Here is a 144179-nt window from a genome sequence, read left to right as displayed (position 1 = left end):
ATGGAATACCCAGATTAACATTCCTGTATTTCCAGGAACTCATAATTCTGGGAAGGATATGATGAGGTATTATGGAAAAAGGTCACCAGCCATTCAGGCTGTACAAGAACATACAGCAAATACCAAACCTTTAGAGGTACCAACGGCCCTACCTTTAAAATGGCTAACTGAGAAGCCAATATGGACCAAACAATGGCCTCTAGCTGAAGATAAACTACAGGCATTGGAACAGCTGGTGCAAGAGCAACTAGATGCTCACCATATTGAAGAATCAACCAGCCCTTGGAATTCTCCTGTGTTTGTTGTAAAAAAGAAATCTGGTAAATGGAGAATGGTGACAGATCTAAGAGCTGTCAACAAAGTAATTCAACCTATGGGCCCACTACAATCTGGAATTCCTTTGCCTTCTCTGTTACCAAAAGGATGACCTCTTATAGTTATTGATTTGAAAGATTGTTTTTTCACTATACCGTTACAAGAAAAGGATAGAGAAAAATTTGCCTTCACAGTGCCTACTTATAATAATTCTCAGCCTAATAGGAGATATCAGTGGACTGTCCTCCCACAGGGTATGCTCAATAGTCCTACACTGTGCCAATATTTTGTAAGTAAGCCATTGGAAATAATTCGTAAACAATTCCCCAAGTCCATCATTTATCATTACATGGATGACATCTTATTATCTGATTCAAATAAAGATACTTTAGAAAGGATGTTTGAAGAAGTAAAGAAAGTCTTGCCTAGGTGGGGATTACAAATTGCCCCTGAAAAGATTCAAAGAGGAAATTCTATTAATTACCTAGGTTACAGAATAGGATTAGAGAAAATTAAAACGCAAAAGGCACAAATTAGGAGAGACCGGTTAAAGACTCTTAATGACTTCCAAAGATTGTTAGGAGACATTTCCAGTCTACGACCAGCTGTTGGGATAACACCTGATCTAATAGTTCATTTAAACAAAACCTTAGATGGTGATAAAGATTTGAATAGTCCAAGAGAACTGACAGCTGAAGCAGAAAAGGAACTGACAATGATTGAGGAAAAATTACAGGAGGCACATGTGGATAGGGTGAACCCAAATCTTAGCTGCATCCTAGTCATATTGCCTTCCAGAATTTCTCCTACAGGGATTCTAATGCAGAGGGAAGATATTATTTTAGAGTGGATATTTATACCTAATAAACCAAGTAAAAAATTAAAAACTTATGTGGAAAAGGTCTCTGAATTAATTATAAAAGGTAAGCTGAGACTTCGTCAACTAGCAGGTATAGACCCAGCAGAAATTATAGTGCCTTTTACTACTGAAGAAATAAAAAAGTTATGGGAAGACAATGAACCGTGGCAAAGAGCTTGTGCTAACTTTTTGGGAGAAATTAATAGCAACTATCCCAAAAGTGATAGACTTAATCTCATAAAAAGAACTTCTTGGATTCTTCCTAGAATTGTACGTGATGCTCCAATAACTGGAGCCCGTACGTTCTATACTGATGCAAATAAATCAGGGAAAGCAGGTTACAAGTCAGATGAATTGAGTAAGGTGGAACAAAGCCCTTATAATTCTGTCCAGAAGGCAGAATTATATGCCATTCTTATGGTGCTAAGGGATTTTAAAGAACCTCTTAATATAGTTACAGATTCACAATATGCAGAAAGAGTTATCTTGCATATTGAAACCGCTGAATTTATACCAGATGACACAGAGTTGACTTCATTGTTTATCCAGGTACAAGACATAATCAGGAACAGGCTTTGTCCGATGTACATAACACACATCCGGTCCCATACAGGTCTGCCTGGTCCTCTAGCCCAAGGCAATGCTGAGATTGATCAATTATTGATTGGAAGTGTGTTGCAGGCCTCGGAATTTCATAAGAAGCATCATGTCAATAGTAAAGGCCTAAAGAAAGAATTTTCCATTACTTGGCAACAAGCTAAGGACATTATAAAGAGATGCCCTACTTGTTCTTTCTATAATCAAACACCGTTGCCTGCAGGGAGTAACCCAAAGGGTACTAAGAGAAATGAAATCTGGCAGATGGATGTGTTCCACTTTATGGAATTTGGTAAATTAAAATATGTACACCATACCATAGACACGTATTCAGGTTTTCAATGGGCTACTGCCCTGAGCTCAGAAAAGGCTGATTCAGTAATCACACATTTATTGGAAGTTATGGCCATCATGGGTATACCTGCGCAAATAAAGACAGATAATGGTCCAGCATATGTATCTAAGAAAATGAAACGCTTTTTTGATTATTATAATATAAAACACATTACAGGTATACCAAATAATCCTACAGGTCAGGCAGTTATAGAAAGATCAAATCGTACTATAAAGGATATGCTGAACAAACAGAAAGGGACTGAAAATACCCCCAGAAATAGATTACATAATGCTTTATTAACCTTGAATTTTCTTAACGCTAATGAGAAAGGAACGACAGCAGCAGAAAGACATTGGATAATGGAAAAGTCTGCTGAACTAAATCAACCGATTTATTTCAAAGATGTGCTGACCTCTCAGTGGAAGCCAGGAGATGTGCTACGTTGGGGAAGGGGTTTTGCTCTTGTTTCCACAGGAGAAGAAAAATTGTGGATACCATCAAAATTAATAAAGTTTCGATTTGAAGAGGAGAAACCTCTTGGAAAGGAGAAATGACAACTCATCCACAATGATGATATTCATACAGGTGGTAAGAAAAACATAGAATGGGGCAGGGTTCTGTTCTTATCTCCACAGGAAAACACTCATCTTTGAGAAATTCAAGGGACCCTGGATGTTTGGATACTGACAGATGGAAAAATACCTGCCCAATAGGAAATATCAAGACAACTGAATGGATTGTGTAAGTAATATTAAACCATATTTCTAAATTTATAAAGCTGGTTTTGAAGTTGGACTCTGGCTCAGTCCCTCTCCAATTCCAAGCCTGTTAGTAAGAGAAAAACCCAGAGTTTCTGGAGTTTCTGTCTCATGTCAAGAGCCATGATATGGGACAGAAAGAAATATGAGTTTAGAAAACATCTTTGCTTTTCTTCATATCTATCATACTTTTCATTGAATATATCTATCATGTCTTTCATTGAATATATATATATATATGTCTATATATGTCTATATGATTAATGTTTAAGTTTTTCATAATGAACAATGAGTTTTTCCTGAAGTGACATTTGAAGTTTCCAGGAAGAAGATGGGGCCCCATAACAACAACTCCCCCTGGTTGATATGACGTCATGATACTGATAGCGCTACTACAAGACCTGCTTTTGGTACCAGCTGCACAAGACAGTTCCAACTTGGTTAGCTGAAATGGTGCACATCTTATACAACATTTTGGCCAGACCTGCACAAAATACTCAGAGACTATTGGCAATTTTAAAAGACATTGATCTTGAAATTTAACCATCATTTCACTTTCACAGGATCCCCCAGAAAGAACGTCGCCCCTATGACAGCTGGAAGTAATTCTAGAGGACGACGTCCCCTTTCCCAATAAAACTTGCCCTTGGGTTTAGGGACATCATTTAGGGGTTGATTATAATTAGTATACGATTGAGGGTTGGGGGAGGAATTTTATACGCTCAGGGATCATTTTGAAAAAAAAAAAAAAGAGGGATGATGGGATAATAGATTTGTAATTGTGAGTTACTGTTTTTAGACAAATACATTGGTATAGATTCTTGTATATTGATACAAAGTTAAATTATATTGACTATTGTACGCATGCATGTTTCTACCTCTGTTTAAAACATTTTTTTATGTATTGACATATATTGTATTGATATATATATATATTGTATATATTTACCATATTGCAGTGTACATTTCTACCTCTGATTAAGATACTTATATAATGATTGTGTATTGATATATATTTACCTACTGCAATGTTTATTTGTACATTGTTTATATTTGGAGGTCATTGTCCTCATTTGTTTCACAGTCGTTTATTGTCTTAGTCTTTAAGTTAGATAGATATTGAGAATTATATAGACTAATAGTCATCTAAGTTTGTCATTTATAATAGACTAATCAGGTTCTTTAGATATATAGAGATTATACTCAGTATAGATAGATAATCTTCAACTTCTTCAAAGAGCTGTAGAAAATGGCCTTTAATCTAACTCAGAGTTTTGTGGTAGTGAGACACAATTGCTCCTGGCAACACCACTCTATTCCCGAGAGAATGTTGAGCACCAAAGACACTCCACCTGGAGCCTTTCTTTTTGGCAGAACTGGCGTTTGGGCAAAGAAATGCCCATACCTCAACAACTGACAAAGATACAGAGCATGCATCAATGGATAAAACAGGACTGTCATATCCTGCCAAGACAGGGTAAGATAGTTTTGAAAAGTTGCTTGCCTTAGAAAATGGTATGTCAGTTATGTTAGGCCTTAGCCAAAGTTGGTTGCTTCAACGCTGCTAATGTGACTTTGGGTGATTGCCCAGGTAGCTAGTTGTCTCTGTAATTTGTTGCATGTTTTGGAAGTTGTTTTACTGAACTTCCTAATTACCCAGGTAACATTATTTCCCTTCTCAGATCTTCGATGGGGTTGAAGACTATATAAATGTAGTTACTTTCTCTCATGACTTGGCCAAGTTATTTATTATACAAGACCTAAGCTAGTTAGAATAGGATATTTGTACTTATTGTATATAATTTCATAGTAGGTTTAGAACTCTCTTATTTAAACAAAAGGGGGAGGTGTTGCGGGAGGTCCTCCCACTCCTCCAGCCTATCACCGCTGAGGTACCAGCCCACTGGGGCGTGGTTTCTCTCCCTTTAAAAAAGCGGCCACTTCCCTCTTCTCTCTCTCTTCACTTCCTGCTCCGCCTGCGACTAGACTCCTTTCCTGGTTGCGAAGAGGGCTGTTGCCTGGGACAGTGATCTGTAAGTTTTTTCCCCTTTTAATAAATACCACCCTAATAATCATAACCCCGAATTGGTGTGGCATTGTTTGTGACTTACGCCTTCATAAGCCCAAAGTACCAACAGTCATTTATTGACTTATATGAAGTCAGTTTTGACATTAGGACACAGGAACCCAGGCTTTGGGACCTGGGTCCTAGGTTGGTACTTTCTTAAGTATAAGAGGTCATTAACTGAGGATGTGGCTCAGTCATCAAGCAATGAAAAACAGCAAACAAGCAAAAAGCAAACCTAGAACAATTTAAATGTCCTACCTACAGTGTGGCATCAGGAAGTAGGTGAATATGCAATAATACATTTCTACAATAAAATATAATATAGTCACAGAAAAACAAAAAACATAGAAAAATCACCAAAACAATAAATGTGGTGGGAAAGTACAGGACAATAAATATAGTTTAGTCTTACTTATGTATTAAGATGCCAATGTATTTTATTTAAATTTGTATAAAACATAACAAGAAGTATATTAGTTGGTTCTAGGAATGGAGACTGGTGGGTTTTCATACTCTTTTTCTTACTGCATGCTTCCATGATTTCTATACATGTGACAGATACTAGTTTAATAAAACTAGTTTTTAAAAATAGTGTGGGCTTGTTTAATCACCCCGAAATACGGAGCTGAGATGAAGAGAAACATATGTTTAGCAGGGAACACAGTGCACAGAATAGGCACTTAATGAGCATCCTTTGGGAATCCTCATTCTACACTCCTCCCCATGTGCTGGGAATGGAACCCAGGGCCTTGCCCAAAGCTAGGCAAACTCCCAGCTCCTTGCATTCCGATCATTCTCTAAAAGTTTGCTTTTAGTTTTGGCTGAGGTTTTCTCTCATGAATACAAATTCAAAATAAATATTTGGAAGTGATTCTTTCTAAAAACACAAGCAGCTTATTTAGAATTCTTTAAATTCGCCTCTTCTTAGCCTGCTCCCAGCATGAGCAGTCCACAGGGACTGAAACTAAAGACACTCTCTGACCTTGAGATGTGTGTCTGACATTCTGGTCCAATGTGGTGGCTCCCAAGTAAAGCTCAGTCTCTCACATCTTCTGGCTTCCCACCCTCTTGGTTCCAAATGGAACTGAAGGGACTAACCCTAACTGAATAAGTGTCTCTGCTTGAGTGCAGTATAGAGGAAGATTCGTAGAGACTAAGAAACAGTTCTGGCCAAAGTTCAAGAACACTGGGAAGTGGAGGATTGTTTGGAAGCTGAACAGGAAGCCGTTTTAGTTGGAAAAAAGTTGCAGAGCTCAGTGGTGTTTCCATGAGAATTAGAACCCTTCAGCTCTGCTCCCTTCCGCTTTCATGGACAGGCATAAAGTCAACAGCCACACTGATATTTCTGCAGCTGACCTTCCTTATGATAAAGACCATGCTGCTAGAGGCTGAGAATAAATCAGAATGCTAGTCAGTGGTGAATATTTTGAAGTACAGAGGGTAGAGGCTAGGAAAGAGAACCACTACAGTTCAACCAGAGCACTCGTTGCATGCTGGGTCAACAGATCTCCCATGAGATGAACAGGACAATCACTTCTGCCTAGAATCACATCCCAAAATGGGCATGGAGGTGATATATTTTTACTTATAGATTTGAAGCCTTTTCTGTGAAGTATTACCTTACAGCTGGGGTGTCAAGGTGCTAGGACAGCAATCTGATGGAAGCGCTTTTTTAATTGAAGTTCTTTTTTCCCAGACTCTAGCTTGTGTGAAGTTAACAGAAAAAAACTAACCAGAACATTAGGTGATAATGAATGTTTTCCGAAAACAGTAGGTTTTAGATATAGAAAAACTAATCGGAATGTGTTTGGCTAAGAAATCCAAAAGCTTTATTCAGTTTTGACCACTAGTGCCGTTTGTTCACTTAATCATCAATCTAGATGACTATATGCGCAATGGAAATTGTATTACAGGCCAAATTTTATAGATAAAGTTAAATATTACCCATTAAAATTGGTTCTACAAATACTATGAAATGTAGCAGGAATGTCACAGGTACAAGTAATTTCTAATAGAATTTTTTCTACTGTTAAGGCAGTGCTATTTGTGAGGGAAAACTTCAACCCAATGGGAAAACAGAAAAATTTAGCATTTAGATAAATCTAATCAGATTGGATGCCAAAATCTGCCAGTCCCAAAGCATAGCATTTGCCTCAAAGGAAACTTTTGGAGCTAAATATATGTGATCATGGTACCAGAACATAGATTCAGGCTTACCACAAGTACTAGTTATGATAGCAGTTTTATGAAGTTTTTACGGTAACAGAACCACAAGAACAAAATACAAATCAAAGCACTTTCAAGATCCATTGATGGAAATATTGAGTAGGTAAGTTACAGCAAAGGGGAGAAATCTGCTATAGGTCGCAAATGCTCTCTGATAACATTCTTAGCATCTGAGTTGCTGGAAGCTAAAGGTCTCTTTGTCCATCCTAAAACACTGTTACCTAATGATCACACTATGGATTAACATTCAAACACCAGTGAATGGCTATTAAGGAAAGTAAAGATAGCAAGGTAATTTGCTTCTGGCTGTATAAATTTCTGGCTCTCCACAACACAAGTTGTTCTGATCAGTTAAGCAGCCTTACAGAGCATGTAGCACACAAGTGCTGCTTTTTTCCCTGGCAACTTTAGTTCACACTGGTGTGGAAACCAAATGGCTCCCTGAATAGATCTAAACTCTGGTCACTTCCCAGACTTATGCCCTCAGCCTTCTCATCCTTAGTGGTGGCTGGTGAACATCTGAGTACATATTATAAAATATTTGCTCGATTCCTTTACTTCAGGTGAGAGAGCAATTTGTTCGAGAAAAAGCAACCACCATGCCAATGGAAATAATTTCTGAAAACTCTTCAACAACAGGAAAACACTGTCAAACAGGCAAGCTCAGCTGTTTCTCACTTGTATTGTTTTTGATGTTTTTTAGTTTTAGTTATAAAACTGATGCATATTGGTTGAAGATTTGATTTAGTGGCAGAGTATTTGCTTAGCATATGTGAGGCTCTGAGTTCAGAACCCAGCAAACAAAAATACATAAAACCTAAGGATTGGTGGCTGAAGGAAGATGGCTCCTGCAGAGGATCCAGATTCAGTTCCTAACACACACACCAGGCAGCTTGAATCCACTGTAACTCTAGTTCACATGCGTGATACACATAAACTCATGTAGGCTCGTACACATACATTAAAAAATTTTAAACCATAATTATATGTCAGTTTTATTAATACTCATTTGGTGTGCATTCATTTGTTCTCAAGTAAGGTTAAAAATTTGGGGAACTTTTAGTTGTGGGTGTTAGGAATTTTTCCTAACATGAGCTCTCTGCCGATGCAAAATCCCAATCAAGCCAAATCAAAACAAGCCAAATTAAAAAATTTCCAGGTTTAATGGGATTCCTGCGCTCTCGGGTGGCCCCGAAGGGAAACCTGGAGGCCGCAAACTGACCACCAGGAGGAAGGCAAAGGGACCACATGTTCCTCTTTTGGGAGTTCACTTAAGTACCCTGTGGGAGTGGTCTGACCCCCCCACCCCCGGACCTGGCATGCTGGGATTTGAAGTCCAGACCAATACAGCTTCTCAGGCCTGGGGGCTAGGATAGATGCGAGGGACTGGGGTCCATGCTCCCAAGTTAACATTCCAGATTTTTTAGATATAGGGATAACAGGAAATCAAAGAGATAATTATAGGCTCTCTAGGGAAAGGGGGCATTGACTAAAGTCTGGCTACTTCCTGCGGGTATAGGGCAATGTGGGGAAGGGGAGAGGTAGGTGTTGGTGGGTCCACGCTCAGCAAGAGGTGTGGCTGGAAAGGCATCCCATGTACTATCATCCCAGAGGCATGACATCTGTTCCTTGGGGGAGATGAGAAGGCATATGTCTAGGAAAAACATATTGTTATTACCGAAGATGAGCATGCCAGGATGAGGAGCAGGTAGGCCCTTCATTGTGGCGTCCTGGAAAACCGGAGGGTGGAAGGTCCTGTCTGCTGGACAGACCAAGAGTCCTGAGTAGGTGCCCGCTTGAGCCTGGAGAGATGGTATCAACATGGGTGTCCCAAGAGCTTGGCAGCTGAGGGGGTGGTGAGGATTACCATGTGAGGTCCTGTCCATCAAGGTTCAAGAGACTTAGGATTTTACTGTTTGAGGAGTACTCTGTCCTCTGGGGAGAGCGGGGCAGGTTTAGGGGCATTAGGGTCCACTGGTGGGGGTACAGGTAGACAACTGTCAGCATGTGAATGGAGAAGGGACCTTAAAAGGAGAGGTAGGGTAGGCACCCTGCCAGTGGAGGAGTTTGGACTGGAAGGTGATGGTTAAGGAGAAAGGGCCTGCCATAAAGCAGCTCAAAGGGGCTCAGGCCCGTAGGGGAATGGGGTGGCCCTGAGGCGAGTAAGGGCAATGGGGAGAAGGGAGGCCAAATCTTAGTGCATAGGGAAATTAGCCATTTGGGACAGATGGTATCGGACAGTCTCAATTTAAAAAGATTTTGTAAGAGGTGTCCCAGGGGAAACAGTGGATCTGGCTTTGAACTGCAAGTGCCCATTTTAAAGTCTGTGCCCAACCAAGTGGCCTAAGTCTACTACAGCGTGTCCTCTAAAGTAGCTCTTAGGCCTAACGGGGCCATGGAAATTGAATGCTAGGCGTCCCTAAAGCAAACAAAGTCCATCTCAGCCAAGCCTGGTCTTGCTGGTCTGGCCGCTCCTGGAATCAAACTCTTGGCGTGAGCTCACGGCTTTAACAAGAGTCCAACAATTGACAAAAATAAGTACAAATGGCTTCCCCCCAAACCCTATAGGATAGACAAGAAAAAGGGACTCACCAAGACGCAGCAGTTAGCGTGGTGTGGAGAGTGCAGATTTTGGACTAGGGGGCTTTTGACACTTGGCCTAGGGCCACAAGGAAAGGGCCGCCCTACCCAGTGGGGCCTCCAGATGTTAGGACCTAGCATGCTGGGATTTGGAGTCCAGACCAATACAACTCTCAGGTCTGGGGACTAGGATAGATACGAGGGACTGGGGTCTATGCTCCCAACTTAACAGCAGAGATTATAATAAGATTGAAAAATGTTATTATTTCATTCTACTCCATTGGAGGAGATATAATGGGCATTTAATTTTGGCCTTGGTCAATCCCAGGACTTGAGTGATCAAGCAATTGAAGTTTAACTCTTAATTCCTCCCATGATGCCTAGATAGCAGGGAGAGACAGACCAAGATCTTCTCAGCCATTCTCTGGGGCTACCTAGGTCCCTCTTTTCCCCCACCCTCCACATACACTCCCTAGGTAATGGTTTTCTGCTTTGATTTCTGACTCAACCCATTTTTTTGACCTGAAAGTTGTTTCAAATTAAATAAGTCTGAGACCGTGGAGAACTAGTGCAGACATTAACCAGCAGTCTTTTGTCACTGTCACTTTCAGACTGAAAGTCTAGATGTTTGACATTTATGTTGCTTGATGTCCATTTCTGGGATCTCTCTCTCTCTCTCTCTCTCTCTCTCTCTCTCTTTCTCTCTCTCTCTCTCCTTCCCTCCCCCCGTGTGTGTGTGTGTGTGTGTGTGTGTGTGTGTGTGTGTGTGTGTGTTTCTATCAACAAACTAACCATTTCTAATTATACTTTGTTTCAGAGTCAGGCTGAAGATATGCTGACGCCCCCACATTGTTGGCCTTTTGAGAATTATCTTATCCTTGCCTCTAAGCAAGTCCCTTACAACAAAACAATTTAATGGCTCTATTGTCAACATTATCAGTCATTTCCTTTTTCCTTGGCTCAGTATTTCACTGATTTGAAGTGCAAGCAGGAAGATTAAGAAAGCTTAACCTGGGCTATCAGATAAGCCTCAGATGTTAGTGCCATTCACAGTGTGGTTCTCAATGGAGTAGTTAAGGGAAGCCTCCACCAGAACTCCTGTCCATTGAAATGGAGACTACCACACTTGCCAACCCATTTGCTCTGGAAGTGGTCCTGGAGGAAGGCTGTGACAATAAGCTGGGAAGTAGTAACATAGCCCTGAGGATGGAACTTGCTGAATACCCGGAAATCTCTGCTCTCAGTCCAAGTGTTAAGTGCCAGCTCTCACTTTGAGCATCTGTTAAATAGCTTTAGGTGGCCAGTCTCCATGGTTCCTCACCTGGCATGAGTAGGTGAAGAGGAACAGGAAAAGACACATCAGTCTTCAGCACAGAACCCATACTCTGCAGGCAAGACCAGAAAATTTGAAAAGAAGAAAGGCAGGTCAAAACTTAGAAGTGGGACATCTATGGGGGCGGTGAGATCTACTTGGCATGACTGTGGCTCTTTACTTGACCTGAAAGAGACAAGACCACAGAGAAAGATGGAGCACCAAATTCAGTTGGTTAAGCCTTCTGTTCTAAAACTTTAAAAACAGCAGGAAGTTGATTCTTACCCCTCCCCTTCCTAGCTTCAAAGGTTGGACATAATATGGTTAAAACACCAAGCCTGCCTTCCTGAGAACTACAGCAAGAGAACTTCAGCAAGGCCAAAAGCCTGCAATCCAGGCCACACAACTGCAGCATACCCAGAAGGCAGTTGCTTTATCCATTGATCCATTGATGGACACTGGGGTTGATTCCATATGTTGGCTATTGTGAATAGTGCTGCACTAAGTAAATCCCCCAGGCAAACAAAAAGTGTAGTGTTTGGTTGGAAGCATCACCTCAGCTCCCTAATACCCCTTTATACAAAAAATCTGGATTCACCCCAGCTCCTGACAGAAGCCCCCTCCCCTGGGAGTTGCCTCAGTCCAAATTCCACCTCCAAGAAAGCCTGCCATATGGTGACCCCCTCCCCAGGGAGGGTCAAGAAAGCCCGTCAAATGGTATCCTCTCCCCACGGAAGACCAGGACCACTCCCACAGGCTATTTAAACTGCTCCCCCCAGAGAATGAACAGGTAGTCTCCGGGTTTCTCATGGTCTTCCTCTCTCCATGTTTTCCTCGGGCTACCCAGGAGTAAGGTAATCTATTAAACATGGGCATCTTTTAATTTGGTTTAATTTGGTCTGATTGGCATGCTGGAGATGGAACCCAGGGTTTCCTGCGTGGTAGGCAAACACTCGACCAACTGAGTTTAATAAAAGCACCTCCGTTTTACTTTTTATGAGGAACCTCCATACTGACTGTTAGGTCTCAAACTTGACAAATGGCTAACTAAGGTACATTATCAAAGCAGAAGGTGTTCACCAGGTTCTCCCAGCACCTCACAGTCTACCAGCTGGCATACCCCATTCCCTACCCTGAACTCCCCAACCCAGATTGGGCTGGGCTTCCCTCTCCCCAGTACTTCTGTCCCCTATATGACTCAGCCATCTTAGTTACGCCTGTTTCTTGACCAGGCTGCCCTTCTTGGTCAGAGGCTCCTTTCTACTATCTCCCACCCCTCCTCACATGGCCCAGCTCAGTCTGGCCATGCTCACTCTGGATTCTCCCAGATGTGGCTATGCTTTTATCTACAATAAACTTCCTCTACCATTCCTAGGAGCAGTCATGTCCTTTTTTCTTTCTCTTTTTCATTCTCTGATTTCCATAGTGGTGGCACAGCTTTATATTGCCACCAGCAATCTTCAACCTCTTCACACTTACTAGTGTTTGTTACGTGATTCCTTAGTGACTGAGTGGAAATGCAATCTTAGTGCACCTTGAGTTTGGAGCTCTGTGATAGCTAAGCAGATTAAGCACCTTCTTATATACTTATTAGTCATACACACATCTCTTTTGAGTACTGTTTCTTTATTTGGCCTATTTATTCATTAGATTGCTTGGTTTCTTCTTAGTAGTTGTCTGCGTGTTTAATATGTTACAGATATTAATTCTCTGTCCAGGGTATAACTACAGATTTTCCCCATTCTGCGCATGTGTGAGAGGATAGCTATAAATACAGCCCAACACAACATCATAAACTTACTTGAACTATTCTGAGATTTCATTTTGCAGTTTCTATTGTAATTCAATTACGCAGTTCTTGAGCATGATGTTTTAGATGAGAACATAGTGTTGCAATGCAGAAAACTTGGACACACCTACTGGATTCTCTTTTGACTGGATTCTTTGCTTATGTAGAAGTTTCTACTTTCATGCAAGGCCATTTTCCAGTTCTTAATTTTACTTTCTAAACTATTTGAGTCATTTTTCAGAAAATCCTTTGTAAACCTATATCTTGATGTGTTTCCTCTTCTTTTTCCTTCAGCAGTTGCAGAATTTCAGGTTTGTAAGTCAAGCCTTTGATGCACCTTAGTTATTTTTGTGCAGGGCAAGAGGTCTGGATCAAGTTTTATTCTTCTACATGCAGACAAATCAGTTTCCCAGCACCATTTGGCTAAAAGGCTTTCTTTTATCTGATATGTTTTTTACTCCTTTTGTCAAAAATCAGGCAACTACAGCAGTGCAGTCTTATTCTGGATTTAATATTATATTCTATTGTTCTACATGATTTTGTTTGGTGTGTGTGTGCGCGCGTGTGTCAGGACAATGTAGTGTAAGTTGAAATTAAGTCTGGTGATATTTCCAGCATTTTCTTTTTGCTTAAAATTGCTTTGACTATTGAAGAATGTACAAGTTTTTATAGATAAAGGTACTCAATTTTTAGAAGTAAATTCCCAGGAAAGCAATTTTTAGATTATGGGCAAGTGTAGTTTTAATTTTCTGAAAAATACACCAAACTATTTTCCAGGGTGGCTATCACATTTACATTACCTCAGTTACACATGGACTGACACACTTGATATTGTCACCATGCTGCAGCTGTTTAAAGAGTACATAGTGACATCTCATTATAGTTTCCATTTGCATTTTCCTGGTGGCTAGTGATGTGGAACATGTTTTCAAGTGCTCATTTGCTATCTGTACCTCTTCTTTTTGGTCCAGATGTTTTGCCCATTTTCTAATTAGACTTTTTTCTTTCCTTTATTTTAATTTATTTTTTATTGAAAAAAATTCCACCTCCTCCCAGCCTCCCATTTCTCTCCCCCTCCTCCCACTCCTCTCCCCCTCCCCACACTCCTCTCCCTCTCACCACACTCCTCTCCCCCTCCCTCTCCAGTCCAAAGAGCAGTCAGGGTTCCCTGCCCTGTGGAAATTCCAAGGTTTTCCCCCCTCCATCCAGGTCTAGGAAGGTGAACCTCCAAACTGGCTAGGCAACCACAAAGCCAGAACATGAAGTAGGATCAAAACCCAGTGCCCTTGTCCTTGGCTTCTCATCAGCCCTCATTGTCCGCCATGTTCAGAGAGTCCGGTTTTATCCCATGCTTTTTCAGTCACAATCCAGCTGGCCTTGGTGAGCTCCCAATAGATCAGCTCCACTGTCTCAGTGGGTGGGTGTGCCCCTCACGGTCCTGACTTCCTTGCTCATGTTCTCCCTTCTGCTCCTCATTGGGACCTTGGGAGCTCCTTCCGGTGCTCCAATGTGGGACTTTGTCTCTATCTCCATCCATCGCCAAATGAAGGTTCTATGGTGATATGCAAGATATTCAACAGTATGGCTATAGGATAGGGCCATTTCAGGTTCCCTATCCTCAGCTGCCCAAGGAACTAACTGGGGACATCACCCTGGGCACCTGGGAGCCCCTCTAGGTTCAAGCCTCTTGCAAACCCTAAGATAGCTCCCTTAATTAAGATATGTGCTTCCCTGCTCCCCTACCCACCCTTCATTTATCCCAATCATCCCGTTTCCCCAAATTCCCCCCATACTCCCCATCTCACTTTTCTCTCCCCATCTCCCCTTACCCCCATCCCACCCTACCCCCAAGATCCCAATTTTCTCCCCGGCAATTTTGACTACTTCCCATAGCCAAAACATAGCTATATGTTTTTCCTTTGGTTCACCTTCTTACTTAGCTACTTTACGTTCACCAATTGTAGACTCAATGTCCTTTATTTATGGCTAAAAAACAATTATGAGTGAGTTCATCCCATGTTCATCTTTTTGGGTCTGGCTTACCTCACTCAGGATAGTGTTTTCTATTTCCATCCATTTGCATGCAAAATTCGAGAAGTCATTGTTTTTTACCACTGAGTAGTACTCTAATGTGTATATATTCCACACCTTCTTCATCCATTCTTCCATTGAAGGGCATCTAGGTTGTTTCCAGGTTCTGGCTATTACAAATAATGCTGCTATGAACATAGTTGAACAAATGCTTTTGTAATATGATAGGGCATCTCTTGGGTATATTCCCAAGAGTGGTATTGCTGGGTCCTGGGGTAGGTTGATCCTGAATTTCCTGAGAAACCACCACACTGATTTACAAAGATGTTGCACAAGTTTGCATTCCCACCAGCAATGGATGAGGGAACCCCTTCCTCCACAACCTCTCCAGCAAAGGCTATCATTGGTGTTTTTTATTTTAGCCATTCTGACAGGTGTAAGATGATATCTCAAAGTTGTTTTGATTTGCATTTCCCTGATCGCTAAAGAAGTTGAGCATGACCTTAAGTGTCTTTTGGCCATTTGAACATCTTCTGTTGAGAATTCTCTGTTCAGTTCAGTGCCCCATTTTTTAATTGTGTTAATTAGCATTTTAAAGTCTAGTTTCTTGAATTCTTTATATATTTTGGAGATCAGACCTTTGTCTGTTGCGGGGTTGGTGAAGATCTTCTCCCAGTCAGTAGGTTGTCTTTTTGTCTTAGGGACAGTGTCCTTTGCTTTACAGAAGCTTCTCAGTTTCAGTAGGTCCTTAATGTCTGTGCTGCTGGGGTTATACATAGGAAGCTATCTCATGTGCCCATATGTTGTAGGGTACTTCCCACTTTCTCTTCTATCAGGTTCAGTGAGTTCAGATTGATATTGAGGTCTTTAATCCATTTGGACTTGAGTTTTGTGCACGGTGAAAGATGTGGGTCTATTTTCATTCTTCTACAGGTTGACATCCAGTTGTGCCAGCACCATTTGTTGAAGATGCTTTCTTTCTTCCATTGTATACTTTCAGCTCCTTTATCGAAAATGAGGTGTTCATAGGTTTGTGAGCTAAAATCTGGGTCTTCTATTTGATTCCATTGGTCGACTTCTCTGTTTTTATGCCAGTACCACACTGTTTTCATTACTGTAGCTCTGTAATAGAGTTTGAAATCAGGGATGGTAATGTCTCCAGAAGTTCCTTTATTGTATAAGATTGTTTTGACTATCCTGGGATTTTTGTTTTTCCATATAAAGTTGATTATTGTCCTCTCAAGATCTGTGAAGAATTTTGATGGGACCTTGATGGGGATTGCATTGAATCTATAAATTGCCTTTGGTGGAACAGCCATTTTTACTATGTTGATCCTCCCAATCCAAGAGCAAGGGAGATCCTTCCATTTTCTGGTGTCCTCCTCAATTTCTTTCTTCAATGCCTTAAAGTTCTTGTCAAATAGATCTTTTACTTCCTTGGTCAGAGTTACCCCAAGATATTTTATGCTGTTTGTGGCTATCATGAAAAGTGATGCTTCTCTGATTTTCCTCTCTGCTTCCATATCCTTTGTGTATAGGAGGGCGACTGATTTTTTGGAGTTGATCTTGTTTCCCGTCACATTACTAAAGGTGTTTATCAGCTGTAGGAGTTCTTTGGTGGAGTTTTTGGGGTCGCTTATGTACACTATCATATCATCTGCAAATAATGAAAGTTTTACTTCTTCCTTTCCAATTCGAATCCACTTGATCCCCTTATGTTGTCTTATTGCTATTGCTAAAACTTCAAGCACTATATTGAAGAGCTATGGAGAGAGTGGACAGCTTTGTCGTGTTCCTGATTTTAGTGGGATGGCTTTGAGGTTCTCTCCGTTTAACTGGATGTTAGCTGTCGGCTTGCTGTAAATAGCTTTTATTATATTTAGGTATGACCCTTGTATCCCTAATCTCTCCAAGACTTTTATCATAAAGGGGTGTTGAATTTTGTCAAATGCTTTTTCAGCATCTAATGAAATGATCATATGGTGTTTTTTCTTTCCGTTTATTTTTATGATGGATTACATTGATAGATTTGCGTATGTTAAACCAGCCCTGCATCTCTGGGATGTAGCCTACTTGATCATAATGGATAATTTTTCTAATGTGTTCTTGGATTCGGTTTGCTAGTATTTTATTGAGGATTTTTGCATCGATGTTCATGAGTGAGATTGGCCTGTAATTCTCTTTCTTGGTTGGGTCTTTGTGTGGTTTTGGTATCAGAGTAACTGTAGCTTCATAAAAGGAATTTGGCAATGACTCTTCTGTTTCTATATTGTGAAATACATTAAAGAGTATAGGTATTAGCTCTTTTCGGAAATTCTGGTATAATTCTGCATTGAAACTATCCGGTCCTGGGCTTTTTTTGGAAGGGAGATTTTTGATAACAGTTTCTATTTCTTCGCGACTAACAGGTCTATTTAGATAGTTCACCTGGTCTTGGTTTAACTTTGGTATATGGTACTTATCTAAAAAAATGTCCATTTCTTTTGCATTTTTCAGTTTTGTGGCATACAGGCTTTTGTAGTAAGATCTAATGTGTCTCTGAATTTCCTCTGTGTCTGTGGTTATGTCCCGCTTTTCATTTCTGATCTTATTAATTTGCATATTCTCTCTCTGACGTTTTATTAGTTTTGATAGGGGTTTGTTGATCTTGTTGATTTTCTCCAAGAACCAACTTTTTGTTTCATTGATTCTTTGGATTGTTTTCTGTGTTTCTATTTTGTTGATTTCAGCCCTCAGTTTGATTATTTCCAGTCTTCTACTCCTCCTGGGCGCTTCTGCTTCTTTTTTTTTTCTAAAGCTTTCAGGTGTGCTGTTAAGTCCCCAATGTATGCTTTCTCTGTTTTCTTTAAGTGGGCACTTAGTGCTATGAACTTTCCTCTCAGGACTGCTTTCATAGTGTCCCATAGGTTTGAGTATGTTGTCTCTTTATTTTCATTAAATTCAAGGAAGACTTTAATTTCTTTCTTTATTTCTTCCTTGACCCAGGTGTGGTTCAGTAGTTGACTGTTCAGTTTCCATGAGTTTGACAGCTTTCTGGGGGTAGCATTGTTGTTGCCTTCTAACTTTAATCCGTGGTGATCTGATAAGACACAGTTGGACACTGATAATTTTTGTATCTGTGGAGGTTTCCTTTGTTTCCGAGTATGTGGTCAATTTTTGAGAAGGTTCCATGAGATGCAGAGAAGAAGGTATATTCTTTCCTATTTGGGTGGAATGTTCTATAGACGTCTGTTAAGTCCATTTGCTTCATTACCTCCAGTAGTTCTCTTAATTCTCTATTAGGTTTCTGTCTGATTGACTTGTCCATTGCTGAGAGAGGTGTATTGATGTCTCCTACTACTAGTGTGTGTGGTTTGATGTCTGCCTTGAGTTCTAGTAATATTTCTTTTACATAAGTGGGTGCTTTTATATTAGGGGAATAGATATTCAGGATTGAGACGTCATCCTGTTGAATTGTTCCTGTTATGAATATAAAGTGTCCATCTCGATCTCTTCTGATTGATTTTAGTTTGAAGTCAGTTTTGTTAGAAATTAGTATGGACACACCTGATTTTTTCTTAGGTCCATTTGCTTGAAACACCTTTTCCCATCCCTTTACTCTGAGTAGATTCCTGTCTGCTCATTGCAGTGCTGAGGACTAAACTCGGTATCACACACAAAGAAAGTCATCTACCGCTGAATAGCAATGCAGTCCCAGAATGTCTTCTGTATCCCTCAAATGTGTAGATCCTTTCCTCCTACCTCCAGAACTCTTCTAGTACATTCTCACCCTAGCTTGTTCTTGTTCATTCTTTATTTTCCTGTTTGCAAAGACTTTGGGGTTTTTTGTTGTTGTTGTTGTTGTTGTTAGTCAGAGTTTTACTTTGTAACTCTGCTGTGCTAAACCTATACACCTTAGGCTATCCTTGCCTTGACAGCCATATTCCTGCCTAAGTCTTTTGTATGTTGGTATTATAGGTGTGAGCCACCATGCCAGGCTTGCAAAGCCTTTTAAAAGTCATGTAATTTCTCCTGATCCTACAAGAGAGACTGACTACCCAGTAATAATTTTTTTAGATTATCTTCAGAAATTCTTTTGATATCTTCTGATATTCTTCAGAAAAAGTTGAAGTTTCTCCCTTTATACTGAGGCCTGCTAGGTATTGGATTTACAGTGGAGAATGAGAGCTTAAGTAAAGAACATGAAAACTGTGAGATTTAGATAGCTCTGGGAATACTTCTCCAAGGAGCTGAAATATCAAACTGAAGCTATGAAAGAGAAGAAAGGTAGATTATTTCAGACAGACTGCATAGGTTCTCTAATGGTACCAAGGTAGGAAAAACCTTGGCATAGTGAACATGAGCAAAGACCAGTGCAGTTAGTTTTCTGGGTAGATGACTCAGTGGTTAAGAGCACTTGCTGCTATTGCAGAGGACCTGAATTCTGTTTACAGCACCCACACAGCAGCTCACAGTAGGCTGTAATGCTAGTGCTAGTTTCAGGAGATTGAACAAGCTCTGAGGATACAGGCATGAAAGCAGTACACAGACAACGATGCAAGCAAAACACCCATAGACATAAAATAATAAAACAGATAAGTATGACTGAAGTGCTTTTTTAAAAATTGTTTTTATGGAGCTATATATTTTTCTCTGCTCCCCTCACTTCCTCTCCCCTCCCTTTCTGCCCTCTTCCCCGATCCCTATGCTACTATTTTACTCAGATCTTGTCTTTTTCTACTTCCCATGTAGATTATATCCATGCATGTCTCTCTTAGGCTCCTCTTTCTTGTCTAAGTTCTCTGGGATTGTGATTTATAGGCTGGTTTCCCTTTGCTTTACATTTAAAAGCCATTTATGAGTGAGTACATATGATATTTGTCTTTTTGGGTCTGGGTTACCTCACTCAATATGATGTTTTCTAGATCCATTCATTTGCCTGCAAATTTCAAGATGTTATTATTTTTTTCTGCTGTGTAGTACTCCATTGTATAAATGTACCACATTTTCCTTACCCATTCTTAAATGTCTAGGGGCATTTAGGTTGTTTCCAAGTTGTGGTTATGACAAACAATGCTGCTATGAACATAGTTGAGCACATGTCCTTGTGGTATGATTGTCCATCCTTTGGGTATATATCCAAAAGTGGTATTAATGGGTCTTGAGGAAGGTTGTTTCCTAATTTTCTGAGAAATCACCACACTGATACACCAGTTTTCACTCCCACTAACAATGCAGGAGTGTTCCCTTTACCCCACAACCTCTCCAGCATAAGCCGTCATCAGTGGTTTTAGTCTTGGCAATTCTTACAGGTATAAGATGAACTCTCATAGCTGTTTTGATTTGCATTTCTCTGATGACTATGGATGTTGAGTATTTTCTTAAGTGTCTTTCAGCTATTTTATACTTATCTTTTGAGAGTTCTCTGTTTAGGTCAGTACCCCATTTTTGTATTGGATTATTTGTTCATTGGATGACCAATTTCTTGAGTTCTTTGTATATTTTGGAGATCAGACCTCTGTCCGATGTGGGGTTGGTAAAGATCTTTTCCCATTCTGTGGGCTGTTCTTTTGTCTTGTTGACCATATCCTTTGCTTTACAGAACCTTTTTAGTGTCAGGAGGTTCCGTTTATTAATTGTTTCTCTCAGTGTCTGTGCTGCTAGGATTATATTTAGGAAGTGGTCTCCTGTGCCAATGCATTCAAGTGTACTTCCCACTTTCTCTTCTATAAGGTTCAGTGTGGCTGGTTTTATGTTGAGGTCTTTGATCCATTTGGGCTTGAGTTTTGTGCATGGCGATAGATATGGATCTATTTTCATTCTTCTACATGTTGATATCCAGTTATGCCAGCACCGTTTGTGCTTTCTTTTTTCCATTTTATATTTTTTTTACTTCTTTGTCAAAAATCAGGTGTTCATAGATGTGTGGACTGATATCCAGGTCTTCGGTTCCATTGGTCCTCCTGTCTGTTTTTAGGCCAATACCAAATTGTTTTCAGTACTGTAGCTCTATAGTGGAGTTTGAAGTCAGGGATTGTGATGCTTCCAGAAGTTCCTTTATTGTACAGGATTGTTTTGGCTATCCTGGGTGTTTTGATTTTCCATATGGAGGTGAGTAACGTTCTTTCGAGGCCTGTGAAGAATTTTGCTGGGCATTGCATTGAATCTATAAATTGCGTGTGATAAGATTTTTCTTATGTTAATTCTACCTACCCAAGAACATGGAAGATCTTTCCATTTTCTGGCGTCTTCTTCAGTTTTTTTCTTCAAAGATTTAAAGTTCTGGTCATGCAAGTCTTCCACTTGTTTGGTTAGAGTTACTCCAAGACATTTTATGTTATTTGTGGCTATGGTGGAAAGTGATATTTCTCTGATTTCTTTCTTAGCACGTTTATCATCTGTGTAAAGAAGGGATACTGATTTTTCGAGTTAATCTTGTATCCTGTTACATTGCTGAAGGTGCTTATGAGTTGTAGAAGTTCCTTGGTAGAATTTTGGGGGTAACTTATGTAAACTATCATATCATCAGCAAACAGTGAGTTTGACTTCTTTTCTGGATCGAATCCCCTTGATCTTCTTTTGTTGTCTTATTGCTCTAGCTAGAACCTCAAGTACTATATTGAATAGATATGGAGAGAGTGGACAACTTTGTCTTGTTCCTGATTTCAGTGGGATCACTTTGAGTTTCTCTCCGTTTAGTTTGGCTGTTGGCTTGATGTATATTGCCTTTATTATGTTTAGATATGTTCCTTGTATCCCTGCTCTCTCCAAGACTTTTATCATGAAGGGATGTTGTATTTTTCAAAGGCTTTTTCAGAATCTATTGAGATGATCATGTGGTTTTTTCAGTTTGTTTATATGGTGGATTACATTGACAGAAATTTATATGTTGAACCATCCTGCATCTCTGGGATGAAGCCGACTTGATCATGGTGGATTACGGTTCTGATGTATTCTTACATTAGGTTTGCCAGTATTTTATTTAGTATTTTTGCATCAATATTCATTGGTAAAATTGGTCTGTAATTCCCTTTCTTAGTAATATCTTTGTTTGGTTTGAATATCAGGGTAATTCTAGATTCATAAAAAGAGGTTGGCAATATGTCCTTTGTTTCTATTGTGTGGAACAATTGGAGCAGTATTGGTATTAGTTCTTTGACAATCTTGTAGAATTCTGAGTTGAAACCATCTGGCCCAGGGCTTTTTCTGGTTGGGAGACTTTTGATGACTGTTTCTATTTCTTCAGCAGTTATAGGTCTATTTAATTTGATTGCCTAGTCCTAATTTAACTTTGGTAAGTGATATTTATTAAGAAAATTGTCCATTTCCTTTAAGTTTTCCAATTTTGTGGAGTACAGGTTTTCAAAATATGGCTTGATGATTTTCTGGATTTTCTCTGTGTCTGTTATTATGTCATCCTTTTCCTTTCTGATTTTGTTAATTTGGGTATTCTCTTTCTGCTTTTTGTTTAGTTTGGATAAAGGTTTGTCTATCTTATTGATTTTCTTGAGGAACCAACTCTTTCAATGATTCTTTGGATTGTTTTCTTTGTTTCTATTTTGTTTATTTCAGCTCTCAATTTGATTATTTCCTGCCATCATTTGAATATGTTGTGTGCTCATTTTCACTGAATTTTAGGAAGTCTTTAATTTCTTCCTTCACCCATTGATGATTCAGGTGAGCATTGCTTTATTTCCACATGTTTGTGGGCTTTCTGAAATTAGTGTTGCTGTTGAATTATAATTTTAAACCATGGTGATCCAATATGATACATGGGCTATTCCAATTTTTTTGTATCTGTTGAGGATTGCTTTCTTACTTAGTAGGTGTTCAGTTTTTGAGACGGTTCCGTGAGGTGCTGAGAAGAAGGTATATTTTATGTTTGGATTGAAAGTTCTATAGATGTCTGTTAAGTCCATTTGATTCATAACATCTCTTAGTTCCCTTATTTCTCTGTTAATTTTCAGTCTGATAGACCTGTCCAGTGGTGAGAGTGGGGTGTTGAATTCTCCCACTATTAGTGTGTGGGGTTTAATGTATGATTTAAGCTTTAGAAGTGTTTCTTTTACATGTGAGGGTGCCCTTCTATTTCGGGCAAAGATGTTCAGTATTGAGTTTTTTCTCTTTATGGATTATTCTTGTGACTAATATGAAATGTCCTTCTACATCTCTTCTGATTGATTTTAGTTTGAAGTTTATTTTGTTAGATATTAGGATAGCTACACCTGCTTTGTTCTTATGTCCATTTAATAGGAAAAATTTTTCCCAACCCTTTACTCTAAGGCGATATCTGTCTTTGAGGCTGAGGTGTGTTTCTTGTAGAGAGCAAAAGAATGGATTCTGGTTTTGTATCCAATCTGTTAGCCTGTGTCTTTTTATAGGTGAGTTGAGTTCATTTATATTAAGGGATATTATTTTTATTGTTTTTCCTTTTTATTTCTTTTTTATTATTATTTTTACTGAGCTCTACAATTTTCTCTGCTCCCTTTCCTACCTCTCCCCTCCCCTTCAACCCTCTTTCAAGGTCCCCATGCTCCCAATTTACTCAGGAGATCTTGTCTTTCTCTATTTCCCATATAGATTAGATCTATGTATGTCTCTCTTAGGGTCCTCATTGTTGTGTAAGTTCTCTGGAATTGTGATTTGTAGGCTGGTTTTCTTTGATTAATGTTTAAAAACCACTTATGAGTGAGTACATGTGATAATTGTCTTTCTCTGTCTGGGTTACCTCACTCAAAATGATGTTTTCTAGCTCCATCCATTTGCCTGCAATATTCAAGATGTTGTTATTTTTTTTCTGCTATGTAGGACTCCATTGTACAAATGTACCACATTTTCCTTATCCATTCTTCTGTCTAGGGGCATTTAGGTTGTTTCCAGTTTCTTGCTATGACAAACAATGCTGCTATGAACATAGTTGAGCACATGTCCTTGCGGCACGATTGAGCATCCTTTGGATATATATCCAAAAGTGGTATTACTGGGTCTTGAGGAAGGTTGTTTCCTAATTTTCTGATGAATTGCCATGCTGACACACAAAGGGGTTGTACCAGCTTGCATTCCCACCAGCAATGCAGGAGTGATGTTATTTTATTTTTCCCTTCTTTGGGATTTGCTGCTGTGAGATCATCTATTGTCTGTGTTTTTGTGGATGTAGCTAACTTCCTTGGGTAGGAATTTTCCTTCTAAAATTGTGTAGGGCTGGATTTATGGCTAGGTTTTGGTTAAGTCTGGTTCTGTCATGGAATATCTTGTTTTGTCCTTCTATGGTGATTAAAGTTTTGCTGGGTATAGTAGTCTGGGCTGGCATCTGTGGTCTCTTAGTGTCTCCACAATACTTGCTCAGGCTTTCAGTGTATCCATTGAGAAGTCAGATGTAATTCTGATAGGTCTGCCTTTATATGTTACATAGTTTTTTTTCCTTTGTAGCTCTCAATGTTATTTATTGTGTATGTTTAGTGTTTTGATTGTTATGTGGTGAGGGGACTTTTTTTTTTGATCCTTTCCGTTTGGTGTTCTGTAAGCTTCTTGTATCTTCATATGCATATCTGTCTTTAGGTTGGGAAAGTTTTGTTCTGTGATTTTGTTGAATATGTTTTCTGGCTTTTGAATTGAACTTCTCCTCTTTTTATCACTATTATTCTTATGTTTGGTCTTTTCATGGTGTCCCATATTTCCTGAATATTTTGTCTTAAGCTTTTGTTAGGTTTAATGTTTTCCTTGACTGATGAATCTATTTCCTCTATTGTATCTTCAGTGCTTAAGATTCTCTCATCCATCTCTGGTATTCTACTGTTTATGCTTGCGTTTGTGGTTCCTGAATGTTTTTTTCATATTTTCTGTTTTCAAAATTCCCTCGGTTTGTGTTTTCTTTACTCTATTTTGGTTTTCAAGCCTTTAATCATTTCTTTCTTTTGTTTGATTGCCATTTCTTGGTTTCTTTAAGGAATTTATTGATCTCTTTCAATTTTTTGTTTGTCTTTTCTTCCATTTCTTTGAGGGAATTTTTCATTTCCTCTTTAAGGGCCTCAAACATTCTCCTAAATTTATTTTTTGGTTATTTTCTTCTGCTTCATTTATATTTTGGTGTTTAATTCTTATTGTTGTAGAGCCACTAGTTTTTGTTGGTGTTGTGTTGCTCTTTGTGGTGTTGACTGTGTTCTTACCTTGTCTACCCATCTTTTCCTTTGATTGGTGTAGCTGGTGCTGTGTCTCTGGTGATCAGTCTTCCACATGCCAATGGACCCAAGGCTCAGATGGTTGTTCCTCAGGACCATGGTTCCAGTCAGTCAGTGTTCCCAGAGGTTGCTTGGTGCTCCCCAGTATTGTTCTGCAATTCTGGAGGTTGGAGGTCATTTGGGCCTGCTCCTATTGAGGGTGCTTGCTTGGGGATGCTTCCACTGATGTTGCTGCCTTGGACCTGCTCCAGCAGAGGTCACTGTATTGGACCCATTCCTATAGAGATCACTGACTGAGGCCTGCTCCCTGGGAAGTCCCTGACTAGTGACTTGGTATTCTTTAAAACAAACAAAACCTTTCTTTTTGGTTTTTCAAGATGGAATTTCTCTGTAGCTTTGGAGCCTGCCCTGGCACTCATTCTGTAGACTAGGCTGGCCTCACACTCACAGAGATTCACCTGTCTCTACCTCTTGAGTGCTGGGATTAAAAGTGTGTGCCACTAATATGTAAGAGTTAACCAATAAGAAGCTAGAGCTAATGGACCAAGATGTGATTTAATTAATACAGTTTCTGGGTGGTCATTTCGGGAGTCTGGGCTGTCATGAAATGAACAAGTGCCCTCCTTACAGCAAAATGGCTCTCCAATATGGTCCACTATATCCACATTAAACCTGAGAAAGCTTAAAAGGGAACTCTAGACACAACAAACAAAGTTTAGCTGCATTTTTTTAAGCTGGAAGCTTGCTGCAGCTCCCTTAAGAGAAGTCTTCCTGATTCAGCAGTAACAGAAAAAAAATGCAGTTTCAAAACAGCAGTTTCCTGGTTCTCCAGCACAAATGACTCTAGCTCTTTTGGGAGGTTCAGCCAAGGAGCATTTAAATGGGATTTATGAGCAACATGCTACAACTTGCTTAATGGCAACATAGACCAGCTGTGCGCCTAAAAATGGAACAATGTACATGGCTCTCAGCGGTAGCAAACAGCTCCACCATGCTGGACTGGGCAGAGCAAGCAGAAGGGCCATACCACTGCTTAAGCTCATAAGAAGGGCTTAGCATTTTAAGAAGCAGTTCTGATAAGGATTACAGATATGCAATAAAGACAATTCGAGATTTAAAAAAGACCTCTAAATGGGTCACCTTGTTGGATAAATGTACATAGGCTTTGGAGAGAGAAGAAAAAGAATATAGAGATTTGGGAAAGAAGTAAATCATTTTTAAAAAAACAAAGTCTTTAAAGAGACAATTCGAGATTAAAAAAAGACCTCTAAATGGGTCACCTTGTTGGATAAATGTACATAGGCTTTGGAGAGAGAAGAAAAAGAATATAGAGATTTGGGAAAGAAGTAAATCATTTTTAAAAAAACAAAGTCTTTAAAGAGACAGAGTACAAACAGTCATAGATAAAAGGAGTAAATATAATAAAATAAATATTAAAGAGTAAGAATAAAAACAAGCCACATAAAGATGAAATATACAAAAAGGGTCTGGATTATGTATATTATTGTGTTTTCTTTGAATTTTTGACTGTGAAAGTACAGAGAGATATTTCATTATATGGGCTGATAAACAAAACCAGCATATATGTTCTAAAGGTATCATGACTTCCAAATTTGGGTCTAAGGATTTGTTGCTTTGGAAAAGAGTTTCTGCTTTTGTTACCACAGAAGATGAGAACCTGTGGAATCCTTCCAGACTAATGTGATCTGATGGACCAAGACCCCCTGAAAGGTCACTTTGAAAATTTCTCAAAAATTACTTTGCCCAATAAACAGCAGGAAGCAGTTTGAAGAGAACTACACCCATATTCCCAAATATTGTTTATAAATGTTTGTTTAGATTTAAAGGTGTATATGTTATAGAGATTTGCATTGGTATAATTTTGGTTTACTGATTCATATTTAAGGTCAGTTTTGTTATATGTGTATTTCTGCTCTTGATTAAGGTATTATGTATGCAGCTCATTTAAAAATATAATGTATTATTTAAAACATAGTTAAATAGAGAGTCATCTATAATAGTCAAGTTTGTAGTCATGTTAGTTAGATTTTCTAGATGTACAAAGATGTTTTTCAGATGGATAGGCATTCTTCAAATCTTTCAAAGACTACAGAATTTGGCATTTAAAATGTTTAAAAACTTAGAAATTTTCATGACAATAAGACACATCTGCTCCTGGCAGCACCAATTGCTTCAAGAGGAAGATGGGCATCAAAGAGGCTCCTTATGGAGGTTGTTAGCTATTTAGACAAGAAACTGCTCTTGCCTGGACTGCTTGAAATGTCAGGGTCCCTGCTTCATGAAAGAGTTTGCCAGACATTCTTCAGGACACAGAAGGAAGCAACTTTGCAATTGCAAGGCAGAACAGATTGTCAAATTTCCTGCTTTGTGGAAAAGTATGCTGGACACAATGGGCCTGTGGGCTGAAGACTGAATGCCACAACAACACAGAAGAACTTTGGGTGACTGTCCAGGCAGGGACATGTCTCTATCAATTCTAGAATTTTGGAAGTTGCTTATGATGTGCTTCCTGTTCACTTAATATATCCTTCTGGAGTCTTTGATGGAGTTGAAGAATATGTAGTTATAGTTTTTCTTAGTTATCATGAAAGATACAGTAGACATAAATATTGTAATTGTAATTCTTGCTTGATAACTGTTTTGTTATATGTAGTTTTACTATGTTAAAGTTAAAACCTTTCTTTTTATTTAAACAGAGAGGGGGAGGCAATGTGGGATTTTCCTCTGTATGTTGTGATTACCAGTGGTTAATAAAGTACTGCTTTGGACTTATAGTAGGGCAGAACTTTGCTAGGCAGGGGAAACTAAACTGTATGCTGGGAGAAAGGAGGCAGAGAAGCATAAGCCATGGAGCTGCCGCCAGAGCCAGATAAGCTGAAGCTTTGTCAGTAAGCCACTGCCATGTGGCGATATACAGAACATGGTTTAAATTAATATATAAGAGTTAGCCAATAAGAAGCTAGAACTAATGGGCTAAGCCATGATTTAATTAATAAAGTTTCTGTGTGGTTATTTCAGGAGTCTGGGCATCTGGGAAATGAACCAGTGGCCTCCTTACAACATACCACCACTGCCCAAACTGAAGTATTTTTAGAAAGGTGTAGGGATAAGTCCCGCCCCTTAGGGGCCGTGTTCGCCTCGGGCTAATGTTTGCCTATAAATTTGGCGAGCGTGCTCCCAGCTGTCTCTTCTGCTTTCCTGGTCTCCGCAGGAATGGTGGTTCTGTAAGTCTATTTGCCATTAAAGCTATATATATATATATATATATATATATATATATATATATATTTACAATCTGTCTGCATTTGTTTACGCCGTTACATTTTGGCGTCCAACGTTGGGCTATTTTGCCCCCGACTCAAGCGGGTAGCCCGCTAGCTAATACAGCACCCTCCCGGGTACTGTTTTTTAGTTCGTGACTCCGGCCCCAGTGCCGAGTCTGAGACACACTCGGCCACACAGGCCCATTCTGCCTGCCTTGGCTAAATTTGCAGCGGAACCCCACTGCCTGAATTAGCAGAAGCTCAAGTACCTGCGGTTTTGCAACAAAAGCTGCCAAAGCAGCAGATTTGGTCTGATACAAAGCACGAGCAAGGAACTCAGGACCACGAGGGGTGCACCCACACACTAAGACAATGGGGATGTTCTATTGGGATCTCACCAAGGCCAGCTGGCCTAGGTCTGAAAAAGCATGGGATAAATCCGGACTAGCTGAACATGGCGGACAATGAGGAATACTGAGAATTCAAGAACAATTGCAGTGGGTTTTTGATCCTACTGCACTGCACGTACTGGCTTTGTGGGAGCCTAGGCAGTTTGGATGCACACCTTACGAGACCTGGATAGAGGTGGGCGGTCCTTGGGCTTCCCACAGGTCAGGGAACCCTGATTGCTCTTCGAGCAGATGAGGGAGGGGGACTTGATCGGGGGAGGGGGAGGGAAATGGGAAGCGGTTGCGGGGACGAGGCAGAAATCCTTAATAAATAAATAAATTTAAATAAAAAAAAGTGACTTGGCCGGGCGGTGGTGGCGCATGCCTTTGATACCAGCACCTAGGAGGTTGAGACAGAGTTCAAGTTTTTTTTTTTTTTTTTTCGAGACAGGGTTTCTCTGTGATTTTGGAGCCTGTCCTGGAACTAGCTCTTGTAGACCAGGCTGGTCTCGAACTCACAGAGATCCGCCTGCCTCTGCCTCCCAAGTTCCAAATCAGGAGCAGAAGGAGAGAGAGCACGAGCAAGGAACTCAGGACCGCGAGGGGTACACCCACACACTGAGACAATGGGGATGTTCTATCGGGAACTCACCAAGGCCAGCTGGCCTGGGTCTGAAAAATCATGGGATAAAACCGGACTTGCTGAACATAGCGGACAATGAGATCTCAAGAACAATGGCAATGGGTTTTTGATCCTACTGCACGTACTGGCTTTGTGGGAGCTTAGGCAGTTTGGATGCTCACCTTACTAGACCTGGATGGAGGTGGGGGTTCCTTGGACTTCCCACAGGGCAGGGAACCCTGATCGCTCTTTGGGCTGACGAGAGAGGTGGACTTGATTGGGGGGGGGGAATGGGAGGCGGTGGCGGGGAAGAGACAGAAATCTTTAATAAATAAATAAATTTAAAAAAAAACAAATATCTAAGCTGGATGTGATTGTGCACAATTCTATTCTGAGCATGTGCTAATCTCAGCATGTGGAAGACCATGTGCTCCCAGTCAGTCTGGGCTACATAGGAATTTCCAGGACATCCTGGGCTACAGAATGGCTTACATTGTCCAGCCTCAATATGAGGGCTTTTGCCTCGTCTTATTGCATCTTTTTTTTGTTGTGTTTGGTGGTTGTCTCTTGGAGGCGTGCTCTTTTCTGAAGTGAAATGAAGCGGGGAGTGGGTCTGGAAGTGATGGGAAGTTGGGGGAGCTGGGGAGAACTGAGGGAAGGATGTCTGTGGTCTGGATGTATTGTATGAGAGAAGAATCTATTTTCAATAAAAAAGACACCCTGTTTCAAAGAACAACAAAAAATGTAAAAAGAATCACATGTAAATTTATGACTGACATGTAAATTTATGACTGACAGATTTCCCCAGGGTTGTCTGGCTTTAGTATCTGGATAAAACTGACCTAAAATTGTATGAAAAACATTGTGTCATATTGATGTCAATTCTACTTTAATTATTTGGTAGAATTATCCATTGAAACTATATGGGCCAGGAAATTTTCTTTGGAAGAGTCTTTACTATTAACTCCAGTTTTTATTGTTTTTGAATTTTTCAAATTATCCATTTCATATGGGCAGAGTTAGGGTAGTTTTGTGCTTTTGAGGAATTAGTGCAATTTACCCAGGTTATCAAGTATTGAAACCATTTGTAAAATAATTATTGATATTTTTAGGGCTTACATCTGCTGTTTTTCCATTATTTTTCTGATTTCCCCTTTCTGCCTTTTCTGATTTGAATATTTTTTCAAAACTTCACTTCAATTTCCCTGCAGTATTTCTGAGCAGACCTCTATGTATGTTTATTTCAGTGGCTCCTTTGAATTATACATATGCAACTTACTCTAGCCTACTTGAGTTAACTATTTGCTGCATCTAGAGCAGCCATTTGCATTGGGGTCTCTTTAACTTCTTCCCTTTTCATGATTCTCTTAAATAGTTTCTCTGTATGTATTGAAAACAAAATCATACAGTCTAAATTTGCCTTAAAATCCAATGTAATTTGTGATCTGGGGAAAATGGCTCATCAGATAAGAGCATTTGCTGCACTGACTAGATGGGGGAGTTATATGGGAGGTGGGGAAGGAAATGGGAAGAGAAGGAGGGGAAACCATGGGTGGTATTAAAATAAATGAAACATTTAATAATAATGATGAACCTGAGTGCAGCCAGGCAGCGGTGGCTCACTCCTTTAATATCAACACTTGCGAGGCAGAGGCAGGTAGATCTCTGAGTTTGAGGCCAGCCTGGTCTACAGAGTGAGTTTTGGGACAGCCAAGACTAAACAGGAAAACCCTGTCTTGACAAAACCAAACCAACCAAACAAGCAAACAAAAAATAAAAGTGAGTGGAGATACACAGAGCCCATGTAAAAAGTGGGGCATGGATGTCTACAACCCCTAGTGGTGTGGAGACAGGAGGATGGCTGGACTTGGTGCCAGCCTAGCTCCAGGTTCAGGACCCAGACTCAAAGGAATAAAGAGTGATAGAGCAGGACATCCAACATCCTCTTTTGTCTTTTGCATTCATGAGCATGCATAGCCCTCCCACATGTGGGTGTGTGCAGACACACACACAACAGTTTCTATAAGAAAAGAGTCTATTTGTTTCCTTGTATTTCCTTACTCTGTTCTGTCTCCATTTGTTAGGGATGTGTACTCTTCTTTTAGCATTTGCTTTCAGCTGGAAAAACTTCCTTTAGCACTTATTGTACATCAACAAACTGTTTTCCATTGAGGAAGTCATTATTTCAAAATCACTCCTGAAGGATATTATTATGGGATATAGAAATCTGGGTTAACAGTTACTTTCTTTCCATCGCTGAAAATATGTGGCACTTCAAACCACCATGCTTTCAGATATTAAATCCATTACACTTTCCCATAAATGATGTCATTTATCTCTAGATACTTTCAAGAATTTTCTTAATCTTTTCTTAATTTGATGAATCAATTAACCTAATTAAATTACTAAAAGATAGTTTTTCTAATTAGCCCAGGATAACTTCAAATTCATGATTTTCTGTTTACACCACTCAAGTGCTGGTATTATAGGTATGCATCACCATCCCTGGCTAGAAGTTACTTTTCTGAAACTTGATCGTGCTTTGTTTGTGGGTAGGTTTCTTTGAGTCTTTATTGATTAACATTCTCAGACATTACTGAATCTGTGAACTTAAGCCGTTTGTCAAATTTGTGGAAATTTCAAGCATATTTCTTCAAGTATACTTTCAGCCTCTTACTGGAACTCTGCTGGCATGAAGGTAGATCAGTTATTGGAGTACACCAGACTTGTCAGCTCAATTCATCTTTTTTTGTCTTATTTTGTTTTGAGACGGGGTCTCTCTATGTACCCTGCAAGGCCTGGTGCTCACTGCAAACTCAGAGATTTGCCTGCCTCTGCCAACAAGTGTCAGGCTTACCACACCTGGCCCTCTGTTCATCCTTTTTCACTGTTTTCTTTTGTTTGCATTGAGTCTACTCAATTCTTTTTTAAAATTTTTATTATTTATTCTGCAGTGTTCCTCCTGCACATATGCATACACGCCAGAAAGAGGGCACCAGATCTCATTATAAGTGTTGTGACCTGCCATGTGGTTGCTGGGAATTGAACTCGGGACCTCTGGAAGAGCAGCCAGTACTCTTAACCTCTAAGACATCTCTCCAGACCCAGTAATTCTTTTTTTAAAGTACTTATTATTTTTATGTGTATGCATGAGTGCCTGCATGTATGTATGGACACCACCTGTATGGAGGCCGGAAGTGGGCATAAGTTAACTCTGGAACTTGAATTACAGGTATTTTTGAACCACCATGTAGACTGGGAACCAAACTTTGGTCCTCTGCAAGAGTAGCATGTGCTCTTAAACACCAAGCTATACCTCCTGCCCCAGAATTTGGTAATTATTTATTCAGTCAGCATGTTTCGCAGTTCAGCCCACCCAGAGAGTTTTTTTGGGGGATGTATTGTATTTTACACGTCTAAAATTTCCAACTGGTTGTCAGGTATGGTTTCACATATCTGTAATTCCAGAACTCAAAAGTCTAAGGCACGAGGATCACAAAGTCGAGGCTAACCTGAGTCACATAGTAAAACATTGTCTCAAAAATTTTGTTTTCCATTTGATTCCTTAAAAATATGCCCCCTTCCCCCCAAAAAAGTCAGGTAGTGATGGCACATACCTTTAATCCCATCACTTGGGAGTCAAGGCAGGTGGATCTCTGAGTTTGAGACCACCCTGGTCTACAGGGCAAGTTCCAGGACAGGCTCAAGAACTACAAAGAAACCCTGTCTAGAAAATGTATATGTATATATGTATATATGTATTATATTTCTTTGAACATTTATCATTTTTTATTTTAATGGTGTTTATAAGTGTTAGTTGAAGCACTACTTTAATAATAACTGCCTGTATTCATCAGGGTTCTCTAGAGGAACAACCTTTAGAATGAATATATATTAGAAGTTTTATTAGATTGTCTTATTTTATATGGTCTGAGTCATCTAACAATGGCTAGCTTCCTACTGGGAGAAGTTGAGAACACAGTAGCATCTTCACCCATGGGACAGAATGCCTCAGCACTTCCAGTCTGGTGCTAAAGGTAGGAAAAATTTCTAGAGAGTTCCAGGTCGTCACTCCAAGTTGGAAGCCTGAAGAGGCTAGGTTCTGCTATTAGCAACACATGCAAAAGAAGAAGAAGAAGCAGTGTAGTGTAGATGAAGTTGCTGGCAAGAGTGGAAGAAGGCAAAACCTTTTTTTCCTCTCTCAGTCTTTCTTTTTATCTGGGCCAGCACCCCCATTTAGTGCAGGCATTCCACTTCAAGTAATCTAGTTAGAAAACTACTTCACAGGTATGCCCATCAGCTTGCCTTTTACTTGACTCCACATCCAGGTCAAGCTGACAACCACAATTAGCCATATCACTCCTTTAAGCTTGTTTCTGGTTATTTTAATAACAGTGTTGTGTCAGTATTGCAATCTGTCAAGTGTTCTTTCTCATTCAAGGTGAAATTTTCTTGGTTTTTTGTTTGAAAAGTGAGTGCTCTTTTCATTTTCTTTTGCATGTTTAGGGTCTTGTGCTCTTTATCTCTGACTCTTGTCTCAATCATTTTAGCAAACCTCCACTAGCAGGACACTGGCACCCTATTTGGTTACAGCCAGGATAGGGTTGCTGACTGTGCTGCCTAGTTTTATGTCAACTTGACACAAGCTAGAATTATCTGAAAGGAGGTGTCTTAGTCGCTGGGATGAAACATCAGAACTAAAAGAAATTTGGGAGGAGAGGGTTTATTTGGCTTACACTTCCACAACATTGTTCATCATCGAAGGAAGTCAGGACAGGAACTCAAACAGGGCAGGAACCTGCAGGCAGGAACTGATGCAGATGCCATGGAGGGTGCTGCTTACTAGCCTGCTGCCATGACTTGCTCAGCCTGCTCTCTTATAGAAGCCAGGACCACCAGCCCTGGCTAGACCCTACAGGCTTGCCTACAGTCTGCCCTTCTAGAGGCATTTTCTTAATTAAGGTTCCCTCCTCTCATATGACTTTAGCTTATGTCAAGTTGCCATCAAACTAGCCATCACAGGGCATACAACACCTTCAGAGGCCAGAAATGTGCATCACATTTGTGAGCTGCCAGGTGGATGCTGGGAGCTGAACCCAGGTCAAAAAAAAAACAGGTACTCCACCCCATCTCCAAGTTTTAAGATTTTTTTAACACTACATTTTGATTGTATGTTGTGAACATTGGAACATTGTGGATGGGGGCATGTGCATGGCACAGCAACTGTGTACAGGAGGGTCCCAGGAATGACTTCAAATGGTCAGGCTTGGCACTGGGCTATCTGGCCATTTAAAAGAGAAGCTTGTATTGTACATTTCTAATCATTTTGAAAAATCTTTCTCCCCAAACTGTTCATCGATAATTTTCGGGTTTTGTTTTGTTTTGTTTTTGAGACAGCTCTCCCTGTTATGTAGCCCTGGATGCCCTGCAACAAACTGTGAAGAACAGACTGACCTTGAACTCAGAGATTCACCTGCCTCTTCCACCTGAGTGCTGGGATTAAATGCCCAGCACCAGTAGTTCTATTAAACTGATAGATATCTTTGCACAATAGAAAAAATGCTAAACTTCATACACATTTAATATCAGAGTGAAGACCCCCAAATCAAGAAACTAGTAGCAAGATCAGGCATGTTCAGGGTGGTAGAGAGTTGACAAATGTGATCTTATGAGACTCAAAAGCTTTAGTACAGAAAAACATCATTTAAGTGATGAGACAGCGTACAGGATGAAAAAGTCTTTACCAGCTATACATCTGATAGTGGTTTGGTATCTAGAATATATAAGAACAAACAAACGATAACAAATACTAGCATGGATTGGGAAAAGAGAAACACTTATTCACTGTTTGCAGGAGTGTAAACTGGTATGGTTTCATGGAAATCAGTATGTAGGTTCCTCAAAATATTAGAAATAGATCTACAACATGATCCAGCAATACCACTCCTGGACATATTTTCAAAGGACGCTACATCTTATGACAGAGACACTTGGTCATCCATATTCATGGCTGCTCTATTCACAGTAGCCAGGAAATGGAAACAGCCTAGATGTCCATTAACAGATGATTTGAATAGATAATGAAAGAGTGGTTCATAACACAATGAGATACTAGACAGTTCTAAAGATAAATTATAACATTTGCTGGCAAATGAATGGAGCTGAAAATAATCATACTGAGTCAGATAACCCACACTCAGAATGACAAATGTCACATGATCTCTCTCCTGTGTGGATGCTAGATTTGAATCTAGATAAGAGTGTTTAAATTGGAGTGCCTATAGAAGGCAAAAACTGTTAAGGGGGCTATGAGGGCAATTTCAAAGAAAGGGGGAAGAGTACATAGCTGTGAAGGGAAAAGGGGTATAATGATACAGAAAGAGTTAAATGGGGTGGGGGAAGGAAGGAAGAGGAGAGGATTATGGGTAAGGATAACTAACACTAAAGACCTTTGAAAGAACTATATGGAAATTACTACTATGGAAACTTCCTAAAACATATTTGCATACATATATGAAAAGGGTTTAAATAGAGTTACCCTGTTTACCTAAAGATGTGGCTTCAATCCCAGCTCCTCCCCACATCTTCCCAACATGCCTCTGAAAGCTCTTTTCTTTCTCCCCTCCCCTTTTAATGAAAATAAATTCTTTGTTCATACAGTATATCCTGATTATAGTTACTCCTCCCTCTGCTCTTCCCACTTCCTTCCCAACCCCAACCCACTCCTTTTCTGTCTCTCATTAGAAAGTAATAGGCTTCTAGGAGATAACAACCAAACATGATACATAAAATATAATAAAATGTAATTGGAGGTTTCTCTCCCACCCGCCAGTTCCCAAATAACCACTCTTAATATTAATTACAAACTGTTTGGTCTATTACATCAGGTTTATTATTAATTAGCTTTTACAACTTAAAAATCATTTCTATTATTCTATATTTTACCACAAGGCTTGTGGCTTGTTACCTCACATCTTGCTTCCCCAGAGGCTCCTGGTGACTCCCTGACCCTGCCTTCTTTCTCCCTGTATCTGGATTTTCTGCCTAGCTATATTCTGCTCTACCATAGGCTAAAGAAGCTTCTTTATTAACCAATGGTAATAAAATATATTCACAGCAATAAGATAAAACAACAGCCATCACATTGAAGTTTGACAAGGCAACCCTCAAGGAAAAGAGCCCAAGAGAAGGCACAGGAATCAGAGACCCACGCATTCATACTCTTGGGAGTCCCACGAAAATGCTAAACTGAAAGCTGTAATATATATTTTGAGGACCTGGTGCAGACCCCTGCAGGCCCCTGTGGATGCTGCTTTAGTATCTGTGAGCTTTGCTCATGTTTATTTAAAAGGCTTTATTCTCCTAGTCTCCTCCATTCTTTCCACCTCTTCTTCTGCAGTGTTCTCTGAGCTCTGAGGGGAGGGATTTGATGGAAACTTCCCATTTAGAGCTCTGTGATCCAGGCTCTCTCTCTCTCTCTCTCTCTCTCTCTCTCTCTCTCTCTCTCTCTCTGTGTGTGTGTGTGTGTGTGTGTGTGTGTGTGTGTGTGTGTGATGTCTGGCTGTGGCTCTCTGCATTTGTTCCCATCTGTTGCACTAGGAAGCTTCTCTGATGACGGCTGAATAAGGCACTGATCTATGAATACAGCAAGATATCATTAGGAGTTATTTCATCAATTTTAAGACAACTAATATTTGGTTTTACCCTAGGTGTCATTAAACCTCTATCAGATGTGTAGTTGGTAAAAATCTTTTCCCATTCTGAATAAGTATCATTGGCAACACAGTAGTTTTTCAGTTTCATGAGGTCCAATGTATTAATTGTCGATCTTAGTGTGTGCACTCCTGGTGTCCTGTTCAGGTAGTGGTCTTCTGTGCCAATGTGTTCAAGGCTATTCCCAACTTTCTCTTCTATCAGGTTTTATGTTGAGGTCCTTGATTCACTTGGATTGAGTTTTGTGCAAAATGATACATATGGATCTATTTGCATATTTTTACATGCCTACATCCATTGTGGCCAGCACCATTTGTTGAAGGTGGTTTTTCCAGTGTGTGTTTCTGACTTCCTTATATACAAAAAATCGGGTGTTTATAGTTCTGTGGATTTATGTCTGGGTCTTCAGTTCTATTCCATTAATCAACGTTTCTGTTTTTGTGCCAATATCATGCGATTGTATTATTATAGTTCCAAAGTACAGCTTGCAAACAGAGATAGTAATACCTCTCATAGTTCTTTTGCTATTCAGGATTGTTAGCTATCCTAGTTTTCCTGTTTTTCCATATGGAAGCTGAAAATTGTCCTTTCAAGATCTATGAATTCTGTTGGAATTTTGAAAAGTATTGCATTGGATGCATATATTTTTCGGTAGGATGGCAATTAATCCTAGTGATCCATGGGTATGGGAGATCTTTCCAACTTCTGATATCGTATTCAATTTATTTCTTCAATACTGAAGTTTTATCATACAAACCTTTCACTTACTTCATTAGATACTATGCATTATTTGAGCCTGTTGTGAAAGGTGTTGTTTCTTTGATCTCTTTCTCAGTCTGTTTATCATTTGTATATAAGAGGACTATATCATTTATCATTGTATATAGTAGGATTACTGATTTTTTGTGAGTTAATTTTATATTGAGCTACTTTATAACAGTTGCTGTGGCCATGGTGTCTCTTTACAGCAACAGAAACTCTAAATACTACAAATAGGTATATAGAGAGTGATCAACATTGTTTTGTTCCTGATTTTAGTACAACTGCTTTGAGTTTCTCTCCATTTAATTTGACGTTGGCAATGGCCTTGCTGTAAATTGTTTTTATTATGTTTACATAGGCTCATTATATCCCTCATCTCTCCAAGACATTTATCATGGAGGGATAATGGATTTTATCAAAGGCTTTTTCAGCTTCTGAGATCATGTTTTTTTTTCCCTTTAGTTTATATGGTGGATTACACTGATAGATTTCATATATTGAACCATTCCTGCATCTCTAGGAAGGAGCCTACTTGACCATGTGTATGATCTTTTTTGATGTGTTCTTGGATTTGGTTTGCAAGTATTTTCCCAACTATGTTTATAGGGAGAATTAGTCTGTAATTCTTTTTGTTGGGTCTTTATGTAGTTTGGGTATCAGGATAACTATGGCCTCATAAAATGAATTGGACAATGTTCCTTTTGCTTCTATTTTGTGGAATAATTTAAATAGTATTGGCATTAACTCTTCTTTGAAAGTCTGGTAGAATTCTGCACTAAAACTATCTGGTCTTGGGTAAGTGGTACCTATCAAGCAAATTATCCATTTCTTTTATATTTTCCAATTCGGTGGAGTACAGGTTTTTAATGTCCTTATGATTCGCTGGATTTCCTTGGTGTCTGTTGTTCTGTCCCACCCCCATTTATTTTTTGATTTTGATAATTTGGATATTTTCTCTCTACCTTTTAGTTAATTCTGATAAGGGTTTTTTCAGGCATAGTGGTTTTTCTCAAAGAATCAACCAGTTGTTTCTTGATTATTTGTATTGTCTTTTTGCTTGTTTCTGATTTTAGCCTGGAGTTTGATTATTTCTTGCCATCTACTCCTTTGGGGGTGATGTTTTTCTTTTTGCCTTGTTCTAGAGCTTTCAGGTGTGCTGTTACTTTGTTAGCATGAAATCTCTTCGGTATTTTTTTATGTAGGCACTTAGTGCTAAGAACTTACTTTTTAGAACCACTATCATTGTGTCCTTTAAGTTTGGGTATGTTGTGTATTCATTTTCACTCAACTTTAGAAAGTCTTATTTATTTCTCTCTTGACTCATTTTTCATTCAGTATAGTGTTGTTCATTTTCCTTGAGTTTGTAAGCTTTCTGTTGTTTCTGTTGTTGTTGACATCCAGCTGTAATCCATGTGGTCAGACAAGAAGCAGAGGACTTGTCTTTATTTTCTTGTATCTGTTGGTACTTGTTTGTGTCCAAAATCTATGAAGTGCTGAGAAGGTGTATTCTTTTGTATTTGAATAAAATGTTCCGCAAATATCTGTTAGGCTTATTTGGCTTATAATGTCTATTAGCTCTAGCATTTCTCTGTTTAGATTTTTGGGGGATTTTGATGACTTGTCTATGGCAAGAGTGCGGTATTGAAGTCTCCCACTGTCAGTGTGTGAGGGTCTATATGTGATTTAAGCAGTATTTAGTGTGCTTAGATGCTAAGAATTAAAATGTCTTTCTTGGTAGATTTTTCCTCTAATGAGTATGTAGTGTTCTTCCCTATTTCTTCTGATTAGTTCCCATTTATTTTGTTAAATATTAAAATAACTACACGCACTTGCATTTACTTGGAATAACTTTTTTCAACACTTTACTCTGAGGTAATGTCTATCTTTGATATTGTGGTATGTTTCTTGGACGCAGCAAAAGGATGGATACTGTTTTAACATCCTTCTGTTTGTCTGTGTCTTTTTATTAAATAATTGAGACCACTGATGAAAAATATAAATGACGATTGTTGTCTCCTGTGATTTTGATGTTGTTGGTGGTGGTGATTGTGGGGTGTGTCTATGTGTGTGTTGCCCATTTCTTCATTTAGCTGGTCTGGGATTATTTATTCCCAATGTTTTCTTGGGTGTAGTCAATCTCTTTAGGTTGGAGTTTTCCTTTTAGCCCCTTCTGTGGGGCTATATTTTGGATAGATATTGCTTAAATTTACTTTTAGCATGGAATATCTTGTTTTTGTCCATCTATGGTAATTGAAAGTTTTGCTGCATATAGTAATCTGGGCTTACATCTGTTGTCTCTTGGAGTCTGCAGCACATCTCTCAAGGCCCTTCTGGCTTTTAGAGTCTCCATTGAGAAGTCAGGTGTAATTCTAGCAAGTCTGCTTTTATGTGTTACTTGGTCTTTCCCATTGTAGCTTTTAATATTCTTTCTTTGCTCTGTAAATTTACTGTTTTGATTATTATGTGCCGAGGGGACTTTCTTTTCTGGTCCAATCTGCTTTATATGCTTTTTGTACCTTCATAGACACCTACTTTTTTATGTTAGGGAAGTTTACTAAGATCCTGTTAAATACTTCCTGTGCCTTTGGCCCATGTTCCTTTTCCTTCCTTGTTCCTATTATTCTTGGATTTGGTCTTTTCATTGTGTCCCAGATTTCCTGGATCTTTTGAGCCAGGAGTTTTAGATTTAACACTTTCTGACCAATTTATCATTCCTTTTCAATCGTATCTTCAACACCTAAGACTCTTCCATCTCCTGTAAAGCTTGCCTCTGTGGTTCCTATTCAAGCTCCTAAATTTTTCACTTCCAGATTTCCCTCAATTTGGGTTTCTTTTATTGATTTGTTTCCACTTTCATATCATGAACTGTTTTATTAATTTCCTTCACAAGGGAGTCTATAGGTGGTGTGCTACAGAGCCAGGGATGAGACTGGGGTACTGGACTTGAAGGAAGTGAAGATCTGCAGTTAGCCTACCTGCTTCCCTAGCAGGGGTGACCTGTGTGTTTCCAGGGTGCGCCTGCTGGAGTGGTTGGGAAGATCTGTAGGAGCCACTGGAGGTGGAAGCACTTGGGCAAGGGAGGCTTCAGAAGGTGTTCTGCTGCAGAGCTGGGAGTTAAACTGGGGGAGTGGATTTGGAGGAGCAGAAGAGGTGAATTTCTGCAGTTAGTCTACCTGCTTCCCTGGCCAGAGTGCCAGAAGGCTTTTTTCAGCAGGCATCCCACCTTGGTAGCTGTATAAAACACAGTAATATTTGCAGAGGGGCCTGTATTATCTTCTCCCATCCACTGAACACCTCAAGTAACATTTTCTCTGTGTGTCTTTTACAAACAGAAATAACAGGCATTGATTTGCTATGCACTTTCAATACTTGATAACATAACTTGAATAAAGAAAACTGCAGTTAAAAATCACCAGGGTTCAACAGACTGTGAATTTTTCTTTTGTTTTTTCGAGATAGAGTTTCTCTGTAGCTTTGGTCCCTATCCTGGAACTAGCTCTTGTAGCCTAGGCTGGTCTCAAACTCACAGAGATCCTCCTGCCTCTGCCTCCCGAGTGCTGGGATTAAAGACGCGCACCACCTCCACCTGGCCAGACTGAATTTCTATGAAGGTCAAACATCTTTTGTTCTTTCCCTTCCAGGTCAGTGGCCACAAACAGGTGAGCTCAGCAGGCTGCACCAACGGCAGAGAGGCTGTGAGGTGGAGGCAATCTATCATACTGTCAGAGACTGGGACCAATTTGGTACCAACTGCTGTGCAAATCTGCTGGTCAGGAACATCACAAGCTGTTAAGTAATGACGGACACATTGGCAGAGATGAAGTTTCCTGAAAGGAAGTGACAGTGCAATGTGGATATTTATGGTCATAAAATAGGAAAAGTTTTAGTTCCCAGGCTGAACTTGGCTCTGCTTGAGACATTTCAACAAGGCATCCTGACAACAAAGAAGATGTGACACGATTCCATTTCGCATCAGCAGATGTCTGGACAAAAGTCATCAATGTGAATAAGGGCCAAGTGCAGTTGTGCCTTTCTTGAATAAATTACTGTATATTAAATAAAAGGTCTGGGTGGTTTTGTGTCTAGGTTTCTTTCCATTAGCCCTCCTCCTGTAGAACCAGTTTTCTCTGGGGATAGGAGATCTAAAGAAATTGAAACTTTTTTTTTTTGCTTTCAAATTGTTCTATTTAGTAGTTTGTTTTTTTTTTTTAACTATGCAGTTAAATGGCACAAGCATCATGATAATGACAGGGCTTGTTTTGCTAAGCAGATTTTGGGAAATGGCTCAATTGCATGAGTTCAATAGTCTATAGAAAAGGAATATAAGAACCATGAAGGAAACTGTATATGGGGTTCAAGAATTTTCTTTTTAAATTTTATTTTACCTGTATGAGTGTATTATCTGCATGTATGTCTGTGTGCCATGTTCATGCCTAGTTCCCATGGAGGCCAGAAGAGGGAATCAGATCCACTGGAAATAGAGTTACAGATAGTTTTGAGCTTTGTAAACTGGCATGTGAGAATCAAATCCCAGTCCTCTGGAAGAGAAGCCAGTGTTCTTAACGACTGAGCCATCTCTATGCCATTTGGAGTCAAAAATTTTAGCAGTCATTCTACAAGAAACTATTAAATTACAATGTCAAGTTTATACCCTTCAGTCTCACAGATTCATGTTGCCAACTCCTGGTGATGTGTTCTTTAGGGTTCTGCACTCACAGCCTGGGAGACTCTTCGGGGCGGGAGGAATCCCAGGCTGAGACCACATTTAAACCGTTTCTTTTAAGTCTAAAAATCCCAAAAAGATGTTAGCATGGAGGCTCAGACCCCAGTGTTAACCTGTCTGTGCAGCTAAAGCTGGTCTCAAACTTGTACCTGCCTACTAAATGTTGGGTTCCAGATGTGTACTAGTATGTCCAAATGACACCCTATTCTCTCTTCCCCCTAAAGGTTTATGTATATGTGTTTGCCTGTATGAGATTATGTGCACTACCTTTATGAAATACTTGCAGAATCCAGAAGAGGGCGTTGAATCCCCTGGAATTGGAGTTACAGGTAGTTATACACTGGCCTATGTAGGTTCTGGGAACTGATTCTTGATCTTCTGCAAGAGCAGTAAGTGCTCTTAACCACTGAGCCGTTTCTCTAGGCCCCACGATACCCTATTCCAAAGCTGAAAATTTAGAAGTACCTAAATTAGGGATTGGCAAAGATTTTCTTAGTAAAAGGGCAGAGAGTAAATAATTCAGGCTTTATGTGCCACAGAATATCACAACTCCTCAGCTCTGTCACTATAGCATAAACAAACTCCAGATAGCGGGCCAAGCAAGTAGTGTAATGGATGCCAATAAAATTCCATTTACAAACAAGGCTGTGGACTGAATTTGCTCAGGTCCAAGTATATCTTACTAACTATAGTTTGAACAAATTCCCCTGGAGAGAAATATTCTTAAAAAAAAAAAGTAACTTGTGAGCGGGAAAAAGAAACCAGCTAGAAATAAGAGCACACTGCATACACAGCAGAGGAGCTCCGAAAACACAATGGATACATACAGCAGAGGAGCTCCGAAAACACGAGACACCAGTAGCTCGGCCAGCGCATCTTTTTATTTTCAATTTTGTAAAAAAAAAAAAAAGCTTAGAGAAAAACAACATGTTAAATATTAGTGAAGGACAGGAAAGCACAAGGTTTACAATAAACTTACAATAAACAGCGATCTAAACAGCTATCCAAAGGTGAGCAGTAAGTGAAAGGTGAGGAGGAGAGAGCACTTCAGGGTTCCTACTGCAGTTTTCCTGATTGCACAGAAATGTAGCAGGTAATTCCTAGTCTGTAATGTTCACAGTTAAAACACTTTGATGTCATTTTCTATAAAATTCCCCCAAATACACTGTCAGCCCTCTAGAAAAAGTTCACCAGAAAGTCCATCACTGCAAGTTGAATCCCCCTATCCTGCTTTCAAAATTGCTGTCCAGCAACTGAATCTTTGTGGTCTTCTCATTTCATTACCATAGTGGGCATAGGAAAACATGCCAAAAAAGAAGGATCAGGGGATTTAGGTTAGAAAAGAAAAAAGAAAAGAAAGGCTAGAAGGAAATGGCCCTACTGTAAAGTTATATTTTAAATAAAGCGCTTCCAGCACTAACTTATATATCCACAGATTGAATACCCACAAAACGGAAAAGCATCGATCCTCTGTTCTTCCACGGCCTGCAAGTAGAATGACGATAATGAGCCCCCATCTGCCCTTGCATGGACCTGTCCACGAAGGCCAGGATGGCCACTTTCACTAGAAAACCCTCAGTGCCTCATGCTAGTCGCTTCTTTTGCCTGCTCAGTTTCTTCAGCACATACAGCATATATAGTCAGAAACATGTCCCGCTGGCCAAGAGCTGAAGGTAGACCGGGACATTTAGAGATTCGCTTGTGCCCTTTTAATGATGATGTGTGTTCTCATACCTATTTTAGGCCTTCTCAAAAAGCAGCACAACAGATAGACCCTCCTTTTAATGTTCCCCAAGGCTTGCTGTCCACGTTTCAAATGGGCCACAGCTATAGCATGCCCTGCTTAGGAATAGAAAATGAACATTAAAAACTTTAGTTTTGCTCTTTATAATTTGCCAGCAGTTAGTAATAAGAGATATCTGCTAATCTGACAAATGGGTATGAAAACTGAAAGGAGGATAAAGTTGGTTTTTTGGTCCTATTTTGAAAGAATCGTCAGAGAATGCTTTTTTGTTTGATGCAACCACATTCATTCCTATGATACTTTTCTATGGACTGTCAAACTAGGTTTTCAAAAGGGGGTGAAGTCATTTTAGCTGTCAGATGTTGCTTCTAAAGTAAACTCTTGGCCACGAGTTCCATTCAACTTCCTGCCTTAGGACACAGCAGCTGATGCTGGCAAAGCAAAGTCACTTTAAAACAACAACTGAAGAGCTCAAACTCAACACACAGGAGCGGGCCTGCCCTATCTTAAGAGTCAACATCAAAATGCAGGAGTGAGGCTCTCAAGCAGCCAAGTTTCTCCGCTGTAAGGATCGGCTCAGCAAGCTGCCACCCCAGCAGCCCTCTCTGCAGATGATTTTAGATGAATGGTGATGTCATCTCTGGGCTACTTTGAGTTTCCTTCCAACTCATGGAGGGAACAAGGCAGGTTACAAGAGGATGCTCTGCACCTCTGACCTCAGTGCTGTTTCTGTACCAGGGAACCAAGGGCTCACATTAACTATCTGACATGATTACATTCACTTGTTCTGGAGACAAGGCAAGGGAGAGACGGTGGAGGGCAATGGGAAGCAGATCTTTGTTTTGGAAGGGACTGGTCTTTGCTCTAGATGAAACTGCTCCCATACAGATGAGATAACCTTTTTTTTCCCTTTTAAGTCAAAAGAGATCTTATTTTTCTATGGAACCACAAGGTTAGACCACAAGGTTAGACCACAAGGTTAGAGGTCTAGAGGATCCAACCCAGAGTGCACCTTGCTGTTTGCTTGATGAGACGTTTGATATCATAACATGATTTGTTTGGCTCCAGGGCATCATGGTCACTCTAAGAAGTACCCTGGATGACAGAGTTGGTATGCCCTTTCTACAGGGTTGGTAGGAAGAAACACACACGCTTTTAAGTTCCAAAATTCCTTCTCGAGGAAAGCTTAGGCTTTCCAGGTCGTTCCCACGGGAGCATTATGAAAACTCTTCTATCAGAGCCAGTGCTGACAACAGAGTCACCACAACCTTTGCCCATGCTGCTGGCAGTAAATGGCCGACCCGTATGCTGTGGATAAGGCATGTGGACCAACTAGACCAAGTCTGACCACAAAAAGGAACTATTGATTCCATACTGAATTGAAAGGACAGCTTCCCATAATCCTTTTGTGTTGAACTACTCAGCAGATCAAAGACAAAAACTCCCTTGCCCAATCACAAGTGCTAATAAAGATGACAAGTGTGAAATTCTTCTACACACATACTCAAGTCACTCTCAGCTCTCCTTCAAGTCTTTGTTTTCATGTGGAAGACAACACCCTGAATTCTGCCAAATGAGCAGGACCGTTCTCCAGAGGCCTAGTCAGTATTAGCAATCACTTTCGGTTTTGTCACTAACAATTACTAAACAAACATTCCTTTAACTAAGCTTTTAAAGGGTTCCTTGCAAACATGCAAAAGGCTCAAGCTTCTATACAGGAGGTATCCTAGAACCTTCAAAACAAACCACACATGCCAGACCCCACCCTGAAGCTGCAGAATCCAAATCTTGAGGGTATTATGCCTTTAACAGGCCTTTTTATTTTCGTACCTGGGAATAGAACCCAGGGCCTTGGCATACTAGGAAGTGCTCTACAGCTAATCCATACCCGTGGCCCTGCATTTTTTAAATTCAAGATCAGACAAAGGTAACAGCAGTCTGAGTTCAGAATGCCTGATCTAGAATATTCCAGTCCTCAGAGCTGTCATCTCCCTCAACTCAGAATGAACAGGTTTGGAAGATGACTTGGATTACTTTCTGAGATAATTCCAGTCTCATTTCCAGATAGCTGCCTTTGAAGCAGGCAGTTTCAGGGCTTTGTGGCACCCCTACTTTTTTCCATTCAGCCTGGGGACGACACTTCAATGCAAAACTTCTATAGGTAGCTTCATCATTTTTTTTTTAAGATTTTATTTATTATTATGTATACAGTCCTTTGCCTACATGTATGCTTGCAGGCCAGAAGAGGGCACTAAATGTCATTGTAGATGGTTGTGAGCCATCATGTGATTGCTGGGAATTGAACTCAGGACCTTTGAAAGAGCAATCAGTGCTTTTAACCACTGAGCCATCTCTCCAACCCAGGTAGCTTCATCTTTGAGAACTGTTGGGAAGCAGGGTTAGTCTCCACATTTTGCAAGCAAAGATCAGGGCTACTTTTCAAAATAATGAAGATTGTAAGAGCCTTTAAGAGGAACACAGCAGGATTATGCTAAGACTGGGATGTTAATAAGGTTAATAAGGTTGATGGCCTAGTGCTTGTGGGGACTAATTTGTATGGAATGAGGAAAAAAAACACCACATTATAAAAACATCTTTTAAAAATGGAGTTACCAAAATTGCTAGCACTGTAAGACATGGAAAGAAACTCTAAGATCTCTTTCAGTAGTTTCCCTACTCATCCAGAAAAAAAGTGAAACTGAAATGCCATATTTCAAAGCATGTCCATAGTAAGCTGGTGCAGTAGCCTCTCCACCAAAAACAAAATGATATCTCTTTGCATAGTACTCAAGAGACACATGAATTCCTAAACTTATAGAAGACAGCATTTTCTACTGGATTATGTTCCATTGCTGTTCTTCTGATTCCTCATGTAGCCACTAATATTGCAGCATGCATCAGCTCAATGTCGGACGTTCTAAGTCTTAAGACTTCTTTCTATGGAGCACAACTGGCCTCACTGAGTAGAGCAGGAGCAACAGTGCAGTAAGAGCAGGCAGCTCCTTCCTGTTTCCTTTGGTGCCTGTGCTGCCTATAGGACTGCTAAAGAAGACGGTATTGACTCTGCAGCTCTGGGGCCTTGATGGAGATGTCTGTATGACAAGCAGGTGCTCTAAGACTTTCATTGCTGTAATGGGCTCCTTGGGTACCCTGACTCTGAAATCTGGATGAATGGAATAGTTTCAGGTCTGATGGCAGAAGGCAAAAATGTCTCTCAATATACCTCGGAAATAAAGATATCTCAATCAAACATATTCTCAATGGCAAATGCCTTTCTTATCAAGTATGCACAGAAGAGAATATTGACTAAAATATTCTACATGTTGATCAAGAATTGACTACTTTTAGTTTCATTTATTATACAAAAAATCTAAGAATAAAAAGATGGATAATTAAGTATAGGTTGTTTTAAACTCTGGGTAAGCTGCTTGTACTTCACAGGAAGAACCTTGTAGCTTAGAAAAATGTGAAAACACATAATCTGAAACTGGAAAGTGCTATGGGTCTCTGCAGGCCTGCTAAGCAACTCAGGGAGCAACTAGAATCTCCCAGGAGAGAAGTCTAGACTTCAGGAGAGAGGGGCTTATTACGCAAGAATAAGAATCTCCTAAAATATGAGAAAGATGAGGTATAGAATTTTCAAACTAATGTTGCAGGCTAAGCTACTCAGTACAACCACAACACAAAAAAGAACAAGAGCATGAAACCATCAACTTGTTATGAACAGGAAAACCAACTACAGCTATTATAAATTGTGCATACATAGGCTCCCAGTGAGTGGGCAAAACAGAATCCAGGAACAAAAAGGAAACTGCTTGGATGATTATAAATTGATCATCAGGAACAAATTCTAAAGGAAAATGCTGAATTTCTTCCCCCCCACACACACAAAAGAAACACAAAACATGGCAGATGATACAGAAACTGTTACCTCAGACAGAGGAGATCACACTGGAGAGCTGACCAGGGCCAACATGTGGGACCTCCCCTGTAAAACCTCAAGAACAGCTTAAAATAATACAAGAAAGCAGTAGAGAATATTGAAATCACATTGAAAACTTGATAACCGAGTTATACAAGACACACTGAGAAGATCTGAATGATGAAGATGTAACCTCATGACAAGACTGAACTTTCAAAAACTCAAGATGCTGGAGTTACAGATTCAGCAACGTAAAGAACTGATGAAAAGAGCAGCGTTTCCAGCAGTTACTCACTACAGCATGTGATGCTGGTACTACTTCACCACCAGGAAAATAATTTTTAGATGAAGAAGCTTTCCAGAAGGCAGTTTTCATCTGGGATTGGAGGAAAAGGCATCCCATGAAGAAAGAGCCAGTTGATTAAAGCAACATTTTAAAAATAGGACTACCTTTGACCTTTGATTGTCTGATTTGGACAATCCTGGGGCACGGTCATTGGCCACAGCAAAGTAAGCCTTATAGCCTTCCAGAAGTTCTCCAGTTTGCCTGATGGATCTGCCTAATGTCTCGCCCTCTTCACCTTCTACTTCAGACTTGAGCCAGACATAATCCTCTATATCTGAACGTAGCTAAGTATGACAAAGATAATTCCTGAAAACAGTAAACCAAATCAGGCTGTCTGGAAGAAAAGGTTCAAAAATCAGAATGGAGCATGGCAATAAGACCTAGACTATGAGAAGGTTGCTACAGGGATGTTCCTCTCACATACAAAGAGATGAGTCAGCTTTGATTCCTGGAGTTACCAGACTACACAGAGAAAGCATCAGAATGATTTTCATCTTCTAGGTATTGAAAATAGTACCAATGGGAAAGGAATTATTAAAAATATTGAAGTTTTTGTCCTAAAGATAGGTGGCTTTGGAAACTCAGCCTTTACTTGAACATATACATTTATATAATTTATGACAAATCAAGTTCTATATTCCGTTGAGTGTGATTTTGGAATTACCTCTTTTGGATGTTTCAAAATGAAATTGATGTAAAATAATAATGAAGATGTCTATCTTTTCTTTGCAGGTTATTATTCACAATGAAATTTCTTTCCTCTAACCACAGTCTGTGGCCTCTTGCATTTCTTCCTGCCTTCTCTAGATAATAGCAGTATCCATGTTCTCTCAAAGCATGTGGTAGATATACCTCAGTATAGCAGTGACCATCCAGGCAGTGGGCTCACATAGCCGCCTTCAAAGCCAGTGAGTATTGCAGTGCTATCGTCAGCAGGTTCTCAACACCTCCTGTCCTCATATTAATTAAAAAAGAACAGAACATGATTTGCCTTTAGTTTTAAACATTTCAGTAACTCTTTTATAAAGATTTCCAGAGAAGGAACTAGACTTCTTTTCCCCATACTGAAATGCTCTTGGAACCTCCCCACCACACACACACTTTTTGCGTGCTGGGGATGGAACCCAGGGTCTTGTGCATTGTAGGCAAGCACTCTAGCATTCTGTCATTGAGCTAATGCCAGCCTATGGACATGCTTCCTAATCTTCAGACGGAACAGCTAGGACTCTGACAGGCGGATGCAGCTGTGTAAGTCTTCAGAGCCACGGGCTCTACTGTCTGGTGTAACACCAGCATCTAGCACCACTGAGTCTGATTTCAGTTTCCTTTCTTCACCGTCTTTTTGTCTAACTTATCCTCCCAACTTAATGTTCCTTAAGGCCAGCTAGACTGGCACTACAGCCCCGTATCTGTCCCACATCTGCCCCACCATTGTCAGATGCTGCAGGAAGTGAAGTGAGAAACCATTAAAGCATGCTATTACTTTGTTGAACTCTGAAACAGTGTACTACTATGTGAAAAAGTGGGAATAGGTCTGCATTTGTCTTAATTTAGAGAAGTTTTAGCTCCAGCATCCAAGTTTTGGGTTAAGTTTTAAGTGATGATAGTTTCAGGGCCCAATGAAATAGAAGCATTAGTTTAAGCCAGTCAATGTCACACCTCAAACACACTGGGGCATTCGGCCATCCTCATCCTCATCCTCATGAGAGCCTCCCTGATCCTTCAGGACTTAGGGTGAAGTCATGCATTTTCCTGTAGTGGAAACACAAGGGGGGTACCCCGACTGGAAACCTTGTGATCTCCCATTCCCAGGTCTCGTTCAAACACTTCCTCCGAGCTGCTTTTTGTTCTCCGACCACCCTCGAGACTTGTGGAGGCTGTGTAGGAGCTCGAGGAGCCATTTGCTGTCACAGTGCTGTCTCCGTAGGTCAAAGTGAGGTCACCCTCCGTCAGGATGAAATCAGAGTCATCTTCTCTCAGCGGCTCTTGATTCTGAAAGTTGCAACCAATAAAAGAGGAACCTGAGATTTTCTGAAGCTGGGGCAACCTAACCCCAAATCCTCATATCAGAAAACCAAGGCTTTGGGCGGGGGGGGGGGGGGGGCTACAGTATAGCAGTTAAGAACATTTGTTGCTCTTGCAGAGGACCCAGGTCCAATTTCTAGCACCCAAATTAGGCAGTTCACAACTACTTATGATTCCAGTTCTAGAGGATCCAAAACCCTCTGGCTTCAGTGGGTACCTGCACACATTTAGTATGTGTACATACATATACCCAGGCACATAAATACACATATACTAAAAATACCCAAATACACATACATTAAAAAAATTAAGCACGCCTTTAATCCCAGCACTCGGGAGGCAGAGGCAGGCGGATCTCTGTGAGTTCGAGACCAGCCTGGTCTACAAGAACTAGTTCCAGGACTGGCTCCAAAGCAACAGAGAAACCCTGTCTCGAAAAACCAAAAAAAAAAAAATCTTAAAAAATAAAACCTAAGGATTTTATGAAACTTGCTTACATACACCCTTGGTATAGTCACTGGATAGACACTATGGTGTTTTCAATCAAAGCAATGTTGCCTAAAGCAGGCAGATTAGATTTCAGATGCATGATAGTTCAGGGGTTATTATCTAAGAGAAGGAAGCAGGCTGGCTGCATTCTCAACTGCCCCACACATGCAGACATGATGTTACTAGGAAGGTCGTGAATAAACACTTCAAATAGGCTCTGCTTCTCTCCTACTGACTGTTTACATGTAAGCAAGCTTTTCCCCTAGACTGCAAGGGTGGGAGTGAACCATAGTGGGATTTCTTCTTTCTTTTCCCTCTACTATCTCCACTTCTTCAGCTGGATGAAGTGACTGATTGCTAGGGAGAATGCACTTTAATGAGCCTTTATTAAATACCTGCTGGAACCGTCACATAAACTGGCCTGCCAATAAAGGGCATGGGCACCAGCATCGCAGGAGGAAACCCATGCTGTGAGAACTCATGGAATGTGCCAAAAAGTTGTCCAGCTGACAAGAAGTAGAGCTAGAATTTGTGTTGCCTCCAGCCTAGTTTGATCCACATAAAAGATGTGGAAAAAATTAGTGGTTCAGAAAAAGGCTCAGAATGGATAAGAATAAACAAGGCAGGCTTAACAAGGTCATAACTCCTTGAAGTTATCAGATAGTGGGGAGAGAGTCCAGAGACAGTGCGAGTTCACACAGACTTTAGCATTCTCCAGCGGCAAAAGAAACCATGACCTTGCTCCTGTCTGTGCTGTTATCTTTCCAATACTAGAAGAGGCTTTCTCAAATGGCAAGCAGTGTGTCAGGACACCTGAGATGTTCTATCATTTCCCATCAGCCCTTCCGAACTCTTCTGAAGTCTTGTGTCCTGTGGTCTGACATCAGAACCTCTTCTATCCAGCCTCCTTAAGTCACGCTGTGCAAAACTATGGGTGCCCCCCCAGTTGGCATGTGAACTCCCCACTTCAATGATAACACCCATGGTTTTCTTCTTGTCTTCCTAAGTGATGCTTAGTTGAGAAAGGCTTCTTTAGTACAAGACTCCCAAGCCGAAATTGAGCCATAATCCAAGCTTTTTGAGTACTATCTCTACCTTTTTACAGTTTTTACTAATTGTATAAAACAACAGGTTTTATCATAACATCATGACATAATGCCAAAAGTCTCATGGTTCAAATATTGTTTCATGTATGAAATTATTATAAATATAAAATTAAGTTTAAGCTATGTGTACAAGGTATATTTGAGACATAAATGAGTTATGGTTAATGTAAATAATGGATGATGAACACCTCAAAGCTCTCCAAATAAATTTCACCTATTAAAAATAGCTGGCACATGCCTTTAATCCCAGCACTTGGGAGGCAGAGGCAGGCAGATATCTGTGAGTTCGAGACCAGCCTGGTCGACAAGAGCTAGTTCCAGGACAGGAACCAAAGCTACAGAGAAACCCTGTCTCAAAAAAAAACAAAAAACAAAAAACAAAAACAAAAACCAAACCCTATAGATGATGAGTAGGGAGCCACACAACAGGTGTCAAATAGCCATGAGAGCCACCCAGTCGGCAGCTCTCAGCTGGCACTAACTAGAGGAAGCCCCTCTATCTTTCTCAATTTTGGATTCCTCAATTTATAATACGTATCCATCAATTGCTAATACAATTGATAAGACTGTTTTCACTCAACAGGAGGCTTCGCCATATCTGGAGGTAGCTAAGATGCTGGGCCAAAGAACCTCAGCCCAAATGGACAGCATCAGCAACAAGGGTGGTTCTTGTCTTGGTAGTTCAAGATTGGATAGGTGTGTGGAGCCCAGAGCCCAAATATTATTCCTAGAGCAAACCTTGAGTAGTCTCTTGAAGTGCTGAAAGACACGTGGTTTCTGTGACTGCAGGAACCTTACTGAGCTTACACTGTCGTCAGACTATTCCAAATATCCCTAACCTCTGAGAAAGGGAGCAATTAGTAGGTTTCAGAGCAGAGAAGGTTTATTTTAAGTGGCTGAAGCTTTGGGTTTAAATGTCCCATTCACAGTCTTTTTCCCTTTCTTCACCCCCAGTGCTGGGAATGGAACCCAGGGTTTCATAATCACTTAGCAGGCATTCTTCCACTGAGCTCCATGCTCAAAGGCCTTTTTCTTATAACTTAAGTAGTCTATTCCAGGGGTCACAAAAGTCTCACTTGAATATGGGAGGAAGAGCTGGGGATGCTAGGAGGCTCCGATATCTTTAAGACAAGGGGGTATGAATGTTGTTTTCTTCACAGGAGGTGAATATGTGAGAAAAAAGACTGAGGCAGAATTATATTCTTCCATGGCACAACCCACTCTCCCAAAGAGACAACCCAGCTGCTTTACAAGCACAAAGTTCTGTCACCTGTATTCATGATGCATGTGTGCGCGCACCTGCACATGGAGGGCAGCGGTTGATCTTTGTTCCCTACCTTATCTTTTGAGACAAGTTCTCTCACTAAACTTAGAGCTCGCTTATTGATTAGGTCATCATGCCAGTGAGTTCCAGGGTTGAGGTAATAGACTTGCAGCATCATGCCCAGCTTTTTATGTGAGTGCTGGAGATCCAAAGTGAATTCCTCATGCTGAGAGCCTATCTGTCACATTTTCAATGGCAGCCTTCCTCAAAGGGGAATAAGTAAGAACCTTAGCTTCTGTTGGTCTCTCCCATTGCACAGCAGCACGATGACTTTGATAACTGTAATCTTTGTTCTCCAGGAAGAGCATGGCATCTAAGAACCCTGTTTTCATTTTGGCTCTTTTGGTATGGTTGCACTTATCTGATATCCCAACTATGCTAGCTATGGCATACATATCCCTTTCTGTTATTTCTCCTTTCTGAATGTGTACCACGTTTCCTGACCCCATTGTTGAGGGCCCTTCTCCCTCAGATCTTGGTTGGCCTTCTACTTTCTTGTCACTGATGAAATCAACTGCAGATTGTTTGGAGCCCTGTCTCAGGGTCTCAGTTTTGTGTATTACTAATCATGGGCCATGGATAGCCTGCATTATCCCTGAGATGATATGCTCTCCTCAACTATATTGCTGCAGTATTTGTTCTTTCGCCTTTGACAGCTGTGACGCTCTCTTCCTTCCAGGCAAAGACTATCATCTTGGGATGGTGAGAGAGAAATGGAGAGGGGGAAGCTCTATCTTCCTTTCTACTGCTTCGAATATAAACAGCTGCTTGCTCTCTTTACCTATCTGCCCTGCAACCCACATTGGGGACTCAAGTTCAGCCCTAAGTCTGAGACATCCATGGCAGAACCATTCTTTTCCTAAGCGTGATGACTCCATTTCTAGCACCAGAAAAAGGGAAGAGAGGACCTAACCACACCCATAAATAAACTACTTAGAAAGGAATACTTGGTGTGCTGCTTTGTGGTTTGTGGTGCATCTTGATGAACCTTATTTAATGCTCACACCAGGTGGCACTAGTAGGCCCATAGAACAATTAAGAAAAAGGGTATAGAGCACTTTCAGTAACCTGTGAGGGCTTGAATTGCAGTCTGGTCACTTGAATTCCCAACCACAGCTACCTACAAAGGGAAGCCATATAACCCTGTTAAAAGATTTCCCTATTATTGTGCCAAACAAATGAACACACATAATACATGCATACGTACTTACGTATGTACATACATGCACATATGCACACACACACCATTTCTAATCATCTTATTAGATGAGCCAAATCTATGGATCTAGAGTTTGGAGTGTGGTGGTTTTTCCTAAGGAAGAGACTACCAGTTGAGCAGGAACACGGACCTAAATGCAGTACTTACGTCATACACCTGGGGACTGGTCAGACATCGAGCTAGCCAGGCTGGGAGAGTGGTGCTTAGCGGGGGGCCACTGTGGGTGAGGATGGGCTTCAAGTAACTTTAAAGAGGAAATTAAGGAAAAATGGCTGCAATGAAAATATACACAAAACAGAATGCATTTTAAAACCCAAAGAAAAATAGATTATCTGACATTCTACCCACAAAGTCTGCCTGCCTCCCATTTTCTCAGTACAACACAGGTAACCCTTACATCTATAAGAACAAAAAGTGAAGATGTCTCCATGGTGTCTAAGTGCACGTGGGTACTTAGGGTAATGATATCTAATAGTCAGTTAGAAGAATAGTGAATAAATTCAGTCAAGCACAATGGTACACATCTGGAATCCCAGCATCTGGGAGGCTGAGGCAGGAAGATAAAGAGTTTAATGGCGACCTGGGCAACACTATGAGCTTGTCTCAAATAATAAAGCCTCCGAACAATCAATCCAAAGCCAGCCAGCAAACAAACAAGCAAGCAAAAAGAACACTGGACTCATTAGAGTACATATTCCTTACCTAATTTGGTTGCTTTATGGAGAAGAAACCAATGTATGCTTCTAGTTGTGAATTATTTAACTCTTAAATAATAGAAAAACTCTCTGCTAAAAGACAGAAACAAGGGTTCTGCTGGAGTTCTCTGCAGACAAAACATGCTGCTGTGTGATTGCTGGTTTTAAAGAGCAGGCTCCGGGATGGATGTGGGCCACTACAGGGCAGTCGTTTCTCTCCTGTCTTTAGTTAGGAAGGTGGCAAGAGCTTCAATCTCTACCATGTCAAGGGTCAAGCCAGAAGCTTCCTTTCTGTTTCCTGCTTTGGGCACTTCAAAGACTAGCCCTTTTTAATTCATGTTGAGAAGTCCTGGAACAATGCCCTTTAAAAACACATATGCAAATGTGTACATAGTTTCTTAAAATGGGTTTATATTTTAAGTTAGTAAACAAAGTAATGTGTTTCACTGTGGCATTTTCATGCATGTATATCATTTTACTTTGTTCCTATTTGTCCCTTTTCCCCATCCCTCCTATCCTATTTTTTCCTGGTTCCCTACCTCCCCCAAATAGTCCCTGTTTTTGCTATCATGTCATATATATTTTATTATTCTCTATTTTAATTAAAACTTTATTATAAAGAACTTGCAAATAAAAAAATATTACACACCTAAATGAAGTTCATCAGAATGAACTTCTGTATGGTTAGAACAGCCATTCTAAAGCTTTAGAGTTTCACACTGGATTTTACACTTTCACTAGAGAACATACTTTTAGACACATACCTGTCATTAAAACACGGAAAAATTCATGTGAGTTAGAAGTAAATCCCATGGAGGCTGAGTGATGTGAACCATCCGGAGCTGACACTCTTCTCTCAATATGTCTCTAAACTTTTGCTACTTCTTGAAGTTTTTTTCTCCAACTTTATTTTCCAAATCAACAATTTGGTCTTTGCTATGTACAACCATTCATTACATTGGGGGGGGGGAGAGGTTATTTTCTGAAAAACGTGAGACAGGGTCTTATGAAGTCCAGGCTGGCCTTGAAATCCTGACTCTCTTGCCTCTGTTTCTCGCGTGCTGAAATTATAAGCATGCATCACCATACCCAGCCATAAAACTAATTTTTTTGGTGTTTCGAGAAAGGGTTTCTCTATAGCTTTGGAGCCTGTCCTGGAACTAGCTCTTGTAGACCAGGCTGGCCTCAAACTCACAGAGATCAGCTTGCGTCTGCCTCCCGAGTACTAGAAGTAAAGGCATGCGCCACCACTGCTGGCTATAAAACTAATTTTTAATTTCCAAGATTTTTTCTTTTCTTTTTGAACTATTTTCTAACAACTTGCCCTTATTTCATGACTGGAAAAAAAAGCTCCCATTCCTTTCTAAACATTTTATCAGGAAATATTTTGAGTGTTTCTTGTGGTTTCTGTTTGTTTATTTATTTGTTTTTTGACTTCTAAGATAAGGTCTCACACCTTGAAGCTCAGGTTGGCTTATAACTCATTATATAGTCTGTGTTGGCCAGGAACTTTTATATGGGTTTACATCATCATGCCTCGCTGAAGGTTTTTTAACAGTAAACATCTGCAGTTGTTTGATTATTTCAGCATCCCCACTCCTTCATGTATTTATTCAGTATCTTGGTTCATCAGGTAGGATGGGAACCCCTATTACGGTATTAAAAATCAAAACCAGAGAAGATTATTCTGGGCAGAAAAATCTGTTGTCCTCAAGATCTGTTTCCCTACTACTGCCACCCCACCCCACCCCACCCCACCCCCGTCAAGGGTTTCTACTTTCTCTAGATGTCTAAGAAAACTAACAACTATTAGGCAATCTATTGACAAGAAGGAACCGCTACAGCATTCCCAACAACAGTCTTGAATAAATCAGCTAAACAAACTAGCTGAAACTCATGATTGTCTTTGACTCTATTTTGCCTGCCCTAATTCCTTCTACCTTCCTTTGGCTTTTCATGTGACCAAAAATGCCTCTTTTGTGATTTCTGTAAGGCCTGGGAGAGTATGTGGACACATCTTAAACTGGAAGCCTGTCTACCCCATTTTAAGGCTTGTGGGGGAGGGGGTCCTGTAAATCAGTAGGAGTCATTCATGTACAAATCAACTCCCTTCTACACTCTCATGTTACTTAGATGGGATTCTGGAACTCATTTCTGTTTCTCTTCAAACAATCAATTATCACTTTAGCATTTGTCCTTCTGCAGCTGCTCTTCAATGTTCTCTATCTTCTCCAAGCCTAAGGAACAACATGCTTTCTGAATTATCATTTAGACAAAATTCACATGACTTTAAAGAAATCCCTAGGAGTTCTGTTTCAGTTAATAGAAAATATTAACTAGACCAACGAGAAAACCTACACAACAGAAAATGAAACAAGGCAAAGCTCTTCGCCTGATGGCTTCAGAAAGTCTCGGAAGAAAACACCAAATGTGTGAGCCCCACACTTCATGAGCCCCAGTTCCCTCAGACACCCGAGAAGCTGAGGAGAGAATCAGGCAGACTCAGATGTAACAGACTGAGAATGACAGAGACTGGAGGGCGTACTGAGGAAAGAGATGTGAACAGCCCAAGCTTTAGGTTGAAACCCTAGATGAAAATGCAAAAAGAGACACTAACACTCACAGGAATTGAATCCATCTTTAACCTTTCTTGTTGATTGGGTTAAGATGATCTTGAATCCCTATAGCTGATGCTAACTGGGAGCAGTCCTAAACTGAAATACTTAAATCATCTCTGAAGGAGAAACATCATCCAGAGCAACTCAAGTTATCTCTAGATGTCGTCTTTGCTCATGTTTGTCACTGAGAAAAGAAGACATATACACAAAAAAGACAGTTTAGGACACTGGGTGTATGACTTTGAGATGCAATGATTTCTGAAGCAGTACACAAAAGACACTAACAAGAACAGGATCAATCAACCAGATTAAGAGTTTCTGTTCTTCAAAAGACTTAATTTGGAAAGTGAATAGACAAGAGGAAAAGTATTTTTATCAAATATAACCAGCAGAAGGTACAAATTCAGCTAAATAAAAAACTCTTACCAATTAAGAAAATTGCACACAGCCCAATAGACAAATGGGCAAGAAATGTACAAGCATTTCATAAAGGAACATAGTTAATGGCCAGTAAATGTGTGAAGAGAGTTCTCAATCCCATGAGCTGTCACAGAAATACAAATTAAAGCCATAGTAAAATATATAATAAGAAAAATCAAAAGACTGACAATAACAACAACAACAACACATGTGGAGCATGTGGAGCAACTAGAACATTCAAACACGAGGAATGTGTGAAATAGTATTACCTTGGAAAACTTTCTTCTAACACTGAACCTACACATGTCTTAAGGAGTGGCTACAAACAAGATATCCTGACCTAGGGTGTTTCAGGTATTAAGACGGCCTATAGAGCTGAATCCTATCCACCTTGACCAAACATCGGAGAATTCAAGCCTATTCCTGCTCCTTCAAGGATAAGACAGGGAGTGGTTTCCTACAGGGAACTTGGTGTAAGGTGTTGTCACTGCACGTCCTGCCAAAAAAACATCAGAATGCTTAACTCAGGAAATAGTGGCTTGATGTCTCAAGTATTGCAGCAGGTGATTGTTCTGTTTGTCCTTTGTGTCATGTTAAAGCAGTCTTTTGTCTTCTTTCCCCCCCTTTTTGGATTGGGGTACATAAACACAGGGAAAATAAACACAGGCGTATTCAGTATTCACTGGGTAGCCCTCCTGGTTCTAGCCTATGTCTCTGTATTTCTTTCATATCTCTGTTCCTCTTACCTAATTTTTCTAATCTACACACCCCTACCCTGGAATATGTGAACCCTGTCAAGGCTGGACCCCAACAGATGGCGCCCCCATGTGTGGCTCAGACAGTGGATGTTGTCACCAATGTCTCCTGAGCCCAGGAGAAGGCTAAAGGATACTTGTGATCAAAGCTATACCACAGCCTGAATATCCATGCACTCTCCTGCTTTGTCCGGCTTCCTCCAGCAGAATCCAGGCCATCCTAGAACAAACCAGAGAATGCTGATTAGGGAAAGGGATAATGAGAGATGGAGGAAATGCTAGTTTTAAAATTGTAACTGTTGTGTTTTGCAGTGCTTAAGATTGACCTCAGAGCCTTGCACAAGTGAGACAATTGCTCTCAACATGCATGGGCTCACTCTGATGAATATCTTGCATATCACCATAGAACCTTCATCTGGCGATGGATGGAGATAGAGATAGAGACTCACATTGGAGCACTGGACTGAGCTCCTAGGATCCAAATGAGGAGCAGAAGGAGGGAGAATATGAGCAAGGAAGTCACGACTGTGAGGGGTGCACCCACCCACTGAGACGGTGGGGCTGATCTAATGGGAGCTCACCAAGGCCAGCTGGACTGGGACTGAATAAGCATGGGATCAAACCAGACTCTCTGAACGTGGCTGACAAGGAAAGCTGACTGAGAAGCCAAGGAAAGGCACTGGGTTTTGATCCTACTTCATGTACTGGCTTTGTGGGAACCTAGTCTGTTTGGATGCTCACCTTCCTAGACCTGGATGGAGGTGGGTGGTCCTTGGACTTCCCATGGGACAGGGAACCCTGACTCCTCCTTGGACTGGAGAGGAAGAGGGAATGGGGGGAGGGGGAGGGAAATGGGAGGAGGGAAGGAGATGAAAATTTGTAATAATAATAAGAAGAAAAATGAAAAAAATGCATGGGCTCATACAACTACAACTTTCCCAGAGCTAGAACTCACAGTGGAGAACCACACACTACCATAGCTTCAAAGATACAGCTCAATGGTAGAGGATTTGTGTAGCATACACAGGGTACTGAGTTTAATGCCCAGAACCACACATGTAGAGATATATTGAGAAGCAATATTCTAGCAGAAATTAAGCAAACACCAAAGGAAAAAACTGAATTCCTAAAGTAAAAAGTTCTAGTCATGTTTGTGGGTAGATGGAACCAATATTAGCATAAAATCTCTTTGGCATTTTATTTTAATAAATGAAGGTACTTCCAAGTACCTTTCAAGAGTTAATTACCTTACTGTAGTCTAGATCCTTGCAGGACAAAATTGTACATGGCCAATGGTAAGAAATATATATATATATATATATTCCATTGTGGGGATTCTCTTTCCCTCTCAGCCTGTTGGTCACCAGGTCAAGAGGGGAAAGAGGCAGAAAGATTTGTCTACAGCCCAAGAGCACGGCCAAAGACAGCCCTCCAGAAGACAGATTTCAGTAAATCAGCTCAATTTTATTCTAGAGTATATAGGAATATATAGGACTGAGGAGTCTGGGGGAAAACCCTAATTTGCATTAGGTGGTCCGCTCCTATCACAGGGTTCAGTATTTGGCAGAGCTCCTGGAGCAAATCTTCTTAGCAGGCATCTGTGTCAAGGATCAAGCTAAATATAAATCAGGCAGATGCTTTAGGAACAGCTTTTAGATAGGTCAGTCCTCCAAGTCCAGGGACATTCTCCAGATAAGGGCAGGTAGAGGCAGGAAGTGCTGCTGGAGGGAGGGAGCTCCCTGTTGCTGAGCTTATTGAGATAAGCTGCTAGGCCATAGGGAGGCTGTGACCTCTGACCAACCAGCAATGTCTTCCAACATTACACTATCAAAAATCATTTTAAAAAATAGTTGCCATGGTATCTGAGGAATGCTTACGAATGGATATGGAAATGGTCCAGTTAAATATGCCCTTCTGTGGATGAGAAATATACATAAGGAGAAACTGGACAGACAAATATGGGAGAAAGGGGGCATTTGCTGATAGTTGTTTCTCTGAGTAATTGCTAACTAATGGCAATGATAGAAAAATTTCAAAATGCTACATGACTGAGTGGAAAAGTGGCAGATAGCCTTTCTATGAAAAAAAACCTAAGTATGTTTCTAAGTTTTTAAAAAAGATTTACAATCTCTCTCTCTCTCTCTCTCTCTCTCTCTCTCTCTCTCTCTCTCTGAGTGTGTGTGTGTGTGTGTGTGTGTGTGTGTGTGTGTGTGTGCGCGCGCACATGCGCGTGCTGGTACCCATGGATCCTCTGTGGCTGGAGTTACAGACGACTGTGAGCCATGCTATATAGGTGCCCAGAACTGAACTAGGATCTTTAGAGCAGCAAGTGCTCTTGTCTGCTAAGCTACCTCTCCACTCTCATACAATTTTACTATAGGAAAATAATAAACATCATAAGGGACACTATAACCAGGGCATCTTAAACTTTTCCATTTGTGTCTGTAAATTCTGGTCTCTGGCCTCCATCTTTGGAGGCCCCGCCCCTGTGCCCCTTGACCCTTGACCCCTTCCCAAGGAGGGTCAAGGTTGCCTGCCAAACCTTGACCCCTCCCCAGAAAAGATCAAGACCACTCCCCCAAGCTATTTAAACTGCTCCCCAAAAAGTAAACACATGGTTTTTCCCTCTCCTCATCCCCCATGGTCAAATTGGTGGCTTTCTGCTTCCCCTCAGGGCCACCCAAGAGTCCAGTAGTGGATATCTTTTAATTTGGTTTGTTTTGATTTGGCTTGATTGGAAATATTCCTGTTTGAAAATATTCCTAACATCTGGAGGTCCCACCAGGTAGGGCGGCCCTTCCTACGGCCTACGGCCACACATCAAAAGCAACCTTGTCCACAACCCAAGCTCTTCACACCAGGCTAAAACCAGCTCCTGGACTACAGCTAATGCGAATGAGTCTTTTTTCTTGTCCATGATATAGGGTTTTGGGGAAACAGTTCCTGTTTACATTTTGTGGATTACCAGGCCCTTGCTAAAGACACGGGCTGCACCAAGGGCCTAATCCCAGCGGTTGAGCCAGGCTTAGCTGAGGTGAATTTTGTTTGTTTTAGTTAGATAGGCCTAGCATTCAATTTTCACGGCCCATTTTTGTCAAAGAGCTGTTTTGGCAGTAGCGCTGTAATGACTTAGGCCACGCAGTTGGGCATAGACTTTAAAATGGCGCTTGCAGTTCAAAGCCAGATAAACTGTCGCCCCTGGGATGCCTCTTTTTTTTTCATTTTACTTTTTATTGAATTTTACTTTTATTTACAAGAACTATGCATTTTGTACTTTCATAGCTGAATATGGGGATTCAATTTTTGATGACCATCATTTCTTTTGAGTACCATAAATGGAGACAGCTTAAATTCAAATATTGATATGAGATGGTTAACCATATTTAAAGAAAGCATTAATGATATTTCAATAGTCATCACTTAAGCTTATCTTGTGTTTTACTAATGCTTAATTTTATCTTCTAAAGCTGGTGTGTTACAGTGAAGTGAGTGGCCATGCATAATTTGTCTTGGGAAACTGGGAAATATTGAGCTCAGGGTTTAGCAAAGGTTTTAAGTTACTTTACTTAATGACTTGTTCTAAGTCAGTGCTTCTCCGAGTTTAATGTACACAGGAATTACCTAGGGATTGATTTTTTTTTTTTTTTTTTGATTTTTCGAGACAGGGTTTCTCCGTAGCTTTTGGTTCCTGTCCTGGAACTAGCTCTTGTAGACCAGGCTGGCCTCGAACTCACAGAGATCCGCCTGCCTCTGCCTCCCGAGTGCTGGGATTAAAGGCGTGCGCCACCACCGCCCGGCCTAGGGATTGATTTTAACTATAGAATAAGTAGCTGCTGCCCAGGCTTGATGTTCTGCATTTCTAACAAGTTCCCTGGTGAGGCTGCTACTTAGAGTTTGCATTGGTGAGGTTCTCACCCATTTCAGAAAGCTCAGAGTCAACACAACTTTCTGCCAATGAAATCAGAGTGACTTCTAACAACCAAAGCAGAGAGACCTCATAAGGCTGGAAAGAGGGACTGTCCTAATGGCCAGCTTTCTCTTCTGATAGAGAGAGTAGTCATGATTATAGGTGACTAAGAAAAATTATTTAAAGTGAACAAGAACAAAATGAGAATATTTAGTCCTCATTTTCATGAGTGAGGAACACATTCTCACCTCATCACTGAAGAAACAAACAGGGGAAGATGGCAGTCAGCTACAGTCCACTACTTCTGTCTTTCTGTTCCATTTGCTTGATGAGCTCAGGGAACCCCGCATTCTCCCCTGGTGCTATGCAGCCTACCTTCTCCATTTCTACAGGATCAGTGTTCTCTGGTCAAGAAGGCCAACTCTGCCTACTGTTTCAGTTTAAGATGGGCTTGTCTAACCTGAGACAAACTTTTCTAATGCAGGTTATCTTTTACAAGTTTTAGAGTTATTCTTTCTTTTTTTTCTATTTAAGTAAAATTGCTTTATTCTAACCAACTCACAGATAAAAATAGGTAGGTAAAGGAATCTGTTCACTTGCTCACTCTCAAACCCTATACATCTCTGGGATGCCTCTTACAAAATCTTTTAAAATTGGGCTTGTTCGATACAATATGTACTAAACAACTAATTTCCCTATGGACTAAGATTTGACCTCAATACCATCTTGACAATGGGATGCATTGGTCACCAGAGAAAAGCCTTGAGCTTACCGTCCCTCCAAAGCCTAGAAAATAGTTGTCACTGTGGGGATAAGTGGACAGAGCTTCCCTCAGTAGCCAGTGCCTCGCAACATGGGTCTTGGTCGCTAGGATCGTGATGCCTCCAAATTCCCTGTCATCTGGTAATTAGCACCCCAATAATTCTAGCTGGACTATGCAGCCAGAGGCACTGGCCCCTCCCCCACTCTCTCAAATCTTCACTACCTAACCCAGTCCTGTGAAGCAACATTCTTCACATTCCTCTCCTTCCCTGTCCTCACCTACCCCCTCTCCCTAGCCAAACTGGAGTTCTAGGTCAACTTCCCCCTTACCCACCTTTCTCCCTCCCTCCCCACTCCTACCACATCTCCCCACCCTTGGACCCCCTCGGTGCACTGGGCTAGCCCCTCCCAATCCTCCCCAGTCTCCTTCTATACCAGATCCCACCATAGCTCCACCAGTCTCTGCCCTCTCTGGAAAATGGCAGTAGTCAATGGCATTATGAAAGTCCATGTTCCCTTTTCTCTTCCAGATCTCTCTCAGAGAAGTGGCTGGGTTCCTTTTCTACTAATTTTTCTGTTTATATTAAAGAGTTTCATTATTTGTCCCAGGCCTATGATCTAACCAGGCTACTAAGCCATCCAAGTGTCTACTACCATGGCCCAATATACCAGGCTAGATCCAGCCTCCCCAGCAGGAGCCATGGTCCTGGCTACCCATTTTATTTCTCAGTCAGCACCAGATATTAGAAAAAAAATAAGAAAGGCTGAAGAGAGTCCCAAAACACCTATACAGGAATTGGTGAAAATGGCCTTTAAAGTTTTTAACGCCCAAGATGAAACAGCTGAGTCTTTCCGACAGACAAGGCTACAATAAGCAGTTAATTTGCAGGCTCAAGCCTTAGCAGCTGCCCTAAGATCACAAAAAGGGGGACAAGGGAAGCCAACCACAGGGCTCTAGCCTAAGTCAATCTCACAGGCAAGCTGTTCCAAGTGTGGCCTAAATGGCCATATGGCCCAATACTGCACTAAACCTCCTACAAGGCCATGCCCTATCTGCCAGTAACCTGGACACTGGAAATCACAATGCCCTTGTGCGGGCTTGTCCTCGATGTCACGCCACAAAGGTCCAGCCTCACCAACATCGACAACTGAAACTATGCCAGCCTTCGAACTTCTCAGCCTTGCAGAGGATTGACACTGCCCAGACTTGGTATATCCTGTAACCCTGTCCGAGTCTAGGATAAAGCTGCAGGTAGCGGGTAAGTCCATTACTTTTCTTTTAGACACAGAAGCTACATATAACATCTCACTTAAGCCTTACGTTCACCTCATCAATTTCAGTTATGGGGTAGATAGGACCCATTCCTCCCCACTTAAAACTTTGCCACTGCCCTGCATTCTTGCAGGACAATTTTTCTCAAATTCTTTCTTAGTGATACCTGCTTGCCTAGCACCTTTACTTGGTTGCCTAACAACTCACATTGCAACACTCCAATTCTTCCTGTGCATAAGCCCTTGGGCAGTCATTCCAGTTCACCCTCTGGTTAACAACTCATACAATCTCCTGTCTAACATCCCTCCTACCACCTCTGACTTTACAGTTCTAGACCTAAGAAGTGCCTTCTTTACTGTCCCTTTACACCCTGACTCATACTTCCTCTTTGCCTTCACCTGGGAGGACCCTGACTGCCGGTCCTCCAGACAGCTTACATGGACTGTTCTCCCTCAGGGTTTTCAAGACAGTCCCATTTATTTGGCCAAGTCTGGCTCGAGATCTCTCAAACTTTGACACATTTTCTAGCACGCTCCTCCAGTATGTGGATGACCTACTTCTCTGCAGTCCTACATTGTCTCTGTCCCAAAGGTCACCTCTGAACTCTGGAACTTCCTCAGATCCCTAGAATATCGAGTTTCACCAAAAAAGGCTCGGCTGTGCTCTCCTACAGTGGAATATCTGGGTGTTCACCAAATAAGGCTCGGCTGTGCTCTCCTACAGTGGAATATCTGGGTGTTCACCAAATAAGGCTCGGCTGTGCTCTCCTACAGTGGAATATCTGGGTGCTCACCAAATAAGGCTCGACTGTGCTCTCCTACAGTGGAATATCTGGGTGCTCACCAAATAAGGCTCGGCTGTGCTCTCCTACAGTGGAATATCTGGGTGCTCACCAAATAAGGCTCAGCTGTGCTCTCCTACAGTGGAATATCTGGGTGCTCACCAAATAAGGCTCGGCTGTGCTCTCCTACAGTGGAATATCTGGGTGCTCAACTCAGCCCAGGCTCTAAAACTCTCACCTCTGCCAGGGTCCAGGAACTGCAGAATTTACAGCCTCCAACCACAGGGGCTCAGCCCCTGCTCTTGCTCTTCCAAACCCCAGAAAGCTTTGCCATACAGATGAGAGGTCAGGAGTGGCCATGGGAGTTCTAACCCAACAGGCTGGGCCTTTAAATCTGGCTGTTGCCTTTTTATCCAAACAGCTGGACCTCACTGTCTGTGGATGGCAACTATGCCCTGGCAGCAGCAGCTGAACTCACTCGGGAAGCTCTCAAGATGGCCTTGTCTGGGCCAATCACAGTATATTCTACCCACCGCCTCTCAGACCTTCTGAGATCCACTCCTCTCTCTCCTTGGACCTTCATGAGTCCAGGCTTTTCACTTACTTTGGCTTCCAGTCCTGCCATAAACCCCACAACTCTTCTTCCTGTTCCCTCCCCTCTGGTACCTCCTCTCATTCTTGCTCAGAGGCTGTAGAGGCTTTAAACTCACCAGGCCAGGTCTTCTAGACCAGCCACTTACAGATCACCAACTCACCCTGTTTGTTGACGGAAGTTCCCTTATACATAAATCAGGAAACCGACAGGCAGTGTATGCAGTGGTCACTTCCACTGACAAAGCGACCCACCTGCCAATGGGAACTTCCTCACAAAAGGCCAAATTAATTGCCTTGACTAGGGCACTCCAAATAGCCAAGGGCCGACGGGCTAATACCTACATTGACTCTAAATATGCCTTCTCAACAGCCCATACTTATTCTGCAGTCTGGAAGGAAAGGGGCTTCCTTACTACCAAGGGCACTCCCATACTTAACAGATCCCATAGTTAACAAAGCCAAACTTTTGGAGGCCCTCCAGCTCCCTGCAGAAGTAGCCATTATTCACTGTTGGACCCAGTGGCCTTAGGCAATGCCAAGGCTGACTCAGTGGCCCGGGGGCTGGCCTCCAGCTCCTCAGATTCCACATAATATATTTTGTTCTTGACTCCCTCCTATCAGCTCTGTTACCAACCTAAAGAGAGGGACGAGCTTATAAAAAGGGGGGCCACAAAAACAAAGGATGGATGGTTCTATTTAAATAACCGTCTCATCCTTCCTCAAGACCGGGCATTGTCGATCATTTCAGACATCCACCAGATCTTACACATAGCCCCCAAAGCTTTGTTTTGCTTCTTGGAGCCCCTTTCTGACCTCACCCATCTCTGAGAGTCTATTTCACAGGTTCTCTCCTCCTACCAGACGTGCCCAGGCCAACCCACAGGGGGCTCTCCACATATGTCAGTCTCTACACCAGCTTTGCAGATGCCAACTAGGCGAAGATTGGCAGGTTGATTTCACTCATATGTTTACTCATAAAAAACTCTGTTATCTCTTAACACGTGTGGACACTTTTATAGGATGGATAGAAGCATTTTCAGCCTCCAGGGAAACAGCAGATGTGGTGGCTCAGGTACTCCTGGACCACATCATTCCTCGGCTTGGCGTCCCACAGACCATCCAGACTAACAATGGGCCAGCCTTCACTTCCAGGGTCATGAAGCTTGTGTTAGAAGCTCTCAACATCTCCTATATTTCCACACCCCCTATCATCTACAATCCTCGGGAATGGAAGAGAGGACTAATGGACTCATCAAACAACAACTAACCAAGCTCTCCATTGAACTCAGGTTATCTTGGCCCTCCTTCTCCTCATTGCCCTTACTTGCCTCAGGGCCTCCCCACATTCCCCTAGGAGTCTGACTCCTGTTGACTTGCTTTATGACAGGCCCTTTCTCCTTAACCATCACCTCCCAGTTCAAACTCCTCCACTGGCAGTATACCTACCCTACCTCTCCCTTTTAAGGTCCCTTCTCCATTCACACGTGGACAGTTGTCTCCCTGCCCCCACACTAGTGGACCCTAATGCCCCTGAACCTGCCCTGCTCTCCCCAGGGGACAGAGTACTCCTCAAACAACTAACTCCCAGGTCTTTCCAACCTCGATGGACAGGACCTCACATGGTAATCCTCACCACCCCCTCAGCTGCCAAGCTCTTGGGACACCCATGCTGGTACCATCACTCCAGGCTCAAACGGGCACCTACTCAGGACACTTGGTCTGTCCAGCAGACAGGACCTTCCACCCTCCGGTTTTCCAGGACGCCACAATGAAGGGCCTACCTGCTCCTCATTCTGGCACACTCATCTTTGATGATACAAACAAGATGGGTAATAACAATATTTTTTTCTCCAGTCACCTGCCTTCTTACCTCCCCCAGGGAACAGATGCCTGGCATCTCCGGAATGACAGTAAACAGGATGCCTTTTCAGCCACACCTCTCGCTGAGTGTGGACCCCCCAACACCCAGCTCTCCCCTCCTCGACATCACCCCATGCCCGCAGGAAATAGCCAGACTTGAGTGGATGTCCCTTTATCCAAAGAGGGCCTAAATGTTGGTCATAAATATCACCTCAGCTTCCTGTCACCCCTTGTACAAACAGTCTGGAAAGTAAGTCCCAGTCTCCGGCCTCCATCTTTGGAGGCCCCACTCCTGTGCCCCTTGCACCCTGACTCCTCCCCGAGGAGGGTCAGGGTAGCCCACCAAACCTTGACCCTTCACCAAAAAAGGTCAAGACTACATCCCCAAACTATTTAAACTGCTCCCCCAAAAATAAACACGTGTTTTCCCTCTTTCTCTGCCCCTGGTTGGTGGCTTTTCCGTTCCCCTTGGGGTCACCTGAAAGTGCAGGAGTCCAATTAAACCTGGCTATCTTTTCATTTGCTTTGTTTGGATTTGGCTTGATTGGGATTTTTGCATCAGCAGAGAGCCCCTAACAGTGTCCTCTTTTTACCTTAGAATATTTTACATGGCCCTGGATGCATAGAAAAATCAAATATTTACTGATAATAAATCATAAACTTACCTTAAAACAGTTCTTTGATTTACATATAATTAACCATTTCTAATAATAAAGATGAAATTAATTTTCATACTAATGAAATGGATATACTTCTTTTAATATAAATCTTGGGTGAATATTTGACACTTATGGACACAGAATCTTCAACAATTTTCAGGTCAATATTAATTTTTTTGTTAATATAGAGAATGCTGTTTCACATAAATATATAGCACAAAACAGCAGAAGTATATTAAGATCATTTCGGAAATTGGTGGAAATTCTGCCTAATCCTAAATAAAAATTCATGTAACTTTTTTCTATGAAACTGAAGGCAGCAACTCAAATAACAAAAAGTCTTGCAAGTCACAATGGACTATGCTTGCAACCCACAAGAAAGATAAATGACCTCAGGTTCCACAGGAAAACTCAAATGGAAGAAAACTGAGTCAGAAGTACAAACTGGGAAAAAATAGTATTGTTAACTTTTTTAAATAGATGTTTAATACTTTCTAGCTCCAAAGAGATGGTGCCAGAGGCATGATTAGAGACAGGAAGAGCTCCAATCTGCATGTTGTGGCTCTGAGGAAATCAGGGCAATTTTCAACTACTTTAGCGCACAGAAGTCAAGAGACCCTTTCCTGTGGACTTGGAATGACTATGACAGATATTTATTTATAACATGATTGATAGAATACAGACAATTCTCCCGCAATCATTCTTGGAGATCTCTGATGCAATTTGACAGCTAAAAGGTTTTGTCAGTCAAAAAGGACAACTTCACCAAACAAATTTCGGTAAAATACAAATACAAGTTACTAAGGTCTGTACCTGCAAGTTATAAAGGTGTGAGGACAAATACAAGTTATCAAATTTCTCTCTCACGCTGCCTTCCATAGTCTTAAAAATACTTTTCATTATGCAAAAATATCTGTCATAGTCATTCTGACATAAATATTCTACTGTTATACAGTACATCATGGTATAAATATGCTGCTGTCTAAAACTTATGCTTTCACAAACCCAAACAATTCTTGTGAGTTCCAGGGAGCCGGAATGAAGCATCCACCTTAAATAGGTCAGATACACCCTTCTCAATTCTCTGGTCCTGAAATATTTTTCTTCCTAAACTTAACTTTGTCCTCTGTTCTGCCAACACCTTGCCGGATCCAAGAAACACCAAATAGTTCCATACCACAAACCCTGGACAGAAGTAAAGAGACCAGCTACCCAAGATGTGACTGTTTGAGGCCTGGGGGACTTGCTGAGGCCTCAGGTCACCAGCCACTAACCCTCATGGGACCGGCTGCCCCTCATGGGACTGCCACCCCTCAAGGGACCAGCCTTCCCTCCCTTATATCTTTAAAAAGAGTAACAATAACTACCTATCTTGTGGGGTCATTATGGGGTTGTGATACTGCAATATGACAAAGAAATATTTATATAGTCTTCACACTATTCCCTGGCGCAAAACTCCTAAAAAATGGGATTTCCTAATCAAAGCTGATCCTTTTTTGCTATTTATATTAAGTAGAGTTCACCCATGCCTCAGTTTATCTTATTAAGACCATGTTTAAAAGCTGAGAAGTGGTTGCCAGAGGCACCAATTATGTGACTAAGAATCAAAGACCTGGATATTAATCCATACACTTTTGAACACCTGCTTTTTGTCACAGAAGCAAAAAATATCAAATGGAAAAAAGAAAGCATATTTAACAATTGGTGCTGGCATAACTGGATATCAACATGTAGAAGAATGAAAATAGACCCATATCTATCACTATGCACAAAACTCAAGTTCAAATGGATCAAGGACCTCAACATAAAGCCAGCCACACTGAACCTCACAGAAAGAGAAAGTGGGAAGTACACTTAAACACATTGGCACAAGAGACCACTTCCTAAATATAACCCCAGTAGCACAGACACTGAGAGAAACAATTAATAAATGGGACCTCCTGAAACTGAAAAGCTTCTGTAAAGCAAAGGACGTGGTCAACAAGACAAAACAGCAGCCTACAGAATGGGAAAAGATCTTCACCAACCCCACATCAGACAGAGGTCTGATCTCCAAAATATACAAAGAACTCAAGAAACTGGTTATCAAAAGAACAAATAATCCAATAAAAATGGAGTACAGACCTAAACAGAGAACTCTCAACAAAGGAATCTAAAATGGCTGAAACACACTTAAGGAAATGTTCAATATCCTTAGTCATCAGAGAAATGCAAATCAAAACAACTCTGAGATTCCATCTTACACCTGTAAGAATGGCCAAGATCAAAAACACTGATGACAACTTATGCTGGAGAGACTGTGGAGTAAAGGGAACACTTCTGCATTGCTGGTGGGAGTGCAAGCTGGTACAGCCTCTTTGGATGTCAACGTGTTGATTTCTTAGAAAATTAGGAAAAAACTGCTGCGAGAGCTCCTTCTGCTCCTTCAGCCAATAGCCTTTAAGATACCAGCCCACTTGGGCATGGTCTCTTCTGCTTTAAAAGCAGCAGTAGACCTGCTCTGGCTCTCTTGCTTCCGGCACCCCTTCCTGGCTGCCAGACTCTGTTCCTTTTTGTTCGAAGGGCTGTTGTCTAGGACAGTGATCTGTAAGTTTTCCCCTTAAATAAATAACCCTTTTATTAATCATAATTCCACACTGGTGTGGGATTGTTTTGTGACTTACACCTTCATTTGGAGTCCAACGGATGTTTGGTTTTAGCTCTACTACCCACCACCAGCTCAGAGTGCACCTGGCTAGGCCCTCCCTCAGCCAGCTACAGCCTGTGCATGGAGCAAGCAGTTCATTTGGACATAGAATTTTCATGAAGCAGTGGCTTTTCTTACTGCAGATTCGCCACGGTTCTTTAAAATATCTCATTACTCACCTCAGAGCAGCTTTCAATCCTCCCGCCACTGCACAATGCACAGAAATTCAGAAAGGATACAGGCTTTCCTGGGTGCCTGCTGTTATCTTGTTATCCTTGTGCTCCTGTGGCTGCTGACTGATCAGAGCCCACTGCGGTACATAGTTTGTGATTTCTATTAATAACTATTTTTCGATCTAAGCATATCTTTCAGCATTTTATACTAAAATCAGATTCATACCAGTCACATGACTCCAACTGTGTTGCCACACCCAGCAGGGTTAGTTTTGTAGGTGGCCTGAGAAACCTATTGGCATGTCATAGTTATTGCTCCTAATCTAGCTAATTAAACCACAGTAAGATTTAAAATCCTAAATACAGATCATAAGTTCTTAATTTAAAAGGGCAATAAGTTAGACAACCTAACCATCCAAGGTTTCAATAGGCTCTTTACTTACAGCATGAGTGAGGTTTCACAAGATTTATATGATGTCCCTTCTACATCATTAATCTTAATTCTGAGGATTAGATTTGTCCTCAGTATATTTTTCTTAAAAAAAAATGGTTCGACAATAGGCCTAAGAAATAAGCATTTTTAGAAATGGTGCAGTCTTTACAGACTGAAACCACGTTTCTCAAGAAAACGTTTGGGACTCTAAAGAAGGATACAACTTCATTTAATAGAAGATTAAGCACTCGGGAGAAGGAAACAGATGATTTGCCACATAAAATCCAATAAATGACAGTGGGTGCTGAAACATTATTTGACAGAATTCGCACTGTTGAATGCATTAATCGAACTCTGTCAAAGGGGTATGACAGATAGATAGACTGATAGAATGTCTCTACAGAAAGGTAATATGTATGCTATAAAGATTATGTCCAAGGATAAAAGATTATCTCTACTGGACAGACTTCATACCTTGGAATCCTCAATTAGAGCAGGACAGGAAATCCGGACATTACAAAAGGCAATGATAAACAAATTTGAAAAAAATGAGGAAATTATCAAATTTGATGACAAAGGCAAAATTTAACCTAGTCAGTACATAAAAATCTCTGGGATAGCTTCCCCAGAGTTCTGCCTGCCTTTCCAGTAATAACAAAAGAAAAAGTATCTGGCACCAAGTACCCTAAAGTTGTCAAAGAATATACATGGGAACCCATACCTATGACTGATCTAAAGGAAATTAAACAAGCAATTGTAGTTTATGGACTATATTCATCCTTTGTTAGGGAAATGGTCAAAACCTGAGCTTTCAGTAACAAAGTAACGTCACAAGATTGGGCTCAGTTAATCTCAGCAATTGCTTTGGAGATGCTTTTTTAAAGAGGAGCTGAGAATTTTAGAGCAACAAGAAAAAGAAATGGACTTGAGATTTCCCTAGATCAAATTCTAGGTGAAGGACCTTACTCTGACCCTAAGGATCAAGCTTTTTACGATGACCACACCTTGTCCCTATGTAGCACAGCAGCTTTAAAGGCTTGGGACAGGATTCAGGAACTAGGAAACACAGTTCAATCATATCTTAGGGTTAAACAGGGTCAGAGAGAACCTTCTAGTGACCTTTTGCAAAGACTAACTAGGGCTGTACAAATAGGGGGAACTGACCCAGCAGCTAGACATATAATAATTGAATCTTTGGCTTATGAGAATGCCCACATTGAGTGCAAACGGATTCTTGGGCCTTTAAAGATCAGATCAGCACCCAGGGATGAATGGGTCTTGCATTACAATGAATGTTGAGACACTTGATTATGGTGCTGAAGCATGGGTAGGAGAACCAATTTCCAATGTAAGAGAAGACATCAAAGATTATTAGGAGACATTTACAGTCTACGACTGGCTGTTGGGATAACACCTGATCTAATAATTCATTTAAACAAAACCTTAGATGGTGATAAAGACTTGGATAGTCCCAGAGAATTAACAGCTGAAGTGGAGAAGGAATTAACAATTGTTGAGGAGAAATCTCAGGAGGCACATGTAGATAGGGTGAATCCAAATCTTAATTGTATTCTAGTCATATTGCCTTCCAGAATTTCTCCTACAGGAATTTTAATGCAGAGGGACAATATTATCTTATAATGGACCTTTTTACCACATAAACCAAGTAAAAAATTAAAAACTTATGTGGAAAAGTCTCTGAATTAATTATAAAAGGTAAATTGAGACTTTGTCAATTAGCAGGTATACACCCAGCAGAGATTATAGTACCTTTTACTGTTGATGAAATAAAAAATGTTATGGGAAGATAATGAACCTTGCAAAGGGCTTGCGCTAATTTTTTGGAGAAATTAATAGCAATTATCCCAAAAGTGATAGACTTAACCTTATAAAGAGAACTTCTTGGATTCTTCCCTGAATTGTACGTGATGCACCAGTAACTGGAGCCCATACATTTTAAACTGATACAAATAAATCAGGGACGATGGGTTACAAATCAGAAGAATTAAGTAAGTAAGATTAAACAAAGCCCTTATAATTTTGTCCAGAAGGCAGAATTATATGCTATTCTTATGGTATTAAGGGATTTTAAAGAACCTCTCAATATAGTTACTGATTCACAATATGCAGAAAAAGTTATCTTGCATATTGAAACTGCTGAATTTATACCAGATGATACAGAATTGACTTCATTATTCATCCAGGTGCAAGACATAATCAGGAATAGGCTTTGTCCTATATACATAACACACATCTGATCCCATATGGGTCTGCCAGGTCCTCTAGAACAAGGTAATGCAGAAATTGATCAATTATTGTTTGGAAGTGTGTTACAGACCTCTGAATTTCATAAAATACATGATGTCAATAGCAAAGGTTTAAAGAAAGAGTTTTCTATTACATGGCAACAAGCTAAGGAGATTATAAAGAGATGTCCTACTTGTTCTTTCTATAATCAAACACTGTTGCCTGCAGGGAGTAACCCAAAGGGTACTCAAAGGAATGGAATATGGCAGATGGATGTGTTCCACTTTATGGAATTTGGTAAATTGAAATATGTACACCACACCATAGACATGTATTCAGGTTTTCAATGGGCAACTGCCTTGAGCTCAAAAAAGGCTGATTGAGTAATCACACATTATTGGAAGTTATGGCCATCATGGGTATACCTGCACAAATAAAGACAGATAATGGTCCAGCATATGTATCTAAGAAAATAACGTGCTTTTTTGCTTATTATAATATAAAGCACACTATAGGTATACCAAATAATCCTACAGGTTAGGCAATTATAGAAAGGTCAAAGTGTATTATAAAAGATATGCTCAATAAACAGAAAGGGATGTAAAATATTCCCAGAAATAGACTGCACAATGCTTTATTAACCTTGATTTTCTTAATGCTAATGAGAAAGGAACAACAGCAGCAGAGAGGCAATAGATAATGGGAAAAAAACTTCTGAATTGAATCAACCAGTATATTTCAAGAATGTGTTGACCTCACAATGGAAACCAAGAGATGTACTATGTTGGAGAAGGGGTTTTGTTCTTGTTTCCACAGGAGAAGAAAAATTATGGATACCACCAAAATTAATAAAGATTCATTTTGAAAAGGAGAAACCTATTGAAAAATAGAAATGATACCTCATCTACAACGGTGACAATCATACAGGTGGTAAGTAAAGCTCATAAGGGTTAGTGCAGGGTCTCCTCTTATCTTTACAGAAAAATACACATTATCAAAAATTCAAGAGACCCTGGATGTTTGAATGCTTACAAAAGAAAAAATAACTATCCACTAAGGAGCATCTAGGAAACAGAATATGGTTTATGAATCCAGGTATGGGTTACACTTACATTTACAAACACACACACACACACATATTAATATATTCAGTTGATTTTGGTGTTGGACAATGACTCTGTACTTCTCTAAATCCAAGCATGTTGTTAAAAGGAATATTCAGAGTTTCTGTCTCATATCGGGAGCCATCTGATATGGGACAGAAGGAAGACTTTAGGAAAAATTTTACTTTCAACATGCCTTTTTTGCCTTCTACATTCTTCATTGAATGTTTATATGAATGATGTTTAAGTTTTTCATGATGAACAATAGATTTTCCGACAGATCCTTTTCCTGCAGTAATCTTGGAAGAGGATGGGGCCCCACAGCAACAACTCTATCTAGTTGAGATGACATCGTGATGCAGACAGCACTACTATAAGACCGCTTCTTTATTTTTGGGTACCAGCTGCTGAAATGGTACACCTTCTCATGACATTCTGGCCAGAACTCCAAATAAGAACTTTGAAGGAAAAAAAAACCCTCAACTGCTTGGAAATTGTTTGCAACTATACTAGACAGTAATTTTGAAACTTAACCATCACTTTAATTTTGCAGGATCCCATTAAGAGAACATCACCCCCACGACAGGAGGAAGCAATTCTAGAAGACGACACCCCCATCCCAAAAAAGTTTGTCCATTGTGTTGGGAATACTGTTTAGGGGTTGTTGATTATTACATGTATTAGATAGAGGGTTAAAAAGAAAACTATGTTTGTTCAAAAAAAGGGGGGATAGTAATAGTGGGTAATAGAGTGAATACTTGTGAGCTATATTATTCATGGGTAATTTACATTGGTATGTTTTTTGTATATTGATACAACTTCAAATTATATTTCTTATTTTTGTTTACATTATTTGTACACCTATGCAGAGTTATTCCATAAGACTTTATATATGGCCTTTTGTCTGCAGGGTCCTCTGTTCCTATGCTGAAGAGATCAATCCAGACTGGTGAGTGTGTGCCATCCCGGGGTAGACGGTCCAAGAATAGAGCACAGGGCCCCTCCAGCTCCAGCTGCAGGGGCTTCTTTGTTCCACACAACCCTGCCTCCCCCAAGCCTGCCCTATTGTCTGCGAGATCCTTGGCCCAGGAACAGTTCCTGCTCCTGCACTGAGGAGATCCACCCAGAGAGTCAGTCACAGCATAGATTAAACAAAGACAATAAGACTTTCCTGGCTGCATTTGAAGGAAGAGATGGGCAGGTGCCAATGCAAGAATTCCTCCAACAATCTAAAAAACAACACGATAACACCAGAATCCAGCAAACATACAACAGGAAGACTTAAATACCCTAATCCAGAAGAAGTAGAAGAAATAGAGTTTAAATGTAACATTATGAAAGTGATAGAGTCCCTTAAACTGGATGTGAAAAATTCCCTTAAAAATGAGAAGAACAAAAAGTTTGAAAAAATGAATAAATCCCTCAAAGGAAACCAAGAAAAAGCAATCAAACAGGTCATGGAAACAGTTCAAGGTTTGAAAACTGAAATGGAGGTAATGAAGATATCACAAATGGAGGGATGGATGGATATGAAGACTCTGGGTAAACAAACAGGGACTACAGAGATAAGTATAACCAACAGAATACAAGAGATAGAAGAAATAATCTCAGATGCTGAAGATACTATAGAGGAAATAAGCTCATTGATCAAAGAAAACAGTAAATACAACAAATTCTTAACAAAAAACATCCAGGAAATCTGGGACACCATGAAAAGACTAAACCTAACAATAATAGGGATAGAAGGAGGAGAAGAATTCCAGCTTAAAGACCAAGAAAATATATTCAACAAAATTATTGCTGGGCGGTGGTGGCGTATGCCTTTAATCCCAGCACTTGGGAGGCAGAGGCAGGCGGATCTCTGTGAGTTCGAGACCAGCCTGGTCTACAAGTGCTAGTTCCAGGACAGGCTCCAAAACCACATAGAAACCCTGCCTCGAAAAACCAAAAAAAAAAAGGAAAAAAAATATAGAAGAAAACTTTCCCAACCTAAAGAAGGATATTCCTATGAAGGTACAAGAAGCATACAGAATACCGAATAGACTGGATCAAAAAAAATCCCTTCACCATATAATAATCAAAGCACAAAACATACAGAATAAAGAAAGAATATTAAGAGCTGCAAAGGAAAAAGGTCAGGTAACATATAAAGGTTAACCTATCAGAATTACACCTGACTTCTCTATGGAAACCATGAAAGCCAAAGAAGGTCTTAGATAGAAGTGCTGCAAACACTAAGAGACCATGGATGCAAGCTCAGATTATTATACCCAGCCAAGCTTTCTTTCACCATCAATGGAGAAAAAAGGAATTCCAGGATAAAAACAAATTTAAACAAAATGTAGCCACAAACCCAGCCTTACAGAAAGTAATAGAAGGAAAATCACAACCCAAGGAACCCAACAACACTCACAATAACTTAGACATCTAATAACCCTTCACAAGCACAACCCAAAGAAGGGAAACACACAAACTCTACCACCAAAAAATAAATAAATAAATAAATAACCGGAGTTAACAACCACTGGTCATTAATATCACTTAATATCAATGGTCTCAATTTACCTATAAAAAGGCACAGGTTAAGAGAATGGATGTGAAAGCAGGATACAACATTCTGCTGCTTACAAGAAACACACCTCAAACACAAAGACAGGCATTTACTCAGAGGTAAGGGTTCGGAAAAGGTTTATCAATCAAACAGACCTAAGAAACAAGTGGGTGTGGCTATTCTAATATCTAACAAAATTGACTTCAAACTAAAATCAATCAGAAGAGATGGAGATGGATACTTTATACTCACAAAAGGAACAATTCATCAGGATGAAGTCTCAATCCTGATATCTATGCCCCTAATATAAAAGCACCCACATATGTAAAAGAAACATTACTAGAACTCAAACCATACATCAAATTCCACACACTAATAGTAGGAGACTTCAACGTTCCTCTCTCACCAATGGACAGATCAACCAGACAGAAACCTAACAGAGAAATAAGAGAAGTAATGGAGGTAATGAATCAAATGGACTTAACAGACGTCTATAGATCATTCCACCCAAATAGGAAAGAATATACCTTCTTCTCTGCATCTCATGGAACCTTCTCAAAAATTGATCACATACAAAGTAACAAAGCAAACTTCCACAGATACAAAAAAATTTAGTAACCACCTGTGTCTTATTGGATCACCATGGAATAAAGTCAGAATTTAACAACAATGCTACCCCCAGAAAGCCCACAAACTCGTGGAAACTGAACAGTCAACTACTGAACCACCCCTGGGTCATGGAAGAAATAAAGAAAAAAAATAAAGTCTTCCTTGAATTCAACAAAAATAAAGACAAAACATACCCAAACCTATGGGACACTATGAAAGCAGTACTAAGAAGAAAGTTCATAGCACTAAGTGCCCACATTTAAAAAAAATGAAGAAAGTTCACATTAGAGACTTAACAGCACAACTGAAAGCTCTAGAAAAAAAAGAAATAGACTCACCCAGGAAGAGGAGAAGACTGGAAATAATCAAACTGAGGGCTAAAATCTACAAAATAGAAACACAGAAAACAATCCAAAGAATCAATGAAACAAAGAGCTGGTTCTTTGAGAAAAATCAAAAAGATTGACAAGCCCCTATCCAAACTAATCAAAAAGCAGAGAGAGAACATGCAAATTAACAAGATCAGAAATGAAAAGGGGGACATAACAACAGACACTGAGAAGGCCTATATGCCACAAAACTGGAAAATGTAAAAGAAATGGATATTTTTTTAGGTAAGTACCATATACCAAAATTAAATCAAGACCAGGTGAATAATTTAAATAGACCTATAAGTCGTGAGGAAATAGAAGCTATCATAAAAAACCTTCCAACCAAATAAAGCCCAAGACCAGATGGTTATAATGCAGAGTTTCACTGGAAATTCCAAGAAGAGCTGATACCTATACTCCTTAAGGTATTCCACATAATAGAAACAGAAGAGTCATTGCCAAACTCTTTTCATAAAGCTACAGTTACCCTGATACCAAAACCACACAAAGACTCAACCAAGATAGAGAATTACAGACCAATCTTGCTCATGAACATCGATGCAAAAATTCTCAATAAAATACTGGCAAACCGAATCCAAAAACACATCAAAAAAATAATAATCCATTATGATCAAGTAGGCTTCATCCCAGGGATGCAGGGCTGGTTTAACATACGCAAATCTATCAATGTAATCCATCATAAAAATAAACTGAAAGAAAAAAAACCATATGATCATTTCATTAGATGCGGAAAAAGCATTTGACAAAATTCAACACCCCTTTATGATAAAGGTCTTAGAGAGATTAGGGATACAAGGGTCATATCTAAATAAAATAAAAGTAATGTACAGCAAACCAATAGCTAATATCAAATGGAATGGAGAGAAACTCAAAGCCATCCCACTAAAATCAGGAACAAGACAAGGCTGTCAACTCTCACCATATCGTTTCAACATAGTGCTTGAAGTTCTAGAAATAGCGATAAGACAACATAAGGGGATCAAGGGGATTCGAATCAGAAAGGAAGAAGTTAAACTTTCGTTAATTGCAGATGTTATGATTGTGTACATCAGTGACCCTAAAAACTCCTCCAATGAACTCCTACAGCTGATAAATACCTTCAGTGATGTGGCAGGATACAAGATCAACTCAAAAAAAAAAAATCAGTTGCCCTTCTATGCACAAAGGATAGAGAAGCAGAGAGGGAAATCAGAGAAACTTCACCTTTCACAATAGCCACAAACAGCATAAAGTATCTTGGGGTTACACTAACCAAGGAAGTGAAAGATTGACTTGACAAGAACTTTAAGCCTTTGAAGAAAGAAATTGAAGAGGACACCAGAAAACGGAAGGATCTCCCACGCTCTTGGATGGGTAGGATCAACATAGTAAAAATGGCTGTTCTACCAAAGGCAATCTATAAATTCTACGCAATCCCTATCAAAATCCCAACAAAATCCTTCACAGATCTTGGGAGAACAATAATCAACTTTATATGGAAAAACAAAAAACCCAGGATAGCCAAAAAAATCCTATATAATAAAGGAACTTCTGGAGGCATTACCATCCCTGACTTCAAGCTGTATTACAGAGCTACAGTAATGAAAACAGTTTGGTATTGGCATAAAAACAGAGAAGTCTACCAATGGAATCAAAATGAAGACCCAGATATTAACCCACAAACCTATGAACACCTGATTTTTGATAAAGGAGCTAAAATTATACAATGGAAGAAAGAAAGCATCTGCAACAAATGGTGCTGGCATAACTGGATGTCAACCTGTAGAAGAATGAAAATAGATCCCTATCTATTACCATGCACAAAATTCAAGTCCAAATGGATCAAAGACCTCAATATAAATACAACCACACTGAACCTGATAGAAGAGAAAGTGGGAAGTAGACTGCAATACACAAGCACAGGAGACCACTTTCTATGTCTAACCCCAGTAGCATAGACAACAAGAGCAACATTGAATAAATGGGGCCTCCTGAAACTGAGAAGCTTCTGTAAAGCAAAGGACACTGTCATTAAGACAAAAAGGCATCCTACTGAATTAAAGAAGATCTTCACCAACCCCACATCAGACAAAGGTCCAATCTCCAAAATATATAAAGAACTCAAAAAACTTGACATGAAAATTCTAATTAACCCAATTAAAATATGGGGTACTGAACTGAAAAGAGAATTCTTTATCAGACGAAGTTCAAATGGCCAAAAGACACTTAAGGTCTTGTTCAACCTCCTTAGCGATCAGGGAAATGCAAATCAAAACAACTTTGAGATACCATCATATACCTGTCAGAATGCCTAAAATCAAAAACACCAATGATAGCCTATGCTGGAGAGGATGTGGAATAACGGGAACACTCATCCATTGCTGGTGGGAATGCAAACTTATGCAACCACTTTGGAAATCAGTGTGGCAGTTTCTACTACCTCAGGATCCAGCAATACCACTCTTGGGAAAATATCCAATCATACTACAAAAGCATTTGCTCAACTATGTTCATAGCAGTATTATTTGTAATAGCCAGAACCTGGAAACAACCTAGATGCCCCTCAATGAAAGAATGGATGAAGAAAGTGTGGAATATATACACATTAGAGTACTACCCAGCGGTAAAAAAAAAAAAACAATAACATCTTGAATTACGCATGCAAATGGATGGAAATAGAAAAAAACTATCCTGAGTGAGGTAACCCAGACCCAAAAAGATGAATATGGTATGTACTCACTCATTAGTGGACTCTAGCCATAAACAAAAAGATGAATATGGTATGTACTCACTCATTAGTGGACTCTAGCCATAAACAAAGGACACTAAGCCTATAATTCATGATCCTAGAGAAGCCAAATATCAAGGTGAACCCAAAGATAAAACATATGTAGATCCTCCTGGAAATTGGAAGGAAACAAGATTGCTGGGCAAAAGTTGGGAGCATGGGGGTGGGGGTAGGGGTGGGAGTAGGGGAAGGGAAGAGGGGGAGAGAGAAGGGAGAAAAGACTGGAGAGAGCTTGGGGGAGTAGGAGGGCAGATATAGGAGCAGGGAAGAAGATATCTACATTAAGGAAGCCATTTTAGGGTTGACAAGAGACTTGGTTCTTGAGGGGATCCCAGGCATCCATAGGGATGTCCCCAGCTAGGTCCTTGGACAGCAGAGGAGAGGGTGCCTGAACTGGCCTTGCCCCACTATCACACTGATGTTTATCTTGAATATCACCATAGAATCTTCGTCCAGCGACAGACGGAGATAGAGACAGAGACCCTCATCAGAGCAACAGACTGAGCTCCCAAGGTCCAGTTTAAGAGCAGAGGAGGGAGAAAATGAGCAAGAAAGTCTAGACCGCAAGGGGTTGGTCCACCCGCTGAGACAGTGTGCCTGTTCTAATGGGAGCTCACCAAATCCAGCTGGACTGGGACTGAATGAGCATGCGATCAAACCAAACTCTCTGAATGTGGCTGACAATGGGGGCTGACTGAGAAGCCATTGATAAAGGCAATGGGACATGTTTTTACTGCATGTACTGGCTTTTTGGGATCCTAGTCTATTTGGATGCAAAGCTTTCTAGGCCTGGATGTATCGGGGAGGGCCTTGGACTTCCTACAGGGTAGGGTTCCCTGCCCTCTCTTAAGGAGGGAGGTGGAGGGAGGAGGGGAAGTGGGGGAAGTGGGAGGGGAATGGGAGGAGGGGAGGAAGTGTAAATTTTTTAATGGAAAAAATAAATAAAAGATTTTATATATGTATGTTCTTATCTCTGTTTACAACATTTTGTATATTGATATAACTTTTAGAATATATTTTCATATTACATTATATATTACTCCTACCTCTGATCAAGATACATATAGATTGTTTACATTTTGAGGTCATTGTCCTCATTTGTTGCACATTTGTTTACAGATTATTTAATATTCTGACATGAAGTTTTACTCTCTAAGTTATACAGGTATTAATTATTATAGGTCAATAGTTGTTCATGCTTGTTGTACATACAGTTAGATCAATTAGGTTCTTTGGATACACAGAGATTGTATTCTGTCTAGATAGGTAATCTTCAACAACTTCAAGGATCTGTGGAATGTGACATTTAAATAACTTAGGGTTCTGTTGACATGAGACATAACTGCTTCTGACAGCACCAATCTATTCCCGAGAGAATGTTGAACACCAAAGATACTCCACTTGGAGCTCATTTTCTTCTTGGCAAAACTGGCCTTTGGGCAAGGAACTGACAATGCTTCAACCAGTGACAAGTTACATGATATCCGGAAATGGATAAGCAGGACTGTCAAATCTTGCCAATACAGGATAAGATGGTTTTGAAAAATGTTCATCCTCTGAAAATGGTCTGTCAATTATATTAGGCCATAGCCAAAGTTGGTTGCTTCAGTGTTGTAAAATGAGGCTCAGGTAGCTAATTGTTTCTGTCATATGTTGCTAGCTTTAAAGATGGAAAAGGGGCATAAGCCAGGAAATATGAGTGGCTTCTAGGAACCAAACATGAACCCCAGCAAACAAACAGAAAAGACACCACACCTTAGTCCCACTAAGGCAGAATAGGGTGTAGAGTGAGGTTCAGAAGAGCAAGAACTACAGTTGACAAAGTGTGCTGGCACCACTGGCTCAGGCACATATGCAGTCCAAAGGGTCCAAAAGTAACTCATAGTAATTATAATACTAAAGGGCACATTCCTGCTGGAGATTTCCTATGCCAATGAGACATATAATGCATGAAGTTAAATGCTGAACTACATGGGACAGAGCACATGTGGAAAAACTTGTGCTATGCAAATGCAAACACCCCTCCTTAAGGTACCAAACAAGCCCCAACTTTCTGTAAAGCAGGTCCCTTTAAGTGCTAAACTTTCTCCCTTCTCCAGCCCACTCCCTCCCTTGGAAGTGTACTATCTCTTAATAAACCATCGGATTCTGCTGCAACTATGTCTCTGCTCAATACTTTGATTGGGGATGTAAAAGCCTGGAAGCCCTTTAGAAGTGCCCCCTAAACCCTGATATCTACTAATATCAGCTGGCAGACCAGTTAGGAGGTAAGATCCACATTATGAACCTCCTAGACATTCCACTCATTCTGGAGGCACCTGAGAGGTGTCACTCCAGATTATATGCACAGGTTGAGCAGCTAAGAGCCATTGCAGTGCCTGTCACTTGAAAACTCTTCTCACAGGACAATCTGGTCATAAGCCAAGGTTAGAAATTAGACTTCACTAAATGCAAGAAAATAGTCAAATATTAAGGTACTCTGTAAAATCATGTACCATTCCACAGCAGCTGTCTGGTAAGGACTAATAACCTTAAGGGAATCTGGAATGTTTTCCTCTCCACACCACCCTCACCAAGCATGCCTTCCCTCAGCAATCTCTCCCTCCTTTCATTTTCTAACTATAGACTTCAAAGCTACTTTTCATTGTGCAAAATCATTTCTGACATGAGTATACTGCTGTTCCTATAAAACAAATTTCAGTACACATGATAAACAATAAAAATGCTAATGTGTCTAAACATTTTCACAAACTCAAAGAATTCTTGTAAGTTGCAGGGAGCCAACGTGGAGGATTCACCTCAAACAGGTCAGATGCACCCCTCCCTCAATTACCAGGCTCTAAGAGCCCAAGCCTCCCCAACTTTCCCCATTCCTGGCACCCTCCCCCTCAATCACCAGGATATAAAGAAAAAGAAATTTACCCTAAACTTAACCTTGTCCTCTCCTCTGCCAGCACCTTGCCAGGTCCAAGAAACACCAGAGAGCCTGGACAGCAGTGAAACAACCAGATACCCTAAGACATGGCTAGCATCCCAGCTTTCTCAGGTCCTCCAAAATTTCAACACCCACAAATCAGCAGGAAGCAGTCTATCAGATATCAGATAATGATTTTCCCCACCTTTTATAATAAGAAAAAGATGGGAATGTTAGGATTCAGGCATTATGCTGGCTTGCCCTATCATCTGGCAGGATGCACTTTGGCAGTGCCCTAGTCATCCCAGGGTCCTAGTCTGTACACAGGTGCAAAGGTCCCTTTAAGAGACAAGCTCCAGGGGCTGGAGAGATGGCTCAGCGGTTAAGAGCATTGCCTGCTCTACCAAAGGTCCTGAGTTCAATTCCCAGAAACCACATGGTGGCTCACAATCATCTGTAATGGGGTCTGGTGCCCTCTTCTGGCCTGCAGGCATACACACAGAATATTGTATACATAATAAATAAATATTTTAAAAAAGAGACAAGCTCCACCCACTCCCAATCTCTGCTTTGTATACATAATAAATAAATATTTTTAAAAGGAGACAAGCTCCACCCACTCCCAATCTCTGCTTTCGCCACTGCTCTTCTGAAGGGGCAGGCAGGACTTTTCCTGCCTCTTCTTTTCTTTTCTTCTCTTCTCTCTCTCTCTCTCTCTCTCTCTCTCCCTCTTCCTCCCTCCCACTCTCCCCTCTTTTCCTCTCTTGCTTCACTTTCCCTACTCCTTTACCTTCCCCCAATAAAACTTCCCACTTGAATCCTATCTGACAATTATGTTTGTCCCTCATCTATCCTGGGCTTACCTGCCAGGGTGCCACTTTGCACTGTATCATAACAAGGAAGAAAGAAAAGAGGGAGAGAGGGAGGTTGGGAGGGAGTAAGGAAGGAAAACGAAAAATTGACAAATGGGGTAGAGCGAAGGATCAGAGAACAGTAATTTGAAGAAAGTGACTTCACCAACTGTTTGAAGTTAAACATTTGTGTGGCTAAAGTGTCAGATTTTAGCGAGCAGGGAGGTTCCACTCAGGGACAAAGTTCTCTGTCAATGGGGCTCTAAACATCTGACTTTCAATGGTAGACACACACACACACACACACACTTCCTTCCTGTCTCCATTAGCACATCCGTTTGTGTGCTGCCCTTGTTGATATGATGAAGGCAGGAGTCACACTCTTTGTTGCCTAGAGGGGCCTCATTAATAAGTGATCTTCTGGAAAACTTGAGGGAGGAAGTGAATGATGTATCATCATGTCTAGCCAACAGAAATCTCAGCTATGTCTGATCTGGCAGGAAAGTCCCTCTCTAACTGGATGAGAAGCTACTACCCCTGGAGCCAGGCAGCTTGCTTCCAGCTGAGCTTGTTTTGGTTTTGGTTGCAAAGTTGCCAAGACCTCTAGAGAAACAAAACAACTGTGTTTTCAGGCCTTGATTTTGTTCTGATGAGTCCAGCTTGCCAGAAACACAAAGTTGGAGTCTGCCCACAATATTCATATGCTTCCCTCACAGAGCCAAAAGTTTCAGCCAACTGCTCCTTCCCATCTCCTACATGAGCTAATGGTAGCTTGTAGCTGTGATGCTGTTTACTGCTCGGGGCTTCTAGAAACAGTAAGGAAAACTGTCTTTATTGTTTTCTGGTTTTGTTTTTGTTATTTTTTTAACATCCCAACTGCAGTTTCCCTCACTCCTCTCCTCCCAGTCTCTCTCCCCTCTCTGTTCCCAACCCCTAATCCACTCCTCCTTCATTTCTGTTTAGAAAAGTGCAGGTCTGGCAAAAGAGTCAGAGATAGCCTTTGCTCACACTGGTAGGAATCCCACAAGAAGACCAAGCCATACAGCTGTAACACATATGCAGAGGGTCTAAGTCAGTCCCATGCAGGCTGTTCGTTCAGACTCGGACTCTGTGAGCTCCTATGATCCCAGATTAGTTAATTCTGTGCGTTTTCTTGTGAAATCCTTGGTCTCTCTGGCTCCTATTTAGATCTGTACCCCATTTTTAATTGGATTATTTGGTGTTTTGATATCTGTTTCTTGAGTACTTTATATATTTTAGAGATTAGCCCTCTGTTAGATGTGGGGTTGGTGAAATCTCATCCCATTCTTTAAGCTGCAGTTTTGTCCTTTGCCTTACAAAAGCTTCTCAGTTTCAGGAGTTCCTATTTATTAATTGTCAATGTTGGTGTCAGCACTATTAATGTTCTGTTCAGGAAGTTGTCTCCTGTGCCAATGCATTCAAGGCTATTCCCCACTTCCTCTTCTATCAGGTTCAATGTATCTGGATGATGTGGGATTCTCCTCTGTATGCTTTGAATACCATGTTAATAAAGAACTGCTTTGAGCCTATAGCAGAGCAGGGCGGAACAGAGGTATGTGGGGAAGGCTGGACTGAATGCTGGGAGGAAGAATGCAGAGTTTAGGGAGAAGCCCTGTAGCCCCACCAGAGATGGACGCTGGAACTTTAGCCGGTAAGCCACAGCCACGTGGTAATACACAGATTAATAGAAATGGGTTAAATTAATATCTAAGAGTTAGCCAATAAGAAGTTAGAGCTAATGAACCAAGCAGTGATTTAATTAATATGGTTTCTGTGTGATTGTTTTGGGTCTGAGTGGCTGGAAACCAACAAAGTGCCTCACCCACAACATCTAGACTTATGTTGAGGTCTTTGATCCACATAGACTTGAGTTTTGTTCAAGATGATATATATGGATCTATTTGCATTTTTCTACATGCCAACACCCACTTAGACCCCACCATTTGTTGAAAATGCTTCATTTTTTTCATAATTTGGGCCTCTGTTGAAAATCAGGTATCCACGTGGACTTATGTCTGGGTTTTTGATTCAAATCCATTGATCCATCTGTCTATTTTCTGCCAATACCATGTAGTTCTTATTACTATAGTTTTATAGTAGAGCTAGAAATCAGGGATCATAATACCTCTTACATACAGTTCTTTTATTGAACAGAGTCGTTTTTGCTATCCCGTTATTTTTGTTTGCTTTTCCATAGGATGTTACATATTGTTTCAAGATCTATAAAGACTTGTGTTGGGATTTAAACTGATTTTGGTAAGATGTCCATTTTTACTATGATAATCCTACCAATCCATGAGCATGGGAGAATTTTCCATTTTCTAATATCTTTTTTTTCTAATATCCAATTTCTTTCTTTATAGACTTGTAGTTCTAATCATACAGGTCTTTCACTTGCTTGGGTAGAGTTAAACCAAAACATTTTATATGATTTGTGGCTATTGTGAACATTGTTGTTCCCCTGATTTCTTTCTCAGTTATTTAACATTTGTATATTGGAGGGTACCGATTTTTTTTTCAGTTAATCTTGTATCCAGCCACTTGACTGAAGGTGAAAAGTTGTAGGAGTTCCCTGAGAGAACTTTTATGGTTACTTTTGTATACTACCATATCATCTGTGAATAGTAATACTTTTACTTCTTCTTTTCCAATTTGTATCCCCTTGATCTCCTTTATTATCTTATTGCTCTAGCTAGAACTTCAAATACTATACTGAATAGATATGGAGAGCATGGACAGCCTTGTTTTGTCTTTATTTTAGCAGAATCGCTTTGAGTTTCTCTCCATTTAATTTGATGATTCCTTGTATCCCTGATCTCTTCAAGACTTTCATCACGAAGGTGTGTTGGATTTTGTTGAAGGCTTTTCCAGCATCTAATGAGATGATCATGGGGTTGTTGTTGTTATTTTATAAATTTATTTATTTTACATTCCAGTCACCTTCCCCCTCCCTCCTCTCCTCCCAGTCCCTACCTCTCACCCTGCCCCTCTGTTCTCACCCCATAATCCACTCCTCCTCCATTTTTGTTTAGGAAAGGGCAGATGTCCCATGGGTATCAACAAAACAAAGCACATCAAGTTGCAGTAAGACTAAGTACCTCTCCATGTATTAAGGCTGGGCAGAGTGACCCAGTATGAGAAGTAGGGTCCCAAAAGCCAGTAAAAGATTTGGAGACTGCCCATATTCCCACTGTTAGGAGTCTTACAAGAGGACCAAGCTATCACTTTTGTGCATATACTCAAAGGATGCTCAATCATACCACAAGAACATGTGGGGGGGGTTTTCCTTTCAGTTTGTTTATATGGTGGATTATATTGACTAATTTTCCTATGTTGAATCATCCCTGCATCTCTGGAATGAAGCCTACTTGTTAATGGTGGGTGATCTTTTTGATGTGTCCTTGGATTCAGTTTGTATTTTATTGAGCATTTCTGTGTCAATGTTTATGAGGAAAATTGGTCTGTAATTCTCTTTTTGTACCTCTGTGTTATTTGGGTCTCAGGGTAACTGTGGCCCCAGCAAATAAATTTGGTGATGTTCCTTCTCTTCTGTTTCTATTTTGTGAAATAATTTGAGGAGTATTGGTATTAGCTCTTCTTTGACAGTTAGCTAGAATTCTGACCCTGGGCTTGTTTTGTGTGTGTGTGTGTGTGTGTGTGTGTGTGTGTGTGTGTGTTGTTTTGTTTTGTTTTTGTTTTTGTTTTGGCTTGAAGACTTTTAATGACTGCTTCTATTTCTTTAGGCCTTTTAGGTCTATTTAAATTGTGTATCTGATCTTGATTTAACTTTGGCAAGTGGTATCTATCAAGAAATTTGTCAATTTCTTTAAATTTTTCAATTTTGTGAAGTATAGAGCTTTGAAATATGATCTAATGATTCTCTGGATTTCCTCAGTTTCTGTTGTTAATATCCCCCTTCTCATTTCTGGTTTTGTTAAATTGGATATTCTGTTTTAGCCCTTTGATTATTTTGGATAAAGGTTTGTCTGTCTTGTTGATTTTCTCAAAGAGCCAAATCTTTGTTTCATCGATTTTTTTGCATTGTTTTCTTTGTATCTAGAACCTGCAAGAAAATTGTCTTCTAGAACCAGTAAGGAAACTGTCTTTATTGCAAAAAAAAGAGATTTTCCTTCCTATATTACATCAATGTCTTTACTTGTAGCCATCCATTTAGAAGACAAGGTTAAGAGACCCTTGTCTTCCTTGAATTTAATGAAAATAAAGAGACAACATACTCAAACCTATGGGACACGATGAAAGCAGAGCTAAGAGGAAAGTTCATAGCACTAAGTGCCCACTTAAAGAAAACGGAGAAAGCATACATTGGGAACTTAACAGCACACCTGAAAGCTCTAGAAAAAAAGAAGCAAATGCGCCCAGGAGGAGTGAGACTGGAAATAATCAAACTGAGGGCAGAAATCAACAAAATAGAAACACAGAAAACAGTCCAAAGAATCAATGAAACAAAAAGTTGGTTCTTAGAGAAAAATCAACAAGATCAACAAACCCCTATCCAAACTAATTAAACGACAAAGAGAGAACACGCAAATAAATAAGATCAGAAATGAAAAGGGGGACATAACCACAGACACAGAGGAAATTCAGAGAATCATTAGATCTTACTACAAAAGCCTGTATGCCACAAAACTGGAAAATACAAAAGAAATGGACATTTTTTTTAGATACGTACCATATACCAAAGCTAAACCAAGACCAGGTGAACAATCTAAATAGACCTGTTAGTCACGAAGAATTAGAAACTGTTATCAAAAATCTCCCTTCCAAAAAAAGCCCAGGACCAGATAGTTTCAATGCAGAATTCTACCAAAACTTCCAAGAGACCTAATACCTATACTCCTTAATGTATTTCGCAATATAGAAACAGAAGAGTCATTGCCAAATTCCTTTTATGAAGCTACAGTTACCCTAATACCAAAACCACACAAAGACCCAACCAAGAAAGAGAATTACAGGCCTATCTCACTCATGAACATCGACGCAAAAATTCTCAATAAAATACTGGCAAACCGAATCCAAGAACACATTAGAAAAATTATCCATTATGATCAGGTAGGCTTCAACCAAGAGACGCAGGGCTGGTTCAACATACGCAAATCTATCAATGTAATCCACCATATAAATAAACTGAAAGAAAAAAATCATATGATCATTTCATTAGATGCTGAAAAAGCATTCGACAAAATTCAACATCCATTTATGATAAAGGTCTTGGAGAGATTAGGGATACAAGGGTCATACCTAAATATAATAAAAGCTATTTATAGCAAGCCGACAGCTAACATTAAATTAAACAGAGAAAAACTCAAAGCCATCCCACTAAAATCAGGAACACGACAAGGCTGTCCACTCTCTCCATACCTCTTCAATATAGTGCTTGAAGTTCTAGCAATAGCAATAAGACAACATAAGGGGATCAAGGGGATTCATATTGGAAAGAAAGAAGTTAAACTTTCCTTATTTGCAGATGATATGATAGTATACTTAAGCGACCCCAAAACTCTACCAAAGAACTTCTACAGCTGATAAACATCTTTAGTAATGTGGCAGGATACAAGATCAACTCCAAGAAATCAGTTGCCTTCCTATACACTAAGGATAAGGAAGCAGAGAAGCATCACCTTTCACGATAGCCACAAATAGCATAAAATATCTTGGGGTAACTCTGACCAAGGAAGTAAAAGATCTATTTGACAAGAACTTTAAGTCTTTTTTAATATTTATTTATTTATTTATTTATTATGTATACAATATTCTGTCTGTGTGTATGCCTGCAGTCCAGAAGAGGGCACCAGACCTCATTATAGATGGTTGTGAGCCACCATGTGGTTGCTGGGAATTGAACTCAGGACCTTTGGAAGAGCAGGCAATGCTCTTACCCTTTGAGCCATTTCTCCAGCCCAGAACTTTAAGTCTCTGAAGAAAGAAATTGAAGAGGACACCAGAAAATGGAAGGATCTCCCTTGCTCTTGGATTGGGAGGATCAACATAGTAAAAATGGCAATTCTACCAAAAGCAATCTATAGATTCAATGCAATCCTCATCAAAATTCTTCACAGACCTTGAGAAGACAATAATCAACTTTACATTGAAAAACAAAAAAACCCAGGATAACCAAAATGATCTTATACAATAAAGGATCGTCTGGAGGCATTACCATCCCTGACTTCAAACTCTATTACAGAGCTACAGTAATGAAAACAGCTTGGTATTGGCATAAAAACAGAGAAGTCGACCAATGGAATCGAATAGATGACCCTGACATTAACCCACAAACCTATGAACACCTGATTTTCGGTAAAGGAGCTAAAAGTATACAATGGAAAGAAGAGAGCATCTTCAACAAATTGTGCTGGCAAAACTGGATGTCAACCTGTAGAAGAATGAAAATAGATCCATATCTATCACCATGCACAAAACTCAACTCCAGATGGTTTAAAGACTTCAATAACAGTCCGAACACACTGAACCTGATAGAAGAGAAAGTGGGAAGTACTCTACAACACATGGGCACAGGAGACCACTTCCTATGTATAACCCCAGCAGCACAGACATTAAGGGCATCATTGAATTAATGGGACCTCCTGAGATTGAGAAGCTTCTGTAAAGCAAAGGACACTGTCACTAAGACAAAAAGGCAACCCACTGACTGGGAGAAGATCTTCACCAACCCCGCAACTGACAAAGGTCTGTTCTCCAAAATACATAAAGAACTAAAAAAACTAGACCGTAAAAGGCTAATCAACCCAATTATAAAATGGGGCACTGAGCTGAACAGAGAATTCTCAACAGAAGTTCAAATGGCCAAAAGACACTTAAGGTCATGCTCAACTTCCTTAGCGATCAGGGAAATGCAAATCAAGACAACTTTAAGATACCATCTTACACCTGTCAGAATGGCTAAAATCAAAAACACCAATGATAGCCTTTGCTGGAGAGGTTGTGGAGAAAGGGGTACACTCATCCATTGCTGGTGGGAATGCAAACTTGTGCAACCACTCTGGAAAGCAGTGTGGCAGTTTCTCAGGAAATTCGGGATCAACCTACCCCTAAACCCAGCAATACCACTCTTGGGAATATACCCAAGAGATGCCCTATCATACAACAAAAGTATATGCTCCACTATGTTCATAGCAGCATTGTTTGTAATAGCCAGAACCTGGAAACAACCTAGATGCCCTTCAATGGAAGAATGGATGAAGAAAGTATGGAATATATACATATTAGAGTACTACTCAGCAGTAAAAAACAAGGACTCCTTGAATTTTGCTTGCAAATGGATGGAAACAGAAAACACTATCCTGAGTGAGGTAAGCCAGACCCAAAAAGAGGAACATGGGATGTACTCACTCATATTTGGTTTGTAGCCATAAACAAAGGACATTGAGCCTATAATTAGTGATCCTAGAGAAACTAAATAAGGAGAACCCAAAGAAAAACATATAGGCATCCTCCTGAATATTAACCTTCAGCAAGCGATGAAAGGAGACAGAGACCCACATTGCAGCACCGGACTGAAATCCCAAGGTCCAAATCAGGAGCAGAAGGAGAGAGAGCACAAGCCAGGAACTCAGGACCGCGAGGGGTGCACCCACACACTGAGACAATGGGGATGTTCTATCGGGAACTCACCAAGGCCAGCTGGCCTGGGTCTGAAAAAGCCTGGGATAAAACCAGACTCACTGAACATAGAGGACAATGAGGACTACTGAGAAGTCAAGAACAATGGCACTGGGTTTTGATCCTACTGCATGTACTGGCTTTAGAGGAGCCTAGGCAGTTTGGATGCTCACCTTACTAGACCTGGATGGAGGTGGGTGGTCCTTGGACTTCCCACAGGGCAGGGAACCCTGATTGCTCTTCGGGCTAACAAGAGAGGGGTACTTGATTGGGGGAGGGGGAGGGAAACGGGAGGCGGTGGCGAGGAGGAGGCGGAAATCTGAAAGAAAGAAAGAAAGAAAGAAAGAAAAAGAAAAGAAAGAGAACTACCCTTTCTAGAAGAGGACAAATATCTGGATTTCCCCCACCTCTATTTCAAGTTTCATGACATCACCTAGCATGGAAGGTGCATCAGGAAAAACAACAAGAACCTAGGGTTTCACCTACAAATGAGAGGCCCCTGATTGCTCTCGTTATTCAAGGTCATTAAATGTTCCATGGTATGCTTCAAGAAAGCTAAGGAATATGTATTGGAAGCCCTTTCTGTGTGGGGATTGAGTCGTAGCAAGGAAGTTGGGAAACCACATTGGAAGTCTGATCACTTTTCCCATCCTAAGCAGGGAAAACAGAACTGAATGCTGGGAGGAAGAAGGGCAGAATGAGAGATGCCATGGATCTTCTGCCTGAGACGGATGTTGGTTAGAATCTTGCAGGAAAGCCACAATCACACGGCAATACACAGATTAATAGAAATGGGTTAAATTAAGATGTAAGAATTAGCCAATAAGAAACTAGTGCTAATGGGCCAAGTAGTGATTTAATGAATACAGTTTCTCACACATGGAACTGTTAAAATTGTGCCTTATTACTTATTGCATGTACCTAAGTCTAATCCCTTTGTGACCTATCTGTATAAGGATTCCTTGATGATTATTTTCTCTCTACTCTTTCTCCACCTGCAAGCCAATGAAATTTACAAAGAAGTTTCTACTTCAAGGTCAGAATTCTGTGGAAAATATAACTAAATATCCAACTATATATTGTCCCCATTAGCTAAGCTCATTTGCAGATGAAGCAGTTTCAAAACCACCAAGTCCCACATAGCTATTCCTGAGTCACTTGACTGTATTTGTCTCCTCCCATTCACATTTGACTCCTTTCTGCTCAATCGACAAAACCTGCTAACTTAGTTGGACTCAGTCTCAAGTTCTTTCCTATGGTAGATGTCAAACATCTGGATGCACCTGAGTAGATGTCCCAAGACTTGATGGGGACTCCTGGGGCCACACTGCCAGCAAAGTTGACTTGTACCTCTTGTTAATATTTCAGCCTGCAGGTCTTAATAGACATACAGTAAGCAATGCTGCATGACACCAACCCAGTCACCTCATTTAATTCTTTTTGCAGGTGTTTGAGTGTAGACGGAGAGGCAATGAGAAACAGAGAATGGAGCTGTTTTGACAGGTATAGAACTCTCTAGATGGAATCTCCTCATCTCGGTAGTTAGCTGTTCCTGGCCTTTTTCACTTACAAAATGCACCACTTTCTCGTTATCTGGCCTTAGGTAACTCACTTAAGACTCAATTTTCAGCATCTAACCTATAAACCAGAATTTATGGCCGCAACCTAAAAGATTGTTGTCAAGACGACAATGCACAGCATGAGAGCAAACGCTCGGTTTTAGTAATTTTCAAATCATATATTACTCAGAAGACAGCCACTTGTGACTTACCCCTTGTAAGACTTGAAAGCTGTCATTGTTAGGTGGCGGGTCTTGATCTGGGTCAACACCAACTCTAAAAGTCACCAGGGAAAAAGACAAAGAGAAAAACAGAAAACATTAGCTTAGGCCATGGCAGCCTTGCTTGCTTAGTCAGCGACTATCTTCCCAAAGCAGGAGTGGTTAGCTTCAAGGAGAGAAAGGCCATCATGCAGAAGTCAGGTCCACATGGAAGCAGATCCCAAAGAGTGAGATATAATAAGTACACATGCCCTTAGCAAGGTCTCTGGGAAATAAGCTGGCAGTTTTCCACCTGCCTTCCTGTACCAAGCAGTCCTTACTACTAAATCCTAGGTCCCTTCTGCTTGGCTGCTTCCTCACTTCTTCCCTGAACTGCTTTGATGCCCACAATATTTTACTATGAAATTAGGCAGATATACAAAGAAGCATGGGAGGAATTTGTGGTAAACACCTGCAGAGCCACCAAGATTCTACATTACCATTTATTACAGGTTCTTTATTACCATCTTCCCATTTCTCCATCCCACATCTTATTTTCTGATACAGATACAGCAGTGATATCAATATATTTATTCTAACTCTCTTGTGTGTATGTTTGTACATGTGTAAACATCTGTGTATGTGTGGTAGGCCAGAAGTCAAACTTAGGTGTTCAGAGCCAGCCACATTATTTTTCAAGATTGGTACTCTCGTTTGGCCTAGAAATCACAAATTAGGTTATGCTGGCTGCTCAGCAAAGCCTATCTCCCCAGTGCTGGGGTTAGAAACATGTACCACTGTATCCAGCTTTTGACATAGGTTCTGGAGAGTAAACTCAGATCCTTATACTTGCACAGCAAACACTTCACTGACAGCCATCTGCCAAGCCTCCTTTCCCTGACATTTTTAGTATGCATAATGATAGAATCTCTCCTTCTTCCAAATTTGAGTCAGTTTTTTTTTAATCACCTTCCCAATTAGGACCTAACTTTTGGGCTTCTTCCCTTTACATCACTAAATTTTATCAAAAATCTCCTTAAGCTGGTTTAGCTAGAACTCCCACCTTTGTTATCTGGTCCCTCTCAATACCTGATGCTCCTGCCATCTCTCAAGTGGTATCTGATCTCCACAGCCAGCCTTTAGCAAGAATACCCACTTATCCCTGATATTTCCTCTTGGCAAATTTCATCCATCAATTCCTATCACTCTCTCACACTGCAAAACCCCATCACAGTAGAACTCTATGTCAGTCACAGTGATCCTCACTAAAAGCTGTCCTGTCCTAACAAGTATCGCAATGCTATCTTGATCAGTATTATCAACTGGAGTCCTGGTATGCTTTTGTCCTTGTGTCCCCACACTCTCTTTATCAAAGATGAACAGAGAACTCACACATCTGAGAAAACATGCACATTTGAAAAGAACTGAAAATAAAAGAAAAAAGACCAAGTGGCAAAAATCCACTTACAATTAATTCCTGAGGACCACTAGGACGGTCGTCTTAGCTTTGCCGTATGCTACCTATTGTTGCATGCATCTGTTAACTATTTATATCATAACTTACAATTCTGAGACAGAGAAATGTGACACAAATAACATAGATAACATGGATCATGAGAGAAAAAATAGACACCAAGAAAATCCTGTACTCCTTTCAACCTCCCAGTATCTCAAAAATATGGACAGCATCATAAAATGTAATAGAACATCAAGTCTTCAGCAGATTAGGCCATTCTAAGCTTGAAGAGGGATGCTCTGTTGTCGAGTACAAGCTGTCCTAGTCCAGCAAGCAGATACTGGGCTGGATATACAAAGCCTTAAGTACATACTTACTTTTCTTATTCCTCCCCATCACCTGTAACACTTGGGATCTTTCTAGAGAAAAGAGACTACATGCAATTAAGAAGTAAGTGATAGCACAGACAGACCTTTATTCTGTCCTGTCTCACGCTTGTGCCCTTGGCAAGGGGGACAGAATAAAAGGAAGCAGCTACCTCATTTTCTGTTGGAGGCAAAGTTTTAGCCACAAGATGAATTCACATACACAGTAATATTTGCATTTAGGGCCAGGCAGTGTTCTGGACACTTGATAAAATTTAATACTGGACCTGGCACCAGATTCTTCCCTGTGAACCTGGGACTAGATGGGCTGTTTGCACTGAATTACACAGATTTTGCTCTATGTTAGAGGCTATTTCCTGGCAGAGAATTCTGACATCTGGGATCTTGCAACTAGACCTTATCTGGTAATGTTTGAACATCAAATCTCAGAGACCAATATTTTGACAAGAAAACCATCTACTTCAGGGACTCAAAAGCTAACCAAAGAAGTTACCTAAGACCGTAAAGGCATGCAAATAATCTAATATATGGAAGTAACTGGAGGCAAGATCGCATTAGGAACTCCTAGCTATTCTTCAACTCTGACCTGTTTTTAGAGCCCTTTAATGTACATTCCATACAGAAACATCCCCTAGATGGTGTTCTATAAGGTATCTATGGTAGCATTTATAAGGCCAATGGGCAATAATATACTATTAAACCTTATGAAGCAGCACAAAAATACTTTGTGCCAGACAAATCTACTGAGACTGAACTGTTGGATGCCTCTCAGAAAAGCAGGTGGCATGTTATCCTCAGGCGAACGACAGATAGGCTGCTAACCAAGAATATGGCACTTCAGATCTACCACTAAGAATCTCTCTTCTCTGCACTTAAGACCGTGAAAGAAGTTTGCTTCTTAAAAGGCTTCTGCATCAGTTCTGGTGAAGCAAACTTATGTATATCAGCCCGGATGAAACAGGAGGCCCACGGGGAACACTGGACCATATGAGGAAAATAAAATTAAATGTAATAAGAGCTGCCAGAGGAAATTTAGCTAACCTCAAATCTTTACTATAAGAAGAAAATAATGTTTAACAAAATCATTTTGGTTTGTGGGTACAGGGCAGCCTATGTAGCTAGCCTTGCCTGACCTGGAATTTACTGTACCTTGAACTTGTGTCAATCCTCCTGCCTCTGCCTCCTGAGTTCCAGCAAAGCTTTAAATTGATTCTATTTTAAAGTAACTACTTATAATGACTAAGATTGATGTACTGTCACTCAAAGCACAGAAATCCCAATGAGGCTCATCCACTTGCATTAGACCCATGTGGCAGGCCAGAATTCCAAACGGAGCCTAAAATACTGTATTCAGAACATTTTATGGTGGACCTAGGAAATTAGAACCATCTTATCTTGACTCATGATGCTCACAATTTGTTATGGGGGAACCTGAGAGTCTAAGTCAGCACTACACAACAGAACTTTTTGCGGTGTTCTGTACCTGCAGTGTCGTTATTAGCACCTGCTGGCCACATGCGGTCACTGAGCAGTCATAGTATGAGTGAGGAGCTACATTTTACACCTTATTTTTAACTAATTAAAGCTTTAAGTAGATTCTAGAATAAACCCTAATTTCAGCCAAGGTTCCATATTGTCATCACTTTTTCCTTCATTTTGCTAACTCTTTGTCAGTGCTAACACCCAGATTCCTATTACGGTCCTGTAGGGCCACAACTCCAATGCCACACAGTAAGTTAAACTCTTTTGAACTGAATGCTCAGACAATGAAAAGACTGTTAACTTCATCAGTATGCAAAGTAAATCCCCAAACTTTCTAAAGTTCTTTATGGGGAACATGAATCTTTAAGAAATGGGAGAATTAGGAAAGTCTTAATGCTACTGTCCTTGGAGTAAGCACTAGTGGATGACTTCCCTGTTGGCCATTGATATGGTGGGAAAACACTCTACTGATAACTTTTTAATTGCATAAAGAACAGTGACACTTTGAAACTAGAGAGACCTAGGATCAGTATTCTATGCTAGATAACTCATCAAATGGAATATCACTAAAAAATGAACAGCTTGACTACATGCGCCACCTGAAAGGATACAGCAAGAAACGTGTGGCCATACTTTTACAGTATTTTTTGACAAAAAAAAATGATTATTTGCCTCTTGTCATAATGAGACATCAGAAAAATCCAGATGATAGGACATTCTGTTAAGTAACTATCAAGAATACTTAAAACTCAAGCCGGGCGGTGGTGGCGCACTCCTTTAATCCCAGCTCTCGGGAGGCAGAGGCAGGTGGATCTCTGTGAGTTCGAGACCAGCCTGGTCTACAAGAGCTAGTTCCAGGACAGGCTCCAAAGCTACAGAGAAACCCTGTCTCGAAAAACCAAAAAGCCAAAAAAAAAAAAGGAATACTTAAAACTCAATGTTATAAGAAAACATGAAAATTGAGTTGTAGAAAGAGAGTATACAGGCATGACAAAAGCATAAACTTTTGTTGGATCCTAACTGTGTAAAATTCATGTTGCTTTTCTCAGATGTGGTTACTGAGGAGATTGCATTTAGGAGTGGACTCAGGACACCTGACTCTGAAGTGGGAAAAACAGGACAAATGTTAGTTATGTGGTGAGTGCAAGTTAGTGCCTAGGTATTCACTGCTCCATTCTTTGCTTCTGGGGGAAGAATTTTAAATGCCACAGTTAGTACCTAGGTATTCACTGCTCCATTCTTTGCTTCTGGGGGAAGAATTGTAAATGCCACAGTTAGTACCTAGGTATTCACTGCTCCATTCTTTGCTTCTGGAGGAAGAATTGTAAATGCCACAGTTAAGAATATTTAATGATAATTTTGGTAAAGATGTTTCAAAAGCACACCAGCTTATTTTCCTATCTCTAATTAATTAATACTGACGATTTATAAGCTCATTACATTTCAGGGTCTGAAAACCAGACACTGTAAAGATTCCTAACATAAGGTACTAGAATTGGTAAGGACAGGCAATGGTAACTAAAGATTCTCATAATTATGCAAGATTTTCCTCTTAATAATTTCAGAAATGTTTTCTCTTTCCCCTCAAAGTGATGGACATGGAGAAAGTCTCAAGTAGAATGAGACACAGTTAAGGAAGTACTAAGCAATATAGCCATGTTCAGATCTGGTTGTTCACTCCCTAGAGACTTAAGCTCTGGAGCCAGTCCTACTCAACACCTGCTTCCCTTACTTGTATCAGTCTTCTGTGTGGAAGGTCCAGTCTTCACTGCAGCTACTTGCTATCAACCATATGTCTGGGATGCACAGAGCCTGACTGCACAGGAACTATGGGGACTGCCTGGCTCTCCCATTCTGACTCATGAAGACTCATTCTGGTCTCATGAAGGTACCAACTACTGTTATAAGTGTTTGGTGGGCAAATTCAAGAAGGGAAGTCAATATCTGCTTTCCAGCTTGCCACGGCTTTATAAATGACCCCTTGGAAGACAGACATGGGGCATGGGCATGAAGGTTATTCTAGAATTTTTCCCATTTGAGAATATTTACTTTAGAGAGATTCAATAATTACTTTTTGGCATCTGGATGGGCCCTTGGACTAATCCCCAAGGATGACACACTTATCCTGGGATTCCTATAAAGGACTCCACTCTTGGGTCACAGCCCAGAATCAAACTGGCCAATGTGAACAAGAGTAAAACAATGGGCCAAGACATTTGGAGTGATGTTAAACAGCAAGAAAGACCAGATACAGGCTTTTGATGAAAGATTCAGAGCCCCATAATACTTAGCTTCCTCGAATTTCCTGGGTTGGCAACTGTTTATAATGTATTTATCTCCTGATTGTAACACCTGGGACGTTGCAGAAATCTGGAGCTTTATTATGTCACATTTATAATGTATTTATCTCCTGATTGTAACACCTGGGACGTTGCAGAAATCTGGAGCTTTATTACGTCACATTTCAGCATTCAGATACACCTAGGCAGAGCACACTGTAACAGACACTGCCGTCTTTTCCTCCAGAATGAATTGAATTATCCTTAGTTTCATTAAGAATGGAACGAAGGTTGGATAGGAGAGCAGGGAAGCATGATTCTTAGTTAAGGGAGTCACCTTAGGGTTGGCAAGAGACTTGAACCTAGAGTGGTTCCCAGGAGCCCAAGGCGATGTCCCCAGTTAGTTCCTTGGGCAGCTGAGGATAGGGAACCTGAAATGACCCTATCCTATAGCAATACTGACGAATATCTTGCATATCACCATAGAACCTTCATCTGGTGATGGATGGAGAGAGAGACAGAGACCCACACTGGAGCACTGGACTGAGCTCCCAAGGTCTCAATGAGGAGCAGAAAGAGGGAGAACATGAGCAGAGAAGTCGGGACCATGAGGGGTGCACCCACCCACTGAGACAGTGGAGCTGATCTATTGGGAGCTCACCAAGGCCAGCTGGACTGTGACTGAAAAAGCTTGGGATAGGGCCGGACTCTCTGAACATGGCGAACAATGAGGGCTGATGAGAAGCCAAGGACAATGGCTCAGGGTTTTGATCCTACTTCATGTTCTGGCTTTGTGGGAGCCTAGCCAGTTTGGATGTTCACCTTCCTAGACATGGACGGAGGGGGGAGGACCTTGGACTTTCCACAGGGCAGGGATCCCTGACTGCTCTTTGGACTGGAGAGGGAGGGGGAGAGGAGTGGGAGGAGGGGGAGAAGGGTGGGAGGAGGGGGAGGGAAATGGGAGGCTGGGGGGAGGCAGAAACATTTTTCTTTTTTTTTTCCTTTTCTCAATAAAAAAAATTAATAAAAAAAAAAAGAATGAGACAAATGTGGAAATTCTGTACCAAATGAGAATACAAAGAAGTCAAATAGATGTGGTTTTCAGGAATGGATAAATACCTCAAAGTTAATAACTTTCACTTTAGAACAATTATTTGTCTACCGTACTGTATTAGTCAGTGTTCCCTAGGATTACAGAACTTATGGAATGAATCTTTCTCTACACACACACGCGCGCACACACTCACACATTCCATATGTATAGGGGATTTATTGTAATGACTTACACGCTGCGGTCCAGCTAGTTCAACAATGGCTAGCTGTGAACAGCAAGTCCAAGAATCTAGTAGTTGCTCTGCCCGCAGGCTAGGTGTCTCAGCTGACCTTCTGGATGTGCTGGAAGAAATGAGCTCCAAAGCCAATGAAGGAATGGATTGCTAGCAAGGCAAGAGCAAGCAGGCGAAGAGCAACAGATTCCTTCTTCTATGTCCTTATATAGACTTCCAGCAGAAGGTATAGTCCATATTAAAGGTATGCCTTCCTGCCTCAAGATTTGAGTTAAAGACATATGTCTTTTTGCCTCAAGATATGAATTTAAGGCCTGTGTTTTCCAGCCTTAAAATCCAGATCTAAGATGTATGTCTTCCCACCTCAAGATCCCAATCAAAGGTATATATCTTACTACCTCAAAGGTCCAGACTAGAAGATTCAGCTACTTAAAAACAAGCAGAAAATCTCTCACAGGTGTATTCCTATTTCTGGATTCTAGTTAATTCCAGATATAGTCAAGTTGACAACCGAGAACAGCCATCACAATCCACCCCTTGTCAACTTGACACACAATCATATTTCCTCATGTCATGATTAATTTTCAAATGAAAACAATAATCAGGTCATAATAACTCCTACACATAACTATACCACATACAATCACAAACACATTATATATTTAACCAGGTCATAATGAAGCCTAACATGATATAACTATCTTTTGTACAAACATAAATACATTATAAATTTATAATGGGTGACACTGTCCCTTGGGGGACATCTTTTTAGTAGCTCAAGCTTAAATATAACCATTAATATTCTTTTTGTTGATATTACAACATATGATAAAGAAATTGAAAGAAAACACAAATATCTGTACAAATGCATTGTTATCAAGATACAACAGACACACTCATGTTAGCTTAATCCCCGTTTCTGTGACTGGTCATGTGACCTTAGCTGGTATTTAGAACTACCTTCCTCTACTACCCATTCTGTATTCCCTCCACCCTGTGCAAGAACCTCAGCAGATCTAAGGTCTTTTCCTGGAGGAGTGGCCCATACCTTCATATACCAGCATTCCTGAAGGGTCTGTGCCTTTGTCATCCTGTCTGCTTTAGGCTGTTGTAGTTTCCCACTGACTTAACCACAGAACATGATAGCACCAAGAGATGCCCTAGAGTATCTCCTCCAGTCTAGACATAATCGTTCTTATCACCATTTGTGGAGACTCGATCCAATTTCCCCAGAGTAATCTGGATCAATCATCCCACCAAACTCTTTTATTCCTTTCTTAGCCTGTTGGTTTAAGGGCATCAGAAGGTAAAGTAACCAGGGGAAAGCTGCTATCCAGTTCAATGGAATGTTTGTTGTGGCTCTTGACAGGAATGCTCCCCTCTGGAACCCAAACCTCTAGGTAGTAGGAACAGTAAGCAAAAACTTTTCTAGTGGGTTACCAGGGGTGAGAGTGAGTGGAATTATTTACCCTTTTCTAACCCTTGATTCCTGGACCCATGGATCCTAGCTACGGGAGAAACTGTACTATATATTGGATGTTGATTAAGAGTGTATACTGCCTTCTGGAGAACCCTGCCCCACTCCTCCTGGCTGCTGCCACCTAACTGAGTCTTCAAAAGTCCATTCCATCTTTCTGTCAGGACAGCTGATTCGGGATGGTAGGGAACATGATAAGACCAGTGGAGGCCGGGCGGTGGTGGCGCACGCCTTTAATCCCAGCACTCGGGAGGCAGAGGCAGGCGGATCTCTGTGAGTTCGAGACCAGCCTGGTCTACAAGAGCTAGTTCCAGGACAGGCTCCAAAACCACAGAGAAACCCTGTCTCGAAAAACCAAAAAAAAAAAAGACCAGTGGATTCCATGATCACGGGCCCACTGTCACACTTCTCTGGCTGTGTGATGGAGGAAGGTCATTGGCTAATAAAGGAACTGCCTTGGCCCATTTTATTGGTTAGAGGATAGGTGGGAGGAGTAAACAGAACAGAACGCTGGGAGGAAGAGGAAGTGAGCTCAGAGACTCCACAGCTCTGCTCTCGGGAGCAGACACCTGAGAGAGACGCCATGCCCCGCTCCCGGGATGAAGCTCCGACCCTGGATGGACATAGGCTAGAATCTTCCCGGTAAGCGCACCTTGGGGTGCTACACATAGATGATTAGAAATGGGCTAAATTAATATGTGAGAATTAGCCTAGAAGAGAATGGGCCAAGCAGTGATTAAAAGAATACAGTGTTCATGTAATTATTTCGGGGCATAAGCTAGCCGGGCAGGCGGCTGGGGTGTTGGGGACGCAGCCCCGCCGCCCTTTTACTACAGCTGTGAAGTGAGTTCCTTGGTCAGAAGCAGTACTGTGTGGAATACCGTGATGGTGGATAAGGCATTCTGTAAGTGCATGGTTTTGGCAGAAGCATATGTGCAGGAAATGCAAATGCATAACCAAAATAAGTGTCTACTCCAGTAAGGACAAAGCATTGTCCTTTCCAAGAATGAAGTGGTTCAACGTAGTAGTCCTATGTCAACTTGACACACAAACTAGAGTTATCTGAAAGGAGGGAACCTCGATTAAGAAAGTACTTAATTCCCACCACTACCATGGGAGAGCTGACCCCCAGCACTTGGGAGAGATGGCACACCACAGGCATGTGGTGAGAGATCCCTCACTACAGGCATGAGAGCTGCTGGTCCATTGACATGAGCCTAAGAGACCTGGCTCTGCCCCTCACCTCAGGGGGTGGTCCCATTGGCCCAGATCTACCAGTTCAGCTACCGCCCAGATCCATATCCTGGGCCTTGGAATGGCCCACCCTAACAGATTCCCATCTATGACCTGCTGGATTGCACAGAGGGACTGGTGTGATAACTTAAAGTGTCCTTGAAGGCAGGACACTTTAGTAGAAAAGGTCCCTCTGCAACTCCACTAGTAAACATTTTAGTGTGTGTGTGTGTGTGTGTGTGTGTGTGTCTGTGCGCGCGCGGAATGGTAAGAAGAAGCAGGAACCCAGTGAGATATTTCAACACTTCCATGAATTTGATGCATGCCATTAGAGCATATATCTATGCCCCATTACACACACACACACACACACACACACACATAAATAGTTTCTTTCATCCTGTCCTCAGGGAACAAAATATTTTCACAACATCTGAGTTCAAGATGATTTTGCATTTAATGTATCTACAGATCAGACCAGGAAGAAAACATACCAATTGGAGATCCAGAAAGGCAATAATGAACACTGGAGGCTATTCCTTTTCTCCTTCGTCACCACTCTTAACCACAATTTCATCACACAAAGTTGGATGTAGACCGAGAAGCAAACTGTGTTAGTGGAAACATCATCCTTTCATTTATTAAAAAACAATGTTCTTCATGTCATCTGAACCATCATGAGAAAGTACAGATATACAAATACATACTTAAAAATACACAACACTGGCATCTAATTAAGGTCATGTGAGCTATGCTGTAGTCGAGGCTGAAATATGAAATTCTAGGTCTCTGGATTAGTTATAAGCCTTGCTTACCATATCAGAAGGAGCGTTTTCTGGGGGAAACTGTAGGTGACTCTGAAAATAAGCTGTCCTTAACACTAAGCTCAGCTGTACCAACCTCAGGCTCTGAGGTTGAAAACACATGACCGAAAATGTGGGAGGAAAGCACATAGTCCCAATAACATTGACACACCAATCAACATGAAGGAAGAAAGGAAAGAATGATTAGAACTCATTTCCCTGTTTCCCATGGAGTGAGAATTGGCACATTCAGGAAAGAAAAAGCAAACAGCATAAAGAGAAACCATTCGAGTTAGAAGAGAAAAGAAAACCTCAATGAATTATTTTCTTAGTAGTGTCTGCGTCACCTGAAGTACTGCCAGCGATGTTCATTCCAGTCCTCTTCGGAGAGCTCTTCCACACCAACTCTGGGCATCAGAAGAAGGAAATGTGAACACGACAGGACAACACAGGTACCAGGAGCTCTGGCATCCAACCTGGACCATGTCCATGAAGAAAGCTATCTCACCTTCAACAGAAATTCATAGTCCCTTTTTTGGTCAGTGCTGGGAATGGAACCCAAAGTCTTGAAAACACTATGTAAGTGCCAACCATGGAGGCTGCATAACAATCTGGTTGTCCCTATTCTCTAAAACCCAAGAGGCAGAGAAACTGCTAAATTTAAAACAGCAATGTTAAGAGCTAGATCAAATGAGGAACGATTGAGAATGACGTCAAGCCCCTAAAAATATAACACAACAAAATCAGATGAATAAATGTATAGCGTATAAAATTAATCTACAAAAATACCAGGAGTTCATCAGTTTCATAAAGCAAGATGATTCCATAAAAAAGAAAGCAGAAACATGTAGTAAGTACATGTTACTAAACAATGAACATGTATTTAAAGTATGTGTATATTTTATACATGGTTAATAGGAAGAACAAAACCCACTGTATTACTCAAACAAAACAATACTTAGAAGATAGAGACGGCCACTCTTTTTCTACAGAAGAAAAACAACATTGTCCACAGCTTCAATCTGAAGGCCAAGAATCCAACTCTGGCTCTTCTATTTCTTTGAGGTCTCTGGCTTGTTGTGGCCTTTCACTTTCCTTAATGATTTCTGGACTATTCAGACAACATTGAACTTCACATCATGCTACGATATGGTTCTATAGACTCAGCACTAAGGGCTTTTGAATCCACAATGAATATTTGTTGTGGGGAGCCATTCTCCTGTGCACTGTGGGATCCTGCCTTCTACTTACAGGATGCCGACAGCAACAACCCCAACTGCCCCAGCATATAACAACTCAAAAAGATCTCCAAAAATTCCTAGATGTCTTCCAGGTAGTAAAATCACCCTTAGTTCAGACATTGCACTAAATCAGGTATTTCTGGTGGGAGTAATAGCATCCCTATGGGTGTAAAAACTGGTTCCGGGCGGTGGTGGCGCACGCCTTTAATCCCAGCACTCGGGAGGCAGAGGCAGGCGGATCTCTGTGAGTTCGAGACCAGCCTGGTCTACAAGAGCTAGTTCCAGGACAGGCTCCAAAACCACAGAGAAACCCTGTCTCGAAAAAAACCAAAAAAAAAAAAAAAAAACTGGTTCCTGTGGGACATACACAAAAACATACTGGGTACGTTTGAAGCCATTGAAAAGCATTATAAAATAACAAGAGATACAGCAGATCTCTGGTACTAAATTTTCACTACAGTTAATTGGAAAAATTGAGAAATATTGTGATAGGCAATGCTCAAAATTCTCATTCCATTGTCTCCCTTGAAAAAATGTGAGATAATGATGTCTCATAAAATGATTCTTTCAATTAGTTACATGGTCAGATAAGAATACGGCTTAAACTGTACTTTCTAAATTACTATAGCATATTAAAAACTGTAAAAAATACCAGAAAGACAAACCAGGATTTCTTTAATGTCAGTTTTATTATTGCTTGGGGGATTGTAATAATAATATTAATAACATGATATAAACAGCTAAAACTTAGAAAGAGAGTATCATGTGTCAAACAGCATATTTAATGAGAGAATCATTGGGGGCTTCTGGAAGTAGTGGTGATAACACTGGGGATAAAAACGAGGACCTTGCACATGCTGGGCAAACATTCTACCATTGAGTTGCACCCTGCAGCCCTAGTGCAAGAATTCTTCATCAAATCAACACACTATGATTGTCACTATTTAATTGGTGAGAAAACTGTGAGTTCGAGGTAAAACAATTTGCCTACAGTCACGAAAATAGAAAAGAGCAGGGCGGTGGTGGCGTACACCTTTAATTCCAGCACTTGGGAGTCAGAGGCAGGCAGATCTCTGTGAGTTCAATGACAGCATGGTCTACAAAAGTGAGCTCCAGAACAACCAGAACTGTTATATATAGAGAGACCCTCTCTTAAAATAAAAAAAAAGCCCAACCAAGCACAACAAATAAGCAAAAGGTAGAAACTGTACGGGCACAATTCCAACTTTGACCTGCAGACTCAGGGACCCCAGTTATTTCTGCTAAGATTTCTAAGTATAAGGCTGCATCATTTTAAAAATCAAGTAACAAACACTGCTACATAAACAGCCCAGGGTTTCTTCTCATCTTTATTCTTTATGCTATCTTGAAGAGAATGTTACCATCATTTCTCAGTCTAATAAGATTAATACCAGAGTGTTCTTACTTGCCCTTGAATAATTGTATTACTTCCCTGTGGGGTACAAAGGCTAGCGGGATTTATGTCTTTCCACTACCTCTCTACCCAATCCTCACTACCATTTCATGTATGTACTCCAAGAAAACAGTCATCGCACCAACATAATGTGTTTGGGATACATATGTTCATCTGTTGATATAATTTCATAACCCCTCTAAGTCGCCAAAATTATGTCATTTGTGAATAACAGCACTTATTCAAGAGTCTAAAAAAATACACAGTTTGTATATTAACTAAAATATTGGAGAATTTCCCATTACATTTTAAAATATCAATCACAAAACATTAATTTAAAAATATAATTTAGACTTATGGAAAGAAGGGACCTGGCTTTGAAACTGTAGTTTTATTCATTTTTTTTCTTCATAAACAGACTTGAAGTTAGTCATGGTCAAGAAATCACAGCTAGCTATGTATGGTGGCATATACCTTTAATCCCACCCAGCATTCTGGCAGCAGGGGTGGGTGGATCTCTGTGAGTTTGAAGGCCAGTCTGGTCTGCATAGTGATTTCCAGGTCAGCCAGGACTATGTAGAGAGACAGTGTGAAAGGAGGGAAAGAGGGAAAAAGAGGGAAAAAGAAGAAGGAAAGAGGAAGGGAAGGGAACGGAAGGGAAGAAGGAGGGAAGGAATCACAGCTAACCTCTAGTTATGTACAGTAGAACTCCAAGACTTTCCTTGGTCCTATTTCTGAGCAGCTAGCTAACCACTCATCAGCAGCTGAAGAAATAAGGAACAAGTAAGAAAGTAAACTCTGATCCTACTGAGTTCTCAGGGTTCAGTACACCACAGTAAGTATCAGGGGATTTCTGAGTCAGTTTAAAATAAGAACCGTGTTACAGAAATTACGTGAGGCCACCAAATAACATCACAAGCCAAGAAAAACCAATCACTCTCGTTACCTTATTTTGGAAGGAACTTGTTTTGATGCAATTTCTGTAAATGTCAGTGTCTATATTTAAATAATCATTATTTATACACATCTGGAAAAATACAATGAGCTAGCACCATATTTATTTTTCAACAATAGTACATGTTGTTTCACTTGGGTGTCTAGGTAGAGCTGGGTACCAACAAGAAAGATGGAAACAAAATACAGAAGCAGAAATCAGTAAAATGAAAATCAGATAAGCAGTATAGTAAAGTAAGTAGAATAAAAGGTAATTTTTAAAAGAGAAACAAAAATGCTTACATAAAAAAATCTAATAGCTGGGCTTGGTAGCATACACCTTTAAACCCAGCACTAGAGAGACAAAGGCGAAGGCTTTTTGTGAGTTCTATGCCAGCCTGGTCTACACAGTGAGTTCCAGGACAGCTTAGGCTACATAATGAGACCCTATGTTCAAACAAAAATAACAAAACCCTTTCTACCAAACCCCTAGCGAGTCTGACAAAAAAAATAATGACACACATTATTAGGAACAAAATGTAAAAAGAAAAAACAAAACATTAGATCACTGCAGACCCAGAAATATCTAAAGAACAATCAGGAAATACCATATGTCTTAGGGTCACTATTGCTGTGATGAAACACCATGACCAAAGCAACTTGAGGAGGACAGGGTTTGTTTTGATCACAGTTCTACACAACAACTCATCACCAAAAGCAGTCAGGACAGGAACTCAAACAGGGCTGGAACCTGGAGTCAGGAGCTGATGATACAGAGGCCATGGAGGGGTGCTGCTTACTGGCTTGGTCCTCATGGCTTAATCAACCTGCTTTCTTATAGAACCCAGAACCACCAGCCCAGGGGTGGAACCGCCCACCACAGGCTGGGCCCTCGCCATCAATCACTAATTAAGAAAATGTCTTCCAGCAGAACATTACGGAGGCATTTTCTCAACTGAGGCTTCCTCCTCTCTGATGATGGTTCTAGTTCTAAATTGTGTCAAGTCGACATAAAAATAAGAATAACATTAACTTGAAAATCTAGGTCAAACTGATAAATTTCACAAACTATCACAGTTCACTCAATATAAAATATGTAATTTGAAAAGCCTCATCCATTACACAGTTTAAAGATTTTTGAAAAAGTAGTCTTTAGACCTAGCAGGTTCCACTGGGGAATTCTTACCAAAAAGTAAAAGAAAATAACACCAAGTATAAAGAAGGGTAGAACATTCCAGTTCATGTTGTGAGGTCATGTTACCCTGATACCTAAACCAGAAAAGTGCATGCAAAAAAGAGAGCTATAGACTATATCCCTGTGAGCACAGAAAAATTCTTAAGCAAGTATTTATTCATAGAGTTAAGCAGTATTAAAATAATATACCATAATCAAGTAGGAGCTATTTCAGAAAAGCTGGACTGGTTCAGTATTTGGAATTGAACAATGTAATCCACCAGAGTAAAGAACTAAACAAAAAAAGCACATGATCACACCAACTGATGCAGAAAATGAATTTGTTAAAATCCATGCCCATCCAAGACAAAAACTTTAGGAAAATAAATATGAGGGCCAGCAAGATGTCTCAATGAGTAAATGCATTTCTTGCCAAGTCTGATGACCTGAGTTCCATCCCGAGGACAAACGTGGTAGAAGAAAAGAACCAACTCCCAAAAAGCTGTCATCTGGCCTACACATGTGTGCCCTGCCCACAAATAAATAAAATATATTTAAAAAGAAAGTAGACTAAACATGAGATAGAAATTTACTAAATATGATGATGACTATCTACAAAATCCTTATAAGCTATTATGACACCCCATGATGAAGGGCAAGATGTCTCTCTTAATGTTGGGAGCTGGGTGAAGATAGCCATTAGCACTACTTTTATTAAACATAGGACTGAAAGACAGTCAGAGCAATAACACATGAAAAGAAAGCCAAAGGTAAATTGGTTGGTTGAAAAATGAAAAATAAAACTATTTAACTTTGTATAATTATGCAGATAATCCAGAAAATTTTATCTATGTAGAAAATCCCAAAGAATATAAAAACAAAATAAAACACCTCCTAGAACTTAAAAAAAGGGAATTCAGCACAGTTACAGGATATAAATCTAATAAAACTTGCATATGATTTATATACTACAAATGACAAAATACTAATATAAAGAAACAAAAAGGGCCAAAATAAATGTGGAAACATACTACATTCATGAATCGGAAGACACAACATGATGAAGATGTTAATCTCCGTGGTTGATAGTATATAAAATACAGTTCCTATGAAAAGCACAGAAAGATTTTGTTTACTTTTGTTTTATCCAATTTTTTTTGAGACAGGGTCTCTTTATAACTCTGAGGCTAGCCTTGAACTCCCGCCTTGGCCTCCTGATTGTTGAAATTACAAGCATGCCTGACCATAGAAAAAAAATTTTACTTTAGAGATAGATAAGCTTATTCAAAAAATCATATGGAATTAAACTAGAATAGCTCCATTGGGAAAAAAGTAGTTGCAATCTGTGTACCTAATGCTCAGACATACTGTTTTACTATAGTCAGCATTTTCGGTAAGTCAGACACACAGATCAACGAACCAGAACAGAAACTGATCCATGGATACACAGAAAACTTCATTTCTGATAAATGAGCTAAAGCAATTTAATAGAATATCACAGTCTTTTTTATTATATCATACTGGAACAACTGGATAGCCATAGACAAACAAGACAAAACTTTACATCTTCTACAAACATTAACCAACAACAGCTCATAGACTTAAAAGTAAGCTATAAAACGAAGTGTTTAAGGTAGCAACAAAGAAGTAAGTTTCAAGAGGGTTTGGTGAGTTTTTTAGACATGGCATCAAATATGTGATCCAAAAAAGACAGATTACAATACTTCAAATTGTGACTTCTGATCTATGAAAGATTCTACCAAAAAGACTTCAAGACAAGCTATAAGAAAGCGAGAAAAGACTTACAAACATGTTATCTTGCAAACATTAGTATCTAGAATAAAAACATTTTAAAGTCAATAACAACAAATAACTCCAATTATAAAGCAAACAAAAGACTTGAGCAGAAAAGCAATAGATAAGCACATGGAGAGATATTCAACATCATCAGCGCACAAAAAAAGAGATGCAAACTAAGAGCAGGATGAGACAGCAGCTAGAGAATGCAAAGCAGCACTGCTGAGAGTATCGGGAAACCCAGTTCTCACAGGCCACCAGCACAGCCACTTCCAGAAAAGTGTTAAGCAGTTCCTTAGAAAATTAAATATGCATTTACTATCTCATCTGGCAAGCATAGTCCTGGACATGTATCTCAGGTATATGGAAGTCTATACTGATATAAAAACTTACCCAGAAATGTTAGCAATAGCTTTATTTATAATAGTCATCAACTGGAAACTAAGCAAATGACCTCTAATTTGTGAATGATTAAACAAGCCCTGATACATTCATGTCATAGAGTATTATCCAGAAACAAAAAGAAACAAACAATTGACATGTACAATGGCCTTCATGGATCTCTTCCAGGCATATGCTGAATGGAAGAAAAAGCCAATCTCAAAAGATCATATGCTATGATTTGAGCTCTTTAATTATCAAAATGACAAAAGTATGGAGATGGAGAACAAATTTGAGGGTGTTGGACTAAGGGGTTGGTAAGGAGAGGACGTGGGTGTGATAAAGGATGGAGCTGAGATGATGCCTTTGTATTGGAGCAGCTCTTTACCTTGAACACAGTGGTACTTACAAAAAACCTATATGTAAACTGGGTGGAGGTGGAGGACACTTTTAATCTCGGGAGGCAGAGGCAGGCGGATCTCTGTGATTTGAGGCCAGCCTGGTCTACAGAGCAAGTGCCAGGACAGCCAGGGGTACACAGAGAAACCCTGTCTCAAAAAAACAAAACCAACTACATGTGCCCCTTCGGGTCATGGCTGCAATACGATACAATTATGCAAGATGGAAGCACACAGAAGCATAAATACTCTGGCTCACATGTCAAAGAAACTTGAGAGAGATTTCTCCAAATTTGACAATTCAAAAAACTCCTATGACATTACCAATGAAGAAAAGTGAAACTGAATCTTTTCTAAAATACTAATAATATCAAGTTTTGATCACCCATCCTCCAAAGATTTTTATTTCTATATATTATCTATGAATAATATGACAAAATTGCATGGTGAAGGGACCAAAAAGTAGACAGATAAAAAGCAGCAAAGAAGTATTACAGGAACTGTTGGTTTTCCGCTCAGCAGAGTTGCTCACTTCTTACCAACTGCAGTCGAGCTGGGCCATCACATGCTTCTCAGAAAGCTGCCCACATAGTCAGCTCTGGGAAGGACTGTTTTCATGGCCCACATTTTGAAAAGGTCATGAGGAAGTGCAAAAAAATCAACTCTCTACTCTCAGTGGAAAATCACTTGGTTCTATTTGTACCAGATATGTTTATGGGTTGAAAAAAAGAAAAGGACTTATGAAATGCACATGATATAATCTGGTCCTGAAGAGTCAGGGGACAGGGTGACCAGACAATTCCTGAGGGGGCTAGGATTTTTATATAGTTTAGGGAGCCACTTTAAATTACTCATATAAAATCAAGCATAAATATGAATATTTTATGAACATATAAAAGTGAGTTTTATGAATAGGGTGAGAAATTATGACAGACTTCAAAGTTTTCATAAACTCCTGTTAAGTTCTATAATATTCTTCAATATTTTCAAAAGCCCATGATAAATACCAATATCGCAGAGTCTGAGAAAATTACAAAATGTTGCTTATTAGCTATCTGCTAACCAGCAGTTCTTGCTTGAAGAGTCCTTTTGTGATCACTCACTATGTCCAACAGGTAATGCCTCTTGGTTTTGTGTGTTCAGTTGGCCCTCCTTATGTATGGGGGGGCGGGGAATTCAATCAATCCCAAATTAAAAATATCCCCCCCCACAATTGCTTCTGTACTGAGCATATAGACTTTTTTCTTGTCATGATTCCCCAAACAATGTGGCACTACAGTTGTTTACATAACATTTACATTGTAGGAAATATCAAAGGCTTTTAGAGACCACTTAAAGTATTTAAGATGACGGGCATGGGTTCTGAACAAATACCCCATTTTTGTAAGGGCCTTGAGCATCTCTAGGGTTTATTATTCATAGAGAGTCCTGGAACAACATTTTCAAACACCAATTAAATATTCGTGCATCTATTTGTGATGTTCTAAGTGTTCTGTAGGTAAGGAAAGAATTACAGGGGTTAGACAATGAGGACGTGTCTCACTGGTACAGCACTTGCCTAGCATGTTTGAACCACTCGTTCTATCACTTGCAGCACACTTAAAAACCCAGATATCTTGGCCTTTGTTCTTAGTTACATGATGGTGAGTTAAGGTTTTTAATGCATCTTTGAAGTCTATGTTCTTATGCAGCTTATTCCAATTCCTGGGAATAGCAAAAAATGATAAGCATTTAGAGATCTGCTTTAAATTATTTATATAAAGTTAAGCATAAGTGTGAATGTTTTCTGAATACATAAAATACATTTTTATGAGTAGAATGAGAAATAAATCATAATAGTCTTCAAAGTTTCCAAAAACTTCTGATAAGCTACATAGTATTGTTCAGTATTTTCAAAAGCCCATGATAAATACAAATATCAAAGAGTCTGAGGAGGTTATGAAATTTTATTTGTTGCCTGACAATTTTCTATACAAAATGAGCATCTTTATTACAAAAATCTTCATCTGGCAAAAAGTAACTTCACAGGTCAATTATACCCTGCAATTATACCCAGGATCAATCACCTGTCTTATCCTCATGCTACCACAAAAAACAAAGACAGTACTATCTGATGTCTCAAATTGGATGTCACAGAATTAAAATTTCTTTCTTCGGGTTTATATTCTCAAGGATAGACTGTGTTATTTAATCCGACCTTTAGTATTAATGCTAGGAAGTTGAAATTCGAAACACTCCACATTTTATGCAGAAGGCAGTCTTCAGCATTACAACCCTTTTTATAGATGGAAGGCACAGTGAGCAAGTCTTGGCAAGACTTCCTGAATTCCAATCCACCTCATCCTCTTAATACTCTGCTACCTGCAGTCAAATCGTTGCCCTGTGTCTCATTTCCCCAACTCTACAATAGAGACTTCAGTATTATCTCCACTATGGGAATGTTCTGAGAACCATATCTTAATACATAGGCATGGAAACGCAAATAGCACCTGCAACGCAAGCATGAGTGAGGACCCTGATTGTCACCAAGAAGCCTTGATCTGCAGACTGAGACATACTAGCCCAGAAATGGCATAGCTGGCAGTGGCCAAACCCAGGAATCCCTGCCTACCATTATACCATTAGTATAAAAGCCTCAGGTGGAAGAGGCCATTTTCTCAAATCCCGCTTCTTTCCTCTGAAATGTGTAGGAGCTCCAGCTGTCTTTGGCATTCTGCGTTCTAGAGGGAAAACAAACTAAAGACCAATAGAGAAAGATATACTGCCACCTTGTGGCTCTTTGGAGAGTGACTCTTCAGGCATTTGCATTACTTGTGGTCATGAAGTCTCTTCACAGGAATAGAAACCCTAAGACAGTCTGGGGGGCGGGGGAGACATACCAAAATGGATGGATATGGCATTTTCTATGTAACTTTCATCTGTTATATAGCCCCATGACATCTTTTGTGTGTAGTCTGTAGCTTTGTCTAACAAATAACAGAGGGATGTTGACCTGAGTTTGATTTTTTTATTTTCCCTTAATTCTCCCGACTCTACTTCCCAAGCATTAGAATTGCAGCCTATAGTTCGTGATCCTAGAGAAACTAAATAATAAGGTGAACCCAAAGAAAAACATATATTTATCCTCCTGGAAATTGGAAGTAGACAAGATCGCCAGGCAAAAGTTGGGAACATGGGGTGGGGGTGGGATGAGGGAAGGGGAGAGGGGGAGAGAGAACGGACAAGGGGAGGATTGGGGAGAGCTTGGGGGAGTGGGATGGTTGAGATGGAGGAAGGGTGGATATAGGAGCAGGGAAGAAGATATCTACATTAAAAGAGCCATTTTAGGGTTGGCAAGAGACTTGGCTCTTGAGGGGTTCCCAGGTATCCACGGGGATGTCCTCAGCTAGGTCCTTGGGCAGCATCAGAGGAGAGGGAACCTGAACTGGCCTTGTCCCATAGCCACACTGATGAGTATCTTGAATATCATCATAGAACCTTCATCTGGCAATGGATGGAGATAGAGACAGAGACCCATATTGGAGCACTGAACTGAGCTCCCAGGGTCCAGTTGAAGAGCAGAAGGAGGGAGAACATGAGCAAGGAAGTCAGGACTGTGAGGGGTGCACCCACCCACTGAGACGGTGGGGCTGATCTAATGGGAGCTCACCAAGGCCAGCTGGATTGGGGCTGAACGAGCATGGGATAAAACTGGACTCTCTGAATGTGGCTGACAATGGGGGCTGACTGAGAAGCCAATGATAATGGCACTGGGATTTGATTCTACTGCATGTACTGGCTTTGTGGGAGCCTAGTCTGTTTGGATGCTCACCTTCCTGGACCTGGGTGGAAGGGGGAGGACCTTGGACTTCCCACAGGGCAGGGTGCCCTGACTGCTCTTCAGACTGGAGAGGGCAGAGGGGGGAGGGGGAGGGAAATGGGAGGAGGGGAGGAGGTGGAAATTTTTAATTAAAAAAAAAAAGCTCAAAAAAGAAAAGAAAAGCCGGGCGGTGGTGGCGCACGCCTTTAATCCCAGCACTCGGGAGGCAGAGGCAGGCGGATCTCTGTGAGTTCGAGGCCAGCCTGGTCTACAAGAGCTAGTTCCAGGACAGGAATCAAAGGCTACGGAGAAACCCTGTCTCGAAAATTCAAAAAAGAAAAGAAAATGTCATCTCCTTTTTGCACGGAAGCAAGAAAAGGCACTGCATACAAAATCCTAAGAAAGCAAAATCTACTTGCCTCTTTTGGCTGCTGGCTAAGGAGCTGGCTAAGGAGCCAGCTCATCCTAGTTTCTGTGTGTACTGATAATCCTATTTTCGATTGTTTTTTTAGAATTCAATGACAATTTTGTATCCTGAAAAATCCCAATACTCTAAATTTTAATTTTAAAAAATCTAAAACACCTCCTCCCCACACACATTGCTTAAACCAAAAGAAGGAAAATCTTTCACAAGCACAGCCTGCACAGCACCTTGAGCTTTCTCAAGAATTATGACAACTGACACATTTGGACGCAAAATTGGCTTGGTTTCAAACTGACCTTATATTGAGCCATGACAGCATTGGCGTGGTGCCTCCACCGATGACTCATACAGTGAAGAAGACAATAAGCAGCGTGGTTGTGAACATCATCTGGCGGGCATAGGATGTCGTGTCACGGATAGCAAGTGCAAATGCCATTGCTCCCCTCAGGCCTATGGGACCAAACAGGAAGATCTTCTGGTGATGTGGGAACCTGGTGATAATTCTTCAGAATGCACTGCCACTGTGGGAATAATAGAACCCTAGCCATATGCTTTGGGAGCCCAGCTGCTTAAGCCAGGTAGAAGCACCTTAAAGGTGTATGGTTTTCTTCCCTTTGAAGCTGGCTTGCACAGAATTCCCAGCATAAGAAGAAAAACAGCAGCACTTTGTATGGCAGAATACTAACCGCTCTTATTATTTAAATGAATCTTCTCCTAATGACTGGAAAGGAAAAGAAGCTTGCATAATAACAAGCTCTAAGTCTTCTATCCGAATACCACGCAGTCAACAGAAATGTTGCCTGACTATGAATGTGTGGAACTGGACATTTATGGAAAGCAGGGCAGTATTTTTCTTCGTAAAGGAAGGGGTAGCACACGGAAGAGTAGAAAGATAGGTTGATGTGTAACAGGATCTTGAGACAGGGTCTCATTTAGCCCAATATGCAGCCAAGCATGACCTTGAGCTTCTGATCCTTCTGCCTCCCCCTTTCTTAGTCTGGAATTCCAGACGTGTGCTTTAAAGCCAAGTTGTTTATATTTTAGTCATATTATCATTGTTTGCTAAATAAAATTTATTTTCTTTATATATTATATAAATATATTTTACCTGAAAACATCACCATGTGTTGAAAATTCCAACCAATCTTGTGCCTTCTGCCCAGGTTGAGGAAGAAGGAGAGAGGGTAGATATGCGCAGCTCTGCCCAGGAAGATGGCAACCTGACCACCAGGCGAGGTTAAGGAGCCCACACGTTTCCAGAACGGCACTTCAAATACTCTGGTTGAGCACAGAACTTTAGCAGTGCTGTGATGTAGGGCTGCCCAAAGAAGTCAGAATGCCTGGACTGCCCATCGCAAATCTCTCAGCAACAAAATGGCAGTCATTTGGTCAACTTTCCCACTTCTTGGTTCATTATACAGCTTATCAACACATGGTTGTACCTTTTGAACTGAACTGAACTGGTTCAATTGACAGGCTTGCCAATTTCTCTAAAACTAACTCCAGAAGTAATCTAAAGTAGCATAAGATTGAGAACTGGACAAGGCACATACTATGCTGGGTTCTACTAGAGGGAAAGAGCCAGCAAGTTTCATTCGCAAGAAAACATTAGGGACTTCAATGCCTAGGGAGCACACAAAAATAGATGTGAGGAACCCTCAAGTAGTCTTACCACAAAGAGACATTCACTCACACAAATGAACTCAGAGAAAGTTTCTGGTATGCAGCTTAAATGACCTTTGGGGATGTTAGAAGTAGAAAAGGATGAATGTGAACAGCAAAGAGTGCAGAGAAACCAGTCATCCTTTCCTTGCTAAGTTTAAACAGCACCCAACAGAGAGAGCTGCACAATCCCCTGGTCAGAGAAGGAAACACAAGCAGGAACCAGCAAATAGAGAGTTTCCGCCAAGCAATGCACCAGCTGCAAGAGCCACAGCTGTTTCAGACAGAAACGAGAGCCAAACTAGCTTCCTCCAGGGTAAAGTGTAAACTGTTTTCCTGCTTTTTTGTGTTTGGTTTTGTTTTTAACAAAGGGAAACGGGTAAAGCATATTCTATCTCAGAGGTGAAGGAAGAATCCTCAAGTGGTCAGCAGCCTTTAGGATTTCCAGAGGATGTGGCTCACCCAGCCAACAGGCCCTGTTCTATAAACAAGGCCTTCCCCCACTATCTCTTCCACTATGACGTGCAGGAAATACAAATCAGAGCAACAAGCTAAGTCTGAGTGAAGAAAAACTAATCTAACAGATTCTAAGCTGTTCCTCTAGTGTGAAGCCATTACGAAGATCCTAAACTAGGGTGCCAGCACTGTCACTCTCGAGCAGTCAAGAAGGGACAGCCCCCACATTCTTGCACATGAAATGAAAATCCTAGAGGAAAAAATACTCTTTGAAGACAACATTTAAGAGTTAAGGAATCCCAGGAGGCCTAAAAAAAGGCAGAAAAAGAGAAGAGAAGAGAAGAGAAGAGAAGAGAAGAGAAAGAGCAAATGTCCAACAATCTTGAAATCCAGGGCCAGAAAAGCTTACTTTAATGAAAACAATACCTACATGTCACTGAGACAGACGCCAGGCCTGGCCAGGGCCTTGGGGCTTACGATTCTGGGAAAGTAACTCCTTTAGAGGTAGCAACGGAAGGAGGCTTGAATGTGGTGGGTCTGGAGGGCATGCTTCATCCAAAAGAATCACCATCAGGATGCATGGGTGGGTAGAATTGTATAGGGGGTACGCAAGGGAGGATGGAGAGAGGGAGGAGGTATAAGGAGAGAGACTGAGATGGAAAGAGAAGCCCAGGCAGAGTGAGGCCCCACTGTGCCTGCCTTGGGGAGCCTGGGCAATGGTCCTGCAGAGACAACTCCACCCACCCTGCTAAAACCTCAGGCCAGCTCCAAGCAGCCTGCAAGAAGGAGAGAGGGAGGGAGGGAGGGAACAGGCGAGGCCAGAAAGTTCTGGCTGCTCCTTAGGATACACGAGCCATCCCCTGCCTCCCCTCTTGGGACATACTGGTGGGTCTATGTGAGACCTACTTTTGGTTAGAGGCTGTTGTCAAAAGTTATGTGAAGGAGACCAAGGGGCAGAGAGGAAGGAAAAGAAAGTATATGTATTAGGAAGGGTCACCACTTCAGATACTCAGAGTCCCAAAGAGGTTTTCCAGAGCCTGGCCCTGGCCTTGCCCCTGGGAATAGTCAGCTCAACCCAGAGCTGTACCCTCTTCAGGACAAGCCCTCCTGTAGAGGCTGTTGGCTGGAGCTGTGAGAGTGGGGGTGGGAGAGAAAAAGAGAGGGCACCCTCCCCAAGCTGCCCATTCCCAGCTGTGGCAGGAAGAGGCATAGGGAGGGGAAGAGGGAGGGAAAGGCAGAGGCAGAAGGGAGTTTTGGAGGCTGAGGTTGGTCAGCAGAAGGGGAGGGCACTGGGAACGAAAATTCACCTGAGGATTTGTTCCGCATCAGCCGAACCTCCCGTGCTTGGACACCATGGGACTGCAGCTGGCCACGGATCTGTTCAGGAAATAAAGAAGTGGGATGGATTTAGTAAAGAAAGCAGCTAAGTATAAGACACGAACACACACACACACACACACACACACACACACACGCACACACACCCCTCCTCTGCCTCCCCAATAACAACTGCACCTAGTACTCAGTCTTGCTTCCAGCCTTGGACTTACAGAAAGTGAGTCAAACACAGACAGAAACACAGGACAGGGTAAAGGAAAGTGAGTCAAACAAACACAGACAGAAACACAGTACAGGGTAAAGGATGGGAACAAGATGATCCCCAGCGGCACAAAGACAACGGGAGAGCAAGTGAGGCAGCAAGTCAGGAATGGTGGGGAGGGTGATCTGAGAAGAGGCTTAGTAGTAGCCAAGAAGCATAGAAGCTGGAATGCCCAAGTCTTATCCATCACAAAGGAATACTCCCTCCCCTCTCTATGACACAGAGAAGGATAGGAGCCTGAGTCATTTCAGCCCTGTGAGGAGGAGAAATTTAAAGACAAAAAGGCATGGTGGTTGATCTGGAAAGCTTTCTGAGTGAAATGATCCTGAGAGACTACAGAGGCAACTGAGGACCCCAGGTGAGACAGTATCTAAGCTGGCAGTACCTCTTTTGGTGGATGGGGAATTTATACCAGATACATTTTAGGGAGAACAATCTGTGCTTTTGGGCATCTGTTCCTCATCAGGGTAACAGACAAGAAATTAAGTCTTATGAACACCAGTATGCAGGAAGATGAAAACCAATCAAGACTCCAATCAAGGAAGGCTTGGGAAATAACAAGAACATGGGCTCTGGGGTCCAGCAGTCCAGGTTTGGACCCCAACTCTACTCTGCCACTTGTTGGAACATAAAGAAGTCACTTTGTTGACTGGGGCTATGTGGGACTGACTATAATTTGTACCTTCCAGAAAGAGCTTCTGTGAGGATTCAATCAGCCTGGCACATAGCCCACCCTACAATAAAACCTCAGGTAAAAATGTCAGCAATCAGCCTGATCCTAGAAGGACTTCTTAGTGGGGATTACTACTGTCACAAAAAGGGCAGTTGGCAGGCTTTCAGGGAAGCACTGCTCAGAGAACCAACTGGGGCTGAAGGAAGTGAGAGATATAAGGATCAGGGAGACTAATCAAAAGTCTACTTTAGTAATACTTTTAGATTTCAAATGTGGCTTGCCATAAGACATCTATATGAGAAGGAAATTGGTGAAGAGAGGAAGATTGAAGGCAGAGAATGTCATAAAGGCAAACAGGGTCAAGAAGCTATCAAGAGCCACCTATGGGTAGCTATGGCCAGGCTGTCACTGCTGACAAAAACAGGAATATGGAATTTGGGAAAAGCCTCGTGGGCCCTAACATCTTACTCTCATGGGTCTCTGCCACCAAGAATATCCAACACTGGGTCTGGCCCTCCATTCACATATACGAAAAGGATGAAAGCCAATGGAATGTGCAGGAGGGACGCTCTTCTCTCATACCCACCAGCACTGGACACCCACGCTACTGCCCTTGGGCTAAGCCAGCCTGTCTGCTGCCTTCTCCCTTCCAGACCAGGAACTGATGGGGCCCATCCTGGAGGATGGATAGTGCTGGGGGACAGGAGCTGGTGGGGGAGAAGAGAGGGAAGGTGCTGTGGTTGGTTGTAAAGGATGGGTGTAGAATAGCTGAGAGCCCTGGAGAAAACCCAGCCTGGCCTCCTGCTCTGCCACCTGCCCAGGGCCATTGGAGGGGCACCTACATCATCCTCAGTGGCTGCCTGTGGCAGCATCCTCAGCATGACGATGTTACTGGCCTTCTCCTCCTCCTTCTCCTCCTCCTCCTCCTCCTCCTCCTCCTCCTCCTCCTCCTCCTCCCCTTGCTCGGTCCGATAGTCCTAGTCCCGACAGTCGCCGTCTCTGGGGAAGCCTGGCGGGCCAGTGGGACTGTGCCTGTGCCGCCTACACTGAGTCTCGGAGCCCGGGGAGGCCTCGTAGGGATCCTGGCCGACAGAATAAGATGAGAGACACCAGACGGGCAGTCAGCTGGTGGGCCTAGTGGCTGGCCGATGGCTCTCTGAGACAGGTGGGCTCTGAAAGCCAGGGGTGGGCGGGCGGGCTCCAGTTAAAGGCTCAGTCAGGCAAAGTGGGTAGGCCTTGGATTGTAGCCTTTTTAAGGCTGCAAATGTTCCACAGAATACTTTTGGGAGCTGCCTTCAAAGAATGGCAGTATTGGTGTGGAGGAGGAACTCCCAAAGGCAGGTAGACAAAAAAACACAGCTTAAACCTCCTTGGGAAAAACTAGCCTGGGTTTTAGACTTTGCCTTCAATTTCTTCCCTTTTCTTCCTTTGCCAGCTTAGCTAGTATGAGAACAATTATTTACTGTGCCACTGAAAAAGACCTGTCTTATATAGTTCCCTGCTTAAGATTGGGCCCTGGAACCAAACCAGCAGTTTTAGAAACAGTTTCAGATATGAGTCTAAGGCAGCCAGCAGGAGTTGGTGGGCTACTATGCTCCTCCTTGGTCCTTATTCCTCAGCCCTGACAACGTCTTCATTCATTATCAGTTCTTTGACAAGAGAGTGTAGCTGCTAATTCTTAGCTGTTGTCCAATCTACTAATTTCAACACTAAGCAGATCTGGCCTAAGCCTACATCCTCCCACCTGCAGAGGACAGGCCCAGACAATTGGATGCCGTATTCCATACTTGTCAATGGTCTCTTTCCAAGGTCCATTGTACCCATTAAGAGACACTGCTCAAGAGCAGGCAATTGAGAAGCCTGGATGCCTATAGGCCCTGGCTAAGCAAACAAAGTATACCAAGGGAATAGCCCCTCTGCCTAGAGGGTAGAGGATAGCTCAAATACAATTCCTCAAGGCTCGGCTTGCAAGTGTAACCTTTCCATCGTACTAGACAAAGAGCTGCCTGCCTGCCTACCTGCTTACACCAGGTCTTTGACTGTCCCCTCAGACTGGAGTTCTCTGGGGCAAGGGTGTTTCTAGCCCTCAGATGTGGGCTCTCTCGTGGTGAGCATCATGCCTCATCCTTTAGGCTAGAGGTAACTACCACACAGAACTGGCTTCCCCAGAGGTCCTTTCCTTCCCTTCTGTCTAAAGGTTTTGTCAAGATCAGGAACACCCAGTGTTAGCTTCCCAGAGTTGTTTGGCTTGGATGCTAATTCTGTCCTCCCTACCCTAGATGCTGGGTCCCATGGAAGAGATCCTTTTGAGTACCCTAAATTGGTAGGGCAGGCAGTATAGTGCTTGCAGTGAACCAAAGACCAAAACTGAACAACAGGGAAGAAGGGAAAGAAGTAATGGCTAGGAACCTTGAGAAATACAGAGTAAAGCAGTGTGGAGGAAGCCAGGGAAACCCAACTCAGAAGAGTCCTCAGAGAAGGAGCAGGGACAGACCCTCCCCTAGGTGACACAAAGCAACTGAGCAATCCAAAGGCACAGGAGCAGAACATGGCCTACACCTGGTGTTGCAGGTAGACACACAGGCCATTCAGGAGCATTTCCCCCAAGACCTGGCTTTGCCCTCACCTCTGCACTTTGCTCTTCAGATGAGTCATCATACTCATGTTTGCCCTCCTGACTGCCATACTCTCGGGGGTAGGAGCGGTAGTCCATGTCTCTATAATCATGGTCCCGGCTGCGGTTCTCTCCACCATCATCCTGTGTGCGATCAGTGGCTCCATAGCGGCCAGTCCTGTCACCACGACCACCTCTAGGAGAAGAAGGATGGGGATTAAAAGACCATTTTTCCCAAAAGGCTCAAGATGTAAGAGTTACCCTACAACCCTCTTTCAAGGACCTCAATCCCACTCCCCAGAAAAAAAGACTCTGAAAATTTCACTCCACTACATGGACTAACTACTATATGCTCTTAAAGTCAACCCACTTATCTCCATCCCTTCCTCACTTCTGGTCCACATGTATCACAAGCTTCCTCTATCCAGGCTTCTCCCAGTTCTGTCTCTGTACCTAGAATCCCAAATATAAGTACTCTCTAAGATAAAGTTAATCAACCCCAGCTGCCCAAGATCCTGAGGCAGAAGGCTTGAGCACTAGAAGGTCAGGGTGAGCCTGGGCAACATAGCAACCCCCACATCTAAAAATATTGGTGTTGTAGATATAGTTCACCAGTAGTACACAGGCCCAGCATGCAGAAGGCCCTGGGTTCTATTTCCCGAATATCATAAAAAGTTAAATTACTTAATGGTGAGTTCTAGGAAATGATGGACCATGCCTGCTGAGTCCTTATTCCTCAAAGCTTAATATAGTGTATAGGACTCAGTAAGCAATAATCCCAGCACTTGAGAGGTGAAGGCAGGAAGATCAGGATTTCAAGGTTAGTCAAGGTTCAAAATGAGTTTAAGGTTACACGAGATCCTATCTTTAAAAAAGTATTATTTTAAAAAGAACCAATACACATTCATTTAAAAAGAAAAAAATACTGCTATGGGTGTTTAGTATCCAGCATTGAAGAAAAAAAATAAAGATGTAAAAAAGAACATTGTCAAGCAAGATGAATCAAACCTCACAGAAGAATGCAGCAAGATTCTACTTATGAGCAGTAATAACAAGAGAATGTCCACTGTTGACACCACTCAAACTACATTATTTAATGACACTAGCTAAAGCAATTAAATAAGAGAAGGAAGAAAAGGCATTAAGAACTATAGAGGGGGGCCTGGAGGAATGGCTCCGCGGTTAAGAGCACTGACTGCTCTTCCAGAGGACCTGGATTCAATTTCCAGCATCCACATGGCAGCTAACAACTGTCTGTGACTCCAGTTCTAGGGGACCTGACACCTATGCACATCAGATAAAAATAAATCATTAAAAAAAAAGAACTGTAAAGGCAAAAGAATCATCATTATTTGTATCTAATTTTAGAATAACCCTGTAAAGCCTAAATCAATCAAAAGAAAGATCACAAATAATAAATCAGGAGCTGTAGGTACAGTTCAAGGACAACATATTCATGACACTAATTTCAGTATCCCCAAAATAATAACAGTGATAATGATGACAATGAAAATCAGGGGCCAGAGAAATGGCTCAGAGATTTAAGGAAGTTTGGTTCCCTGCACCCATGTTGGGCAGCTCACACCCACAAGTAACTCTAGCTCCAGGGAATCTGATGCCTGCTTCTGCCTCCTGAGCACATGTAAACATACACTCACAGATTCACATAAAAATAAATTTTGTAGAGATTCTGGCTATAAAATTAATATGCACAATACAAAACACCCTGGTTTGATTCCCAGCACCTACACAATAGTTGACAAGCCTGTAACTTAAGCTCTTTGGGTTATGAGACTGACACTATCCTGGATTACCCAGCAAGATCTATCAAAAAAGGAAGCTGAATGTGGTGCCTCATAGAAAGATTCTGTATCAAACAACAACAAAATCAAATCTCCTTCCGCAAAAAGACCAAATCCTTGAGGGCTTAGTGGCTAAGAAAACCCTTGCTGCCCTTGCAGAGGACCTAGAATTTATTCTCAGTACATTATGGAGGCTCACAAGCATCTTAACTTCAGTTTCAGGGAATCTGATACCCATTCCTAGCCTCTGCAGGTACCAGGCACACACATGGTACACAGATATGTGTACAAGTGAAACACTCACTCATAAACCTTAATTGCTTTTCAAAAAGAGATCAAACCCAGTAGCTGTAAAACAAAAACAAAACAGTACAACAATAAACCCTATGGATCTATATGACTTTGTGAAAGTTAAAAACAGCTAACATGGGGAGGGAGCAGGAACTGGGACTGGTATATAAAATGAGAAAAAAGTGTTAAAAAAAAGTTAACATGTAAAAAAAAATGAACCTAGAAATAAGCGTGAGATGAGTAAGTGCGGCAAAATGGCAGAATCTAGTTTGCAGATAGGTATTCATTGTAAAATTCTTTCAATTTGCCATATGCTTGAAATTGTGTAATAAAATATTAGAAAAAAGAGTTACCAGCTGGGCACGATGCATGTCTATGGGGTGAGTATGTGTGCACTAGAGGAAACAGCTCAGGCAGTAAAATGCTTGCTGAATAAGCATTAAGGACCTGTGTTTGATATCTAACACCCATGTAACAAGCCAAGTAGCACAGGCGAGGCAGATACAGGAAGATCCCTGGATCTAAGTGCCACCTGTTAGGCGTGGTTGCAGAGGTTGAAGCCAGCCTGGTCTACATAGTAAGTTTCAAGATAGCCAGGGCTATGTATTGAGGCCTTGTCTCAAAAAAAAAAAAAAAACAAAACAAAAACAAAAAACAATGTAGGGCCAGATAGATGGTGACTTCATGGGTAAAGGCACCTGACACCAATCCTGATGACTTGAGTTTCATCTCCAGAACCTATATATGGTATTTCTCAATAAACTCCTCTGTACTGCTACCTGTGTGCTACACACACAGAACAAAAAACAAGGTAGGTGCTTCCTGAGGAACAATACTCAAGGTTGACGGCTAGCTTACACATATACACAAGATGCACCTGCACATACAATGACTGGACATGTACGTGTACACACACACACACACACACACACACACACACCAAAGGCTGGGGCATACACAGCAAGTGGTAGAGTACTTGCCTAACACACACATGGCCTTGGGTTCTCTCCCAGAACTGCTAAAACAAACAAGGCCCAGATGCCTTTAAAGGTAAGTTCCACTAAGTTTCACTAAGTTTCAAGGCAAGAATAGCCCCCCCCCAGGGTTTTTCTGTGTAGCTTTGGAGCCTGTCCTGGAACTCGTTCTATAGACCAGGCTGGCCTTGAACTCACAGATTAGCCTGCTTCCGTTTTAGAAGTGCTGGGATTACAGGTGTGTGCTACTACAATAGTAACTCTAACATAAGTTTCTCCCAAAACAGCAAAGGTTACATAATTTATACTATGAGGTTACCTTGATTCCAATGCCAGATAAATACAACACAGATACAAATAAGCAAACTAATCCAATAGCTAACTAAGCAGCTTTAAAATAACAACGCTGGTGAGGAAGTGAACAACAGGAGCCTTCACAGACTGGTTGGGAATGTAAACTAGTCCATTTACTAGGAATTCTGTAGGGAGGCACCTCAGAAACTAAAAATAGATCTCTCAGAAGACCCAGCTTTACCACTGCTGTGTATTTATCTGAAGGACTTCAAGTCAACAAATCAGAGACATTTACACACCAATGTTTATTGCAGACAATTTGCAACAATATGGAACCAACATAGGTGTCCAACAACAAAGGAACGGGTAAGGAAATTGTGCTATATACAAATAATAACATTCTTTTCCAGCCACAAAGGAAGTTAGGCCTTTTTCAAGAGATGGATGCAACTGGATATAGACATTAAGTGAACTAAGCCAATCTCAGAATGACAGACATAATGTTTTCTCTGTGGTCCCTATATTCTATACATGCACATAAAAGCATGCATGTATTTAACATGAAAGTAGAAGCAAAACTGTCTAAGGAAATAAAACAGACTAACATGAAAGACATGCCTGTATTAAACACCCTTATGTGACAGTACCATGTGAATACTCACAATAATTTTCTAAAGAATAAAAAACCTAGCAGAGCTTTTAAATTAAAAGATTTATTATTACTATATGTGTACATAATGTATGTGAGTGGGCAGATGGACCAGAGCATGCATATAGAAGTCAGAGGGCAACTTTGGTGAACCTGTTCTCTTCTTCAAGCTTTATATATGACTTCTAGGGGAATTGAACTCAGGGCTCTAGGTTTGTGCAGCAAGCGCTTCACTTGCTGAACCAACTATCTTGTTGGCACCCAAACCTAGCAACTTTAAAAACATACTCAAACCCATCTAGATATGGTAGTGCATGCCTTTAATCCCATCACTTGGGAGGCAGGGGGTGGGTAGATCTCTTTGAGTTTCAGGACAGCCAGAGTTAAGAGAGAGAAAGACAGAAAGACAGAAAGACAGAGACAGAGATTGACCCTGCCTGAAAACAAACAAAAACACAAAACCAAAAACATAGAGGAAGGTAGGGTGGGGCTGGGTATGACACGGCACTTGCAATTTTGAATTCACTGCAGCTGTGGTCTCCTAAACAGGAAAGAACTGAGTCTCGCAAGTTGTCCTGTGACATACACACACACACACACACATGCCCCTCCCTCAAATAAATAAATATACTATTTTTTAATATATGTGAAAATATAAGAGAAAATAGTTGGGAAAAGGCAGGGACTCATAGGAATAGGAGGGAGACGAGAGAGATATGGCCCAAACTAGTCTGAAACTCAGGATCTTCTTGCTTCAGTTTCCAGAGAGTAGGATAAAAAAAATTCATCACCACATCAAGCTCAGAGAATTTTCCTGGCTTATTAAAAGTTATATGTAAAAAATTGCAACACACACACACCTTACTTTATTAGAGAAATTTTGACTGGGCACCGTACATGTGTCTTTAATCCCAGCACTTGAGAAACATAGGCAAGCCAATCTCTATGTCTTCCAGGCCAGCCAAGGGCTACAATAGTAAGACCCTGTCTCAAAAATCCCAAATGAGCTAAGTGGTGGTGGCACACGCCTTTAATCCTAGCACTTGGGAGGCAGAGGCAGGCAGATCTCTGTGAATTCAAGGCCAGCCTGGTCTGCAGAGCTAGTTCCAGTCAGGGCTGCACAGAGAAACCCTGTCTCAAAAACAAAACACCCAAATGAAAAAAGAGAGAGAGAAACATTTTGGACATGTTCCTTTAAGACTAGGGATAGTGATCTACTTTACCTGAGTTAGACCCGCAGTTAATATTAATCTGAACTCCTAATCATCCTGCTTCCATCTCCTGAGGGCTAGTATTACAGGCCGTGTGCTATCACACCTGTTGACCCTGAATGAATAAATAAATAAGTGAGTAATAAGCAAACAAATAAACACACACACACTTTTTTGTTTGTTTTTTTGAGACAGGGTTTCTCTGTGTAGCTCTGGCTGTCTTGGCATTCACTCTGTAGACCAGGCTGGCCTCAAACTCAGAGATCTGCCTGCTTCTACCTCCCAAATTCTGGGAGTAAAAGTGTATGCCATTACCACTGCGCTAAATATTCTTTTTTAATTTTAACATGCATTGGTGTTTGACCTGCATGTTTTTTGAGGGAGTAAGATCCACTAGAAATTGAGTTACAGACAGTTGTGAGTTGTCATGTGGTTGCTGGGAATTGAACCTGGGTCCTCTGGAAGATAAGCCAGTATTTTTTTTTTTTTTTTTGGATTTTCGAGACAGGGTTTCTCCGTAGCTTTTGGTTCCGGTCCTGGAACTAGCTCTTAGTCCAGGCTGGCTTTGAACTCACAGAGATCCGCCTGCCTCTGCCTCCCGAGTGCTGGGATTAAAGGCGTGTGCCACCACCGCCCGGCTGTGCCAGTATTCTTAACCACTGAGCCACCTCTCCAGCCCCTGGGTTGAATATTCTTAATTATAAAAATCTCTTATGTGAGCCAGGTGTGGTGACACATGCCTTTAATCCCAGCACTCAAGAAGCAAAGACAAACACATTTCTGTGAGTTTGAGGCCAGCCTGGTCTACAAAATAAATTTCAAGAGAACTAAGGTTATTACACAGAGAAACCCTGTCTCGAAAAAAATTCCATGTGTGTTTGGTTGGAGAGATGGCTCTGTCAGTAGAACTCTTGTTTCTAAAGCATAAGGACCTGAGTCCAAATCTCCAGAACTCAGATAAAAAAAAAGCCAAGTATAGTAGCATGTGCTTGTAATCCAGTGATATCAAAACTGGGAGGAGATAGGTAGATCCCTGGAGCTCAATGGCTACCTAGAACAATGACAGTCCTACCTCAAACAAAAGGTGGAAGGAACTCAAGTGTGGTACTCAGAGCTGCCTTCTGACCTACACATTACGTCCACATACATGCACGTGCACAGCTCTACACATGTATACACTAACACACACATACACATATAAATAAAATAAAATAAAATGGGGTGAAGAGATGGCTCAGAGGTAAAGAGCACTTATTGGACATGGATGCTGGGAACTGAACTCTTACCTCTCAAAGAACGGCAAGTGCTCTTAAAAGCTAAGCCACCTCTCCACTTTCCTAGTGATTGCACTTTAACAGAGTAAGTTATTACTTAAGCAAGCAGGTAGATTTTTATGCCATTTAAAAGTAGGAGGAGCTGGGTGGTAGTGGCGCACGCCTTGAATCCCAGCACTTGGGAGGCAGAGGCAGGCGGATCTCTGTGAGTTCGAGACTAGCCTGGACTACAAGAGCTAGTTCCAGGAAATGCTCCAAAGCCAGAGAAACCCTGTCTCGAAAAAAAACAAAAAGCAAAAAACAAAAAAAAAAAACCCAAAAAAACAAAAAAAAGTAGGAGGAGTGGGAGGAAAATGGGAAGAGGGGATGTGGTGGAAATTTTTAATAAATAAAAAAAAAACCAAAGATAAAAAAAAAAGTATGCTTCCTTGGAGCTAGAAAGATGGCTCAGCAGTTAAGAGCATTTACTGTTCTTCCAGAGGACCCAAGTTCAACTCAGTACAGAAATTTGATGCAATCTCAATTAAAAGTCCTGTGTTTGAGATGATTTCTTTAAATCTTGGGGGATGGAACCCAGGATCTCATACATACTAAGCACAGGCTGTACCACTCAGCCTTTGATTAGTTTTTACGTAGAATAAAACGCCACAAATGGTTAAATCAAGTTTGAAAAATAAGAGCAATAAGAGAACTATTAAGAAACTGTATAAATCCACAGTAATAAAAATGGTAAGATTATGGTGTAGGAATAAGCAAAGAGATAAATGGAACAACCTAGATCATTCAAGATGGAGGGAACCCAAGCAAAAATGAACTATTTAGGAGATGGTACTCAGCAAACTGCCCGCTGTAAGAATGAAAACAAACTAAAACTTATCTTATACCATATTCAAAACTGGATTCTAAATGAGCTAAAGATGTGAATGCAATTGGGAGGCAGAGGCAGGCGGATCTCTGTGATTTCGAGGCCAGCCTGGTCTACAAGAGCTAGTTCCAGGACAGGCTCCAAAACCACAGAGAAACCCTGTCTCGAAAAACCAAAAAAAAAAAAAAAGATGTGAATGCAAAAGGTTAAGAAAAGATTCTGAAATCACAAATATGGCAAGATCTGGTCATGGAAGTACATGCCTCTAATCTTATGAGTTCGAGGCCAGCTGGGTCTATATAACAAATTCCAGGACAGTAAGAGCTTCGTAGTGAGACCTTGTTCTAAAAAAGAGGAAGCACGAAAGTAAGGATTTATTTATTAAGAACAGATCATCAGGAGACCGAGGGAAGAAGATTACCACAAGTCTCAGGTCAGTCAGTCTGAGCTATAGGGTGGCTTCCAGGACAGCATGGATGAGATCCTGTCTCAACAACAACCACAAAAACAACAGTATCTATTCTTGGCAGGCACACACACATTAAGTAAAACGTAACATGGACACCTCATGGTACCTTTGGCACCAATTAGAGACAAAACATTTTGTATATTAATGACAATAGAGACAGCTAAAATATACAGTGCTGAGTAATATGGAGTTCAGGAGACAAAAGGAATACTGTAGCACTATGCTCTTTATAAGAATTAAAGACACTTGAGATAACACTATTTTAGAAGGATACATATTAAGTACAACAGAGCTGATGCCTACAGAGGTGGGAATTGGGAATAAATTGAAGAAATAAAAAAATAAACCAAACACAGTAAAAGAGGCCTTGTGGTGACTGGTCTTTGATAAAATCTATTTAGAAATGGAAAATGTGATTAACTCAAACCTCTACATTTTGGATCCTCTAAAAATCAAAAGGAAACCAGTAGTTTTACTTGGCAACAAAGTCTAAGGAAGTATAGCTACCTGAAGCTCAGTCACATAGTAGTTGTAGTGATTATGGTTGACAATCAAATTAATCTTCTCCTAAGCAAATATGGTATTGAACTTAACACTTCACACATGCTAAGTAAGAGTTCTACCACTGAGTATATTTCTAGCCACCAGATGCCTTTCAAAAGACAGTTTTAAAAGGAGGCCAGTGCCAGGCATGGTAGCACATGCTAGTTCCAATATCTTGCTGGTGCTGGTGTTTGCAATGAGTTCCAGGTAGATAGAAACTACATGGTGAAACCCTACTTCAAAAATAAATAACTATGGATTGGAGAGATGGCTCAGCAGTTAAGAGCACTTGATTGCTCTTCCAGAGAACCCAGGCTCGATTTCTAGCACTTACATGGTGGCTCACTCACAACTGCCTGTAATTCCAGTTCCAGAGGGCCCAATGCCCTCTTCTGGCGGCACCAGGAACACACATGGTGCAAAGACACATGCAAGCAAAACATTCATGCACATAAAATAAATAAATATATAAGCAGGGTCTGGTAGTATAGGCCTGTAAACTCAGAGACTGAGGTAGGACAGTTGCAAGGTCTGGGTTACAGATTGAGTACAAACAAGCCCAAATTGGGCAATTTACAGTCTATCTCAGAATAAAATGTAAAGGGCTGAGAATATAAAATAGCTGAATGGTACAGAACATGCTGAGCTGTGCAACCTAGGTTCAATTTTACCAAGTATCCTAAATGTTTGTTACTCGGGAAGATGAATTTGCGTATCACTTGCACCTAGGATTTTGAGACAAGCTTATCCAACAGAGCAAGACCCATCTTAAATCCAAAACAAAACCCACCCTTCACAGGCCTGGAAGGTGGCTCTGTTAGTAAACTGCCTGAGCTCAATTCCCCATCACCCATATAAATACACCAGGTGTGACACATGCCTGTAATCCTAATGCTGAGGAGGTAGAGAAAGAGGACTCCCCCAGGCTTGTTGGCCAACCAGTATAGCTAAATCTAGGAGCTCTGGGTTGAATGTAAAACTCAGCCTCAAAAAATAACTGGGAGAGCAATTGAGGTAGATGATAGCTGGCATCACTCTCTGGCCTCCTCACCCATACTAACAAGAAACCTATCCTCACATCCAGCCATGGTACTCATCACCTGTAAACTACGTGCTCTGCCTTGTAAGACCATACACAGCAAGACAGTCTCTCACAAGGAGACCTACAATCATCATGTCTTGTTCATCTCTGCATTCTCGGAGCATAGAAACCACTCCTTTGTTGTGTTGTTTCTTCTGCCTAGAAGTTAAGTGTCCCTCAGCATCATTCCTGGATTGGTGTTCACACGGGGGCATGCTTATAGTGCCTGGGCGCAGAGGGAATGGAGAACTCACCGTCTTTCATACTCCATGTCCTGATAGGATCTTCGGGAGCTGTTGGGGGCCCCTCCTCAGTTGCTGGCTCCTTTTCACTTCCCAGCCACCCTCACTGCTGCCACCATGATCTGCCAGCCTGGGTGATACCTCCTGCAGAGACTCTGCAAAGAATGGAAGGAAGAAAAGGGTCAAGGTAGTTGGTGCAGAGAAGACCTCCTTGAGAGAATGTCATTGTCAAGACTCTCTACAGTCCTGTAGCCCAGGGACATTGTTTTCTACTTCCTTGTGCTCCTGTCAATCAGTGCAGGAAGACAGCCCCCATTTGGCTCTCTCCTTCCTTTCCCCACAAGCATAAGGCAAGATTCTACTGCCCCCAGAAAACAGTAAAGCCCTTATCAAACAAAGAACATCTTACAGAGATCTGGTGGTACCACCGGCTATGTGATCAAGGCTTTGCATTCTTATTCTTAGATCAACTGCTGAACGATCTGCCTAGGATTAGGCATAAGTCACAGAAATAAGACCACAATAATTGGATGGGGATATAGTTGTGAGACAGAACATGACCAGCACAGCCATGTTCAAGGCCCTTGGGTCACATCCCCAGCATCACAAAAACAAACAGCAAAACACCAAAAGACAAAAGAGTAATAAAAGACTTCACCAATGGAATCCCAAGCACCTCCCCATCGGTCAAGGTATCATTTCATCCTCCCAACAAGATGTTAGCTATACCCTAACAAGGCAGATAGAAACTTTGAAAGGCTTTTGGAGGGAGGGAGGGAAGGAGGGAATGTGTGTAGGGGCTAACTTGGCAACAAGACAGCTGCCACCTCCCTGGGCTCCTGGCCAACAGAGCTCTGGTCCTCATATGGCAAGTGGCTCAGCCATGATGTGACGTGCAGCCAGGTCCCCAGGTGGATCCCTCTCCCCAGGGATCATAGGCCAAGTTTTCAAGAGGCAAAAGAGGCCTCTTTCTGAAGCGGTTCCAAAACATCTTGTTCTACAGAGTTGAAAGGAGCAGTCACTTCATCCAACTTTTGGGGCTGCCTCAAGAAGTACAAGTCCTGAGAGTGATGTGACCCAACCAGGGATGGGAATTATCCCTGAATCTTCAGCTGCCACCCACTGTACAGGAACCAAGGAAAGCAAGGCCTAACACTAGGCTGCCACCACACCTTTCCTTCAAGTTCCTATTTTCTCTTCCACCTCAAACCACAAGAAACCAGCTAACTGCTCCCAGATGGGGGAAAACAGTTAACCAGGAACCCTAATGGCTGAGAACCTGATGCAAAGCCCTCAATGGCAAAAGGGTGAGTCAAACATTGTCATATACACAGCACAGAGAAGAATCAAAGTTACCGGCGAGCCCCCAAATAACCAAGGGCCAAGATCACAGAAGGTAACCCACAAGAGACATAAATAAACAATTCCCCTTTTAATATTTGAATGTCAGTGTCAAATACAACTCTCAAAAGAATAAAAGTCGCATCTATATTTCTCTATCCACCTCACCCTTCCCAGCATTCAATAAATAGGTTGGGGTCGGCCAGTAACACGACAGTTTCCTGACCGATAAGGACTGGAGGTCAGAGACACACTCCAAGGATAAAAACCATAGTCACTTTCTCTCTCCGCGCTCGCCACCCCCCATCCCCGCCACAGAAATGAATAGAGGCTGCAACCAGAGTATTTCCGCGTGGATAATAAGTAACACAGGACACAGCCAGCACACCCCTGCTCTTAGAATACCCCCGCAAAGTCGCAGACACGCACTTCCAAAAAATAAAAGTTCGATGGAGCAAACATAGTAAGTCCCGGTACCCCACTCCCATCTGTCCCTCCCTTCCCCCACCCTCGTGCACCCATCCCGTGTTCCAATCGCGCACGCGCTTTTGCTTTCATAAGAAAAAGTGGGGGGACACCCTCTCTCAGGTGCATCCCTCAGCTTTGTGAACCCCGAAGTGTGCAGTCCGTCCCCGCGCCTCTTCTATGTTTACCGCACCACCACCCCCTGGCGCACGCCCCGCTCCCTTACCTCGGCCCCCACCACCCGAAACAGCGCTCACCTTCCCGGCCCGGGCTGTCAAGGGAGGGCCCCCAGGCATCACCTCCGCCAGCCGTCACCTCTCCAGAACTGCTAGTTCAACGGGAGCCGATTGCGTGCAACAACTAAGTCCAAGGCTAGTGGCAAAAGAGGGGAAAGGGGGAGGGGAGACGCGCCCGACGCGCAGCCCTCCCAAGGAAACTCAGTGCCGCCTTCTTCCAGCCGGCTGCAGTCACTGACACAAAATGGCGATGAGGAGACGGGAGCCTGCGCTCCGACCTCCATCCACCTACTGAGGGAGCGCGCTCTGGCTGGCTTTGACGATTGGTTGCTGTCCGCCATGGGCTGGTCCTGGCCTTCTCTGATTGGCAAGCATATGCTACCTCCCCATTCCGTGAGAACACCCCGGGAGTCCAGAAAAAGAGTAGCTATTGGCTACCACTATGAGGCCCGCTTTTTAGAGCTTGCTTTGCCATGAAGTTGAAAGACAAGCAAAAGCCCACCTCTTTCCCCACAAGGCCTTCTAAATGTCACTACTTTCTTCTTATGAAGAAAATAAACAGACCTTTCAAGACTAAATTTCTCCCAGCGTGACAGAAAGGATAAAGTTGATTTGATGACAACACGACGTGGGAAGCAAAACAGAGTCCTCACCTTGCCACGCTTGAAAACAAACTTAGAACAAGGATCTATTTAGCGAGGTGAGGGCGGAGCGACAAAAATCGCGCTGGGATCAACCGCGCAGCTGCGCACTTCGCATTTCCGTGTCTCCCCCCCCCCCCCCCATCCCCGACTCAGCCTCACAAGCTGTCATGGCGGCCAGGCTGTTAAGTTTATACGCTCGCCGGCTTTTGGCAGCAGCGGCTATACGAGAGCTCCCGGCTGCCCGCGTTCGCTGGGAGTCCTCCAGGGCTGTAATCTCCCCGTCTGCTGTGGAGAGAAAGCGGTCACAAGAACCGACCACACTCTGGCAGGAGGACCCAGAACCCGAGGACGAAAACCTCTACGCGAAGGTGAGAGGGAGTGGGAAACGGGTTGCCGCAGGGGCCAATCCGGGACCAAGCAGACCGCTGTCGAAGAGATCGTTCTCCAGCTCGAGGCTTGCTCCGGAAACAAGATCTTTAAAGATTCATAGTTTTGACTTGTTTTCCCCTTTTTTGTTTTGTTATCTTCGGTCTACGACTCAAAGGAGGATTTGCTTTGCTTGTAGACAGAAATCACACTTAAAGTGGGCAGTGCCCAAAGCGCATTAAAAATCAGGATAATCCTAAATTCTGGGATGGCATGTGCTCGGTTCCTGTGTAAACACTTTATATCTATGTTCAAAAACAGCATGATTTTGAGGTAGACGCTACTACTGTTACCATTATGCAGATGAGGATACCGAAACAATTAAGTTGCTTGCTCAAGATCACATAACTTAAGTAGGAAGTGGAGCTGATTTTTGAATTTAGGACTATTTGAATTCCCGTGCTTTATGAATAACAGAGACCCTGGAGTCAGACACCGTGGGTTGAAATTTATTCACTTGTATGACCTTGGGCAGGTAGTTTATAGTCTTTTGCTGCCTTAGTTTCTTTGTAGAGTGAGAAAAGTAATAGGACACCTGAAATGGAACTGCTTCATATGATTAAATGAGTCAGAATGGTTCAACAGCTCCGGCCACTTCAGAAGTACTCAGAATTAGAAGATGTTTATTATTACCATTTGCACCTTACTAGGATATGTGAGGTTTGTGTATTTGAAAAGGCCTGGTGTATAAGTATTTCATCAACACTAACCTCTGGTTGAGGGGCTTAAATATATAGAGTGCTATAGGGTAAGTGGACCCATAGGAAATTACCAACATTCAGCCATTTTTAAACCTTTATAAATAGCACTTCCCAAGGGTACAACTTAACAGACAGGGTGATTAGGTAATGTTTCCCAAACAAGTAGGTGAAGCCAATTACTCCTTTGGAAATAAAGTTAAAACCTTGGATGAGGGGAGGGGCATGGATCCAGCTCTGATTAGATTTAGAGGAAGCACTTTCTAGGTAGAGGGGGGAAGAGCAAATACCAAAGCCCTTTGTTGGGAAGGAACTTCACAAGCTAAGAATAGGAAAGATTTTAGTGAGGAATAAGAAGTTGGTTTGAGGGCAGATTAGAGACCAGACCATGCAGGGCCAGCATATATTTTTATTATGCGGGAGGAAACCCTTATTGATCTTTACCTCTCCTTAGAACCCAGACTTTCACGGCTATGACCAGGACCCTGTGGTGGACGTCTGGAACATGCGAGCTGTCTTCTTCTTTGGTTTTTCCATCGTCCTGGTCTTTGGTACCACTTTTGTGGCATATCTGCCTGACTACAGGTATGGGGTTTTCCAAGAGAGCAGAGTGAGTAGAAGCAGGAGCAAGGGTAAAGGTTGAAGGAGTCTCTGGCCAGAATCTTTGCCCTGCATTGATTGGTGGGGTATGGAGTGCTAAGGAGGGGAACTGGTGTCTAGTGAGGCTCTCTCACATAGATCATGCCTGTTGCTGCTTCTAGGATGCAAGAGTGGGCCCGCCGGGAAGCTGAGAGACTTGTAAAATACCGAGAAACCAACGGTCTCCCCATCATGGAATCCAACTGTTTTGATCCCAGCAAGATCCAGTTACCAGAAGAAGACTGATGAATTACTGAGTGGGCTTAAAAAGCGCTACTTTGTCTTCCCTGCCTGTTATCCTTCTGGTTTCTCAGAGTACCTTATTAAAGGGATTGAAAGAATGATTGGTTATTGTTGCTTTTGTTATGGAAGAAATTTATGAAAGTGTGACAAGCCTTACTAGGGCCACTGCTGCCTTTCTTGTTTGTCTAGAGCTATGCAACACTAAAGTTTGGTGGCTTAGTACTCTATTCCATGGCTCCATGGGCTGCACAGTTAGGGGATTTGGCTCCTCTAGGATCCCAGGTGGCTGCTGTTAGGTAGTAGCTAGTGCTAGAGTCATCTGAAGCACATCTGGTCTGTACAGCCAATGTTTCTGAAAAAACAAACATGTCTGGCACTTCAGTCTTCAGCGTAGTAACCTGGGCTGCTTATAGCAGTGGTTCTCAATCTTCCATATTCTGCCAACCTTTTAATACAGTTCCTCATTGTGGTGACTCCCCCCCCCACCATAAGATTGCTTTTGTTGCTACTTCATAACTGTAATTTTGCTACTGTTACAAATCGTAATGTAAATATTTTTGGAGATAGAAGTTTGTCAAAGGGGTTGTGATCCACAGGTTTAGAACTATCTTAGAGGGTAGTTGAAGGTTCTAGATGGAGATCCAGCATTTAGGAAAAAATTGACAATAACTATTTCTACAAAAAAAACTAGCACACTATAATCTTTCTACATTTGAATATGTGCTGAAATAACTGGTGGGCCACAGCAGAGGTTTTCCATTGCTGGGTGTGGGTATTTGGCTCCCCCCGGCTTTCTCTGCTTCTCTCTGGGGTTTGTGGCTTCTCTGCTTTCATCTTGTGTGTTGGCTGAATGCTTCTCTTTTCCCTTCTAATCTAATTATGGATGGTCTCCAACTTGACATACATGTAGACTAGGGTTGTAGCTCAAGGTTAAAATACTTGCTGAGTATGCTGTAGGTTCCATCCCAGCACCAAATACTCAAAAATATTTGCATGTTTCTGCTTGCTTCTCCCTTTTCCTCTCCCTCTCGCCCCCTTTCCTCTTCCTCCTTCTCCCTTAATAGCATCTAAGGAAATAACCATCTCTGGCACTGAGATTTTTGTTTAGCAATTTACAGATTATGGAAACATCTTTTTTCACCCATACATTGTACCTTCATTCAAACTCTTGTTTGCTTTTTTTGAGATAGGATCTCATATAGCCCAGGCTGAGATCGAACTCATATAATAGCCAAGAATGACCTTGATCTCCCAATCCTTCGACCTCCTAAACACTAGGATTATAAGTGTGTACCATGTCTGGCTCACTCAAACTCTAAGCATTATTTTGACTAAAATTTGCAGGCATAGGCTTTTGTAGGATTTTTATCATTCATCATGGTAGGTATCATCTGCATCGTAAAGCTTCTAAAATTTTTATAGGTGTCCTGGCCCTTATAACCCCATATGATTTCCCATACTTACTTCTTTGGGTGTTGCTCCCATGCTTTTCATATGTGTTTCTAAATCTGTAAAACACTCAGAGGTTAGTATTATATAATCTATGTAATGAAATTACATTTTTGTGTGTGTGTGCATGCTTCAGAAGACAACTTGCAAAAATTGATTTCCTCTTTCTGCCATGTAGTTTACAGGGCTAGAACTCAGGTCATCAGGCTTGGTGATAGGAGTCTTTTTTTTTTTTGTTTTTTTCGAGACAGGGTTTCTCTGTAGCTTTGGTGCCTCTGCTGGAACTAGCTCTTGTAGACCAGGCTGGCCTCAAACTCCCAGAGATCTGCCTGCCTCTACCTCCCGAGTGCTAGGATTAAAGGTGTGCGCCACCACCGCCCGGCGTGATAGGAGTCTTTATCTACTGAGTTATGTATCACTTTCCCTACACCATTTTACAAAGGGTAGTCAGGATTATTAAAGGCCCAATACTTACCATTCTAAGCAAGTGCCAATGATCTCAGGAATCAGCTGCTAAGGGGATAGTTAAGAAAAATTTTACCAAGGTCCAATACAGAATGAAAAGATTCCATTGCTTGTATCATTTTCTCAAAAGATCAGAGGTAAATTAATGGCTTGATGAGAGACACTATTTGAGTTATCCTTCCACAATGCACAGTCATTCTCCATGAGCCTTTTTGCCTCATCCTAGAATATGCCATGGGACTCCATATGTCTCCCACTTCTGAGGAACTAAGTGGAGCTGACTCTTACTGCTTTGAACAGCTTGAAGCCAGGGGGATGTAGGGCTACACTCTCATCTTCTGTCTATAAGGCTCCACATACTTGACAGCCTTTAGGCCAATGCTACAGCTGGCTTCTGCCTCGCCATCGACCATATTTGGCTGCTGAAAGGGCCCCAAGCTAGATAAATAATCTCTACTTGGCATACTTTAAGTTATTTTGTTGTTCTTAATTATGTGTATGTGTGTGCCAGTAGGTACTCATGGATGCCAGAGGAGCTAGTGTTACAGGTGAGTCATCCAATTGGGTGCTGGAAATTGTACTTGGGGACTCTCTTCAAGAGTGATTTGATCTCTTAGCCACTGAGCCATTTCTCCAGTATCCAGCATACTTTTAAAAATTATATATTTATTTTATGTGTATGAGGGTCTTGTCTATATGTATGTCTATGCAAAATGTGTGCAGTGCCCATGCAGGCCAGAAGAGGGTATTTCCTGGAACCGGAGTTAAACAGTTGTGAGCCACCACATGGCTGCTGGAAATTGAAGCCAGGTCCTCTGAACTGCTGAGGCATCTCTCCAGCCCCATCCCCTTTTTTCTTTTTGTCTTTGTTTCTTGAGACAAGGTCTCACTATGTGGGTGGGCTAGAACTCACTCTGTAAACCAGGCTGGCCTTGAACTCACAGAAATCCACCTGCCTCTGCCTCTGCCTTCTGAATGCTCGAGTTAAATACGTGCACCACCCTCCTAGCCTCATTTTTTGTTTTGTTATTGTTTAGATGGTCTCACTATGTAGCCCTGGCCGTTCTGGAACTTGCTCTGTAGACCAGGCTGGCCTCAAACTCACAGAGATCCGCCTGCCTCTCCCAGTATACTTTCTTACAGACAGGAGAGAAACCTGCAGTTAACTCTAGGTAAGTGTAATTGCCTACTCCTGGAACAAGCCATGTTAGGATTGCTCCCATGGATGCTGTCATGTCTCTGGGTGCCAAGTGTTCCATTAACTTTTCCTGGGGAGACAAGAACAAGCATATTATCTATTCACCAAGGACAAACTGTGGGGAGCTGAGGAAGCCCTGCGTGTGTGAAGTCCTGAGTGAATGTGTGCTGTTGACATAGCCATGTCAAGGACCCCGATGCCTCAAGTCCATGGGAAAATGGCCTAGCTTGGGGAAATGGCAAAGGCTTCTTTCTTCCTGGTCCACTATAGCTTTCTCCACAGTTCCATATTTACGTTTGGAAGACTCCTACCCCTACAGAGACTGCTCCTACTGATATTAGCTAATTCTGTCCTCTTAATTCAGCTATATTCCATAAATCCTGGCTCCTTATTTATCTGGATGCAATAATACCTTCTCTTAGAAGCCATGCTTCTTAGAATACCATGGATGGTTCCTCCATCAGAGAGCCCAGTCTACCAGATTCCAGCTTTTCTGTGTGTTATGTTTTCTTCACTCCATTGCTGCCCCAGTCAGGTCCATCCTTGGAGCCATGTAACGTACTGGAGAAACATTTTCACCCAAATCTAGCTTGGTAAACCTATAGGTTTAATTGGGGCTTACTTACAGGATCGTAGGTGAGGGGTTCAACTGTTTTCATTTTAACACAGCAATTGCCATTCCAAGCCTGGAGAAGAGTATTCCACAGGGACTGGTGTCAGCTGAGCACTGCTTTGAGCAGAATGCACCTGACATCGATGAGCACTTGGTCCATTATCATGTCTCAGCCTTTTAGCTAATATGAAGTTTTATATCTATTCGTAACCAGTTTACTATCTGACATGTCCTTTATCTAAGGAAAATGTACTAAATCAATTTTTTTCTATTTTTTTAAATTTATTTAATTTGTATTGAAAATTTCCACCTCCTCCCCTCCTCCCACTTCACTCCCCTTCCCCCCTCCCTCTCCCCCTCCCTCTCCAGTCCAAGGAGCAGTCAGGGTTCCCTACCCTATGGGAAGTCCAAGGTCCTTCCTGCTCCCCCCAGGTCCAGGAAGGTGAGCATCCAGACTAGGCTCCCACAAAGCCAGTACATGAGTAGAATCAAAACCCAGCGCCATTGTCCTTGGCTTCTCAGTCAGCCCTCATTGTCAGCCACATTCAGAGAGTCTGGTCTGATCACATGCTCCATCAGTCCCAGTCCAGCTGGCCTTGGTGAGCTCCCAATAGATCAGCTCCACTGTCTCAGTGGGTGGGTGCACCCCTTGTGGTCCCGACTTCTTTGCTCATGTTCTCCCTCCTTCTGCTCCTCATCGGGACCTTGGGAGCTCAGTCCAGTGCTCCAGTGTGGGTCTCTGTCTCTATCTCCATCCATCACCAGATGAAGGTTCTCTGGTGATATGCAAGATATTCAGCAGTATGGCTATAGGATAGGGTCATTTCAGGTTCCCTATCCTCAGCTGCCCAAGGAACAAGCTGGGGACATCTCTAAATGAATTTTTTAAATTTTTTTATGATGTATTTATCTTTATTTTATGTGCATTGGTGTGAAGGTGTCAGATCCCCTGGAACTGGATTTTCAGACAGTTGTAAGCTGCCATGTGGTTGCTGGGAATTGAACCCGGGTCCTCTGGAAAAGCAGTCAATGCTTTTAACCGCTGAGCTATTTCTCCAGCCCTCTAAATGAATATTTTTAAACAAGGAGATGGAATAGCTGGTTCTGTCCATTCCATGCATGAATCTGGTATTATGAAACCCCTAGGAATTAATTCCTTTGGGGGATTTTAAAAAATGGTATGTTACCTCTTGTGTAGATGACACTGATCTATCCATGGTCTTCTGGCTTATAGATCAAGAGTGAATGCCTCTTGTTCTGCCAAGTTCTACTTCATCAAGTTCTCAGCCCTTGAGAAGTTTTCATTCTTAGCTATACATGAATTAAATCCTAAAACCTAAGCCGGGCGGTGGTGGCGCACGCCTTTAATCCCAGCACTTGGGAGGCAGAGGCAGGCGGATCTCTGTGAGTTCGAGACCAGCCTGGTCTACAAGAGCTAGTTCCAGGACAGGCTCCAAAACCACAGAGAAACCCTGTCTCGAAAAACCAAAAAAAAAAAAAAAAAATCCTAAAACCTAAAGGTAGCAATTATAAAAAAAAAAAAGGCACAGAAAGGAAAGGCAAGTTCCCAGTGGACTGTCAATCTTGTTGATTTTCTCCAGGAACCAGCTTTTTGTTTCATTGATTCTTTGGATTATTTTCTGTGTTTCTATTTTGCTGATTTCAGTCCTCAGTTTGATTATTTCCAGTCTTCTACTCCTCCTAGGTGAGTCTGCTTCTTTTTTTCTAGAGCTTTCAGGTGTGCTGTTAGGCCCCCAATGTATGCATTCTCCGTTTTCTTTAAGTGGGCATTTAGTTCTATGAACTTTCCTCTTAGCACTGCTTTCATCGTGTCCCATAGGTTTGAGTATGTTGTCCCTTTATTTTCATTAAATTCAAGGAAGACTTTCTTTCTTAATTTCTTCCTTGACCCAGGTGTGGTTCAGTAGTTGACT

General features: G+C 41.3%; 2 protein-coding genes and 1 pseudogene across 2 annotated transcripts; 1 reads left to right on the top strand and 2 right to left on the bottom strand.

Annotated features, from left to right (window-relative positions):
* Positions 1-50127: 50127 nt before the first annotated feature.
* LOC121443733 lies at positions 50128-119794 on the bottom strand (annotated as a pseudogene).
* Positions 119795-120323: 529 nt separating this feature from the next.
* On the bottom strand, positions 120324-136109 carry LOC121443754 (RNA-binding protein 10-like). Its single transcript, XM_041645555.1, has 4 exons — positions 135892-136109; positions 133841-133983; positions 124146-124329; positions 120324-120623 (listed from the first exon to the last, which is right to left on the bottom strand). Exons 2-4 carry the CDS (start codon positions 133855-133857, stop codon positions 120339-120341), a joined length of 486 nt encoding a protein of 161 aa, XP_041501489.1. The 5' UTR covers positions 133858-133983; positions 135892-136109; the 3' UTR covers positions 120324-120338.
* A 538-nt stretch (positions 136110-136647) lies between these two features.
* On the top strand, positions 136648-138618 carry LOC121443746 (NADH dehydrogenase [ubiquinone] 1 beta subcomplex subunit 11, mitochondrial). Its single transcript, XM_041645544.1, has 3 exons — positions 136648-136882; positions 138093-138223; positions 138400-138618. Exons 1-3 carry the CDS (start codon positions 136682-136684, stop codon positions 138521-138523), a joined length of 456 nt encoding a protein of 151 aa, XP_041501478.1. The 5' UTR covers positions 136648-136681; the 3' UTR covers positions 138524-138618.
* Positions 138619-144179: the final 5561 nt, after the last annotated feature.

This window comes from Microtus oregoni, unplaced genomic scaffold, assembly GCF_018167655.1.
Source record: "Microtus oregoni isolate MIOR12 unplaced genomic scaffold, Mior012 000112F_ref0000385, whole genome shotgun sequence".
Lineage (NCBI taxonomy): Eukaryota > Metazoa > Chordata > Mammalia > Rodentia > Cricetidae > Microtus > Microtus oregoni.
This window is presented reverse-complemented; position numbering and strand designations above follow the sequence as displayed.

Coding starts and splice junctions, on each gene's coding strand:
- LOC121443754 (XM_041645555.1), bottom strand. Junction 120,624..124,145: donor CTGAAGAGCAAAGTGCAGAG/GTGAGGGCAAAG, acceptor TTTCCTGAACAG/ATCCGTGGCCAGCTGCAGTC.
- LOC121443746 (XM_041645544.1), top strand. CDS start 136,682: ATGGCGGCCAGGCTGTTAAGTTTATACGCTCGCCGGCTTTTGGCAGCA. Junction 136,883..138,092: donor ACGAAAACCTCTACGCGAAG/GTGAGAGGGAGT, acceptor ACCTCTCCTTAG/AACCCAGACTTTCACGGCTA. Junction 138,224..138,399: donor GCATATCTGCCTGACTACAG/GTATGGGGTTTT, acceptor TGCTGCTTCTAG/GATGCAAGAGTGGGCCCGCC.